Source organism: Spermophilus citellus (assembly GCF_964194105.1).
Source record: "Spermophilus citellus genome assembly, chromosome: 1".
NCBI lineage: Eukaryota > Metazoa > Chordata > Mammalia > Rodentia > Sciuridae > Spermophilus > Spermophilus citellus.
The window spans coordinates 182,191,133-182,335,311 of record NC_138182.1 but is presented as its reverse complement, the minus strand read 5'-3'; the positions used below and the strand labels follow the sequence as shown (position 1 = coordinate 182,335,311).

The 144,179-nt window shown below is 42.2% G+C and overlaps 1 protein-coding gene across 7 annotated transcripts; it reads right to left on the bottom strand.

Annotated features, from left to right (window-relative positions):
- Positions 1-47,901: 47,901 nt before the first annotated feature.
- On the bottom strand, positions 47,902-143,710 carry SH3TC2 (SH3 domain and tetratricopeptide repeats 2; the record flags this gene model as incomplete). Of its 7 annotated transcripts, XM_081286926.1 has the most annotated exons (18): positions 143,511-143,710; positions 133,687-133,785; positions 130,182-130,309; positions 126,491-126,596; positions 124,775-124,918; positions 123,493-123,694; positions 122,634-122,707; positions 120,376-120,571; positions 114,461-114,594; positions 111,750-111,791; positions 109,939-111,639; positions 109,652-109,832; positions 90,272-90,422; positions 89,491-89,613; positions 88,156-88,306; positions 86,240-86,436; positions 85,036-85,067; positions 81,146-84,691 (listed from the first exon to the last, which is right to left on the bottom strand). In XM_081286926.1, exons 1-18 carry the CDS (start codon positions 143,560-143,562, stop codon positions 84,523-84,525), a joined length of 3,882 nt encoding a protein of 1,293 aa, XP_081143052.1. In that variant the 5' UTR covers positions 143,563-143,710. The 7 variants fall into 7 exon arrangements, with proteins under 7 accessions (XP_081143049.1, XP_081143048.1, XP_081143051.1 ...); XM_081286920.1 differs by lacking the exon at positions 85,036-85,067 and having other exon boundaries at positions 143,511-143,577; XM_081286921.1 differs by lacking the exon at positions 85,036-85,067 and having other exon boundaries at positions 81,147-84,691; positions 86,240-86,451.
- Between the last annotated feature and the right edge of the window lie 469 nt (positions 143,711-144,179).

Genomic DNA, 144,179 nt, shown 5'->3' with positions numbered 1-144,179 from the left:
AGCATTTCTTTGAGCCCTGCCACCTTCCACCATGTGCTTCAAATACTATTTATAGCCAGGATGTATTGTCTGGTTTTTTCCCAGAATCAGACCACAGGGGCTTAAGAAGCATGTGTCCTATGTCCAGATTCATGCTTAACACCTGCCCTCAAAGAAATCCCCAGTGGGATTTCACCCCAATAGCCTAGGTGTGAATATACTAACAGGGGGTTGGCACTGAGCCATGGATGCCACTTTGGGCATGGTAAGGAGCCAATGTCTGTATCTGACCTTGGATCTCTAGAAATTCTCATCCACGCAGCCAGAGAGATCTTACTTAAAAAACAAAACAAATCTCATCACCTCCTGTTCTTGTGCTGGAAACTCTCAGGATTCTTCACTGTGTTTGGAATTCAGGTTGGACTCTGCTGCATCTCCACAACCTTGCTTCATGCCCTCTGCTTCTGCAATGGACAATTTTCAGAACCTCAAACTCTTGCTTCTGCTTGCTTACCTCGGTGCCTGAGACACACAATCTCCTCCTCTTCCAGGGACCAACTCTTCCTTCTCTTTGCAGTCTCCATCTGAACTTCCTGCCCTAGGGGAAGCCACTCCTCAACCCCAGGCCAGGGTATTCTGTTTTGTTATAAGCCCCAAAGCCCTTCTCTTCCTTTATGAATACTGTTAATTATTAGTTTAAAGACAGTCTTCCCTGACAGAGTCTGAGCTCCACGGAGGCGTTGACTGTATCTTATCTGTTCCCTCTACATTCCCCAGAGCTAAAAGCATCATGGAAGAAATATCCCACCAAATAATATCTGAGGGTTGTGTGGGCAGGCCGTTCAGTGGATTCAACCGCCTGCTACAAAGATGCCTGAGAGAGAAACTCAGAATCGTTCTAATTAGCCGGGTGTCTAGGTCTCAGCTCCACCAGCTGTAAAATGAGGCGGCTAAGCAGGATAACCTTCCAGGTCTCTTGTGATTCTCATGTTCTAACTTCAACAACTTGAGAACACTTAACTTGTAGCTTCAGCTCAAAGCATAATGATTATAGATCAATACCATCCACAAACGAAGACCCTGGGAATGGACCTCCCTCCTGTGCTGTGGGCCGTGTTTACAAAACAACCCAAGAAATCATCATGAATCATTCCAAGTGGAGCAGCCTGGGTTGAAGCAACAAGACAAAAATACCACTGGGCACAGTTCTTCTGGGCCCCTACCCAGCTTAGCAGAAACAGGGCCTGCCAACACTGTGCCCTCTGAAGACCCAGTTACCAGAGTCTTTTTGAACTGGGCTCTGCGTGGGACTTTTCCTACATGTCAAACTTCTAATCCCTTCTAGTGCCTTCCAGTTTTCTGGTGCCTTATGAAGAGGAAATGACCCAAGAGATGAGGAAATGAGTTCTAGGTCGCTACTGCTAAGGTGTATGTAACTGTCCATAAATTGTTCCTTTGTTCTGATTCATATTCTCATCGCCATTACATCGGGGTGTAATACATGCTCTAATAACTTTGAAAAAACATGGAAGGGAAGCTGTTCTAAAACCTTAAATGGCTATACAATTGCAGGGATTACTTTGGGCCATTGTTTCCTGTGAGCTCACTGACTAATCCTCACTCAGAAGGGTTTCTCAGATGGCCTAGAGTCTCAGGACTTTGTCTCTAACTGGGGACTGGAAGGCTAGGCCTCCCAGGTCGGGCATCTGAGTAGCAGGTGGTTGAATCAGCCTAGATGGTTTAGGTTGTCCTGAAGGTAGATAGATCTAATTCAGCCTGTAAGTCTGGGTCAAGGCACTGCTTCTAAGCCAGATCAAGTCCCAAGACTGCTGTCAGGTGCAAGAAAGTCTGAGTCCCTGTGAGCCTGTGGTTTTGAAGTTGCAGTGCGGCTGAGGGGTTCCAAGCACGTACTTGAAGACAGACTGACCTTGAGTTGCTCGTACCAGCTCCGTACGCTTCTGTTTCCTCTTCAAAGAAATGGTAAGAGTTGGCCAATCTCAATATTAAAGATGATAATGAATGAATATAAAGCATTTTGCTTTGTGTACATGTTAGGTACTTTAAAATAATGCAATTGTTACTATTATTGCTTTGCTGCTGTCATTTGTATTCCCGGCCAGAAGCCTGCCTTGGTAGGCTCCCCGACCCTAACTCCTCCCAACTGTGTTTCTTTTCACATTCCCTCATCTTCACCTTCACCTTGCCCTTCCTATTTTCCTCCAACAACTCTGAAAGACAAACACTTTCAATTTTACCTTAAAATTAACCTTATTTTACTCAGTATTTATCAGGACATATTTCTGGAAAGAGAACTTCTAAACAAAGAAGTGTCTTCTTGATTGACAAGTACAACAAAGTTAAAGACCCTGTGGAGACACCTGAGCATCCAGGCAGCATCGAATAAGAAACAGATGCCTCCAAACTAATTTGGAGTTGAGAGCTTTAAACCTGGTTTTGCTACTCGCAGCAATTGATAAGGTATCAAACGTCCTCAAAATCTTGGCTTGCTTAGCTGTGAAAAAAAAAAAAAACACACATCAATCTTTTATTTGTAAACCCTTGCTTCTGGGTGGACCGAATTCTTTTCTCTAATAAATGTTTTGCTGAGAGTAGATTCCAACATGGCGGCGGGCGCAGAGAGATCAAGTCTCTGACCTCTTCAGCTGTGCAGGCATAGGGAGTCGTAAACAACCTAAATCTGTTTGCTCAGGATCACTAGGCAATGCTGAGCTGACGTGGATCTGGGGCGAACAGTCTGGGCCTCTCAGAACACACACTGAGCCCGGATCGGCTGAATTCAAGCTCCCGTTTGCCTGCTTCCCGCAGACAAACAGCTGTGACTCAGCACTAATCCATCCGGCTGAAACAACTGGTCAGCCCTTCTCATCCTATGGAGGTAAATGCCTACCGAGCCTTCATAGGTAGTGGCCACAGGTTTGAAACCGGGCTTGGGAGAGACAGTAAGGACCCACCCGTTGCATTGGTCACCCGGCAAAGGGAAATGAACTCTCGCCATTTGCAAGAGATACCACCATGGCAGAGAACTGACGTCATCAGACTGCGGTGGAGGAGATAACTTCATTGAAACCTGCGGCTACAGGTGTGTAATTCCCTAGCCTTCCATCTCCACACATCGGGGAAACCTTAAGGGCCCCTCCCAGCTCTCCCATAAGGGCCCCTCCCAGCTCTCCCGTGAGCGCGATAGCCAGCCCGAGGGAATCAGAGGTGGCGCGGGACCCGCGGAGTGGAACTACCACTCCCACCAGTGCTGACAGCTGAGGTCTCTTGCACCAGCTACCGGGGGCGTGGCTACCGGAGGGCAAGTAAAATTCGCTGAGGATTCTCAGCCCCAAGCTCTACAAACTTAGGGTCTGAGGGAATGGCAAACTGGAAGAGTGTGCCCAGTCTTTCATGAAAACAGGGCTCCCGGGAGCAGCAGACCTGGCGTGTAGCCAGTATTGTGGTGAGCGGCACCCGTGAGAGGGGCCTGGCTAGAGGAAAAGTGGGAAGTGACTAGACACAAGAGGAGGCCCTAGGCACTCAGGATTGGAGACTTGCCCAGTCTGGGAGGAGCTGCTGCACAGTGATTGGTTCCCGCGTATTGGCAGAAGAAACTTGGCCTGGTGGGCACAGTGCCACCTACTGGAAGAGAAGTTAATCAAACTCTAAGACTGCATTTATTAGTTTTTTTTTTCTTTTTTCTTTTCTTTTTTTTTTGATTTGGGTTTTTCTTTCATTTTCATTTTTCTTTCTTGTTTTTTTAATTTTTTTTACAATTTTTTTAAATTTTTTTCTTCTAATTTTAATTTTAATTTTTTTATTATTTTTTTTTAAATTTTTTTTTCCTTTTTTTATTTCCTATTTTTTTTTCTTCTTTTGGCTTTTTATTTCTTTTCAATTATCTTATCCCCCCTTCCTTGAATTCTACCTGCTTACTCTCATTCTCTTTAGTGACTTCTTCCCTTCCCTTCTAATACCTTTCCTCCCAAGCATCAAATAAATTTATAGGAGTAAACAGTAACTCAGCAGTCAAACAGAACAAGAAGTAACATGAGCAGCTTCAAAAAGCAAGGAAGAAAAGGAGTACAAACAATGCAGGACAGCCTAAATATTCAGGATGACCTAGAGTCATCAGAAAAATGGTCATATAAAGAACTCAAGGAACACCTTAGACAGATGGAATGGAACCTTAAAGAGGATACAAGACAGCAAATTCAAGCAGCGAAAGAACACATTGAGAATGAATTACATAAACAGATAAAAGAAGAAGTTAAGCATCTTTATCAGGAGATAGAGATTATAAAAAATAATCAAACAATAATTCTAGAAATGAAGGAAACGATAAACCAAATTAAAAACTCAATTGAGAGTCTCACTAACAGAGTGGAGCAAGTAGAAGCCAGAACATCAGATAATGAAGACAAAATATATCATCTTGAAAAGAGTCTAGCCAACTCAGAAAGGCTGGTAAAAAATTACGAGAAAAACATCCAAGAGTTATGGGATAACATAAAAAAACCAAACTTACGAGTCATCGGGATAGAAGAAGGTACAGAGATTCAAACCAAGGGAATGAGTAACCTGCTGAATGAAATAATTACAGAAAACTTTCCAGAAATAAAAAAGGAAACAGATATACAAATTGAAGATGCATACAGGACACCGAGCACACAAAATCACAGTAGACCAATGCCAAGACACATTGTTATGAAGATATCCAATATACAGAACAAAGAGAAAATATTAAAAGCTACAAGAGAAAGGAGACAAATTACATTCAGGGGTAAACCAATAAGGTTAACAACGGATTTTTCATCACAGACACTGAAAGCAAGAAGGTCATGGAACAATGTATTTCAAACACTGAAAGACAATGGATGCCAACCAAGAATTCTGTATCCAGCAAAATTAAGCTTCAGGTATGACAACGAAATAAAAATCTTTCATGATAAACAAAAGTTAAAAGAATTTGCAGCCAGAAAACCAGCATTGCAAAGCATTTTGAGCAAAACACTACACGAGGAAGAAATGAAAAACAATAACCAAAACCATCAGTGGGAAGTGCCTCGGTAAAGACAGAGGGCGAGGGGAAAGATAATCATGGAGAAACAAAGTAAAATTTTTTTAAAAAAGGATAAATAATCAAACATGGATGGAAGTACAAACCATATATCAATAGTAACTCTGAATGTTAATGGCTTAAACTCTCCAATAAAGCGACATAGGCTGGTATCATGGATTAAAAAAACAAATCCAACAATATGCTGCCTCCAGGAGACACATCTGATTGGAAAAGACATACACAGGCTGAAGGTGAAAGGATGGGAAAAAATATACCACGCACACACTCCTCGTAAGCAAGCAGGGGTGGCCATCCTCATGTCGAATAAAATCGACTTCAAGACTAAGTTAATCAAAAGGGATAAAGAAGGACATTATATACTGTTAAAAGGAACCATTCACCAACAAGACATAACAATTATCAATATTTATGCACCAAATAATGGTGCTGCGACATTCATAAAACAAATTCTCCTCAAGTTCAAGAATCAAATAGACCACAACACAATAATTATGGGTGACTTCAACACACCTCTCTCACCATTGGACAGATCCTCCAAACAAAAGTTGAATAAAGAAACTATAGAACTCAATACCACAATCAATAACCTAGACTTAACTGACTTATATAGAATATATCAACCATCATCAAATGGATATACTTTTTTCTCAGCAGCACATGGATCCTTCTCAAAAATAGACCATATATTATGCCATAGGGCAGCCCTCAGTAAATATAAAGGGGTGGAGATAATACCATGCATTTTATCTGATCATAATGGAATGAAACTGGAAATCAATGATAAAAGAAGGAAGGAAAAATCCTACATCACATGGAAAATGAACAATATGTTACTGAATGATCAATGGGTTACAGAAGACATAAAGGAGGAAATCAAAAAATTCTTAGAGATAAATGAAAATACAGACGCAACATATCGGAATCTATGGGACACAATGAAAGCAGGTTTAAGAGGAAAATTCATCGCCTGGTGGTCATTCATCAAAAAAAGAAAAAACCAACAAAGAAATGAGCTCACACTTCATCTCAAAGCCCTAGAAAAGGAAGAGCAAAACAACAGCAAATGTAGCAGAAGGCAAGAAATAATTAAAATCAGAGCGGAAATCAATGAAATTGAAACAAAAGAAAGTATTGAAAAAATTAACAAAACTAAAAGTTGTTTCTTCGAAAAAATAAATAAGATCGACAGACCTTTAGCCATGCTAATGAAGAGAAGAAGAGAGAGAACTCAAATTACTAACATACGGGATGAAAAAGGCAATATCACAACAGATGCTACAGAAATACAGAAGACAATTAGAAATTATTTTGAAAACCTATATTCCAATAAAATAGAAGATAGTGAAGACATCGATAAATTTCTTAAGTCATATGATTTGCCCAGACTGAGTCAGGAGGATACACACAATTTGAACAGACCAATATCAATGGATGAAATTGAAGAAGCCATCAAAAGACTACCAACCAAGAAAAGCCCAGGACCGGATGGGTATACAGCGGAGTTTTACAAAACCTTTAAAGAAGAATTAATACCAATACTTTTCAAGTTATTTCAGGAAATAGAAAAAGAGGGAGCTCTTCCAAATTCATTCTATGAGGCCAACATCACCCTGATTCCGAAACCAGACAAAGACACCTCAAAGAAAGAAAACTACAGACCAATATCTCTAATGAACCTAGATGCAAATATCCTCAATAAAATTCTGGTGAACCGAATACAAAAACACATCAAAAAAAATGTGCACCATGATCAAGTAGGATTCATCCCTGGGATGCAAGTATGGTTCAATATACGGAAATCAATAAATGTTATTCACCACATCAATAGACTTAAAGATAAGAACCATATGATCATCTTGATAGACGCAGAGAAAGCATTCGACAAAGTACAGCATCCCTTTATGTTCAAAACATTAGAAAAACTAGGGATAACAGGAACTTACCTTGACATTGTAAAAGCTATCTATGCTAAGCCTCAGGCTAGCATCATTCTGAATGGACAAAAGTTAAAGGCATTCCCTCTAAAATCTGGAACAAGACAGGGATGCCCTCTCTCACCACTTCTGTTCAACATAGTTCTCGAAACACTGGCTGGAGCAATTAGACAGACGAAAGAAATTAAAGGCATAAAAATAGGAAAAGAAGAACTTAAATTATCACTATTTGCAGATGACATGATTCTATACCTAGAAGACCCAAAAGGGTCTACAAAGAAACTACTAGAACTAATAAATGAATTCAGCAAAGTGGCAGGATATAAAATCAACATACATAAATCAAAGGCATTTCTGTATATCAGCGACAAAACATCTGAAACGGAAATGAGGAAAAACACTCCATTCACAATATCCTCAAAAAAAATAAAATACTTGGGAATCAACCTAACAAAAGAGGTGAAAGATTTATACAATGAAAACTACAGAACCCTAAAGAGAGAAGTAGAAGAAGATCTTAGAAGATGGAAAAATATACCCTGTTCATGGATAGGCAGAACTAACATTATCAAAATGGCGATATTACCAAAAGTTCTCTATAGGTTTAATGCAATGCCAATCAAAATCCCAACGGCATTTCTTGTAGAAATAGAGAAAGCAACCATGAAATTCATATAGAAAAATAAAAGACCCAGAATAGCAAAAGCAATTCTAAGCAGGAAGTGTGAATCAGGCGGTATAGCGATACCAGATTTCAAACTATATTACAGAGCAATAGTGACAAAAACAGCATGGTACTGGTACCAAAACAGGCGGGTGGACCAATGGTATAGAATAGAGGACACAGAGACTAATCCACAAAGTTACAACTATCTTATATTTGATAAAGGGGCTAAAAGCATGCAATGGAGGAAGGATAGCATCTTCAACAAATGGTGTTGGGAAAACTGGAAATCCATATGCAACAAAATGAAACTGAATCCCTTTCTCTCGCCATGCACAAAAGTTAACTCAAAATGGATCAAGGAGCTTGATATCAAATCAGAGACTCTGCATCTGATAGAAGAAAAAGTTGGCTCCGATCTACATATTGTGGGGTCGGGCTCCAAATTCCTTAATAGGACACCCATAGCACAAGAGTTAATAACAAGAATCAACAAATGGGACTTACTTAAACTAAAAAGTTTTTTCTCAGCAAGAGAAACAATAAGAGAGGTAAATAGGGAGCCTACATCCTGGGAACAAATTTTTACTCCTCACACTTCAGATAGAGCCCTAATATCCAGAGTATACAAAGAACTCAAAAAATTAGACAATAAGATAACAAATAACCCAATCAACAAATGGGCCAAGGACCTGAACAGACACTTCTCAGAGGAGGATTTACAATCAATCAACAAGTACATGAAAAAATGCTCACCATCTCTAGCAATCAGAGAAATGCAAATCAAAACCACCCTAAGATACCATCTCACTCCAGTAAGATTGGCAGCCACTATGAAGTCAAACAACAACAAGTGCTGGCGAGGATGTGGAGAAAAGGGTACACTTGTACATTGCTGGTGGGACTGCAAATTGGTGTGGCCAATTTGGAAAGCAGTTTGGAGATTCCTGGGAAAGCTGGGAATGGAACCACCATTTGACCCTGCTATTGCCCTTCTCGGACTATTCCCTGAAGACCTTAAAAGAGCATGCTACAGGGATACTGCCACATCAATGTTCATAGCAGCACAATTCACAATAGCTAGACTGTGGAACCAACCCAGATGCCCTTCAATAGATGAATGGATAAAAAAAAATGTGGCATCTATACACAATGGAGTACTATGCAGCAATAAAAATGACAAAATCATAGAATTTGCAGGGAAATGGATGGCACTAGAGCAGTTTATGCTTAGTGAAGCTAGCCAATCCCTAAAAAACAAATACCAAATGTCTTCTTTGATATAATGAGAGCAACTTTGAACAGAGCAGGGAGGAAGAGCAGGAAGAAAAGATTAACATTAAACAGAGATATGAGATGGGAGGGAAAGGGAGAGAAAAGGGAAATTGCATGGAAATGAAGGGAGACCCTCATTGCTATACAAAATTACATATAAGAGGTTGTGAGGGGAATGGGAAAATAAACAAGGAGAGAAATGAATTACAGTAGATGGGGTAGAGAGAGAAGATGGGAGAGGAGGGGAGGGGGGATAGTAGGGGATAGGAAAGGTAGCAGAATACAACAATTACTAATAGGGCGTTATGTAAAATTGTGGATGTGTAACCGACGTGATTCTGCAATCTGCATTTGGGGTAAAATTGGGGGTTCATAACCCACTTCAATCTAATGTATGAAATATGATATGTCAAGAGCTTTGTAATTTTGTGATCAACCAATAAAAGAAAAGAAAAGAAAAGAAAAAAATCTAAACAAACTGAAAAAAAATAAATAAATGTTTTGCTGAGACCCAATATATATAAGCTATTTAACAGAATACTGCTCTGGGTACAGGAGAGGTGAAGCAAGCTCTTGCCTGATAGCCTTCCTCACCTTCAAATGGCCTTGCCCTTTCCCTCATCCTCAGGGCAGCTTGGAAACTCCTGTACACATCCACAGTGTTTTGTGGAGATCTGTTCATGTGACCTCTTTATACCTCAGTTTCCTCACCTATTGAAAGGGAATAATAACTAGTCCTCCCTCACTGGGTTATTTGTAAGAAATAAGTGAGCAAATACAGCTAAAGCCCTTAGTCCCGTGGTCAGTAACTCTCAAGCATCACTAGTATTCCTACTGCCACTTGGCTGTTAGGTTATCTACCAGCCAGAAGCATCATGAATCTGTGGTCATGCAGAGGCATCATGGAAAGTGAACATGTGGAGATTTAAATAATTGCCATCACCCACCATCCCATCTCCACAGTTATCACAGACCTAGTAAGAGGTATGATATTATTTCACAACATGGGCAATTTCTCTTTCTACTGAAAGCATTTATTTATAATGCAATATTTCTGGCACTCCTTGATTCCATCCTGACAAACATTTACAGAATTTCCATTCCATGTGTCAGGGCTGGGGCTAAATAAGAACACTAATGAAAGAGACAGATGTATGAAGAGAGAACTCACATTAATGACAGCCGGGGTCTGTGTTTGTGGGCTTGTGACTCATGCATCAGTTACACCAACTAATATGTACGCTGTACCTACTGTAGCCAGGGAATTTACTGAAAATATTACAAAAGACAGGCCTCATCCCTGTAGAGCTTTGCCTCTCAGGAGTATAGAAAGGCAGGATGCAGGAATTATAAGGAAAAAAGATCCACAGGAGCTGAAAGTATCAGAGATGGAGTGAAGGAGATGGAAGGGCAACCAGGACACAGAGAATAAGATTAGACTTCAGCAGAGCTGGATTCAAGAGGGGAAAAAGGAAGGGTACAAACCCAGGACCCCTGAGTGCCTCACCTTGAGGTGAGGTGGAGCTAAAGTAAACGGCTTGTACAAAATTATTTATCCAAGGAATTTCCAAGAACAACACTGTTTGCTTCTATAAATTTGCTCCTAGGAAAACACATACTACTTTTTTGGGAAGCACTATTTTTTAAAATAAGCTCTTTTATAAACAATTATTGAAAGGACATTTGACATAAGCAAATCTTAAGCGGATCCTAGCATTAATGTTCTCTTCATGATTAATAGGCCAGAGTCTTGTTTCACAGGACTTTTTATTCTGGGAAGTTAGTTTGAAAAAAAAAGAATAATAGTAACTTCATTTAAGCGAAATATGGTACACAGCAAAGAGCTGAAGACCACGAGCAGGAAGACCTGAGTGAACACTAGAATCTCATAGCTGAAGTCCTCTTGGTGAACCCCCACTTTTTAGGAGCTTGGAGGAGTCTGATGCTTACCGTGAAATAACAGACAGTTGAAGTGACCTGCAGCATACAAAAGACATTTATATTTATCTTAATAACTTCCTTCCTTTGTTTCTTTATTTTCCTTGCCCCCAAGCACACTGAAGCAAGAGTAACATGTCACTTTTGTGGTTCATGTTTATGTCCTTTGAAGAAGGAAGGACAAATGGCATCACAGTTCTCTGGAAACCCACCAGTGTCACTAAGGAATCTCTAATACCATCTGTCAGCAGAGCCTACTCAAATTTCCTCCTCTGCTACCCTAGGATACCAAATGAGCAGGCCAGGCTCCCACCCCTGCTGACAGACACACTCTGAGCTAGAGTCCAGCCTCAGGACCCTTCATCTGTCCCCAGACACCCAGGAACTAGAAGCATATCCAGTGTGGGTGGGGGGGGGGGGGCAACCCTGCCCTTCCCCATAGTCCTCTCTCTTTCCAGCCCACTCCCACCAAAAAGGGTTCTTCTCCATTCCCCCCTTTGCTCACATCTGAATCACTACTTATTGCCTGTGTCTTTAGATTGGTTAAGATATTTGTGCCTGGGAAATTTTGTATCCATAAAAATGACATAAAAATAGAATAACCCATAGAATTCCTTTCAGGATTAGACATGATTATTCATTTTATGAACTTTGCACAATTTTAGATCATTATAAATGCTCAGAAAGTACTTCCTGTTTTTACTATTGCCCATATTTTCTTCCTTCCCTTCCTCCATACCTCTTGTTCCCTCTCCCTCTCTCCTCCTCCCTCCCTCCTACTGTCACTAACCCTCATCCCTCTCTTCCCTTGCATCCTCCATTCCTGCTGTCTTCCCCTCTCTCCCTGCCCTTTCCTCCTGTGCCTGGCTCTACCTCCCTCCCCCTGACGGCTTTCCCAGCTGGGCCATGGGAGTTGCTCCCACACCATCTCCCCCACTGCTGCCAGGGCCAGGATCTGCAGATGGAGCCAACCTGGTACTTGACTTTGGGGTCCATCTAGGACTTGAATTTGCATTTATAAAGCCAGAAACCATCATTTTTGGAAACTATAAGGGGCCCAAAATCTCTGAGGACTGGGAGAAGATAAATGACCTACTGGACATCTTTGTCAAAGCAGGGGTGGAGTGAGGGGCAGAGGGGAGATTGATTTTAGTCATTTTAAGCTGTTCTTTTAATATCTGGGCAACTCTCCACTACATTCTCTCATGAATTTCAGCACCAGGACTCAGCTAAGCTCAAGGTTCTGCCTGACCTTCTTCTGTCCCTTATTTCTATCCCACTCTGAATTTGGCATCACCTCCTGACACCCACTGGTTTTTTTTTTCCCTCTCACCTCTTCTGGACTCTGAGCTCTTGGAGAACACAGACTGGGTCTTTTTTTTCCCAACCTTCTGCCTGATTGCCCTGAATTATCTTCATTCCACGGAGGGGACTAGAAGCAGAGAATTGGGGCTCAGATAGAACCCAGATTCAATACTACCTTTGCCACTTTGCTTTCATGAACTAGTCAGATGGTTTAATTTCTCTCTGTTTATCTGCCATTTACTCATCCAATAAATATTCCTTGAGTACCTGCTGTAGGAGTTAGAGATGGACAGGTGGAAAATGAAGGTTGCCCACAGGCAACCTACAGTGCAGGAGATAGCTGACAACTGAAATCACAAGCAAACAAACAAACAAACAAAAATAAGTTGTGATAGGTATTTTGAATAAAACTTGCAGACCTGAGCTAAGCAATAATGGGGTGGGGAAAACAGGAAAGTTGTATTTCAATCTGGTGGCCAGAGATGGCTGAGAGCAGCATTTCTCAGCCTCAGCACCATTCCCATTGGGAGCCCAGTACTTATTTGCTGGCAGGGAACTCTGTCTTGTGCATTGCCTGATGTTTAACAGAATTCCTGGTCTCCATTCCCATCCCACGTTGTTATTGATATTGAAGACATGTCCCTGGGGAGGTGGGAGCAAAATCACCTCCAGTTGAAAACCACTGGCTTAGTGTTGCACAGATATGGGCTTGGGTCTCCCTTCTACCATTTCCTCTCTTGCTATGATGACTTTGTATAAGGAACTAAGTTCTCTAAGCTTCTGTTTCCTCTTTGGTGCAATAGGGATTTTGTTTTGTTTGTCCAGGCGATTGAACCCAGGAGCACTTTACCACTGAGCTATATCCTCACACCTTTTTATTTTATTTTATTTTTATTTCATAAGAAATAAACAAATAAATAAAATAAAATAAAACCCTTCATAAGAATCTAATTTATGAAGGGTTCACTAATTTGCTGAGTCTAGCCTTGAGCTTGTGATCCTCCTGCCTCAGACTCTGGAGTGGCTGGGGTTATAGACATGCATCACCATACCCTGGGCAATAAGGATACTATCAATATTAACTTGTAGTATTATTAGGAGAAATAAAGGAGACAATAATCTGCCATGGTAAGTTCTCAACAGTGTATTGATTATTGCTGAAACTATTCTCATTCATATCTGTCTTGCCAATAGACTGCCAGTCCACTGAGCATAAGAACTGGCTCAAAATTATATCCTTACCCCTAGCTCACACAAGAAGCCAAGACTTCTTGGAAACCCGATGAACCTCTGCAGCAAAAATCCAAGAAGTCCCTACACACAGGATGGACAGAGAGGATGAACAATGCGACACAAATGACTGTGGCTTTGATCTGATCCCAGGTAGTCCCAGTCCAGTCAGGGCAGACATCCAATGAGAAGTAGGCTATTATTATTATTATTATTATTATGCTTATTCTTATTATTTCTCCTACTTTTTCTCTTCCTCTCACTCTTTCTCTTCGTCTCTTCTCCTTCTCCTTTCTCTTCTTCCTCCTGTTCCTGTTCTTCATCTTCTCCTTCTCCTTCTTCTTACTACTAGAGATAAACCCCAGGGGCACTTAACCACTGAACCTCATCCCTACCCCTTTGTATTTTTATCTTGAGACAGGTTCTCACTATGTTGCTGAGGTCCTCACTAAATTGCTGAAGCTGGCTTTGAACTCACGATCCTCCTGCCTTAGCCTCCCAGTCCACTAGGATTACAGGCATGAGTTACCACACCTGACTAGAATGCACTTTTTCTAAGAGAGAAACTGCAGAACAAATTATACTATATACATAAATAAACATAATACAGTGAATTCCACCTTTATATATATCCATAAAGCACCAATTTAAAAATCAATGAATAAATAGAAGGGATGCCTATAGAGCAGACGAGAATGGAGTTGGAGGGAGGAAACACAGAAGCACTGGGGATTGAAATGGAGCAATACATTCATACATGCATATTTCATGCATGTAAGAATATGTCAAAAATGAGCCCCACTATTATGTACAACTATAACTCATAATAACATTTTTTAAAAAATCAGCTTTTTAGTGGAGAAAGAGGCGGCCTCTTGCTGCTTGCCAACTAGGAGAAGGCCATATGAAAGCTCATTCGCCACAAGGAGTAGCCGATGAAAGGTGATCTTGCCTTTGGCCTTCCTCCTTGCCCTTGAACAATTGAAAGTGCCTTTCCTTTTCGCTTGACTGGTTTGAAACCCTTTTTGCAAGTTAGATCTCACCTCTCTTTTGCCTTTGAGGCCCAGCCAGCAGATTGAAGGCCATTTGTTTTTCAACTTCCCTGTCATTCTGGGCCAGGCAGGCTGGCCCCTTGCTGCCTTTCTGGTTCTTCTTGAGCATTTATGAGACTGGTGTCCACTCCCAGGGAACTGGGCTCAACAGGATTGACAATGCCCCGCTTCCTCCTGCTCCCCTGTTCTCCTGTCTCCCTTCCCAAGCTTGTCTCATCCCTCAAATAGTCCTTGAAGATCTAATAGTCTGGGACTCAGTGATCTCTATAGAGCTCTGGGTAATTCCTCTGTTAGAGAGATAAAAGCAAATCCAGAAGGGCGTCTACCTTGGTGGTTTCCTTTCAAGGACCTTCCAAGACCTCGTTTACCTCTGTGGCTGGCTATACATGCTCAAGTCCCCTGCCCCCTGCTTCCATACCCAGCACTGAAACAATTTTGGCAAGAGAAAGTGGGCTCTGGGTTTGGTTTTTTTTTTGTTGTTGTTGTTTTTGTTTTTGTTTTAGACAGAGAGAGAGAATTTTTTAATATTTATTTTTTAGTTTTCGGTGGACATAACATCTTTATTTTATTTTTATGTGGTGCTGAGAATCAAACCCAGCACCCTGCACATGCCAGGGGAGCGTGCTACCGCTTGAGCCACATCCCCAGGCCCGGCTCTGGGTTTTTAAAAAAGCATTATTTATTGAAAATGTATGTATAACATACAAGATTCTCTCTGGGCACCTTGGTGGCCATAATACCAATCAAGGCTCCCTCGTCCAGGAATCCCTACACCATCTGCACGAAAGTGCTCATTTCATGTTTGTTGGAACACAATGTGCTGTAACGGGCAGGTGAGAGAACAGATGCCTGCTGAACACCTGCTGTGTGCCAGGACTTGATTAGGCACTCCAGGTACAAAGGTGAATACGGCACAATCCTGTAGACAAATGAGACCTGGTGGAGACAGATCCATCCACAGAAAATTCCATAAAATTTAGCAGTGCCAAGAGAATGCTCTGTGAACAGAGAGGGGAGGCAGCAGACTATCCTGGGACTCAGGGTAACCGTCTTGGAGATGATTCACAAGCTGAGTCATGAAACATGAGAATGAGTTAGCAGAAAGGATATTCCAGACAGCAACCAAGGATATAAGAAGGCATGAAATCCACTGAGAACTCTGGCAACTGGGGATGACTAAAATGTCAAAAAGAAGGTAGGAAGTGGCAGAGGATGAAACAGAGGAGTCGGGGCAGGGTAACGGAGAGCCTGTGTGGCAGACAGGGAAAAGAGCTATCTGCATCCCACTTCCCAGCCATCAACTCCTCCCCAGGGTCTGTCCAGCCTCAGACAGCAGCCTACCCGGCCTGAGTTCCCTCCAGCAACCAAGAAAGATGTTGTCACAAAGATCCAGTCACTTTGACCCTCTGTGGGGTGATGCCAAAAGATGACCCTCAAGACTGGACTCCCCACTAGGTTGTCTGAGAGTCTGTCAGACCTGCTTTGACTTGTTGCTCTTCCCAATCTTGTTGATGCCTAGACACACCTCACACTCCAAGCCCCACCTCTGTGTCTGCTCCCAGTGAATCCTGCCTATACCAGCCTTGATGCCAAACTGGAGGTCAGGCTCTGTTCTGTGGCCAGAAAAGTCCAGTCATTCCAGATGAGGTATGTCCAGACTCTCGCCCTCTCCAGTATATACAGGCTAACTTGGCCGCAGACTGTGAATAACTCCCAGAGAATCAGCTGTACCCGGTTATATTTTCTTTCCCTTCTCTCTCCCTCCTGGGGGAGAATTCTTCTTCCTCACTGCCCATAATTCTACACTGAAGAGCTTCCCCAAGAAAACACTCCTGACCTCTGTCTTCCAGCAGAGGCTCCACTTAAGAGGAAAGGGGACTTACCTGACTGGTCAGTTTAGAAGAAGTTTCTAGACTCACCACACACTCTCCTCTGGGGATGGGCTACCAGAACAAAGGGACCACCACCTGTTCTGTGCTTCTGGCCATGCAGGAAGCAGGCTGAGGCCAATTCTGAGCCTCCTGGAAATTCTTTGGTGGGTCTGCCATCCAGGGGACAGGTGGGAAGCCTTTGTAAGCCCATACAGTGCGACAGCTAAGCCACATCCCCCATAGAGCTTTAATTACTAAGGATGAGGATTTTTCAACCTGGATCTGATTCCACCCTAACCCTGTTCTGTACTTGGGTGGGTAAAAGGATGCCATTTTTCAAGCTATCTGAAATATCAACACTCCTAATCCAACAGCTTAAAATGGCTTAATGTATGAACTTCTCAGTAGCCAAAGAATATCAGTAACTACTTTTGAATAAATAAATGATCATATAAATGCATATTACTCTACCTAAAAGATAATCCCACCAACAAGAACGTTGTCTAAATAATTCTACAGAGGATTTCACTCAAGCTCACCAACAAGGACGTACAGAAGCCACGGACAAGAATCCATGGACACAACGATTTAATGAGTGCTTTGAATTGCATGAAAAAATATTGCCTCAGTGGTAAGCCACAATGTGTTTATACAAGGGAGAAGCCAGTGGACTTAACCTTGAAATATTTTGCATTAGGAATTCAGCTGCATATTTTGAGTATGAGAATTATAAGATTTCTAAAAACGTGAAAGGGTCTCTTTTTTTCTCTAATGTAGAGTAATAAAAATCAGATGAACATTTTTCTTGTGTCATATCCTGAAAGTTCAATAAAGTGGTGGGTTGTCATAGCTTAGAGAGTTCTAGCCCCCTTTCCTGGACCTATTTGCCAATAGACTGGCCAAAGACCTCACTCCAGTCATTTTAACATTCCTGGCTTCACTTTCCACACCTGGAAAAATGGCTGTAATAACACCTGACATGCTCCTCTCACAAGGGGTCTCGTGGGGATTAAGCTTGGTGTTTTATTTGAAATCATACTAAATGACGTCATTTGTTATTGTTGTGTCCTGAAAACAATGTTAAGCACTTTTCATGGCTTTTCACACTTTGTCTTTCATCCTAAGGTCAATACTATTATCCCTGTTTAACAGACAAGGAAACTGAGGTACAGAGAGTCTATGTAATTTTCCCAGGTTCTCACAGCTAATAAGGGTGAGTTAGACCTAGAACCAGATCTCCAACCTCTCTGGCCCAAAAGCTTAAAATTAACCCAATTAATTTTAATTGGATTAATTAAACCACCCTGCTACAGGCCTTACATACTGAAAAGAGTGAATAGCCTGGAAAGGATGCAGAGCACTGGACGTATTCCTAGCTCTGCCTCAGGTGAGCCACCACCAATGCTCTCTGGAATCCCATGTGCAGAAGATGGGATGGCCAAAGATACCCATGTCTGAATCTCTGAAATCTGTGACCATGGTATGATACCTCCCCAGGAATTAAGGTGCTCATACCTGACCTTAAGATAGGGGGAATAACCTGGACTAGTCCAGGTGTCCAGTATAATCACAAGATTCTCAAAAGTAGGGAAGGGGGCAGAAGCCGTCAGAGGGCTGTGGTGTGAGGACTCACTCTGCATTCCTGACTTTAAAGATGGAAAAGGGCCACAAGCCAAGGGATGCAGGCAGCTTCCAGAAAGGAATATAGCGTGGCCAGCATCTTGATTTCAGTCCAACAAGACCCTTTTTGGGCTTCCAACCTGCAGAGCTGCAAGATAAAACATTTGTGTTCTTTCAAGCGATTAGTTTGTGGCAATGTGTTATAGCAGCAATAGCAAATTAATATACTGTGTGCCTATTTATAAAACAGAGGGGTTGGCTTTGAAGCTCACTTCTGTGGCTTTTCTACCTCTGACACCCTTCCAGTCTGTTCTCTGTAGTAATCAATAGTTCCCCCTACCACCCGCCACACCAAAGCTTGGGAGGAACACAGAAATAAATAACAAAAGTTACTTGTCCCTGGAATATAACAGGGAGCAAAGCCAGAATTCCAGTGCATGCCTACTCCACCCCCAACAAAACTGCTTCCATTACCCTCAGCTTTTCCACCAGCAGCCACCACCTCCAGCTCCTCTCCTTAGCTAACAGCACTTCAGTGGTCCAGAGCCAACAGCATCAGAGGCTTTGAGCCTAACAGCATCAGTCCCTGAAAAGCTGCCTTATTCATGCTGCTTGACAGATACTGACCCAAAGTGCCATTTATTTTAAAATATGAAAAATTGGAAGAAATATGAAGTGCAGAGAGCAAAAGGCAGAGTCTTCTCTCTCTCTCTCTCTCTCTCTCTCTCTCTCTCTCTCTCTCTCTCTCTCTCTCTCCCCCCCCCTCCTTATTTCTACTCTTTTCTACTCTTTCCCCCCACATCTGCAGCTGCCCCCACATGTTGGCTATATTCTAAAACTTCTTGAAACAGAATCATGCCAAAATAGCATACAAATTCCTCCACCCAAAGCACGGGCCCATATCATGTCTCGGGGAGACACAGGAGACTTAGGGGAAAATAGTCACCAGGTATGGAGGAGGCTGGTGACCAGCAAGAGGCCATCACCTGGACCAAGACTTTGGGGTATTTTCTAAAGGAGAAAAAGGTATTAGCCATCTTTTGTTTTTTCTTCGAAGGGTTAAGACAGACAACTGGAAGAGGGCTCCAGGGAATGGATCAGTGACTGAGGTTTCTGAGAAGAGGGGGAGGCAAGCATCCCTCCAGGCTGGACCCCCTGGAAAATGTGAGCAAGAGGGCAGTGGGCTTGAAGGTCTCTGCAGAGCGATTCCTATAGCCTTGGGCATTGAATGTGACAGTTCCACAGGAACACAAGGTGATTAAGTTTTCAAGCTATTTTCTTGTCACCTCCATTTTTTGCCTTTAAATATAACTCAGCCATTCTTTGCACTAAACTTTATTGTGACTGCTGTGGTGGAGGGGTGTTTTATTTTGGGTTCTGGGGATGGAATCTGGGAGCACTCTACCACTGAGTCACATCCTTCGCCATTTCTATTTTTATTTTGAGATAGGGTTTCTCATTAAGTTTGAAGCTGGCCTCAAACTTGCCATCCTCCTTCCTCAGCCCCCTGAGTCACTGGGATCACAGGCATGTGCCATCCCTCCTGGCTAATATTTCTTTATGCAACTTTTTGCTTCAAGAAAGATTTTAAAGGAAATTTTTAACCACTACCAGAAAGTAAAATGTCTAGTTGTGGATGAGACTTCTAGATTCAATTACTGGTGCTCCTCTCTCTAGTCCTTCTGTCCTTCCAGGCACACGGGAGAATTACAGTTCCTGCACCTCACCACCCTGCAGTGTGCGGTTCTAGCTTTGAATTATGGGGAGAATTGAAGTGCACCACTTTCCAGCCAGAGCATTAAATCACTACCAGAAAGCTTCTCGGTGCTTCTTTCTCCAGTAAAGAGGCCATGTGTTCCAAGCAGAGATGATCAAGGGTTAACCTTGAACCTGGATTGCTGAGTCACCAGATGAGAAGAGACTCCCTAAAGCTGTGGTTTCTCAGACTAGGATTCCAAGACCAGTAGCATCAGCATTACCTGGAAGCTTGTAAAAGGAGTGTTGGCAGCAGAGGATTCTAGAGGGCTCTTCCAATATCAGCAGTGGGAGTTCACTGAACCGTGGGAGATATCCTCTATGTGTCTAAGGGATATATACAACTCAGAGCAAAACATTGCCAAGGACCTGTAAGACAGAAGCTAGAGCTGACAATGTTTGAATACGCTGGCTTTCCTCTCCCACTCCTTAAATCCACCCCTACCCCCAGGTGGCCAATAAGAAACAGCCATGGCTAGGTTGTGCAGGGGCAAAATGGCACAGGACTTTGGAGAACATAGCTCAAGTCAGGAAGAGCACCAAAGAGACCTAGTACTAACCTCCTCCTAGGGCCTCAAGCTACAGTGAATAAACAGACACCTTGATTCATGACTCTTCTAGGGACACAGCATGAGAAAGAAGGCTCTGGAGGGAACCCAACCCCCAGAATTGGGTTTTTAAGAAGAGGCTTCTAAATCCCTGTCTTGGCTTTTTTACTAGAACTGGAATAGAGCAAGGTGAGCACCCCCAAGGCCTCATCTGTCTGCGTTATTGGCTTCTGGAAGGTGAGATAATTGTTGGCACTCATTTTATTGGCAAAGATGAAAGCATTTGTTCATATTGAGTGCTGGCAAGGATGTTAGAAAATGGGACACTCAGAGAATGCTCATGGTAATGCACATTGTACAATAATTTGAAAAGCAATTTGGTAGGAGTGTGTTAAAAAGGCATGTGACTTGGTACTGGCATAAAAATAGACACTGAGACCAATGGAGCAGAATAGAAGACACAGAAACAAACCCACCCAGCTACAGTTATCTGATTATTTTATAGGATAATGGAATGCATTACAATTCTTATTACACATATAGAGCACAATTTTTCATATCTCTGGTTGTATACAAAGTATATTCACACCAATTCGTGTCTTCATACATGTACTTTGGATAATAATGATCATCACATTCCACCATCATTTCTAACCCCATTCCCCTCCCTTCCCCTCCAAACCGTCTGTCCTATTTAGAGTTCATCTATTCCTCCCATGCTCTCTCTCCCTATCCCACTATGAATCAGCCTCCTTATATCAAAGAAAACATTTGGCATTTGGTTATTTGGGATTGGCTAACTTCACTTAACATTATCTTTTCTAACTTGATCCATTCACAAGCAAATGCCATGATTTTATTCTCTTTTATTGTTGAGCTAAACATATGTATGTATGTATGTATGTATGTGTGTGTGTGAATATATATTATATATGCCACATTTTTTTATCCATTCACCTATTGAAGGACATCTAGGTTGGGTCCACAGTTTAGCTATTGTGAATTATGCTGCTATAAACATTGATGTGGTTGTGTCCCTGTAGTATGCTGTTTTTAAGCCTTTGGGTATGGACCAAGAAGAGGGATGGCTGGGTCAAATGGTGGTTCCATTTCCAATTTTCCAAGAAATCTCCATATTGCTTTCCATATTGGCTGCACTAGTTTGCAGACCCACCGGCAGTGTATGAGTATAACTTTTTCCCCATGTCCTCACCAATACTTATTACAACAGTACGAAAAACATATACTGGAGAAAAATTTTTAGTGAATGATTCTGGGAAAACTGGATCTCTTTCTGTAGGAAGATAAAGGTAGATCCTTATCTTTTACTCTGTGCAAAAGCAACTCAAAATGGATCCAAGACTTAAGAATTAGACCAAAAACTTTGCAATTTTCAGAAGAAAATGTAGGATCAACACTCCAACATATAGGCTCAGGCAATGACTTCATCAATAGCATTCCTATAACTCAGGAAATAATACCAAGAATTGATAAATTGGATGGCATCTAATTAAAAACTTCTACATAGCAAAGTAACCAACAGTGCAAAGAGAGAACCTAGAGAATGGGAAAACATCTTTGCCAGGTACTCCTCTAACAGAGATTAGTATCTTAGAATATACAAAGAAAAAAATCAACAACTGAAAAAACAGCCCCACAAATAATTGACTGAAGAATTAGGCAAATGAGCTAAATAGAAGAAATACAAAGGGCCAACAATTAAATGAAGAAAAAAATGTTCAACATCTCTAGCAATCAGGAAAATGTGAATCAAAACTACACTGATATTTCATTTCACTCCAGTCAGAACAGTCATCAAGAATACAAATAACAAAAAATGCTGGCAAGAATGTGGGGAAAAAAAAGGAACTCTTATGTACTGTTGGTGGGAATGAAAATTAGTAAAGCCCTTATGGAAATCAGTGGGAAGGTTCCTCAAAAGACTAGGAATGAAATCCCCATAAGACTGCACTATACCACTTCTCAGTATATATTCAAAAGAATTAAAGCCAGCATACTATAGAGATTTATGCTTACCCATGTTTATAACAGCAATTCACATTATATAATACAATTCACATTAGCCAAGTCATGGAACCAGCTTCAGAGTCCATTAATGGATGAATACATAAAGAAAATGTGTCATATGTACACAGTGGAGTTATATCCAGTCATAAAGAAGAATGAAATTATGTTTTTTGCAGGAAAATGAATGGGCCTAGAGAACATCAGGTTTAGTAAAAGAAGTTCAGACTCAGACACAAGGATCATATGTTTCCTCTCATATGTGAAAGATAGAGAGAAAATGGCAAGGGGATCTCATGAAAATAGGAGGGAGACCAATAAAAGAAGGGGATCTCCAAGGGGCAGAGGGGAGGGCAAAGCAAGGTCTTAGAGATTAAAATTGACAAAATTATGTGTGTATACAAATACATCACAATGAGACCCATTATTCTGAATATTTATTATGCACAATTTTTTTAAAAAAATTCATGTGATCTCTATGATTCAGAAATCCTACCTCCTGATATGTGTGCTAGAAAAACATGAGCAATGGTACAAATGTCAGTTTGCTCTCAAATGCAGTCCCTGCTCTGTTCTATTGCAGGGAACAATGTGGTTCCTTGCTTATTGTCTTTAGGCAGATTTAGTTAATGAGAGGTACTGGTCTAAAACCAGGCAGCAGAAAAAGAAAAACCAAGGTGTTTCTTCCCTTCCATCCCAGAGTGCCCCCAGCCCATGATCCAGCTCCCAACCCAGGCAGGGCCTTGGCTTCTGTGCTCTGCTCGCACGGTTTCCTCCCAGGCTCTCCAGCTGGGGGTAGTACATGTCCCCATTTCTTGTCCCTGGATTGCCTCACCTTCCTGCTTGTCTTCTCTCAAGTCTTTTGTGACCAAATCCCTGTATTTAATCTCCTCTGTTTGAAGTACCTAATAAGGTTTTCTGTTTTTCTAACTGGAACCTGATGATAATAGTGTTTGTTGCAGCATTGTCACATCAAAAAGTTAGAAATATCTTATGAATTGGTCAGCCTTTTGTCACTGTGACAAAATACTTGAATATTCAACTTAAAAGAAGGAAAGATTTATTTTGTTTTATGGTTTCAGAGTTTTCAGTCCAAGGCCACAGAGCCCTGATGCTTTGGGCCTGCGGCAGCGTAGCACAGCATGGTGGGGAGTGTGACAGAGGAAAAGGTCTGTTCACCTCACAGCAGCCAGAAACAGATAGAGTGAGAGAAGAGCCAGTGTCTCAATATCCCCTTCAACAGCACACTCCCAATAACCTAAGTGCCTCCCACTAGGCCCCACCTCCCAAAGGCTACACCTCCTCCTAGTAGCATTGAAATGTGGGGACCAAGCCTTCAACACAGGCCTTTGGGGGACATTCAAGATCCAAACTACAACATTTTAAATGCTCATCATTTGAAATATGGGATAGCATACTATGCAACAGTTTTTATTTTATTTTTTTATTTGTTTTAATTAGTTACACATGACAGTATCATGACCTTGACATATCATACATTTGAATCAGATGGGATGTAATATCTCATTTTTCTGAGTATACAGGTTGCAGAAGCACATTGGTCATGCATTCACATATACACACATAGTAATAATAATGTCTGTTTCATTCAACTATCCTTCCTATCTCCCTAACCCCTCCCCTCCTCTCCCATCACTTCTCTCTACATAATCTAGGGTAATGCTATTATTTTTTTTCCTCACATCTTCATACGTGTATTTTGTATAACAATGAGGGTCTCCTTTCACCATCCATGCAGTTCCCTTTCTGCCTCCCTTTCCCTCCCACCCCTCTTCCCTATATAGAGGTAATCTTCTTCCCATGCTCTTCCTCTCTTCCCCATTTTGAGTCACCCCCCTTATATCAGAGAAGACATTCTGCATTTGGTTTTTTTGGGATTGGCTAACTTCACTTAGCATAATCTGCTCTAATGCCATTCATTTCCCTGCAAATGCCATGATCTTATTATTTTTAAGTGCTGAGTAATATTCCATTGTGTATAAATGCCACATTTTTTTTATCCATTCATCCATTGAAGGGCATCTACGTTGGCTCCACAGTCTAGCTATTGTGAATTGTGCTGCTATAAACATTGATGTGGCTGTGTCCCTGTAGTATGTGCAGCAGTTTTTAAACTTGATGCAAATCTATATGTAACAATATGTAAACATGTTATTGATGAAAAATGAAGTTTTTAACAATTCATAGAGTTTGGCTTATATTTATTTAAAAAGCAATTCATATATTTTCTAATCTTTCTATAGATTTATAGAAATATCTGAATGAATTCACAGCAAACTGACAGCATGATTACCTCCGGGAGGTACCTGAGATGGATGTGTACTCACCTGGTATAGCCCACGTTACCTGGGTCTCCCTAACTTTTTGATGTGACAATGCTGGAGCCTCCTGCCAAGCCCCATCACAGCCAGAGCTCCAGCACGGAGCTGTGTAAACTGTGGAGAGCTCTGTGCCAGCAAGATGACAAGCAAGAAAGAAATACATGCCCTGACTCAAATTTGCCTTATTATTTTTGAGTTTTTATAAGGAAATGATATGTAGGTATCATTTTTAAAAATGAAAAATTAATTTTAAGGTACAGAACTAAAAAGGAAATAGGTCAGGAAAGTTACATTGGAACTCTATTTTGAAGCATCTGAATTGCCGAGTTGAGTTTGTGCCTAGTTCTATGGCAGTAGAAGGTAGGATGCGTGGATCATCATGACGTGACCCCACCCAGGCTGTGCTGGGGTGCCCCCAAGGCCATCATGAAGGTTGTCAGTGGTCATCTGGAGTGCCCCGCACAGTGCCTACACACAGTGAGCACTATGTGAGTGTTCCCTACTGCTGGCACTACCTCACTCCTCCCCAGGCCAATCGGCTTTTCCCACCCTCATGAATGCACCATGTTCTCCAGGGCCTCACAGTTTTCGTGCAAGCAATTCCTTGTTCCTATTATTTCTTTCTTCCCTCTCTCTCCCTCTCACCCTTCAGTGTTCAACCTAACTCTTATCAGCTCCACGAAGCCTTCCCTGACTGCACTGGCCTGTGTGCTTCTCTGTCAAAACATTCTATCTTTTTCCCCCAGAATACTTATCACAATCTGTAAACCAAGTCTGTGGGTTTTTCAATTTTTGGCCTATTTATTATTTTTCTTCCATGGTCACAAATCAATAAATGTCACAAAGGCAAGAACAGTATAGGTAGGGTTCACTGCTATTTCCTCAACACTTAGTAGAGTTCCCAGCATAAAGCAGGGGTAGAAGTAGCAGCAATAATAGTAGTAACAGCAGCAATGGCTACTATTTATTGAGCACTTACTATGTGCAAAAATATTTTATAGACCTTACATATATTAATTGATTGGAATATCTCAAAACTCTTTTAAGGGAATCTTACTATTATCCCTATTTTATGGATGAAGAAATAGAATCCTAGGAGATTGAGAAACTTAACCAAGGTCACAGAGCCACCAGAAAGTGTCAGAGCTGAATTCCGCCCACGAGTACAGCATAAATGCTTAGTGCATAATGAGTTAACACAGGGCTGATTTGTGGTGTTCCTCCTATACTCATGCTCCAATTAATCCCATAAAGAGCCTGGCTTGTTTTAGAACAAGGAGGAATAATCAGTCCCAATGAATATCCGTAGGGAGGTCACAGCCCTTGGGAGGAGAAAGCAGCTATTTTCCATGGAGGGGCAGTGAGTCCAGTTCTGTGTCAGAGCTGCTGGCAGCATTGCCAATGAGGCGCAGAGCGTCCTGGCACAGACCTGGGGACTCACCCAGTACAGCCCACATTACCTGGTCTTCAGGGACTGCTCCCTGCCAAGCCCCAGGAGCCAGAGCTCCAGCACAGAGCTGTGTGAGCCACGGAGAGCTGGGTGCCAGGAAGATGCCAAGAAAGAAACACATTCCCTGACTCCAGGCAGGGAGATTGCTGCTCAGCCCCGGCCCCGCAGACACAGACCTTCCTGGAAGCCACGCCTTTCTCTGGGTCCCTGTAAGGTGAATCCCGACAGCAGGGAGTGTGACCCTGGTGTGCAGAGGTCAGGAGAGAAGTGATCATGATATCCAGGCAGCTAAGCCCAGCAGGTTCCCGTCTCATCCCGCACCCCCACCCCACCATGGGAGGGGCTTTAGATAACTGCCTCCTTGAATTCTGGTAACAAGCCTAGCGAGTCCTTCTACATTGATTTGGTCAATAAATATTTGTCAAGCACCCATTGTGTTGATGAGGTAAGTACTATTTTTAATTCTATTTTACAGATGAGGAAAAAGAGTCTTAGAGATTAAGTGACTCACCTGATAGACACCAGCAGTGGATTTTGGATCTTTCCTGCTTGTGTTGCTTGAACTCAAGTCTTCCCAATGCCAACACTCCGACCCTACCTCTTCTTAGAATAATCTTCTACACTGGAGACCACCACTTAATTGTTTATAGGGTCGTTAGTGGCCACACTCAGTCAAGAATTATTCAATGAGATAAAGTTGCCCAACCCCAAATAAATGCTCAATAAATGTTAGTATACATTATTCCCATAGGTTATATTCATACATTGTAACAGTTAATTTTTTGTCTACTAGTCTAGGCCATTCTACCCAGATATTTAGTCAAATCCAAAATATAGATATTGCTTTGGAGGTATTCTTTAAATGAGATTAAGGTTTAAATCAGTAGATTCTCGGTAAAGCAGAGTGCTATTTGTAATATGGATGGGCCACATCTAATCAGTTAAGATTTAAAGACAAAAAGGCTGAGGTATCCCAAGGAAGAGAGAATTCTGCCAGCAGACTGCCTTTACACTCAAGCTGCCAGACTGACCCCTCCCTAGGTCTCCCAATCCACCTTCATATTTTGGATCATGTGAGTCAATTCCCTAAAATCTGTGTGTATGTGAGAGAGCGGGGAATCTCTAGATGAATGTCCTATTGGTTCTACAGTCAGGAGCCTGACTCCTGAAGATAAATATTCATAGTAATGATAACAATCATTCGATGAATAGATAAAAGCTAGGGGAGGTCTTTAGGAAAGACAAAGAGTGGACGCTGCCTGAATTCTCCTAGCAGTCTAGCTGCTAATGAAGACTATTGCCTATAACTGTTCACAAACACCTCCGCCTCCTCCACAAAGGAGCTGATTTTCCTAATTTGTTGAGAAGACTCTGCTTCTAGTTCTTCCCTTTCTCTTATCCTGCCATGTCTGCTTCCCTAGGTGTTAAATGAGAACCTTGTGACATTTGCCTAACAAATGCATGAGGAAGTCCAGGGACAGTCCCCCTCCCTGGAAGACTGTTGGCTCAGGCTATGGCTTTGGAGGTGCAGAGGAAGAGCATCTGTGGGGGGCCAGTTCCCGGTCACTACTCACCACCTGGGTGACCATGGCAGGCCTCTGTCATAGGCTTAGACTTCATTTCCTCCTTACTAGAAGAAGAAAGATAATAATTATTTTGAGGATTATTGTAAAAATCAAAATGAACCCCTGTGCATGCTATTATGTTTTTTATTCCAAGAAAGAGCAGTCTGGGCTGTTGAGGAAGCAGTGTCCGGCTGGGGAGCCAGGGTGGTTTCCAGTCACCCCTCCTGAGACTCCTCGCTGCTGACAGGGCAGTGGTTCACCTGATGACAACCCCTTCCCTGTCCAAATCTTTAGTACCTCTAGAGCTCAGTCCCATTTTTCTCTTGGTAATAGCCCTATGAGGTAGAAAGCCCAGGGAGCAAGGGGTCATCCCTGTCCACGTGGGCTGGGGACAGAGCAGAGCCCCCTCCTGACTTGAATCCAGTGTCTCCTCCCTACAGGGACAGGTCAGCTGGCATTCAGAACTGAACCTTCTGATCCAAGGGCCAGAATAGCAAAAGGACATCCGTCACAGACCCTCCCTCCAAAGCCAAGTCCCTCTCACCATAGCAGGACAGCGGAGAGACAAGGAAGAAAGAGCAATTAATCTGAAAAACAGGAAAGCATCAGCAAGGTTCCAATCAGAAAGTCATTTATCACCTGTCCCTGGAGCTCAGACCCGATGCATCACTCTCCATTATCTTCAGATCTGGGGACAATGAAATACATTTTTGTATGACTAAGCCAGCCACTGAATCACTCTGTGACATCCAGCAAGTCACTGATTCTCTTGAGGCTCTGTTTTCTCTTCTATGTAATATCAAAGTGGTTGGAAATCAGAGTCTCCCACCTTCACCATGAGACATCTGGGAGCATATATCTGGTCATATGTAAGTCCCCCAGCTGCTGTTGTTGACCTATGTTGTCCTTTACACGTACTTATTTCCATAAAAAGAAAATTTCCTGTGACCTCTTAAATATGAAAATATAGCCTTTAATGTTAATAATTAATAACAAACTTATAATTTGAGTGAAAACCCTCTCTCACGCCAGCTGTTACAGCATAGCTCAGACTCTCTTTGGGAAACACTGACCTATATGATTCCTGAAGCCCCTCTAGACCTGGGTTCCAATGAGGAAAACCCTCCATCCCGGCAGCAGGAATAACTGCGAGGTAAGACGTCCCATCCCCTGAGATAAACTAGTCCCCTCTGTGTACCCCTGCCCTGCTTTTATGTAATCCTAGTAAAGTCTGTCTTTCCTGCTAAAGGCAGTGACGGAAGGTAGTGGTCACTGCTGGATTCAAGAAACGGTGGTAGTGTTGCTGGTGTGCACTTTTGGTCATCTTGCTCAACAGTGTTACTTCCCAGTTTCAAGACTCTGTTCCTTTATCCACAAAATGAGATTCATTTTCCTTCAGTAAATGGAATCTGAGAAGAAAAAAAAAAAGCAAATGTAATTTGGGTGAAAAGGGCAGAAAATACCTAACCCAGTGGCCCAGAAGGGTTGAAGGGCAAAGAAGAATTTGTCCAGAGGAGGAGCAGCTGTGACAGCAGAGGCAGCAAGCCCTGCCTACGATGGTATTCAGTATGACGACAAGGACCACGGCGGATATTTATTCAGTGATTGCAGTTGTGTTATGCATTTTTATGCTGGATTCATTTAATCTTCATGACCAATATTGTTCCCAGTGTACACAGGAAGAAATCAAGATTCAGTGACATAGTATTTTGTCCAAAGACACAAGTAGAAGTGGCAGAGCAGGGAACTTGAGCTCAAGTCTGTCTCCAGGGCCCCCTTTCTCATTCCCACTGGCAGGGGCTGCTGAACTAGGTACACTTCTGCAGGCTGGGAGCCCACTCTACTTCACAAGCTCTGTTGCTTGTGACCAAAAAGTTGTCCTGTGACCAACTGAGTAGGATTTCTGATAAGACACAAACAGCACTGGCTTTATCTCGATTGCAGCTGTCAACTTCTTTTTTAATTCAACTTCCTTTCCTCTCTCTATCTGCTCTGCTCCGATCCTTCTTGCACACATCACCAGATTAATGAACCGTGAGCACACCCTTGATCTTGTTGCAGGGGACCAGCACCATTTCTCCTGCCAAAGAATGGCAGTGGTTCTGGGTGACCTGTGCCACGAAACACCAGCAAACTCGGTGGCTTCTGATTAGACTCTCTTTCTCCAAAGAGCATGCTCAAGGAGAGAACATACCGAGAGATGGGGTTTGCTTCGTCTTTGTTACATTAATGCTCCCTGTGTAAAGAAAACATCATTCGAACAAGGCTAAGCTTAGAACAGGTAGGCACCATGCCTAAGGCTGTAGCACTATATCTTTGCAACAGCATTGGGCATGGGACCCAGTTTTCTCCTGGTTATGCCACCAAATAGCCATCTCTGGGCCTCAAGCTCTTTGTGGCTAATGTAGAAGTGAAGATCATCCTCATGGCTCTGGTGGGATAAAAGGAGAGAGAGTGGATAATGCTCATGTACACACATGAGGTTTGCTTGTCAACAAGAACCACCTGCACCTGTGTTAAAGCAGGGCTTCTCCAGAATTACTAACCACCATCCTCTTTTCCCTACTTCTCTGGTTCGGTACCTCACCTCCTGCTGGCCTCATCTTGTCTCTCTAGCCCTTCTGAAAGCCGGCTTCCCCCTCATCAAAACACAGGGAGTCATTAGGCCCTAAATCCAGTTGATTGTTCTCTCTATCAGCCTGAGTCACTGATTGGCATGAGCTGGAGTAGCTACTAGCCAGGAGACATCTGTCACATTTGTGCTTGTGTACCTTTCCCGGTCAAGACCTGATCCTCCTGAACTCTTTATCTGTCTCCAGAGAGTTCTAACTGTCCTAGGACAAGTGAAAGCTGAATGAGACATAGCCATCCTTAGTCCTTTCTGCCCCCCAAGCTGTCCCACCAGGCTGCCACTTAAGGGTGGCTGCAGCCCTGCGGATTTCTACCCACGGATCTTCTTGGGGCCAGACTAGGCACCTTCAGCAATTGCCTCACCAATGAGGAAATGATGGACAGGCCAGGAGACTGGAGAAATGGGGCGAGGGAGATGCAAGCCATCACCATCTGAGTTCTTTTCCAGCCAGAATGAGGGAGACCAGAGCATTCCCAACCCCGCAGATGGGCGTCCTGAGCAGAAGCCATGCGAGTGTAGCCTCTTCAGCAATGGAAAACTCAAGGACATCCGGCTTTTACTACACTCAGAATACACTGGGCCAGAGCTCACCTGTTCCAGGTGGGCAGTGATTATAAATCAGACAACAAATAAACACTTGAGCCTGCAGGAGCTTAATTCTGGGCTTTGAAATTTAATTCTTTAATGCCTGCTGTCACCAATCTCTCCTATCTCCTCATCTCTAGAAATGAAGACTGGGGATCTTCCACAAAGCTTAATTCTGGGTGTTTTCATTTCATAATTTAATTATTAGGCTGTGAAGCATAGTTACAGGAGCCCCTCATTTCAGGAAATTGATACCCGAGAAAGAACTCCATTGGGGTAGACATTCACTTCCCAAATGGGACTTCTTTAAAATGAGATCCCTAAGTGTACTTAGGATGTGAACTGAACAACAAAATATTTAGTTTGGCCACAACTTCTCTGGCATGCAAACAGAATATAAGTCAAGGCCAATTTAAATGCTTCATGCAGAAAGACTCAAGATAATGTTTGCAGACCTCAATGTGCACCAGAGTCACCTGGAGAGTTTGTATCAGTAATCTGTATGCTTAAGCATTTGGGCAGGTGATTGGCCATACTTTGAGAGGCCCTGTACTAGGTCTTAAAGCTGCAGTATTCTTACCACTGAAACAAAGCTACTCCCATAGTTTTGTGAAGCTTGAATGTTTAGCCCTGGCCTGATGCTCAGTGAGAAACTATTGATGTGGAAGCCCCTTTTCACCCAAGAGTTGCACCCAAACTCTTGTGATACCAATTGCAAACCCTGCATACCAGCAACCCCAGACATCTAAGAAGCAAACCCTGCCTTATCAAAGGCCCAGGATCAAGATACTTGTATAATATACAGATGGAGAATCAGGAGGCCAAAGAGAGTAAACAGTCTGCCCAGCATTGGGCAAGTCAGCCTTCTGTTTCTCTGCTAGCCCAGCAATCTCCAGACTGATGCTAAAAGGCTCTACCTCCAAGATTCTGATTGAAAGTGAATCCAGTGTCCCTGTTTGGTCTTGTTCCCAGTCTCCTTTCTCCTTCATGCTAATCATAGCTGGTAAGTATGTTACTTTTTGATGTTTGTCTTCCCAACCAGCTGGTGGAGTCCATGAGACAGGCACCTCTCTTGAGCATCAGAATACTGAGCACCTAACAATGCCCAGCACACAGTGAAACACTGGTAAACACGTATTGAACAGATGGACAAACAGATGTTACAGTGGTCTCACCTACATAATAGGAAATAGGAACATTGAAAAAGGGAAGAGTTCGCCCATGGCTAGGAGCAAGTCTGGACCACAAGGTCAATGGAGGAGAGGGAACTCACTCTCACTGGGGGCCTCAGTGTTCGGATTGGACTAACCAGGCCCTGGCAAGCCTTCTGCTCATGGCAGCCTAGATATTTCTTAATTCTATTCAAGGAGTCCAAGGTCTGAATGGGATAAAATAGAAAACAACCCTACATTAGACTGCCACCTCTCAAAAAGGGGCTGGGGTCTCAGGCCACCCAGCTTTATGGTTGCACATTGCCCTCTGGTGGCCAGGATGTTCACCATAATTTTGTGATGTTCCTTAAAAAAAAATGACCTTCAATAAGTTTATTAGTCTTGCTTGAGTGTAAATAAGACCTTATATATGTGTAAAATGCACTAAATCCATGGAGACATTCCTTTATTAATTCAATAATAATCACCGAGTGCCTAATACCTGTCAGCCATACTCACAGCAGATATGTCCCCTGCCCACGGAGCTAATGTCCTGAGAGGGAATGGGAATGTAATCACACAAAGGTGGGCTAATGCCACTGTCCTCCCAAGAGTTAGGAGGGGGATTTACAGAGCCTTAGCACAGAATATAAGCTATGAACCCTCTTCAGGATGGTTCCTTCGAAGAAATCATGTTTAGCCTTCGGTTTGAAAGATAAGGAATTAGTGAGGCAAAAGTAGGTAAGGGTAGAAAGGGAGGAAAAAGAAAATATAACCTAGGCATGAAAGCTCTGTGAGTTGGAGGGGGTGAGGGCATCCAGGGTTGCCAGGGTGGAGAGGGTGCAAGGTGAGGCTGAGGAGCGGGTGGATCATTGACCTCATCAGTTTCCCAGTCATGTGGACACCGAGGCCGGGACTGGTGACATGAGTGGGTTGCCGTGACACTCCTGTGGGTAGTTATAGAGAGGATGAGGCCCAGGTGACCAGGGTGGTAGAGCCAGGGGTGGGGGAGGAGGAGGCACAGAGTAGCATTTGGGGAAAGGGAGGTGCAGCTCATCCATCCTGATCACAGTGGGGACCGCAGCATCTGGGAGGTCCTTGAAAGGTCACCTAGGCCTCCCTGCCCATTTGACCAGAGAGACAACATGCCCAAAGAGTGGCCTGACTTGTAGCCAGTGAATGGCCAAGCTCCTTCTCCTATAACCCTATATCCAGGTTTGGGTGAGCCTGACCCCCAGCCTTCTGCAAGGCTCCAGCTCCTGAGAGCAACTCCAGCTCTCCTCCCCAGATCTGTGCTCTCTCGATCTGTGGGTTCTTTAGGCCTAGGATCCAGCACCATCATCCTGGGGGGCTTCAGTGCACACAAAAAGGAACTATGAAACTTTTGTACCCCACCTTCCCTTCCCCAACCCCATGGCTGCCCTGCCAAGCTCCTGCCATGCCTTCTAACACACCATGCCCTCAATCCCAGGGTTGTGGGGGTCTGCCCACTAACTGATCTCTCCCCTCAGATCACTCTCTGTGCCCCACCCCAGCCTGGCTCGCTGCTGCTGATCTTCCAGGTCTTAGACTGGACATCCTCTCTTCCAGGAGCCATCCCCAACTCCCCAGGCCTTCCTCTTAAAGGTCCCCAGAGCACTGATCACACTGCCTGTTGGTTGCCTGGTTCCTTGTCTATGTCTGCAGTTAGACTTGAGCTCCCAGGTTCAAGCACTGTCTATCTCACTTTCTCCTGCATCCCCAGCAGCTGACAGTGCCTACACTTGGAAGGTACCCAGATCTATTTCTTAAATAAATGAATGAAAATAAATGACTTTAATCTGAGCTGCCTGCTTTTACCACCATATTTCGTTTCTCATCTCCATCTGCACATCATCCTCCACCCTCTTTATGTCTGACAGGGGCCTGCTTACTGCTGTCATCTGGCCTGAGAAAAACAAAACAGTCCATCCCAGCTCAGACAGTGACTTCTCAACCTTATTACTTGTGGCAGCTGCTGGTCTTACTGCGTCCCCTAAACTCCCCAGGGAAAGTGGAGTGAAAAGCAGTGAAGAGCTGTCTGCTCTTCAGACTTGTTAGACCTTCCCTCCACTCAAATCTGTTTTCCTGGTCTGGTAACTAGGAATGTATTTGAAAGCTGGACATTTTTTTCTTACCTATTTCCACAGCAGTTTGAGGTTTGGCTCTCTCCAAGGGAACCTACAAAACCATTATAGATGCCAAGGCCAAAATTCCTGTGTAAGATATCTTGTGCGGGGTCCCTCCAATATGAATCAGCTTATTTTCCAGTTTGCACGCAAAAGGGATCGTGGTGGTTCTGTCCAAAGGACAGCACTTATCTGTTGAAGACTTCCTATGTGTTAGTCTGTGTTGGATGATTCTGATCATATAAAAATGATCAAACTGGCCCCTGCTTTGCACAGAACTGATATGCTGGCAGGAAATGTGTAATTGTGCAACTCATTTCAATTATTCAATGACAATTGAGACAAACTGAAGAGGGAAAGGGAAAGGTGCCAAAAGAGCACAACCGGAGTAAATTGGTCCTCCCAGGGAAGTCAGGGAGGCTGTGACCTTTGGGCTGCGCTGAAGGGCGGGTAGTATTAACTAAACAAAATAGGGAAAGAGTGCATGCATGTGTAACACGTGTGTGCATGTATGTACGCATACAAATATGAGCACGTGTGTGCCACAAGTGTATTTTGTGCAGGTGTACAAGCATGAGTGTGCATATGTGCCATGAGTTTGTTGTTTATAAATCTGTGTGCACATGTTTGTGGCACATGCATGTTGTGTATATGTGTGTGCACATACATGTGTGCAAGCATGAGCATTTTTGTTCCATAACATTCTGTGCATGCATGCATGTGCCAGACATTATTAGGCATGTTCCTCGTGTACTTCTCTGGAAACCTCAGGAGGCAGACATACTTATTGTCCCATTTTGCAAAAGAAACAGATTCAGGGAGAGGAAGTTTCTTTCCCAAGGTCACCACCAAGTTAATGTTGTAGCTGTGATTTGAACACAGGTCTGTACAACACCAAAACATTTGCTCTAATCCACTAAGCTGTTCTGCCTGTCAGTAGAGCAAGAGAAAGAGCAGTTAACCACACCCGCACACCCCCTTACCCCCACACCCCCACACACTCTTACTGCAATACTTTCCCAGCCCAGCAGTTGTTGACAGTCTTCTCTGAAGCCCTGCCCCAGTTCAGCTTCTGATTCATTGTGTGGCCTTGGGAAAGTCCCTCCCCCTTTGCTGCCCTGGAGAGTTTCCTGATCTCTGCCATTCTACATGAATAACTTAGCCTCACCACCCACAAACTGCAGGCAGGTTACATAATCTTGTAAATGCTCTGTTTCCTTGTCTCTAAAATGCCCCTAATAACAATTGTGCACTCCTGGTCGTGCTTATAGGGATTAACTGAGCTCATGCATGAAGAGCGCTTAGCTTGGTGACTGCCTCATAATGCACGCTCAATGAATTGTAGTTGTCATCGATGCTGAGGATAAAGGAGAACCAAATTACTGAAAGTGCCAGCTAGGGACAGATGGACCTGGGTTTCAGTGCCCACTTACCTTCTAAGAGCCAGTGACCTTGACAAAATTGACTTAACTGTCAAACTTTCCTTACATGTAAAATGGGAATTAAAGTAGCACCTACTTCATAGGTTTGTTTAAGGAATAAATAAGGAATAAAACTGCACTTAGCACTTTATATATATATATATATATATATATATATATACATATATATATATATATATATATATGTATATATATATATATATATATAAATAAAAACAAGGATTCTTTGGGGTCTAATTTTATTCCAATTCAAAGTTTAAGAAAGGAAGCATCTGGTTTAATCAGACATACAAGATATTGAATTTAAAAAAAAATCAAATTGTATGCTTTACTTATTTTTATATAGTGCTGAGAATTGAACCCAGTGCCTCACAGGTACCAGGCAAGCACTCTTCCTCTGAGCCACAATCCCAGCCCGATATATTGAATTTTTTGCAAAAGTTTTTAAAGGAAAAAAGGAAAGAGGACTGGATGGAGCTCAGTAGAGTACTTGCCTAGCATGAGCAAGGCCCTCATTTTGATCAACTCACAAAAATTAAAGTTAATTAATCAATTTAAGTAAGTGGAAAAAAAAAAAGATCTGGCTCATGGGTCAGTGGAAAAGTGGTTTCCCTTTGGCTCTGAGACCAGTCAGCGGTTCAGGGCAGTTTATTCTGGTACTGGCTCACAGCTTGGTTAGGTTCAAGGCCATGACCATGAGTAAGTGTTTCACTCTTGCTAAAAGCTATAATCGTGGTCATATTCTAAATATTTATACTACAAAAAAACCAAACCTGCCTGACCTCCAGGGGTCACAGGCATGGCTCCCTCACTCAATGGAGCTCATTCATTCATCTGGCTCGGGATTATGGACCATGGCCCTCATGCCAGGCCCTGGCACTGGCCACACTGATGGCAGATGGGACGGAAACCTGGCGCAGCTTCAGCAGATTTTGGGATCACAACCGAAGCAAAGCCTTAAGCAATGGTAAGTGCCCTTGGCTTATATAGGGAGAACACAGGTCCATGTGGTTGGTGCATATTACAGTGTGGCCTGTCAAGTTGGGAGAGGCCCTTTGAGTTCATCTCAGTATCTCAGGCAACACACACACTTTATTTTTCAGTACTGATGCTTGAACCCAGGGCCTCATACATACTAGGCTAGCATTATATCACTGAGCTACACCCTAGGCCTTTCCTTTTTTTTCTATCTTGAGACAGGATCTTACTAAATTTCCTAGGCTGGCCTTGAACTTGTGATATTCCTCCTCAGCCTCCTGAATAGCTGGAATTACACATGTGCCACTGTACATGGCCAGCAAGCATGTTTTACAGGTGGGGAAGCAGAAGCCCAAAGAGAGAAAAGACGTCACTGAGATCACAAAACTAGGCTCCAGTATTGCTTTCCTGACTCATAAGTCAGCTCTTCTCCCAGTGAGCTCCATCTCTTACTCCTTCATACCCCAAGATTTCATCTACTTCATTTCATCCAACAGTGAGTCCTTGAGATATCTGGGCCCATAGAACATATTGATGGTAGGAATAAAAAAGCAGTATCACTTATAATACCATTTACTAGGTAGATGATTACTTGGTAACAGATACTTTGTTAAACATTCGATATGTATATCTCATTTAATATCCCAAAGCAACACAAGGTAACACAGCTATAAGTTGCAACGCTGCAAGTGAACTTAACTTTTCCTGACTTCAAACCCAGTGCAAGTGCCCACCATGCAATATCATTTCCACAGGACACAGAGCATATTCTCCTCCTGAGTTATCAAGGCTGGCAAAGTTCGATGCCTCAAGCCAGGAAGGAAGAAGAAAGAGTAGCAACTGGGCAGCAAAGAGGCCCCAAATCTAGTTCTAGATTTGAGCAGCCACTAAGACTCAGAACTGGGACAAACTCAAGAGTCATGATGAAGACCAGGCTATGTTGAAAGGACAGATGGGTATCCAGACAGTTGCAGTGTTTGTCACAAACTAAGGGTGGCAAAGGTGCTGTGAGCGGACTTGTATCATGTGATATGATGGGACCCATTTCCTGTCTGTCAGACATGAACACTTAGGAGTGATTGAGCCCAAGGTCTCTGAATCCAGATTGCCCAGAAGTAAACCCTAACTCTGCCTTTGGCCAAGCATGTGACTTCATACAGTACCTAACATTTATGGAGTCTCAGTTTCTTCTTCTGTAAAGTGGGCCTAGTAGTACGAATATCACACTATCATTTTTTGTTGGTGGTGGTTTTTGTTTGTTTGTTTTGCTTTGGGTGCCAGGTATTGAATCCAGGAACGCTGAACCATGGGGTCACATCTCCAGCCTTTTATTTATTTATTTATTATTTATTTATTTATTTTTTATTTTTTTAGACAGCGTCTCGCTAAGTTGCTTAAGGCCTTGCTAAATTGCTGAGGCTGACTTTGAACTTGCAATTTTCCTGCTTCAACCTCCTGAGCCTCTGGTCATTCTATCATACTGAGAACAAAATTAGTGTGCAGAAGGCACTCAAAACAGTATCTAATATGTAGTAAAGAACTATACACATTTTTGCTAAATGTTTAAAAATTTGCACATACAGGAATTAGAGCCTGAATGTTAGAATATTGTATTTTTAGCTACAAAGTGACAGAATATCTCACCCAAGGTGGCTTTTAATAAAATTATTTTATTCATTTCCTCCATGTGAATGGAGATAGTTCCAGGCTCAGTGATGTCCCCAGAACTGAGGATCGTCTCTTCCTTTCTCCCAACATGTGGCACTCATCATCACTGTCTCCCTCATGCCTACAGCAGCCCCAAACACATCCTCACAAAGCCACACCTAGAAACAGAAAGGAAGAGACAGGGCAATCTCTCTTCCACTCATGCCGCTGTCTTATGAGGGAGGAAAATACTTCCTAGAAGCCTCTCAGAAGACTCCCTTTTCTATCATTAGCCAGAACTGCGTTATGTGACCACCTCCAACTCCTGTAGAGGGCTGGGAAACCAAGATTCTGGCATGTTCCTTCACTATTTAGTGCTGTGCTCCTCAGCAAGGAAGATGGGAGGAAGAAGAGCAGGTGGGAGGGCAATCCCTCTCCTTGAAGGATAGTCTTGAGAAGGAAATGAAAGAAAAGATGCAGGAACACTGAGAAGAGTTAACCCCTTCCACTGCACATATGGAGCATGCTGTTCCCATAAATAAAATAGCAATAATAAGCTAACGCCTCTGGGTCAGAGGCAGAGTGTACAGAAACACAGGATGACAATGACCCTAGGTAGCCTGCTCTTTCCCCCTGATGTGGCATGTGAGGGGAAATAAGGGACATCAACTTCTGGTGGTGTGACCAGTAAAACTGACACCGAATAACTTCCTTTAATCCAGGTCTGGAGAACAGGGGTCACCAATTTCCCCTCTTATTTTTGCAGCATACAAATAAAGCCTGGAGGAAAAGAAAACCAAGTTAGTTAAAGAATAGTGTTAGAATTTCTCTGAAGGTAGAAAACTTTTGTTAAGAAAATACCTTGAGGGGCCATTTGTGGTGAAAAGTCTGCTCTCCAGCCATAATCTTGATCAAGAATCAACAAACTTTTTCTGTAAAGCTCCAGATAGTAAGTACTGGAGGACACAGAGGCAAACTGGTCTCATCACAACTCTGATGAGTATGCAAGCAGCCACAGCCAATTTGTCAATAGATAAGAATGGCCATGTCCCCGTACCACTACATGACCCCAGGTGGAGGGATTGGGCTCACACGTGGTAGTTTGCCAGCCCCTGTCTGCAAGGCAAGGTATGGAAGACAATCACCTAGACAGGGACTCTGAGTCCACCACCCCTCGGGTTTGACAGGTGGTGTGAAGAAGCGAAGCAGGCTGGGTGGGAACTGAGGCATGTGGAGAACATCTGACTCATGGAAAGGGAACAGTTGCAAAAAACCAATGTTATCAGATCCTACAATTTTTTCAAGGAAACCAGAAATATGAGCGTTTATGGCATCTTCTAATTTTCAAATGTTAGCAATGAATTCAAAATTTTAAATCTGGCAAAGACCAAATAAAGGACTTCTGGGTGCCAGCACAGCTTGGGGGCAGCCAGGGTGTGACCTGTGGCTTAGAAGATCATTCTTCCTGAGCAACATGCTATGACAACCAAGTACACATGACACATTTGAATGGCAGGATCCAGGAAACTTAGCACACAGCCAGTCTGACCTAGTGCTAATGGAATGCATTACTGTTCCCGCCCCACCTCATGGCCAGGCACATGCAGGAGGTGGTTCAAATAGACGACTGCATTCGATGCACGTGTGCAGCCATGCCAAGACTGTGCCTAGCATTTTCTTCCCGCCTAGCTAGTGCCCTGCTTTCTCTAAACAGTGATGGCATTATCAGGGCTCATGACATCAGGCACTGAGGGTACCCATCAAATAGGCCTTCCTGACAGGCCTCAAAGCAGAGATCATGTAATTTACAAACCATAAAACCACAGAGACATCAACTTGACCAGTGTCTGGCTTCCTCAGTCCCCAAACACTAATTCAAAGGCTCCAAAGAGTAGTATAGTCATCTCGTGGTATCTGTGGCAGATGAGTTCCAGGCCCCAATGTAGATAACAACATCCCCAGATGTTCAAGTCCCTCTATAGAATGGTGCAGTGTGTATATAACCTATACACATGCTCTTGAATACTTTAAATCATCACAGATTACTAATAATACCAAATAAAATGTACATGCTGTGTAACTAGGTATTAGAGTGTATTTTTTTTCAAAAACCATGATGAGATTAAAAAGTTTATACACAGTACAGACATGATACTTTTTATGTTATTTTTTTAATTTTGTAGCTGTGATTGGTTGAATAATCCACAAATGCAGAACTCAGGACCCAGAGGGCTGACTTTATTCTTTGGAAAGACGTCAAAAATCCCTAGCAGCCCTGGCAAACAGGGCAGACACAAAGCAAAATTAGTCTCTGCCAGATGTTCTCCTAGTACAAAGGCCCTGCAGCTGGGTCCAACCTGCTCTGAGGAAGCTGGGGCACCACCAAGTTGCCCCAGGGCTGCAGTGAGCTTGGCCTGTGACACCATGTTCCTGGCTGCCTTTTGCTGGTGTCCTCACCTGTTGGCTGGCTTCTTTGCCCCTCCCACCAGTTCCAGTAACTCCACAGGGCCCTGAGTATTTGCCTGGAGCTCCTCTCTCACCTGGTGTAGCTCTTCACCATCCCACTTTCTGCCTTGCTCTTTTCCTGGATCCTGAGCTTTAAAGGTGTACTGACCTGCCTTTTCGATCCCTGGACCTACACATCTTCAGGACCATCACCATCTGGCACCAGCCTACCCCACACACAGACCCTCCCTTCCTTAGTCCGTTTGCTATCTGCCCTTCTTGCCAAGGATTCTCAACACACACTTAGGACTCACTGGCAAAAATACCTATCTGGGTGCCACCTACTTTGAGCCCCTCTCACCCAGTCCCTTAAGATCACTGAAAACCACCCTTTTTTTAATATTTATTTTTTAGTTGTAGTTGGATACAATACCTTTTGTTGTTGTTGTTGTATTTATTTTTATGTGGTGTTGAGGATCGAACCCAGGGAAAGCCACCCTTTTGATTCTTTTTTTTTTTTTTTAGTTGTTGACGGACCTTCATTTTTATTTATTTATATGCAGTGCTGAGAATTGAACCCTGTGGCTCACACATGCCAGGCAAGTGCTCTACCACTGAGCTCCACCCCAGTCCTCCTTTTGATTCTTTTAGCCATATTTTGGAGGAAAGAAAAAGAATGATAGAGAAATATTCAAACTTCCTGCCACAAGTGTTGTTTCTCCCCATGTCCACTGAATCCACCTCTGTTAAAATTAGGTACTGGGCTAGCAGTTTCCCAATAGCTCCCAGGTCTCCTTAATTCTTTAGAGCTGCCTCTGGGTCCCAGGTAGGAAGATTAAGAGAGATGCTGCAGATCAGCAGTGACCCCAACAGAGCAGTTCCATCTTATCTGTTTTGAACGTTATCATCCTGCATAAAACTGTGTATGAAGAAAATTGAGTGTGTTGATTTAAAAGAAAAGTGCAGAAATTCCTGTACCAGCCACTGTGACTAGGTACAGAGGGAGGATGGCAGGTCCATTGAAAATCCCAGAGAACTTCTTGAGGGAAGCAATGTTTTTGAACAAAGACCATTTCAGAAAAGGCTGAGTCAAATTTTCAGCATAATAAAAATATAGCTTTATTGAGTGTCATCTTACAAGTGTCCACATGATTTCAGTTATCTACTTTGTTGAATTGAAGCATAATATTGAGGAAGTAAGTACTACTTTTTTAGATGCTTAAATATGAGTATCTGTTTCTATTTGCCTTGTGATGATATGGGGGAACATTTCTCATTTTTTAATCTGAATTAGACAATGACGTGTTTCCCAAAGCTGTCATGGGAATCTGCACATCCATTGCTAGCTTCGTAGACCCTTAGGCCCTTGGTGCATCCTCCGTGAGATTCTCAACAGGGCAAAAAGCTTTAAAAAGAGATGCTTGCTTGTGTGTGGCCTCAACATTCAAGTATGGATTTTTCCCATGTGGTCTATAGATTTTTCCCAGGGGATAATCTTATGGACAAGTGAGCAGACCAGTCTGGCAAGGGCCGAATGATGTAAAACCTGCAGGGAGGCAAGAGTAAAGACGTGCTCTGTCAGCTGAGCTCAAAGTCTCTGAGTTCTCATACACCCTGCTCAGCCAGCAGCCCAGGCAGACAGCTCATCTGGGAGGGAGACCTGTAGATGTGAATACTGACTAGTTCTAAAGGAATAGAAAAGGCATTAATCATATTATCTAGCACATTCTCAGACTGTCAAGATCAGAGCCTCCTAGAACCTCAGACCTGGAAGAGAAAACAGAAAGGCTCTGATATTGCACAATGAGTAATGAATGTCATTAGGCCTTGGGATCACAGAGACCTGAACTGGGGAGTACTCAAAGATTCTGGCTAAAGGGCATTTTATGGAGTACATGGGAGCCCTCACAAGAAGGAAGAGAAGGTTGAGAAAAATCTAGAAGCAGGCAGCAGAAGTTGCCTAAGCTATCTGGCCCAGGAGCCATAGCTTCAATCAACAAGTACTGAGAATTTGCTCTTGCATGATAAGAACAGGATTCCAAGTCCTGAGAGAAAGATTCCAATTAGACTTTCCTTTTCTTCCCAGGTGGTTTTGAAGAAAGTTTCAGGCACCATGGTGGGATGGGAAGAATTCTTGTTTGGCCATGGCAACCAAGTCACACCAAGAATGAGACTCCCAATGAAAAACCAGGGGTAGCTGGGACCATAAACTATAGACTATTGGGCACTTGGCCACAGTGCACCCAGAGGACGGAGACCATCCATATCAAGGTCTCAGCATATTGCTTGGCACAGAGGAACGAAGCCCTCTATCAACATTAGTGCCTTTAATTACAACTCATGCCCTGTGTGGAGCTAGATTCCCTTTCAGCAAGCCTGTTGAATCAATTCCCTCTGAGAGTCCTCCCTCTTTGGAGTCATGGCTTCTAGGTACCCTGAATGTAGACACCATGCACGGGGAGAATTTCAGAGAATTTGACAGGCCCTACATAGCTTGTGCCATTGAGAGTCCAATGACATATCTGAGACCAAGCCTGTTTTATCACTCCTCTATGGCAGTGTCCTTAGTAGTGTCCCCTCTAGTCTCAACAGACTAAGTTTTGGGTTCTGGCAGTTTTTCTTGGCTACACTCTTAGATGAGGAGAAAAAAAATGGAGAAGACAGACTCAGAAAACTTATCTCTTCTTCATATTTCACTAGGACAGGATCAGGGTCCTTAGATCTTCATGCAGAACCTCAAAAACCCTAAAAATGAATGCAAATATCAGAGGACACTCACCTACTCCAACACTCCAAACTACAGTCCTATTAAAGAGCTGTTACAAAAACCTGGGCCTCAAGGCACGCTTGCTTCCTTTGAGGCCTACTCTAACTTCAAAAGCAATTGTACAGAAAGGGAAGAGCCAAGGGAATGTCAGTCTGCAGCTGTGCAGCCTGTCACAGGACCCCAGCTTGAAGAACATCTGCTGGGCTGATGGAGGGCAGATCTATTTTGATCCCACAAATCAATACCACTCATCTTCATCTTGGACAGCTCTACCCTCCTCCCTCTAGGGCAGCCCACTTCCAGCAGTTGCTCATTAGACAAACGTACACCAGGTCCACTGGAGCCAGTTACTGTTAACTAGTAACAGTGTGGTTATTATTGGAGCGCCTCCTGTGGGTGGGACCAGCTTTCAAAGCGTTACCAGGTTATCTCAGTTCATCACAACAGTCCTGTCACTTTCCTCTTTTTGTAATAACTATTCATGCTGCTGAGTCACTAGAAAGTTTTTCACTACATTGCACAGAATTCTACTTCCATTTACATTTCCCTCAATTGTCCTTTGTCCTCAAAAAGGCTAAAAAGTGAATCCAAATGGCTGGAGCTGGGGGAGGGAGCAGGAATGGCATTAAACAGATGATGGTCTTAAACCCCTTTCCTTCTCCCATCCAGGAGGAATGTCATAGGCCTTGGGAGAACTGAACTGGGGAATACTCAAAGATTCTGGTTAAAGGGCATTTTATGGAGGAGCCTTCACCTGAAATATAAGGGGCGCTTGGTAAAAAAAAAAAAAAAAAAGCCCAGTCTCTGCCTCTTTGTTCCACCAACTCATACCAGAGGCAGCAGCTCCTGTGTACTCCTGCAAGTCAAGAGCCAAGTATGACCCGAGGGGAAGAAGGAAGAGAAAACAGATGCATCTGGCTGAGGGTCAGCCAAGCACCCTGAGTCCAGGAATCTCCCTTGGACCTGAGGAGACCACCAGGCCCCTCAAATCCCCTGGGGCCAGCCCATTGTTTCTGTGAAATCTTCCACCAGTGAGCCTCCCAGCAGGACCAGCTGTTTGGCTGTGTTTAAACTGTCACCCAGCCAATGCAGCTTGGTGACACACCCAAAGTCCAACCTAGCAAGCACACCAGGTCTGAAGCCCGCGCCAAAACTTGTTTAAAACATTATTTGAACCAAACAGCCAGTCAGTTTAAAAATGCTCCAAGCAAAAAGCCAATAAGATTTGAAAACAAAGAAACTGAAAGTAAAAAGGTAAATATATTTGCTTATTTGTTTATTCATTCATCCATTTATTATTTAAGCCTTGTCTTTTTCCAGAGACAATGTAAGTTGGTAAAAGTCAAGTTATTTTTTTAAAATAAGGAGTTACATAGGTTCGGCACCTTTCATTATCACATAGATTCAACTTGGGTCAACATTTGAAACAGTGTATGTGTAAGCATGATTTAGTGAGAAAACTGGAGCTCAGGGAAGTTAAGGTCCTTGCCAGGGTCACACAGCAGTTACTGATGGCACAAAGACTGCCCTGAGGTCCCTGCTACATGTTCAAGTTTGTGTCTTTGTACACATGCCCACCTGTGCCTAATCGGCTCCCATTTCACAGGGGTTTCCTTTTGCTTTTGCTCTTAAAAAAAAAGGTTGTCACATTCTATTATTCTCCACCCAAGTCATGCATTTGTTTCTTCAGAATCATTTATTTCCTTTATAATCCAAACTTGTGCTACCCACTGAGCCAGACATTTCAGATAGTGGCCAAAAAGTCACCCATTATTGCTATACACATGGAGATTACTTTTTTTTTTTTCAGTTGTCAATGGACCTTTATCTTTCTTATTTATTTATTTATTTATTTATTTATTTATTTATTTATTTATTTATATGTGATGCTGAGAATTGAACCCAGTGCCTCACATGCTAGGCAAGCTGTCTATCACTGAGCCACAACCCCAGCCACGAAGCTTACATTTGAGACAGCTTAGAGACCAGCAATGTGTACTCTATGCTCAAACTGGGATACCCATACTTACAGGCTCTCAGAGTTGGACAGGAAGAGATTCAGACACATGGACCAGGTTTTCCAAAAGTTCAACAGTCTATGGACCAAACTCAGAGCTTCTGTTATATGTCAACACATATATATAGTGTTGAAACTACTCCTCATATGTAAAAGGCAACCATGAAAATACTGAATAGCAAAACTTAACAATGCAGTTCAGCTCTCATCTAGGTAGATACTTGTAGCCCAAGGAATACTTTGAGGCTGAGCCTATTCTCATTGTGGGAAAGGTATCAAAGGTACATTGGCCCTACACAGACGTTCTCTTAATCAGGAGTATTAAAGGAGAATTCAACCAGGCACAACTGTCTATCCTGTGATTGAATTGTCTTCACTATTGTTAAATAGTCATGAGAGTTAGGACATCATTGTCTAATCCACCCTCTTGTTATTCAAAGGATGCTGGAATTCAGAGATAGGCTTCCATTCAACCAAGGTCAAACAACAAAGTCAATGGAGAAAAATTCCCAGTACCCATATTTCCACCAGATCAGTATGTTCTACTACAGTGGCTACAAATCACCAAACTGACATCTGAATAAATTCTCATATTTGCTCTTTACTGTGATTGAGAACTGGTCTTGGTCTGCTTTACATTTGAATAGGAAAAACCATAATCCATCTCAAAGTGATTGACATGGAGATTTTCCTCATTAGCCAACAAAAAGAAAATTTTCCACTTTTTCTATTTCTTGATCCACTCATTCTCCATGTTTTATCAATAAGTCTTGTAAGAGAAATATCCACTGAGACCTCAAATAAAACCTAGAAAGTTTGTGGAAGCTTCTAAGCACCCCACAGTTTGAACAGGATGTTTATCTCACCTGTCATGGCATTCAAGGAAAGAAATACCCAGCCTCACTTCCTAAGGACTCTTGATCCTATAAAATCCCCAGTGTGAGCCCACACTTAACAGCCCTCACCATGTGTCCACTCTGTCCTTCAATCATGCTTAAGAGGATGAGGAAGGAAACCTCTCACCACTGAGGTTACCTGCAATTTGCTTGCCCCTGATCAGCCTCAAGTAGCATTCAGCAATGGTCCCCAGGGAGTGTGACTAGATTTCAATGCACAGAGAAGCCAGCAGCCCAGAAGGAGGCCACAGCCTGGCAGCCTTGATAGTTATCTCTGCTCTCAGAAGGTGAAGCCCAGCTTCAAAACCCCTCTCCCAGGTCAGCAAGGAAGGGTAGAGAGGATAAGACCATGAGCAAAACCTAGCCACTTTGTCCTGGGGGTGGGGGTGGGGGGCTGACACAGGAGCATTGTAGGGCTTCTGGGAGGGGCTGAAATCCATGTTTCTTAGGGTAACACAGTTCAGCTTTACCCAGCCCGAGGGCAGGAAGTTGGCTCAGCCTCAAGTCTCAGACTGTACCCATCTACCTTATTTGAACAGCAGAATAACCCTGTGCCCTCAAGGGCTGATGCCATGTGAGCATCAGGGACTCCTGTTCCTAATGTGGAAAGAGCAGGACTTCCTACCACACAGCCAGCGTTTCCTGAAATAGAACAGGATTTGAGCAAACAGCTTTCACTGGGCGAGCAGGAAAAGCTGAGTGGGGGGGGCTCAAGGTTTCGTTAGTGGTGGGTGACTCAGACCCTCCCTCTGGGCGTAGCTCATCCTGCCAGGCAGGGTCTGACGGTTTTCCAGTTGTCGTGCTCAGCAGTGGATTCCCTCTTCCGAGGCCAACTTTGCCAGGACTCCTTGTCCTACCAGCCTATCCTGGCTCTGGGGAGGCCCCACCTCCGTCTTTCTTTCCTCTTCTGTCATTTACACTCTGCTCCAGTTTCTATTTTGAAATTGATTCTGTCCTGATGGAGAACTCAGATTCCTATCCAGAACACCTGCCTGGCTCTACCTCCATCTGGGAAAGATGATTTATATTTATCTCAACCACAGGCAGGACTACTTCTGCAATTATTTTCAACTTTGGGGGCTGATGCCCAGTTACTACCAGAATTGGTTGGATTAAAGTGTATTAAGGGTGCTCATTCAAGAAAGACAGCCTGAGACATGCTGCACCACCATGCTCCACCCACACTCCCTGGTTCTGTCTCCTGCTGGAGCTACAGAGGTGAACTAGCCCAGGGTCTGATGCCCCGTTACCATCCAGTATGGAAAGGACTGTAACAGCGTGATTCCCAAAGGACAGAAGAGCCTGAGAGAGGCAGGCATGATCTAGCCCCCTGCCTCCCCCTCTGGCTCGGCTCACAACACTCTCATCACCTCTTTGCTCTGCTTTGGCTTTGCTGCTCTTCATTTGTCCCTGGTTGTTCTTCTCTTCCCAATCATCTCCAACAGCTTCCCCACATGCTCCCCAGAAGTACCTTTCTGTCACAGTACCTTTTCCCCCTGAAAGTGCAGCCCCGCTACTTGGCATAACCTTGATTATTTATTTGTACATTGCACATTACCTATTTCTCCAAAACAAGCTGTAGTCTCCACAGGGGCAGGGACTTGGGACCTGAGTGCATCCCTAGATCCTCAAAGCCTAAAACAGGAAAATGAATGATTATTCTTCATGGGGAAATCAGGAAAGATTATCAGGATGCAGCTTTAGGAAGTGGCCAGGTGAGCAGCTAGACAGGAGAGCATCTTCCATACAAAGGTATGAAGCATTAGGGAAAGGTAACAGAGTGCAGGATGGAGAGATCAAAGTGGACACTGAACAAGCAGTGGGGCCCCATGGTGACAATCTTTAGATGCCAACCTCATAAGTTTACTTTTCCCTCTACTAGGAAAGTGCCATAATTAGAATGTCCTCTCTGAAACTCATGTTGACACTCAATCCCCAAATTCATATGTTGATGGTATTTGGAGGTGGGATCTTCTGAAGGTAATTGGGATTAGATAAGGTCATTGGGGTAGGGCCTTCATGTAGGGACTCCTGACTCTCTAAGAAAAGGAAGAGTGACCTGTACTAAATGCATGCTTGCTCCGTCTCGCCATGTGATATCCTCTGCCACGTTGTGGTGCAGCAAGAGGCCCTCACCAGATACTTAGCAGCTGTAGCACCATGCTCTGAGTCTCTCCAGCTTCCAGAACCATGAGTTAATTGAACCTTGATTTTTTCATAAATAATTGAGTCTCAGGTATTTTGTTATAGAAACAGAAATCAAACTAAGATAGTGATCAACTAAGCCTAAAGGAGGTGTACTCATATCTTCTAAGGGGTTTTTCTGCCTACACATTTATGGAGACCAGGGTCCTGCTGGGAAATCTCCCAGGCTCTCAGCCAACACCTTTATTAATGCTATCACTACCATTTACTAAACGCTTACCCTGCGATGAGCACTTCAAAGGTACCATCTTGTTTCATCTCCACAACATTTTTAAGAGAGATGGTATCTTCCCCACTTGGCAGATGAAGAATGGAAATGCAGGACAGAAGTGATTTGCTTGGAATCTGCTAAGTGGCAGAGCTGGGATTTGAACCTACACATTCCAATCCCAGAGCCCTAATCCATGGCCTTCCATTCCCTGGGACTGGAGAACGCTTCCTAATTTCACATGAAGGAGGGACCAAGACCCAGTGCTCATTCTCTGCTGTTCTGGTTTCAGATGCAGGCAGCAGAAGTCCTCCACATCCTGCCTGGCTACAACTGTGTTTCGCCTTCGCTTCCTGCTGCCTCCATCTACAGACCTTTACTGAGGACAGTATGTGTGGCCAGCTCCAATTAATTTCTTTGAGTCTTAATGTCTTTCAGTCTCACTCTACTAAAGACCTGATTTCTATATTCAAGGATGTCCCAAGAAAGTAAAAGAATAAGGCAAAGACAAAAAAAAAAAAAAAACCCGAAGTGGAGATTCCTTAGAAAGCTTGTAATGGAGCCACCATTTGACCCAGCTATCCCACTCCTTGGTCTAAACCCAAAGGTCTTAAAATCAGCATCCTACACATTGCACAGCCACTGCAATGTTTATAGCAGCTCAATTCACAATAGATAAACAGTGGGACCAAACTAGATGCCCTTCAATAGATGAATGGATAAAGAAATTGTGGTATATATACACAACAGAATATTACTCAGCATTAGAAAAGAATACAATTATGGCATTTTCAGGTAAATGGATGGAATTGAATATCTTGCTGAGCGAAGTAAAACAATCCCCAAAAAACCAAAGGCCAAATGCTCTCTGATAAATGGATGATGATTCATAATGGGGGTGAAGTGTGAATGGAGGAACTTTGATTGGGTAAAGGGGAGGGAGAGGAAAGGGAGGGGGGTATGGGAGTAGGAAAGATGGTAGAATGAGACGAACATCATTACCCTAAGTACATGCATGACTGCATAAGTGGTGTGAGTCTACATCATTTACAACCAGAGAAATGAGAAGTTGTGCTCTGTTTGTGCACAATGAATTGAAAAGCTTTCTGCAATCATAACCGATTAGAACTAATAAAAATAAATTTTAAAAAAATCTACAGAATCAAAAAAATAAAACCAGAAATTGTGCTAACAGAGTTTCTATGCACAACACACAGTTTAAGCCCTTCATTTGGCTGGACGGCACTCAGGATAAACACAAGGTCTTCGCCAGTGGTCTGCCTGCTCATCCTCCAAATCCCAGCTCAGTATCTTCAGAGAAGCCTTCTCTTTGATGTCAAATTTCCCTCTATTGGGATCTTAAAGCAACTCACATGTCCTTCTTGGCTCTCATTACAGCAGCACGGTTGTGTTTATCTGGGTGATTATCTGCTTAATATCCATTTTCCTCTGATGAATGTGGGCTTCATGAAGGGAAGGATACATCCATTTTCCCTTAGTATTGCATTCCCAGGGCCCAACACAGGCCTGTTCATTCCAGCTACTCAATAAACACAGGTTGAATGAATGAACGCAGAGTTGGGAGACAGTTACAACAGAAGCAACACAGGGCAAGTGACTCATCTCTTTAATTTCCCCATGAACAATTTGGACAATATCTGTCCTGTGTCCTTTTGAAGGCCATGAAATAAAAGTAAATGATTCATAAATCATTAAGTGCAATATGTATTTTTTTTCAGTACTGGAGATTAAATCCAGGGTGCTTTGCCACTGGGCCTTATCCCTGTCCCTTTAAAAAATTTTCCATTTTTAAGACATGGTCTCACTAAGTTGCCAAGGGTTTCATTAAATCTCTGAGGCTGACCTTGAATTTGCCATCCTTCTGACTCAGCCTCCCTAGTTGCTGGAATTACAGGCATTTATTAAGGAATGTTTCTATTTAGGAACTACAGACTGAGTCCATCTCCAGGATTTGGAGCACTTTTGAAAAGGTTAAGATCTAGAACAAAAGCATAGATTAGCGAACAGAGACATGACGTGTCATTTCCTTGTATAAATAGACATGGCCACGGAGACCTGCAAATTCAGTCATCACCATGTCAGTTGAGGACAACCACTGATGAAGACATCTCTTTGAGAAACTGTGCCTGGATTGGGACAGAACACAGTTGTCTTTGAATTTGACCCCAAGGGGTTAGAGGTCATAATTGTTGTCAGAACAGACAGGCTGTGAGAGCATGTGGTCCAGAAGAGGAAAGAAGAAGCCAAAGACATATCCATCTCAGCATAGGCTAAAGAGAAAGTTTTTTTTTTTCCTTTTTGTTTCTTTCTTTTTTTTCATTTTGTTTTATTTTTGTTTTGGGGGGTTGTTTTTTGTTTGTTTGTTTGTTTGTTTGTTTGTTTGTTTTGTACAGGGGATTGTATCCAGGGACACATAACCACTGAGCCATATCCCCAGTCCTTTTATTTTCCAAATTTGTTCTAATAAGTTATACACGACAGTAGAATCCACCATGACATATCATACATAAATGGAGTATAATTTCTCATTCTTTTGGTTGTACATGATGTTGTATTGGTCATTTTTTTTATTTTTTTATTTTGAGACAGGGCCTCATTAAGTTGCTAAGGCTGGCTTTGAACTTGCAATCCTTCTTCCTCAGCCTTCCAAGTTGCTTACTGAGATTATAGGCATGAGCCGCTGCACCCGGCAAGAGGAAGCATTCATGAGTAACCAGCTCCAAGTTTACAAAAATCCTTGCAGTCGGAGAAGTAACTTACCACACTCCCAAGGGAGCTCCACTAGTCAACTCCACTCATCTTCAGTTATTGCTAAAATTTTAATTCCTAATCTCATCTTCCAGTTGAGCCAACCCCTGATTTCTACTAACCTGGTAGAGAGAACCCCAACTTTGGACACTGAAAATGCAGATGCAAATTCCAGAAAGTAAATAATAATAATAATAATGAGTCCTTGCTCTGTGCCAGCACAGAACATGTGTCCTCTCATTCCTTCAGATGACACAGGCCCTTTTTGTGACAGTCAGAGAGCGAGGTGCTGAGAACACAAGAGGAGTAGACAGGCCACGCCTTGGGGTATGCCCTTGTAGAAGTGCCTTCCCATGAACAGTCACCCAATAGCAAGGTCTGCCTTCCTGCTTTGCAGATTCAGGCATTTGATCTGCCATATTCCTATAGTCCTTCATCATAACATGCTTTGTGCCATGAACTCCTCTGAGCAGTTCTCTAACTAACGCACAGGCAGATGACAAGTGAGCCTGGAAACCTACCCAAGGTCACACAGCTCATATTTAAACTAAGCCTTGTTTGCCTATCCACAGAATGTGAACAAGCATCTCCCGACAGGGTAACCATGACGACCAAGTGGATTGCCTTGGGTGAGCGTCATGTAAGGCTCCGCTCCTGGCACCGGCTATGTCAACATCCCCTTACAGCCTGTTAGCAATGCAGAATCTGGGGCCCTGTTCCAAACTGATTGAGTCAGAACCTACATTTGAATAAGATTCCTAGGTGATGTGTGTGCACATTAAAATTTTCAGAGGCTCCAACATAAGAGGTTATTAGCATGGGGGTTATAAATTATGGATCTGGCATCTCACTCAATATGGTTAGTGCAGGTCTCCTACTCTATACCTGGATTTCTTCTAGGCCAGTCCTTCTCAAACTTTAATGTGAATGTCCATCAACAGGAAATTTTGATGCCATGCAGATTCTGATTCAGTGGGGTTGGGTGGTTCCTGGGTCAGCATTTCTGATATGCTCCCAGATGGGGCAGCAGGGGACATGACCACACTCTCGATGAAGAACAGACCAAATGCCTGAATCTGCAAAACAGGAAGGCAGAGCTTGCTATTGGGTGCCTGTTCGTGGGAAGGCACTTCTACTAGGGCATACCCCAGGGCGTGGCCTATCTATTCCTCATGTTCTCAGCTCCTCACTCTCTGACTGTCCCAAAAGTGGCATGTGTCATCTGAAGGAATGAGAGGCCCTCAGTCAGTCCTCACCTCTCTCTCGCTTCACGCTCCACATGGTTCCCATGACCTACATAGGCCCTGCTGACCGGGGCCCCCAGCCTGCTTCCCCAACCCCTTCATCCATCTTCACCTCCACCCCATTTCCATGACCTGGCCTTCAATTTCCTGTTTCTCAAACACACCAAGATTTTTCCTACCTCAGGGTCTTGGCACCTGCTCTCCTCTCGACCTAGAATGCCCTTCCTCCAACACTTTGCATAGCTGGCTTCATCTTGTTATTCCAACTCAGCTCAAATTTCACTCCTCAGGAGGCCATCTGTCCCTAACTGACCTGTCTAACGTGGTGTACTCTTGCCCCACCCCCAAACTCCCTATCACACAATTTTTTTCCTTAGCCCTTATCAACTTCAAAAATGTTTCACTTATTTATTTACTTACTGGTCCTTTCTCCTACACAGCCCCTGATTCTTTATGAAAGTAGGGACCTTTCCACAACCCCTGGTGGGTACAAAGTAGGTGTTCAACAAATAGCTGTAGAGTGGCTGGACAGATGCATGATCTGACACATCTCCAAAACCCATAATTTGTTTCTATTACTGACACAAGTTGGGGAGACTAAAGTACTATGGGAAGGCAGAAGAGGAAGCTATCATTCTTCCCAGATGCAGAAAAAGGAGTGGCCATCAGAGCAGGCTCTTCCAGGGAGGTGGTGTTTAAACTTCACCTTGAAAGGGGGAAAGGAGGAGCTGGGGATGTGGCTCAAGCGGTAGCATGCTCGCCTGGCATGCATGCCGGGTTCCCAGGTTCGATCCTCAGCACCACATACAAACAAAGATGTTGAGTTCGGCGAAATTCTCTCTCTTTAAAAAGGAAAAAATAAAAGGGGAAATCCTGGCAATGATAGGTAGAAACAGCCACCCCAATCAACCATGCCACTCAGAGAAGCTTGGGCAGAGATACATGACGGCCCAGTCCTGTCTCCAAGTGGAGCAGCCCTCACCCTCCGAAAGTCTGACAGCTGAGCAGCTGAGATCACTGCCTTCCCTCAAGTGGTCTTGGCCACGCCCTCGGCTCAGGGAGAGGAGCCCCGCCTACTGAGAAAAAGACAAGGCTTTAGGAAAAGTCCTGGGGTGGAGGATTCACCTCCATCTCCCTCTCTTCCCTGCAGGGGCTGCTTCTAAGGCCTCCTGCCCTGTCCTTATGTCTCCATGGTTCTTTGGTTTGAGGGTTGACAAATTTCCCTGTCAAAGACCAGATGGTGAGTACTTCAGAGCAATGATCCCTTTGCAGCTCCTCATCTCACCACTGAGGCAAGAAAGCAGCTAAAGGGGATCTCAGTAAACTCACTCCCTAGAACAAGCAGCAGGCTCGTGTTTGGGTTTATGGAATTCCTGCCATTTTTGAGTACTCGGAGGCCCTGCATGCCCTGGCCAGTCCCCCCTCTACAGCACCTTTCAACTGCTGCCACTGGATTCACTGGATTCTTCCTCCCAGGTGCTCTGAACTAACTTTCTTTCTTTCTTTCTTTCTTTCTTTCTTTCTTTCTTTCTTTCTTTCTTTCTTTCTTTCTTTCTTTCTATCAGGGATTGAACGCAAGGGCACTTAACCACATCCCCAGCCCAGTTCTTTTTGTTGTTATTTTTAATTTATTTCTTTTTTGAGACAGGGTTTCCCTAAGTTGCTCACAGCCTAGCTAATTTGCGGAGGCTGGTTTTGAACTTGTGATCCTCCTGCCTCAGCCTCCCTCGTCGCTAGAATTACAGGTGTGTTCAGCACTGGGGCTTCTTCATACAGGTGGTTCTCTCTCTTGGCCTTTCTCTCACCTGGGCTGTCACCCCTGGCTTCCTGTTCCCTGCAGAGCCCCTCTCTTCTCTCCAGTCAGTGTCTTAGAAACCTGACAGCTCATATAACAGTCACCCTGCCCAGAAAACCTGACAATATTCTCCAGATGAGGTCCCGGCCCCTCTTACGAGCCCCCCCATCTTTCCCTACACAGGGCTTTGCACATTCCAAATATCTCATTAGCTTTTTATGATAATTTGCTTCAGGACCCTGCTGATCTCTCCACTCTAAACAGGAAGGAACTGTGCTGGTCAGCCTTACACACTGGGAGTCTGGCAGGTCAAAGGTTCTTAGTCAACAGGTGTGGACTGTGACCAGGTCAAGGCCCAGATAACTCGCCCATGCATTCACTGATATTGATCAAGAATCCGCTGGGTGGTTGGCATCGTACTGTATAGTGAGGTACAAGATATGGAGCTCGTGTTATTTGGGGGGGCAATACATTCCCAGGACTGGATTCTATCATTCTCACTGTGACCTTAGCAAGGTAACAACCAATTTTGTGAGCTGCCTAGAAAATAAAAGGGGATAAATTAACTCGCTTAGTCTTAAGTCTTGAACTAAGTTCTGAGGAATCCTGGGTTTCTGTTCTGCTTCCTAGGTTCAACAATGATGTGTTTTAAGTCCATGAAGATTTAGAAAGCCTGAATAAGCTATTGTTGTCACTGCTGTTTTCTGTTCCACTGAAAGGTTCCTGTGTAAAAGAAGTGCTGCTTCTAGAGAAAACGTGGGAAGCCACTTGCCTAATCCAGCCTCAGTGGAACTGTGACATGGGCTACAGTAAGGGTGAAACTAGACATGCCTCAACTTGAGGACAGGAGAGGCAGCAGCTATAGGTGGCAGAGGGACACTCTGGGAAGCAGAAAGTAGCATCTGAGGAAATGTAGTGACGGGATGTCTGCCAGAGAGAGAGAAGCCTGATAGAACCCAGTAAGGTGAGATGGGGACAGAGACTCCCTGGACCTACGGATGAGAAACTCAAGCCTGTTCCTGGCAGTGGTCAGAAGCCCAGGCAGGCACAGTGAAGTTTCTGGAAGGTCTGAGTTCTGGTAACAGGAACAAAACCTCAGGGAGAGATAGATGAGAGGTAAGCAAGTCCCAGTTTTGGAGAACACAAAGAGACAGAACTTGTACCAGAACTGAAGTCCAAGGTGGGAAGTTCTTGATTAATTTCTGACAGGATTGTCATGATCCACCAATAAGGCCAGAATCAGAACTGCAGAGAGATGACTTCATGATTCTAATCAAGCCATCCAGAAGTCTTTAAGCCTCTAGGAAGGATTGTCCAAAGTCACACCGACAGCAAGAGGTAAGTTTATGCCCAAAGGATTTAAAATCAGCATACTATAGTGACACAGCCACATCAATGTTTATAGCAGGTCAATTCACAATAGCTAAACTATGGAACCAACCTAGGTATCCCTCAGTAGATGAATGGATAAAGAAAATGTGGTACATATACTCAATGGAATATTACTCAGCTTTAAAGAAGAGTAAAATTATGGCATTTGCCAGTAAATGATAGGAGTTGGAAAATACCATGCTAAGCAAAATAAGCCAATCCCACAAAACCAAAGGCTGAATGTTCTCTCTAGTATGTGGATGCTAATTCACAATAAGGCGGGGAGGGCACTATCTTAGATTAGGTAGAGGGAAGTAGTGGGAGGGAGGGGAGGGGTTGTGGAGATAGGAAAGATAGTAGAATAAAGCAGATATTATTACTGTATGTATGTATGTGACTTCATGACCAATATGATTCTGCAACATGTACACTCAGAAAAATGAAATTATAACCCATTTATGTATATCAAAGTGCATAAATGTATTCTACTGTCATGTATAACTAATTAAAACAAATTTAATTTTTTTTTAAAAGAAGAGGTAAGTATTGGAAACACAAGTTCCTTCACCAGGACTTCTGAGCAGTGTTCTCTCTACCTAACCCATGCCATGCAAAGTGGGCTAGATTCCAAACCCAAACAGAATTTTTTTTAATTTCTTTTTTTTATTGGTTGTTCAAAACATTACAAATGCCCTTCAATAGATGAATGGATTTAAAAAAATGTGGCATTTATACACAATGGAGTATTACTCAGCACTAAAAAATGACAAAATCATGGAATTTGCAGGGAAATGGATGGCATTAGAGCAGATTATGCTAAGTGAAGCTAGCCAATCCCTAAAAAACAAATGCCAAATGTCATCTTTGATATAAGGAGAGCAACTAAAAACAGAGCAGGGAGGAAGAGCATGAGAAAAAGATTAACATTAAACCAAACAGAATTTTCTAAACCCAAAGTAGACAATGAGATTTTTTTTATTGAGTGCTTAGAGGAAGAGATGATAGTTTACTCGTTTTTTTTTTGTTTTGTTTTGTTTTGTTTTGTTTTGTTTACCAGGAATTGAACCCAGAGGTGCTTAACCACTGAGCAACATCCCCAGCCCTTTTTTATATTTTATTTAGAAACAGGATCTCACTGACTTGCTTAGGACCTCTTTAAGTTACTGAGGCTGGCTTTGAACTCATGAACCTTCTGCCTCAGCCTCCTGAGCCACTAAGATTACAGGCGTGCACTACTTTGCCCAGCGATAATTTACTCTTGACCAAATTCTGGTTCCTGTCCTCAGCAATTAGACTAACATTTGCATTTTTACCACCAGCCCATTTAGGGAAACTGGAATAGCTTTTTCTGTTTCTAGCTGAGCATCTCTGAAATAACCCTAACGGTGATCTTGAAGTTCTGTCTATATAATGCCAAAGCAACAGGCAGCTCAGGTCAAAACTAATAAATAAATATTATATTAAAATAAGTTTGGAGAACATGTTGGCCATTTTACACATCACTTTGGTCCCTGTTGGGAAGGAGCGAGGCGAGACGGGTTCTTCAGGCTCCTCTACTATCTCACCTGGGTTATTCTTCAAAGCACTTACTCTTTTAAATGGTAGCATATTTATTTATCTATTTTTAAATGTTTCCCCACCTAGAATATAAGCCCTCTTGATAGGGAATGTGTCTGTATTTTTTAGGGAAATACCTCTAGGACCTAAAACCTGATAAATGCTCAGGAATACCTATCATATGAAGGAGAGAAGCAGCATTGTATGTTCTAAATAATGTTGATGTTATCATTTGGATCTGGAGTGTTCCCTAGAAGCTCATGCATTACGTGATTAGCCCTCAGTGCAGCAATGTTCAGAGGTGGGGCTTTCAGAAAGTGACAGGATCATGAGGGCTCTGATCTCATCAGTAGATTTACCCACTGATAGGTTCATAATTGAGTGGATTTGGGGGAGGTGCTGGAAATTCTAGGAGGTGAGGCCTCACTGGAGGAAGTAGGTAGGTCACTGGGGGTGTGTCCTGGAGGGATATATCTTGTCCCCTCCTCCTTCCTCTCAGACTTGCTCTCTCTCTGCTTCCTGGCTGCCTGAGGTGAGTTCTGCTCCACCATGCCCTCTCTGCTAATGATCTGCTCACCCCAACCCCCCAGTGATGAGGTCAAGCAACTCTGAACTGAAATCTCTGAAACTGTGAACCAAAATAAATCTTTCCTACTTTACATTGTTTTTCTCTGGTATCTTGTCACAGAGATAAAAAGCTGACTAATACAGCTGATGATATATTTTGACTGAAAAAAAGTGCAAATATATCTGATGGTTATATCACCCTTATCAGACTGATAAGAGAAATTTTGGATACAGGGCTCAGAAAAAAAAAATGAAGAAGAGATTCAGTTGTTAATTTTTCATATTTCTATAGTTCACTAGTACTAAATTTGCAAAGACCCAAAATTTTGTAAGAGGTTGTGTTGGGGAGAACCTGAAGAAAGAAGCACTCTCAAACATTGCAAGTGTATATGTTGCCATGACTACCACAGATGAAAATTCATCAACATACATAAGTCAACAAACATACATACCCTTGGGATTCTGCTTCTATGGAATTTATCCTACACACACAATAACAAACATGTGAAATGACAGATGTATAAAAGTATTTGTGGCTGCATTGCTTATAATGGCAAAGTATTGGAAACACTCAAAACGGCCTCCACTAGAGGACCAGCTAAATAAACGATAATTCCCATGATGCAATGGAAAACTTCGCAGCTGTGAAAATGAATAAGGAGACTCTTTGTATATTCATAAGAAAATGTTTCCAAGATAAATACTTGAGTGAAAAAAAATCAGTATGAACTGTACAGTAGGTTATAATTTTTAAAATGGTGAGAGAGCATGTCTTTGAATTGTTTGTATATGCATGAAATATTCCTGGAAGCTCACAAGGAATTAATTTAAATGTTGCCGGTGGATAGAGTGTAGATAGAGAAAAGATGGATAAGGGAGAGAGGGAGACTTTTCATGTCATTCCCTGTTTAGTTTTTCATTTAGAAATTATGAGGATGAATAATCTATTTGTATAAATTACTTAAAAATACTTTAAAAACAAATTGAGCTGTTTTAACAGGTGTGGAGCCTATGAAAGATTATTTTGAGAGGTTGTGTTAGTTATGTTTTTCTTATTGTTAAAAAAAATTGTTGAGATAGTCAACTTATAAGATAAAAGGTTGATGTCAGCTCACAGTTTTGGAGGTTCCCTGACCTATGCTTTGGGGCCTATGGTGAGGCAGCACATTATGGTTTGTAGCTCATGGCTTCTGCCAGAAAACAGAGAAGAGACCAGTGTCCTGCAATGTCTTCTGAGGGTGCTCCCCAAATAACCCAAGACCTCCCATTAGGACTCCCTCTTGAAGGTTCCACCACTTCCCACTGGCACCAAGCTGAGGGCTAAGACTTCAACTTCTGGACCTTAAGGGTCACTCGACCTCCAAACTACAGCAGAGATTGAAACAGAAGATGATGCTGGTACTAGATGCAGCTCTGACCTTGACATCAATGCTGGTGTTAATGTTGGGTTAAGTTGTTCCCTTCCCTAGGCCTCAGTGTTCCCATCTGTAGGACAATAGGGTGAACTAGGGGACTTTTTAAATGACCCTTGCTGTGCTGACCTTCTGAGATCTACCTGATGGCCAGGATTGACTTAATTTGAATTAAATCATGTGTTCTATGGAATATGTCACTTTATTGTTATTTTTTTATATTTTTTAATTATAATTATTTTTTAATATTTTTTAATTATAATTATTTATTCTTTGTTTCATGTGGTGTGTGTGTGTGTGTGTGTGTGTGTGTGTGTGTGCGTGTGACACTTACCCTATTTCTTTACGATTTTCTTGTCTCTGCTGAAGAAAGAGCCTGGGTCATGAAGATGGCTGTGGCCTTGGAGTATGGTGGAGGACCCTGAGTAGGTGGAGATGACTCAAAAGGAGTGTGGGAGCAAGAGGGGCCAAGGAACAAATTCACAGTGGATGAGCATCCTCTCAGGTGCATGCTGAACTCCTGAACTCAGCCACCCACATGGATGTTCCAGGAAACCCAATGCAGCTCCGTTCTTCACTCAGGAACATACCTGGATGCTGCATTGCTCTGAGTCATCCAGTTTTCAATGGGGTGACAGCGTTGGTGTCATCTGTGGAAGTGAACATTCCCTTCCAGTAGCGACATCCTCGTTTCCTACTCAGAGGTGTCCCGCCCTCAGCACGGGGCCTGTCAGTGAGCTCCGCTCCCATCTTTCTCCAGAATTGGGATGTTTTTATTCATTGTTTCTTTAAACAAACTTTCTGACCTTCTTTCCTCTCCTTTTTTCTGAAATGTGTACTGTGCAAGTGCCAGTTATCGTGGTGATGGCCCAGGGATCCCCCATAAGCTTTCTTCATTCTTTTTCTTTTATTTCTCTTCCTCCTCAGAAATTTTCCTTGATATTATTTCAAATGTTCTCCTCAAGCTCACTGATTTTTCTGCTTGATTGAGTCACTACTGAAACTTTCTATTGAATTTCTTGTTTTATTTATTAGGCCCCTTAAATCATAAATGTATATTATTAATGTTTTATCCACTAAAAGTAGTTTTATTAAAAAAAAAAAAGAGCCTGAATGCAAATGCCAACTCCAGTTGACTAATAGCAACTGCCTGAATTACTATATTGAGCAGAAACCCAAGGCCTTCCTGGGCTCCCAACTCATGAGCCACTTAGGTCATCAGACAGAAGAGCTTTGAAAACAGCGCATCCCCTGACTAAGATGAAACCCTGGCTCGGGCCTCTACCTCACTCAGAACTGGGCTGGACTTCCCATTTTCCAAGGCTTGCTCTTTCAGGTTGGGATACGGGAAGGAATTTGTCAGCATATATCCCAGAAGGGCAAACGTTCATATTAGCTTAGAAGTTTAGTGGGTGTTACAACCCTCAAAAAGCTGTGCTTGCTACTGCAATTTTTTTCCCAATACTACCTCAAAGAACTTACAGTCTAAAGGAAAAATCTGCTTCCTGTGTGACCTCAAAGGCTCTGTGCTCCTTTCACCTCTCTGACCTCAGATTGCAATCTGTAAATATTAAAAGTGAGTGCTGGAGGTGAAAGCACAATGGATTGCAAAGGTACTATTTTAAAAGTTTGCAAAACAAAATGTAGGGACTACTAGGCATTCAAGCAGTAGAAGTTTACTGTTGGTTATCTCCAACCTGGTTTTCATGGTTCCCCCAACCTGGACTAGTTGATCTGGTTAAGTAAGATTCTTCTTAATAAAACTGTTATTGGTTCTGACCCTTCTTGACATTCTAAAGAGGAAATCCACTCATTTAAAACCAAAATGCACACAAATAGTTGTTCTTTTTGGAGGGAATTGGGTTATGAAGTTATAATTCATGTACATTAGAAATTGTCCTTTTCGTTCTCCCAGTTCTGAGTTTTGACCAATGTATTCAGTTTCATCAGCCAAAGCCACAATCAAGATGTACCCATCACTTCAAACAGTTCCCTCAAGTCCCTTTTTCATCGATTTGCCCCCTGACTCCCAGAACCCATCAGTCATAGATTTGTTTTCTGAACCTATAATTTTCCAAAAAGTTATTTTAGTGAAATCATCCTATGTGTAGTTTTTCAAAGAGTCAGACTCCTTTCAGGAGCATAATACAGTGGAGATTCACCCACACTTAAGGATGCACTTATTGAAAGTTTATTTCTTTTTATTGCTGAATAGTGTTCCATTGTACAGATACACCAGTTTGTTTATTCACAAGCTGAAGGACATTGGGGTTTCCAGTTTGGGGCAACTATGAAGAAAATACCTGTAAACATCTGTATTCGGGTTTTGTGTACAGATTTGCATTTCTCTTGTATATATAAATACCTAGGAATTCAATTTAAGGGATATTTTGTAAGCATATGTTCATATGAAACTGCCAAAACATTTTCCAAAGTGGCTCTTCCATTTTGCAATGAGGAAACGTGGCTACCTTCATTTCTAAGTGGCTGAAGCGTCATTTTACATATATTTAGTTACATTGTCGTGTCTTCATCAAGGCTCAAGAAGCTTCATATTTTTAGTTGGGACAAAATAACCTACAAATACACTCACTTTTTTGACAACTTCAGGATGGTCTTTGAAGACGACACAAATGTAGAACGTTGGTGTTTGGAAGGAAATTAGAGGTCATTAGCTCAACATCTTTGAATGGGACTGTTTTAATCCAATCATAACTAACTGTCACTTGCTAAGAGCCTGATGAATAGACCCTGTGTTCACTGCCTCTGTGAAATTGGGCATGTTACTTGAATCCTATAAACTTCAGTTTCTTCAACTCTTCAGGGTTTTGGTGAAGATTAAAAGAAAAATGTATGAAAAAGAGCCATAGGAATCAGAACACAATTAAATCTTAAGTGTTAATAAGAGATACTATACTGATTTTAGCTTTCTATGGGCAACCTCACCAAGCATTGGTCTTCTTGAAACCTGAAAACACAAGCAAGTCATATAATCAGTGTAAATGTTAGAACAACCCAAAGGATTTGGAGACTTTCCATCAAGTCTTAGGGATAAACTTAGTGATGAAACCAAGGACTTAAAGGGTCAAAATCATATAGTTATTCATTGCAAAGCTGGTTAGAGAGAGAATTCTGAGCATCTGCCCACTTATCTTTTATGCTGTACAACCTTCTTCTAAAGGCTGCTTTGAACACCAATCAAATACAACCAGTTTATTATTTTATCTATCATTTTATTTTATTTGGGGACAGGGTCTCTGCTAAGTTGCTGAGACTGGCCTTGAATTTGGAATCCTACTGCTTCAGCCTCCAAATTAGCTTCGATCACAGGTATCACCACCAACTTTTAAATAATTGCAGTAGGCCAGCCTCCACCACAGTGGAGCGACCACCCAACTAGAGCAATCCCAGTAGCTCCTTGTCACATCTTCCTGGCTGGCTTTCGACCTTGCGCAACTTCTCACCCTCACTCTGATCTGCTGGAAGCAGTCTCTTTGCTGGAAGCAAAACTCTGCGGGGGTAGCAGCCTCTATTATCTACAATGCCTGCCACATAGTAAGCCCTTAATGCATGTTTGTCAAATGATGATTAGAAAAAAAGGACTTTAATCAAATTATTCACACTCAACTGTTTTGATTAAATGACAGATACCTTCTTTGATAAATTTTTAAGCCACTTGTTTGGGTAACTTGTAGGCATTGCAGACCAAATCAGAGCATGAGAATTGTTCTGGAAACTAAATGTGAGAACCTAAATCCCATCACCATGCTGTAATCTCCAGTCCTGTTCTGTCTTGCTCCTCTTAGGGACACATTGTATAAAAGGCATCAAGTGTCAACTTGTTAAATCGGTTACACCCAAAAATGTTAAGATTATTTAACAATGCCATAATATGAGGTCATATCAGGAATTTCAAGGAGAGGCAAAGTTTTCAAAGATTCTAGTTCAATGCCAGGGAGCTATTGTTTCTGAAATGATGTTTGGAAAATTAAAAATTAACTCAGTACCTAATCGCTTTCATGGTTTTCATTGGGCTTAATTCTCTAACTTGAAATTCTTCATTTTAGATCCATTCCATAGTTATCCTATTAGAAGAAATATATTAAAACAACACTTCTAAATTTAATTTAAAGTTTATCCAGTATAACCCATCTGGGTGTGGGGAGCCCATGTTAAACAACCTTCTTTGTTCTAGACAGAGATTGTCTCCATTTGCCACCATGGGCAATGTTACAGAATATTCTCATGGGATTCTAATATCTAGAAGGACAAGGACTTCAGGAATTTTGTCCAGTTTATTTCTAGAGACTGAGCCAATGTCAGGCATAGAGAAGGAATCTAATAAGTATTTTCTGAATGCATAAATAAATTTGGAGAGGGGAGGAGTGGAAGTCTTCCATGACACTCATGGAAAGATCAGACTGGGTTTCCAGCTAATGGCCCTATCCCAGGACAGAGCTGTTTGGTCTTATATCCATAGTCTCAGGTATAGTCATGGAACCCCTCTAAATGTGGCTGGATTGGCTTGAGTGGTATCTTTCGAGAACCTCTCTATTTCCAAATACTGGAATAAATAAGTTCCAGGAACTACTACAAAAACAAGGAGGAACCTTATAATGAGGGAGGCAGAGCGGTTCCATGAGGATCATCAGATTAAGACAGAACAAAGTTCTGGTCACTCCCACACAATGCAGCTAGTATAGGATGCTCACCAAGTCACGTACTCACCTGAGGCCATATCCAAAAATGCAAGCTCTTTAGATCATGGATTTTCTCCTCTAAAAAAACTCTGTGGCTCAGGGTAAGCTTATTACAATGAATGCACCCAAAAGGGAGCCCGCTCAAAGGTGAACCTTTCTCCACTTTGGCCACTCCTACGGATGCCCACATGGGGGTACTGAGATTACTGCTGCACCTACTTCTGGACAGAACAGAGTTGTGCCTGCTCACTTGGACACACAGAAGGTGACTTGCCTAATGGCTTTCCTGAATTTCTTAGATACAAGGTTGGTTTCCTGCCCCACCCTACTCTCTCTCTCTGGGGTGATGGGGACCAAACCCATAGTCCTACACATGCTAGGTAAGTGTTCTACCACTGGGCTACACCCCCAGACCCTAAGGCTGACTCCTTTTGCCTCACAAATCCTGTATATACATGTTACGAGTTGCATGGTAGAAAGTCCAAGGGAACCAGCTGCATTTTATGAAGAACAGGAGATGAAGCATCCTTACTCCTTTTTCCATGGAAATGAAAATGATTTTCAAAAATCTTACTCCAAATGAGAGCATTTTCTCATCTAACTATATCAAAGATACACCCCAGTACTCCCAGTATCTATCACATTGAACAGTCTCCTCCTGCAGAAAATCTGGACTTCTTGTGTGACAAATGGAACATAGCAGCAGTGACACTGTGGGACTTCTCAGGCTAGGTCTAAGGAAGTATTCCAATTCCTATTTTTATCTCCTGAAGTGCTAGTTCTTAGCATGTTCTATCTTAGAACTTGGTAACCATGCTTCTTCTCTCTTAGAAACCCAAACCAAAAGAGGAGCACCATGCCTTAGTGCTCCAATAGCTAAACCCCAGCTCCAGCTAAGCTCTTAGTCAACAGCTGGCATAAACTATCAGCCCTGTGAGGAGCCATCTTGGATGTCCAACCCAATGGGACCTTCAGATTGCTCCAGCTCCAACCACCATTGGACTGAAACCACATGAAATCCTAAGCAAGTACTGTGCAGAGGAGCCCAGCAAGCCCCACAGGTCAAGAGACCACAGGTATTGTTTTAGGTCAAAAGTTCTGGGGTGGTTGATTATGCAACCATGAACAAGTGGAACTCTGCCTCAACTTCCTTTACAAGCGTTCATGATCCTGAGCTGCTCTCTAAGTCATCTATAATCACATATTTGCAAGATTTTGCCCTTTCTTAGCAGATGTTCACAAATAGCATATTTTATTTAAAATATCTCAAAATTAAAATTTGAAGTTATGATTTTTTTCCTATTGAATTTGGAAATGTTTCGAATGAACTTGAGTTTTTAAAACTAATTGGCTCCAATTATATGTCTATGACTTGGAGTCTATAGCTCTTGTGAACATGTGTTTTAAAATTATCCCACTTTCAAATATGCTTTCCCATAAGCCACAAGAATTTTTTTGGAAGTTGCAATTCTGCATCCAAACTATGTATTGCAACCTTTCTCTCATAACAAAGAACAGCACAGAAGTTCTGGGGCAGGTCACTTGTTCATCTTATGGCTCAAAAAACATGATGACTCTCCATAACTCAAATGTTCAGAGGATATTACTTGGCTTTCTTCTTTGGGTCTGAGATGCTCATTATCTGGTCTAGTTGTGCCTTACTGAGGCCAAACATGGGAAAAATAATACTAACCACCAACCACAGACACTTAAGTACATACAACACATACATAACATTGCCTTAAGTTGTAGAAAAATTTGCTATCGTCATCATTCTCTGAACTGTTTTCTTTATATGCCTCAATTCTTTTTGGAGTCATTGAATTTGCTTCTTGGGTCTTTTTTCTCTATCATGGGTTTAAGTCACAGGCTAAAAGAAAGACCTAATGTATTGATTATATCTACTATATTCCAGCCACAATGATCAGTGCTTTAGACACAGGGCTTTATTCATTTTACAATAACCTTATGACACAGATATTTATATTCCCCAGTTTACACTTGAAAGAGCCATGGCTCAGAAAGGTGAATTGGTTTGTTAGTGACTCACAGATACTGAGTACTTTGAGATGAAATTAGAAACCTGTCTATCTCTCAAGCAGCCTAAACATAGCTGAAGAACATCTCTATATTCACACACAGAAATTGCATCACAGTCGTTGAACCACTGGACAGAAGCCATAGCTCAAGCAACAGAACTCTGACCTTGGAAGTCACCCTAAAAGAAGAATTGATATCTGAAGTTTGGGGATGGCAAAGTGTTCACATTTTCAGATTGCTTATTTATGTTGGTAGAGTCATAGACATAATTCTGCATTGTCCAGATGGTGCTGGTAGCTTTTCTGTCTGATGGCAATTTGGTGTCAACCTTCTAGTGTGTGAGTGCTGAGATAACCCATTCAGGGGAATCTGGGAAACAGGCCCAGGGAAGAGTCATAGAGACCCAAGACCTTCAATGATCTGGAACTCAGAGGTGGCTGGAAAGGATTGCTATGGAAGAACCAAGTAGCAACCAGGGCACTTGGAAACTGTCTCTATAGATCAATCCTTCAGCACTTGAGAGAGAATGGAATGCACAGTAGAAAAGAATGGTTTCTTGGGGTTAGTATGCACACTGAGTATGGATGGGATGAGGACTGTTTCTCCTTCATGAGATAGTCCTAAGCAGTCTTCAAAAATGTATTTCCCTCACCCCAGTTCTTTCTGCATTTTTCTCTTAGGAAAATCATCCTGGGGAAACTCAGTAGCCCTTAAAGAACATTTCATGGTGCTGTGCTCTGGGATAGGATGGGTTGCTCTGATTTTTTCTTTCCTTCACATATTCTCTGGTCACACCTGCAGGTCCTTTCTCCCTTGGGACATTGCCTGTGTAAAATATATTCATAGTAAGACAAAAAGTAGTTTCTTTTTGGAGACACCAATATGTGGTTCTTTGAGCATCAGTTTGACCTGGAAATATTCATAACTATCACTGCAACCTGGCCTTTGTCAACAAACATACACACACACGCATGCACACACATACACTCACTCATTCACACACTGTCATATTGCTGACTGATATGAGAAAATCTGACTGATGGCCATGTTACCCTGGAGTCAGTGATACTGAAAAAGCCAAGTCAGGGCAGAAGACAATCAAAACTGCTTGGTGGTAGAGAGCATAGATCCTGCAGCCAGACTAATTGAATCCAAATCCTGCCCCTGATACTGAAGCTGCGATACCTTAAGCAAATTGCGGAACTTCTCAAGCCCTGGTTTCCTCACCTATAGAATGGGGATGTTAATAATATCAACCCTAAGTCATAAGATCATACATGCAAAATTCTTACCCCCTGTCAGCCTTGCAGGAAGTGCCGAGTTAACATTAGCTGCTGTTGTTTATTATTGAGCACACATGGTCAAAATTACAATAGTTATTATTTGTTGAATATTTGTTACATACAAAGCTCTGAGCTAGGGACTGGGGATGTGGCTCAAGCGGTAGCACGCTCGCCTGGCATGCGCCGGGCGGTGGGTTCGATCCTCTGCACCACATAAAAAAAAATAAAGATGTTGTGTCCACCGAAAACTAAAAAATAAATATTAAAAAATTCTCTTTCTGCGGTGCTGGGTTCAATCCTCAGCACCACATTAAAAAAAAATTAAAAAATAAAGATGTTGTGTCCACCAAAAACTAAAAAATAAATATTAAAAAATTCTTTCTCTCTCTAAAAAAAAAACACAAGAAAACTCTGAGCTAAGTAATATTTGTTAGTCAGTTCTTCATTGCTGAACCAAAATACCTGAAATAACAACCTAGAGAAGGAAAAGTTTATTTTGGCTAATTGTTTCAGAGATTTGGTCCGTGATTTGTGGCTCCATTGCTCTGGACCTGAAGTAAGGCAGAGCACTGTGGCCAAAGGATGTGGCAGTTGGGAAATATTAAAAGAGAGGGGAAGGGTCTTTAAAGCAGATGCACCTTTCTAGGTAATGCCCCCAGTAACCCACATTCTGCAGCCACACTCCACCTGCCTACAGTTACCACTCAGTTAGCCCTTGCACACTAGTATGGACTGATTAGTTCTCATAGACTAACCATTTTACCTCTGAATATTTCTGCATGAACACAGGAGTATTTGGATGATACCATATCCAAACCATAACCTACTTTAAATACATTGTCTTCTTTAATTTTCAGAGTGACACTCTAAGTTACATTCTAGAATATTCCATCTGACAGGTGAAGAACCTGAGACCCAGAGAGGTTATGTCTCTAAGGACCCAAAGCTACTAAGTGTCAGAGTCTAGTCTGTCTGACTCTAAGTTCTAACCAAGGCCTCACATAAATTTTATTTTACAAAAACCAGAATTAGGGCTACTTGTTGAATATCTATCAACCCCTTTCATTTCAGGAACCCATCTTTCTGAATCACCAAAAACTTTAGTATGACCCTTTAAAACATTAGGGATAATCATTGTGAAAGCCTGATAACTCCACATGGGTTAAAGTTAACATGGGGAGAGAACATTTTTTCTCCCCTACAATGGTGTGAGGAAAGGTATATCTTAAGTGCTTGTAAGACACCTGCCTGATACAGAGAGCAAGTAAGGCATCAGGAGAACATGATGATCGTGAGCTCAGGGTTTGCAACTAGACAACCCTGCGTTTCAGCGTTTGTATCCCCAAAATACCCTTTTTATACTTTCTTTTTTCAGTTGTGGGGATTAAACCCAAGGCTTCATGCTTGGTAGGCCAGTAAGCCAGTGATCTTCCACAGAGTCACACCCGAAAGCCCCTAGCTTATTAAATGATTAAATCCCTCTAAGCTGCCATTTCTGCAATTGGTTTGAATGGATCCCCAAAAGTTCATGTGTTGGAATCTAAATCCCAACTCAGTTTTGAGAGGTGGTAGGGCCTTTAAGAAGTGATTAGATCATAAAGAGAGATTAAAGCCTTGGGCATGGGTTTGTTCTTGCCACAGAAGATTGTTACAAAGTAAGTCTGCCCTTATGTTCTGCCCCTTCTGCATGTACCAACTTGCCCTTCCTCTGTCTGCCCTGAGTTGAAGCAGTGTGAGGCCCTCTCTAGCACCATGCTCTTGAACTTCTAGTCTGAAGAACCCTGAGCCAAATAACCTCTATTATTTTTTTAATTATTTAGTCTCAGGTATTTTGTTTTAGCTAAGTTTTCTCACACACACTAGGGACAGGGCACATTCTTCCTCAATGGTGGTTCTGGGGATTAACTGTTGTTTTTCCTGGGAAGCACAGAACGCAATGCAGAATGCAGAGGAAAACTTTAATAAATTATTTCATTTGTATAGCAATTATTAAGTGTTCAAATAATATTGTCTAATATTTTGTTTATATTCAATTCTGAAAATAATTATACTATAGAGAACAGGAACCAAGTATGAAGGAGCTGTTTGTCTTACTCAGGGACCCAGAGGACGGGCAGTGGGCCCAGTGCTCTTTGCACATTCTAACAATCACTGAAACCAGCAGACCAGGGGAGGCACTAAAAGTCTCTTGCTGTGCTCTGAGGAAGGGAGCCCAGGTCTTTTTAGAAAGCAGAAGCACAAATCATTCTACCAGTCATAAATATACTGATCCCTCCATGAAGCTAAGCCCAGCCTTATGGGATCATCCTGTGTCTCCCAATAGATGAGCTTTGGAAGTTTCTTGAGCAGGCTTCCACCTTTGTTTGTGCTTAGGGTCAGTTACTAAGGTGGTCATTTCTGAAAGGCTTCCCCACAGGTTCCAGTTCTCTCAATGGTGGTGACATTGAGCAGTCCCCATATATTGCAGTTGGATGGTTGAAATGTCTGCTCTGGGAGTGGCTGGAAATCAGCTGGAATTGCAAAAGCCTTGTAATTAGAATTAGAGTGACTAATTTCCAGGTACCATCACAGGTTCTTGCAAATTGCATTTGTAGAAATTACACCCACTGATGTCCACCTTCCCTGAATCACTCTATACTCACAGCAGAAACAGCTGGTGTGTCAGAGAACTCTACAAATAAGGTAGATAATCACATGGGACCTCATCCATGGAGACAGGCCTCCTCTTGTCCTGGAAAGCACTGTGCTGATGACGTCATGTTAGCTGTCACATTTTCCTGGTATCTAAGGGAAATGTCAGAGAGCAACCCTAACACAGGTGAACAGGGCAACTTTGGGTGACCTCAGGCAATGCCTTCTCTTTTCTGATTCTCTCTTTGTAAAATGACAGAGTTAAAGTAAATAGTATCTAAAACTCACCAGCTGTGACAGTTACCACTTCATCTGTGATTAAATTATCTAAAAATCTGCTCATTAGAGGTAATAAAAGCTACCATAGTTGAATATGTAGATCTTTCATACAACAGCCCTACAAAGTTGGTACTGTTAATATTTCCATATTATGCACGCAAAAATGGGGGCCCAGAATGGTTAAGCATCTTATCCAAAGAAGCATAATCCCAAGGTCTATGCTTTTGACCACTAATAATAACAATGAAAACACTGATTGATTAATCATGCATGCTAAGGGTTCCAGATCTTCCTTTTCTAGATGTCTCCATTTTTATCCATAGTGGTGTGTGTGTCAGCTCTGAGGTATCAAGTAGCAGATATATATATCACCTAAGTCCTAGGTAGCATGTCAACCCTGGATAGGTCCTGACAGATCACCTAAACTGAGGGCTTTTTTTTTTCCATACTGGGCTGAGTGTTCTTAACTCATCATCCTTGGGCCTACATGAAGGGGTCCATGAAACTTCTCAAATTATATGCAAAATATGGGTGGATCTATCTACTTAATTCAAAGGGGAGATTTTCATAGATTTTTTTTCAGAATTTCAAAGAGGTCTACAAACTTTCAAAGACCAACCCATCCCATCTTTGACAGTAAATCTGAAACTTTGGGGGACAAAGATTTGCCCACATACTCAAAACAAGTGGCGGATCTCAGATAACCTGGTCCCAAAGTCAGAGATCTTAGGCTTCACCACACCCATGAAACTCAGATCCCTCCAACATGAACCAAGGCCCTGCTGGGGTAGAGACAAGCACACCATGCCACAAGACTGTGGGCATAGTTTAGAAAGTCATCATTCTTCATGATAGCCTTGAATTTAACTTTGACCCTCTGCATCTCATTATAAATTTATTTGAAGTTCTTGTCATTGGTATAGTTACCATTGATCTGCCTGTCTGCTCTTCTGCTGTGAATGAAAGGCATATCCCTCAGATTCTGTGTGATCTGCTTCTACCTGGCCCCATTTGTGGTTTCCATAGATGCTTAAATCAGTTGGGTTTTTGTCCCTACCTGTTTTTGTTAAAATAATAGCCCAAACTAAAACTGACAACAGCTACATGCACAAAGCAAAATATGTTAATGACTAAATGTTGACAGAGAAATTACACTGTCCTAACAAAACTCATATCAAGCAAATTCAATCAAAGAAAATTGGACTTAGTAGAAATAAGCCATAATACACACACACACACACACACACACACACACATACACACAGGAATATTATACAGCCATAATGAAAAATGAAATTATGTCATTTTCAGGAAAATGGATGGAACTTGAGATCATTATGATAAGTAAAATAAGCCAAATTCAGAATTTCAAGGGTCATATGTTATCTCTCTATATGGATGCTAGAGAGGAAAAACAAAAAGAAAGGTGGAGGGTGAATGCATAAAAAGCAAAAGGACCTCAGTAGAATAGAGAAAGGGGACCAGTGTGAGGGAAGAAGGGAAGGATGAGGGAAGTACTGAGAAGGATATTGGCCAAATTATATTGTTATATTGGGTACATGTATTAATATGTAACAACAAATTCCACCTCTATGTACAACCATAATGCACCAATTTAAAAATGTGGAGAAAAAAATAAAAGAAAGAAAGCCAAAATAGAAAATTCCCAGTGGCAGAAGATAAAACTGTAAACAGATAAATCACAACTGATAAATTATTCCATCTTTGTAAAAATTCATATGCAAAAGAATCAATCTCTATAGAATGATTTTGATAAAAATTTTTTAAAAGATGGGAAAAGTAGAAATGGTTTAAATGCATTATGTTGGAGTAGAAATTGATTAATAAGCATTAAAAAAACAATTAAGGAAAAAAATTGGCTATTGTCTGTATTTTCAAAGTCACAGCTGTGAGAATGAACCTTCAGTGCAAAACCACAGGGATCAAAATATCTGCTAGGTTGCACAATAGGTTCAAAATGGCAGAAGCAATATAAGGAAGTCAGCACTTTCTACACCAGTGTTTGGTAATTGATGGACGCCATCATTTGCAGACGATGCTCCAACAAGGGAGGTAGACTGAGACAATAACTGCCTTGTAGGTTCACTTGAATTTCCTAGCAACTAGCTAAGACTATACTCCTCTAGGCATGCCTTATGAAAATTGAAACACCAAGAAATAAATGTTACAGATGTCAAGTGACAATTATCCTTCAGCTGCAGGAAAGTTGCTGGAGAATTTTATTTGCATCCTGAGTAAAAATAGAGTATCTTTGCTCTTTGCCTTCTATTTCCAGTGCAACCTAGGAATTACTTGCCCCATGTTCTGGTCATGCCAGGCACTGACTCGAACTCCAGACTGGGCCCACTCACTGTCTAGGCCTCATCTTCTTTGTCTGAGGGACCTTCAGGGTGTTACAGCCCACGGTACCCACTGCTGAGAGCCAGTTGTTAAATTTTTAGGAATTTTGAGAGCAGGTGGTTAAGCAGAGCCTTATTGAAAGTTAAATTATATAAAGAAAATAAATTTATAATCAAATATGTTACATTATTAAGAAATAATAAATATTGAAAATTCTTGAGTTTGCTACTCTCCGTGCTCTTGATTAGGTACCATGACATCTGTGATGGTAGGAATACTCTCTAATGCTGAGCTCCAGCACATCTTTCCCATCTTCATATACAGTGATGTCACCTTAGCAGCTTGACGTCAGGCAAGGGGGGAATGTTTACACTGCAGAAATTTTCAAATGCTAAAAATCAGGGCTTTAAAATGTACAGTTCTATTGATTATCTAGACTTAGGAATGTGATGCTAAAAAGGCAGAGTATATTTAAAACTCTCCACTCTGAAGCTGTTACATTGGGATGAGCACAAAAACTGAGAGAATTCTTTCTGATTCAGACAAAAAAAAATAACATTGATGAATTAGGAATTTCTAACATCTCTGTTGTTTCTCTTTCATATTTTCTTGTTCACAAAAATATCAACCAGCATTCACATCAAAACTACATTGGTTATTCAATTGTAACCACAGTGACACTAGATACAAGAGTTCCACATAAATAAATAGATTCATTGTCTGAAAATCAATTGCCTACATGGAATTTATAATGAAGACTATTGATATTTTGTTGTTATTTGTGAATGGCATATTATACATTCTTTATAAAAATAAAATTCAAAATGGCTTGAGAACACACACACACACACACACACACACAAACACAAACACACATTTTGTTTTTCAGAGAACCAGCTGTTAGAGACCTAGCCTGGACTTTCTTCAGGGCCTCTCCATCACTTCCCACGAGCCCACCAGAATCGGCCACAGCCAGCAGGTCTGTAGGCTAAGAGAGGTCATGATGGGCCCAGAGAAGTGCCTGGAAGCTTTGGCCAGAGAGGAAAGCTGGTGTTTACATTGAGGGCTGGCTCCAGAATCTCTTTTGTCTGTTCAGGGCTTTTATTTATTTTCAAACTGGCCCAAGGCCTTTGACCCCAGTTTGAAGCTAGAGGGCCGGAAGAAAGGTCTTTTTCTTTCATGAGGATTGGCCACTTGGTTGGCTGGGACAGAACTTCAGGATGTTCTCCAGGCCTGGTCCAGGACATCACAGAACCCTTGAATGGTGGTTCATGTTCAAACTGGAAAGAGAATGACCCCTGCCCCCACCAACTTCTTCCTGGAAATTGCATGTCCTTCAATGCTGCAGGAAGCCAACACTTGGTAAAGTACCTCTCTATTTCAAGTCAAGTGTCCTATAGGGGACATATTTACTTATTTCATTATTTAATCCATGTATAAACACATTGCAAATAATGCCTATAGTCCATTCGTTTACTTATTTCTTTTATTTGATAAATAAATTTTGAGCATCTTCTTTGGATCAGACATTATTCTAGTGCTATGGGTCCAGAGGTAACCCAGATAGAGAATCTCTGACCTCATAGCCCATAATCAAGTGGAAAATATGGATGCTGCACTTGTTGCACATTCAGTTGAATGCAAAATAGAGGTGCTTTCCCACATGTTGCAAGTTGAATTCATTACCTTCTTCACCCAAAAAAGGGCTCTTCTGAAATGTCTGTTACTGTAACAACAGCCAACATTATGTACATGTATCACGTATTTTATATCTATTAACTCATTCGATTCTCACAACGGTCCTATAAGTTCTATTTCACTCCTGTTTACCATGATGAATGTAAGACACCAAGAGCTTAAACATTTGCTGAGGCCACACTTGATAAACAACAGAGCTTTTCAGTGGTACCACTGTCCATTTAGACTTCTTGTTCAGATGAACAAGAACTAGCTAGCTGAAGTTGCATGAAATTTAGCAAAAGCCCAGCTGAAGTTTTATGCAATCCTTACAATATGGATGAGGATTGGGCTGGAACCTCCACTCTAATTTTCTACCTGCAGGACTTTGGGTGAGAATTCTTCTCTTGTAACATCTCTGAACTTGTTTTTTCATGAAGAAGTTCATCAGAGGGCCCTGTCCTACCAAGGAGCCCATATGCAGCATGAGGTCAGACACTGTCATTACTTGTTCACTAGATGGATAGATGAATGGCTGAATGGATGGATGGATGGATGGATGGATGGATATATGGACAGATGGACAAATGAGTAGATATATGGCTATCTGCCTCCTCTGTCCCAATAGAGGTAATATCAGATATTTCCTCCTAGAATAACTATACCTCACATGTGTCCAGTCTTCTCTGAGCAGACTGACAGGTACTAGGGGACAGGGACTGCATCCGGCCACACCCTCAACTTATGATTCCTGAGGAAGGACATTTGGGACCTGAAACAATACTCTGACCATATAGGCCAAAAAATATTCTAAAGATGTCACCTGCTCCCTGATCCCCAGTATTCCATAGGCTATCCATCAATAAAAGAATGTATTGGAATGTCAGTGCAATAAATCAAGGTCATACCCTTTAGACTTTCTGGCCATCACCCTTCCTTAGAGCAAAGGGACTCTGATGTTCATAGAGAAGTATTTGTCTTCAAGGTCTTGAGTTCTGAACGTGAAAATGTGTATCCAGAATTACATAGTTATTGAAAGAATTGATTTTCAGGTCAGGCCACATCTCTGCACATGTCCTAATTACTTTTGAGTCCTGATTTCCTCATTTGGGAAGTGGTGATAATGACACATTCTTTGTAGGTCATTTAGAAGATATACAGTAGGTGGATTCTTTAGCACAACACCTTGTATGGGCTCAGTGAAATACCATGGTTATCCCTACTCATAACTATTATCAGAAAATTCGGAAGACACTCGCTGTATTTATAACTACTCATTATACATTCTAAGTAAATGAAGATTTGTTTATTATTGTCAATAAACTTCTGTGGAGCTCCTGTTCTGCTTCGTTAACTCTCCTATCACCCAATATCCCCATTATTTATAAGCAATTAGCAATCAGATTATGGTTTAAATACTTTCTCCCTCTCATAAACAATAAGAAGCCAATAAGATTCAAAACCTGAATCCAACGTTTCACTCATTCATTTTTGTATTCTTTCACTCAACAAATCTCCATGCATGTCTGCCATGTGTCAGACACAGGGATGGACTTGGAATACAGAGATGAGTGGCCCTGACAAGGTTCTGGGTCTTGTGGAGCTTCCAGTATAGGTAGTTCATGGGCATTATTTCAAAGACAGAAAGACAAAACTCAGTCACAAAAAGCATAACATAAACTAAGATAAGTGCTTGGAAAGAAAAGCACAAGGCTCTAAGAGCACGGGCAAAAGGGAAAACATAATCTAAAGACATGAGGAAAAAGAAAGATAAGCGGACCTTATGTAACTGGAAAAAGAGGAAAGAATCCACAGGACTTGGAAGAGGGTCAGAATATCAGTCTACATAATCCCTTGGCATTTTAAATAACTCAAAATGCAAATCCTCCAAGCCATCTCTCGGTTTGGCTATGCTTTCCTCCACCCACCAGCATCCCAAAGCTGCCTGCTCTAGGACAGACAAGTCAGTTTTGTTCTGTTTATGAACTAGCTGTTTGGTCACCAGGATCACCATGCAGCTGTTAGCTCAGGCTGGTCTGAGGCAGCTCCCTGGGGAGGAAAGCAGATGCAGCTCGCACCACTGCTTGTCTAGGACAATGGTCAAAAAACTCAGGGACATTCCTAGGAGTATCTCCATAGGCCAATGTCCAGTATATCCCCAGAGGGACGAACACCAGAAGTTCTCAACTTCTAAGAGAGTTTAAGAGCAAAACACGTCTCCTTCACACGTAATATCCAGGCCATACAAGAAGAGTAAAGTAGTTGAGAGTCAAGTTCATCACATTTAAATATATATAAATATACACCCTACATCTACCTATATTTAAATATATACTCTACATATGAAAGGCCAAAATGAAAGACAGGAGAGGTCACCTATTTCAAAATCCTTTTCATAGATGATGGTAAATTTTTCAATCCCAAATACAAATCAAATAGGAGGCTAAAGGAACAGATAGCCACGCATTGATAAATATTCTGAGTGAAAAACTGTTTCTACCACTATCTATGCATGAGAATTAAAGCATTCCCCTCATGAATGTGGGCCTCTCCCAGTCTATTTGCTGCATATGACATATTTGGAGGAGGAGGATGTTCCTAACAGTTTTTTCCATCAAAAGCGGTTATTCTTTGTGTCTTTGATCTCCTTTTTTTGCTTCTACCATTCAAGCTATAAGACCCTAGAGGCTGCACTGGCTGCCCGCCCCTTGCTCAGGGGTCTATACACCTCTCCTGTTGACTCCAAGGTTTCTTGCAAGTTCCCTTCACTCATTCACTCCCCACTAGGAATCTTCAAAATCTAGTTTATAAAGTTTCTGCCCTATCTCCACTTGGTCATTATAGCCTTTCTTTTCCTCTTTCCATTTTCCATTTGAATATTATCAATTTTTGACCCACTAGAATCAATTGAATTGATTTCATTCCAATATTGCAAGTTGCAGATACAAGTTTTAATCTAGCTTCTATTCATGATCACTGGGGAGAGCATCTCTCCCACGAACATCTTCCTGTCATAGACATACAATAAAACATAATGGTTTCAGCAGCAGAGATTTAGGTTCGAATCTCATCCTAAACACTTACTAATGCAGATTTAGTCAAAATACTTCCATTGTATAAATCCCAATGGAAATAAAAGTATCTACGCCAAAGTGTTGCTGGATTACAGGAGAGAATTCTCACAAAGGTATTGCATAAGACCTAATGCATTCAATGTCAACCAGTATTTTTATTCTGAAACATACTAGCCTCCTGTGTCAAAACGTTGTCCATCAAAAGAGATTAAGAAAAAACAGAAGCCAGAACCCTCCTGTACTTTTTTAGAGACCAACCTCCAGGTCAGCACTTTTCAAATTGCGTGTTAGTGAAAGAAATCTGTTTAACAAGACATACTGCATATTTTTTAACTGTAATAGTATTTTTTAATGGAAAGCAATTGTCCAACAAATATATATGTTTATGCATGTATGTACTGGAATACAATGTAAAGCATCTTTCTTACTGTAGGTCACAGTTTGAAAACTGTCTTTGTAGGCTGACCCAGAGTTATTAAATACATTCTTTGGTAATGATATGTATGTACTATTTAAGAAAGACATTACTGCCCCCTGCTGGAGCTCTTGATTTCTCATAGAGAGGGATACTCCATTTGCCTGCCTTCTCAATCGTTACCCATGTGACTTCAGTCATCCTCCCCACACCTATCCTGTCTGAAACTCACCTGAGAAGGACTCATTCCTTGATCAACCTTGCTGCCCTGGACAATGAATCAGAAGCAGCTCCAAAAGAGGGAGCTGGAGATCTTACCTTTAAATAATTTCAAAAGCAAAGCCTCCCTCCCTCCCATTTGCATACTAGCCTCTCCTGAGAAACTAAGCTGAGCCACACCATGTGGAGTCTCAGCCACACATGTTATTCTTGGTCCCACCTCTGACCCGGCAGATGGGCAGAGTCTACACCCTTGAAGCTGCCACCACCTGCCTCTGGTTCCCTGGAGAGAAGACACCCATCGGAAGAATGTGAACCAACTGCCAGTTCTCAGAACTCAGATTTCCAACAGAGTGGACTCTGTCCACTAAGCCTTCTGAGTTCTAAAATATTGATTAATGTGAGGAGAACAGGTAGGTACATACTGGGAAAGACATGCCCTCCCACCCAAGAGGTAATATGGCCAAGGTAAAGGTCCAAGAGCAAAGACCACCCCCAACATCCATGCCTGCACAGGAAGGAGCAAAGGCAGATATGCTAAGACTACTTAATTCTGCTTCCTTATGACACTATCACAAATTCAGTGCTCACGCCAAGCCATCCACACACATTGTCTCAATTAAAACTCTAAGCAGAGGAATAATTGAGGCTTAAAGAGATAAAGTAACTTGCTCAGGTCCCTCAGGGAGGTCTGCTTCAGACCCACGTGTTTCTGAATGCAGGACCAGACTCCCAGCCAAGGCTGGGGGCTGGAGGCTGGCTACAAGTTCTCCACATCAAGGTTTTCTCCAGAAAGAAACAGAATGTGAAACTGAATGGCAAAGTAGAAGATAAAGCCTAAAATTAAAAAGTTAAGTTTAAAGCTTAACTTCAAAACAAACAGACCGATGGGTGGAGTCGTAATGTGCATTTTTTAGAACACAAAAATTAACTTTGAAAAACAGCCTCATTATGTTGAGTCCTGGATTAAGTTTCAATCTTCCATGAAAAAAAGGATTGTCCCCAAAGATAGATTTGCTTCGGCCATTTCCTTCTGTATAAAATAAAAAATTAAAAATAAAAAAATAATCTTTTTCAGACCATCTAGTGTTTACCTTCTACATCAGGCACTGTATGTACTTGGAACTTTTACGTGTTCTATCTGACATACGCTTGACAATGCTTGGTTCAATGAGAAATAGAATCTTACCCAGGGATGCCTGACTCCAAAATATGTTCCCTTGCTGCCACCTGGTGAGTACAGGACCCATTTCCTTGACTTTCTTCCTCTTTGGCGCTTGCCCACACAACTTAATAAGAGCAACTATCAAAATGAAGAAGGCCCAACCTTCAAGGTCATGAAATGACTGAGAAAAGAATGAGAAAATGTTACCCATCTGAGCTGGCTAGGGAAACATGGTGACTAATGCAATGCGATACCATAGGCTGGATCCTGGGTGAGAAAAGGGCATTAGTAGGGACAAGGGTAAGATTCAAATAAGGGCTGAAGTGCCTATTGCAACATCCAGGTCCTAATGGGCCTCCCATCTCCCCTTCTGCTGTCCTGAATCCCTTCTCAGGCTGCTTCCAGAATCATCTTTCTAAAGCACAGTTCCCATGTGTGTCTCTCTCAGGGCTTTATAACTCTTCTGTGGTTCTCCCTCACCTTCATGGTGAAGTCCACACTCCTGTGCCTATCTCCATCCCCCTCTCCAATCTCTTCTTCACCTCCCATCCCTGCTCCCCTGCTCCCATCCCTTGCAGACCTCACTGCTGCTCTCAAGAAACATGCTTCTCTCTCACTCTGGACCTTTGCTTGACACATGCCCTGTCTGTCAACACCAACTTGCTAACCACAGTTAGAATTAAGTAGGTCTTTCTGTTCTGGACTCAGCTTAGACATCATTTTCTCCAGGATACCCTTGTTCCCATGCCTGGTAAAGTCCCCTCCTCTTAATACCCCGTAACTGACTCCCACTGCAATGCTTCTTATCCTGAATCACACTAAATAGTGCAACATTTTCCCCTTTTCTCTCACCCAAATGGACCCAAACTTCCCTGATTTGGGAAGTATGTGCCCATATATGGCTTGGAAGTCACTGAACTTCATTATGAGAAGGTCAGTCCTCTTAGCCACTTTCTTCATTTTTCTGGTGCTCAAAAAGAAAGTGACTGCTGTTCGTCTGTCTTCTTCATTCCCTGCCACTTGTTCATCTAGTTTCCAACAATGCCAGATCAGGCCCAGGCTGGGCACTTGCTGTAACCATAGGACTTAGTTCAAATTTAGTGCATTGTTTTGTTTCCATTACATTTGTTATTATCTATGGTATTCTACTTATGAAAAGCAATACAAGTATGTCTCATGTATGTACCAGTCTCCTTTATAAAATGAATCTATATTAGTAAAACATGCAAATTAATATTTTTAAAACTTTGGCAAAAAACTCTTAGGGTGATGAATACAGCAATAAATGCATGCCCACATACACACATGCAAACATGTAGGCATGTACCTGTGAAGGTGGCCCTGAATAACAGAAATCCTGTCATTCATGCAACTACATCCTTGAGTCATGAGACCTAGAATACTGCTGTGTTTGCCACTAACTATCTATGCTACTAGGAGAAAAATCACTTTTCTAATTCTCAGTTTACTTGCTTTTAAAAAGAAGAGAAAAAAATTAAAGTATATTTTCATTCAGTATGAAAATAACATCACAGAAAAGGGATTTGCAGGGGGACTTATTTGAGATCTCAGAAATCTAAGATGCATAGAGGTTAAGTGACTTACCCAAAGTCACCCTGCAATTTAATGAATTGCATCCCCAATTCTGACACTCTTCTCCCTGCATATTCCCTTCTCCAAATAAACTTCTGTCAAATTAGTTACATTGTTTTAAAAGAGAACACCTACATATACTATATATATATATATATATATATATATATATATATATATATATATATATATAACTCTCTTAAAGGAAAAGCAAATAAGAAAAGGATAAAAGAAGTATTCGTTTTCAGATTGTTAACACTATTGGATAGGGAAGTAGTGTACCTGAAAGCCCAGAAAGCACACTACAGGTTTTCCACGATGTTGCAATTCTGTCCTTGTTCTTTATTTAGATTGAATACAAGAAGCCAGGAGGGAAGTGACCCACAGAAATTCAGGGAGGAGGAATAAGATAAAAAAGGTAACAAATTCACCTTTGGCTATGATATAATAAATAGAGACCAAATCCAATGACCACTTCAATTTCTGTGGATCTTGAGAAAAAGAACATCAACACAATTCCAAGGGAAACTGCCCCCATTTTCAAAATGAAAATTTCAAAAACTTTTAAAGCCTAAGCAAGCAATTTACATATAGGATATAGTAATTGCAATTATATAGTATAATGTTTTGCTCATTAAAAAAAAAAGTCTTACCCTTGTCTTTGGAAGCACACTGAATATTTATATCTGGTTAGAGGCAAATTTACCATATTCACAGATGAATCAAAACACACAGAATTAGAAAAATGTAATCAACACTTTCAATGAAATGTAAGGTAGACAGACATAACACCCTTCACATTCGTGTGTGTACCTGTGTATGTGTTTATATACGCATATGTCTATTTACATGTGTATTTGCAGCAAATGAGAAAGATCTGGCCGAACAGAAGTTCATGTGAGAAGATGGAGAGGCTTTAAGTGATGGTAAAGCTCAATGTGAGCCAAGATTAAGATATGCATGCTGGAGAGGAGAAAACCCTCAACACAAACGTAACATGCAGCATTATAGTGCATTAATTAAAGTAATATCTCTTTGTATTCTTCACCTGCCGGCCAATGACAAAATTCTGGTGAAGCTCTGGGAACCTCACTTTAGGAGGAATAACATCAAATCTGGTCAAAGGAGAATGATCAGTTGGTGGGAAAGGGAAAGAATCTGTAACCCGAGTCACATTGGGAATGGTTCATAGCAAGGGTTCCAGGACCAAGCAAGCCTTCTTCAAATACAAGATGTGTAACTGTTCTGGAATGCATGTGCCCCTGACCATCTCCCAAGAATGTTGTTGAAAGGACTTTGCATGGGAGATTAGACTGGCTAGCCTCAACCACAGCATTCCTTCCTCCCAGCTCGGAGATTTTATAGCTTGTGGTGGGAGAAAAACGGCATCTATTTTACATGGTAATGGATTAAATAATTTCATTTCCTTCCTAGGAAAAAAATACTTTCTAGAGTACAGCATTTGACAACCAAGTCCCCAAGAGAAAAATGTGCCTATGTGTAGACAACCTTGGTGACCAGAAGACATAACAACAACTCCATGCACCCCTTCCTTCCCAGCCCACCAAATGAGCAACAGGCAATCAGCCCAAAGAGCTAGAAATAAAGGGCAGATGGTCTCATAGTCAAATCTAAACTGATGGGCCTCAGGTGGAGATCCTGATGGCCTGATCTCCTTATTTGTGCACACTGCTCAGAGCAAGGGTAGACCACTCACATCAGGATCACTGGAGTTGCTCACCTGACATGCCTGTTCCTGAGACATATCCCTGGCCTACTGAACCAAAATTGTAAGAACTAGTAAATTCATGTTCAACAAGTTCCTCAGATTATTCTTATACACACCTGAGGACCCCCATCTTAGATGGCTCCTCACATTTTAGTGTGCATTCAAATCACCTGGAGAGCTCACAAGAGCTAGAGCTCTATGTCTTAGTGGGGCCCAAGAATTGGCATTTCAAACAATCTCACAAGTGAGGGTGATGCTCATGGTTTTTGGAAAAACTTTGAGTTCACTGCCTTAGAGAATTCCAGATTCCACTAAAGAACTCAGTTAGTAGCCAGGGACGGTGGCATATGCCTGTAATCCCAGCAACTCTGGAGACTGAGGCAATCAAGTTTGAGGCCAACCTCAGCAACTTAGCAGGGTCCTGTCTCAAAATAAAAGATAAAATGTATTGAGATATAGCTCAGGGGTAAAACACCCCTATGTTCAATCACCAGTACCCTCCCTGCCAAAAAACCTCAGACAGGATGTTAGGTAGCTCCTAAAATGATGCCCAATGATGTCCCACATCCTGGTGTCCATGCCATTGGTAACCATTCCCCTTTGTGTGGGCTGGTTGTAGTTACTCACTTGTAACTAATAGAAAGGCAAAAACTAAAGGGATGTCGCTTCTGCAATTTGGTCATAAAAAGACAGTGACTTGGTTCTCTCGCTCACTCTCACTCCAGTTTTTCTCCCTTGCTTACTCTGAGGAAGCAAACTGCCGTGTTGTAAACCTCTGAACAGAGAGACCCTCTGGGCAGGTGACTGTGGGCAGCATCTGGCCAACCTCTGGCCATCCACCAGTGAGGAACAGGCTCCAGCCAACAACTACACAGTGTACTTGGGAGCAGACACCTTGACTGCAACCTGTGAACCACCCTAAGCCACCCTCAACCACTTTTAAGTCACACTTGGATTCTGCCCCATAGAAACTGGGAGATGATAAATGTTGTTTCAATCCATTCGGTGTTTTAAAGATAACTGACAAGAGCTGTTTTGAAATCAGTATGGCACCTTGGTCTTTAGCCCATCCTTCAACCTATTTCATTTGTGCCCACCATAAAGGTGAAAAAATGTGTGTGTAAATATAAATAGTCAATATGTAATGATGTACACTATTTACATATAGTTTACGGCATGATTTTCTTAATGCTCAGTTTTCAAGAATTGGCTTTTGAAAAGTTTGTGGGGGTCTCTGGGACATTATGTGGGAGCATGGCCTCCGGGCTGGATGGAGTTGGTGAATTCCAGTCAGATCTCACCTGCTGTGTGCTTGACCTGGCCATTCTGAGGTAAGATTCTGTGATCTTAGTGGGTTCACTCCCACAAGACTGAAGAGTGGCACCTCCTTTGGTTTTGAAGAAAGAAAGGAAACTGTGGGTTCCTCCACTGGCAAGTGGCGGGATCTGTCCCTGAGAAAACTGGTGAAGAGCACATCCTCCAGTGTATCTGCCTTTTCACCAGCGTGATGCCTGATTTCCTCACGAGGGATGGAAGGAAGTTCCCCAGGGGGCGAGGTGTCTCATTTTCTCCAGAATCACATGTCAAGAGTGTCCATTTCAGAGGTTGTGTGGTAGTGCCACAGTCACCTGGAGAAGGCTCCAGAGCAAAGCCCTGAGCCAGGACTTCCCACAGCAGCTCCATCATCAGCGCCTTGTGTGGCCCGGAATGATTCCCTCTCCCTCTGGGCTCCACTCTTCTCATTGTAAAATGAGGAGGCTGGGCCAGGGGGTGACTCAGACCCTCCTGATTAGGACCTAAGAGCCTACGGCAAGGAAGCAGCAGTTGTCCACACCAACTGCTCAGAGACGAGACAGCTTTCCTCAGAGGGCCAGGCCCCTGCCACTCAGCCACCATGCCCTCTCTGAGCAGCACCCCAGAGGACTGTCCTGCCACAGTGGGCTCTGGCAGATGTTGTCCAGCCTGCTCCTAATGGTTTCCTGCAGCTCTTCGTCACCCAGCAGGACAGCTGCTGCCAAGGCCAACAGGAAGTACTCAATGGCATCATGGGTATCCTAAGCCCATAGTATGGGGGGCAAAAAAGAAACAGCATTAGCAAACACTTCCAGGACAGACTGGGAGGCAGTGCTGGAACACTAGCTACTCTTCTGCTCACATCCCTTTCCATGTCCTGGTTCCTCAGGACAGCTCCTCCCCAACGCCACTGTGGTCCCATGGACACTGCTCATCACAGTCCCCCTCCTCTGCAGGCAGAGGTGGCATCTGACCCAGGCTCGGCCAGTCATGACACATCATTGCCCTGGATGCAGTGCTTCAAGGGCCTGTCCATGGCCCAACCTGACCTACACCATTCCCCAGGAGTCTTCTGTTTGAACCAACAGGGAAAATGGTCATTCATCCTTTTGGACTCGGGCTTGAGCCTCCTAGTAGCTAGAGGAAAAGGAAGCCAAGAAACACAGAGAAAGGAAACATACAGAGCCAAGGCCTACAGAGGGAGATAAGGCAATCCATGACGATGCTGGAGTACCAGGACCCAGAACTGCTGAAACTAAATCTATGCCTCAGTTCTCCAGATATTTACTAATGAATCACACATGCTGCTTAAGGTTGTTTGAGTTGAGCTCTTCCCTTTGCAATCCCTTGCTTGGTTCAATCAGATCATACACACTCTATCCCTGAACCTTCCTACATGACAGAGATGAGAAACTGATGCTTCTTTGGGTGAGACTCACAAAGAGATGCCGGGTTCTCAATAACCCTCATCAGTCAATGATAAATTCAGGCCAGAAATGAAGTCTGGTGCATAGAAAGGAACAGCAGGGTGGCCCTGAAGCTCCCATGAGTCACACATAGGTGAGAATCAGAATTGAGAGATAAAGGATTGCACTGGGGAGGACAGGGACCTCTAGTAAGGGAAAGCTGAACTTGGGGACATAGTTCTAGGGTCAGAGTTGTAACACAGAATTGCAGACTTTCAACACAATTCAAGAAGTAGCTGGAAAAATAAATTCATTCAACTCCAGCCCAGCAAGCAGGATAATAGGGTTAAAGCCTTCTTAGGGCCTAAATACTCTTATAATTCATGGGTCCCATCCTTCATTTTCTCAAATATACTAATATGCATCCACATTTCTCATAAAATAATTTTGTAAACCTCCATAAAAATGAGTGGCAGTTGAGCTATGAGATTTTGTGGACATACAGTTAAGTAGTAATTTTGATTTTTATTTTGGAGCTTTTAGTTTGGGGAGGGGGTTGTTTGTTTTTGTTTTCCTTGCAGGTGGCAGGGCTCACCAATCTTGTAGGCCCTCCAGGGATTCACAGGCACTAGGCTATGTGCCTAGAGTTTCTGATAGATGAAGAAGTCCTAGGAGTTACAGCAGAGCAAGGAGAAAGAGGTGCAATCCTTCTCCTCAGCAAGGTAGAAGCTCTTTTGAGGTCTCCGTGGGGTTTAGTGGAAAGAGCCACTGTGTCCCCTGTGGAACCATTCCCTATAGTGAGCCAGGACTCCTCATCTTGGTCCCTGTGGTCCTCTCAACTCCACCCCCAAATGTTCCTCGCTATCTTTGGGTCAGGGAAGGGCTTGGAAGTCTGGCTCTTACCTTCAGCTGGTAGAAGGTGAGTTGGCCCAGGCGACAATACACCTTAGCATAGTACAGCGCCTCCTTGGGACTCTGCAGCCATGGTGGGCAAAGGGACAGAGTCTTTAGGTAGCAGTCCTCAGCCATCTCATACATGTGTAGTGCGTAGTACACGGTAGCTAGGCGGTGAAAGGCCACCAGCTCCTGCTTCTGATCTCCTAGGAATTGGAAGACTGAGACAGATACCCTGTGGCCAGCACTTCACATCAATTGATCGCGCATTCATTCCATAAGCCTTTCTGAAGCTCTACTAGAGGCCTGGGGCAGAGGAAATAACACAGAGGAGGCTCCTGCCTGCATGAGGCTTATGATCTAGTAAGACACAGGTATTCCTTAAAGAATTCCGCAAACAAATATAAAAATCGCACCTGCAGAGTGCTGTAAAAGAAAACGTGGGGGTCTCTGAGGGTAACCAAGTAGAGCGAGTGTGCTGGTCAGGGTTTGGTGGGATGATTCCCTAAAGAAAACATTGTCCTTGTTGCAAATTACACTGTCGCTCAGGATTGTGTGGCAGAATTATTTCTAAACCTCTGTAATGGATTTCACTGAGCAGCTAGGAATTCCTTATGATGAATAGCTTTATAACAAATGTCTTCTTCCCATGAAGCCTCTTCAGAGGGCTCACTTGGGCTGCCACCAATAGCAGCCACTCCCTGGCTCCTTGACCAACTCTCAGTCTCACATACACTACAGAGACCCATTCACTTAACAACCCTGGTTTATAATGGGCCTGTGATTTCTTGTTTGGGGTTTTGGTGAGTTGATTGTCTTAATAACTAACCTCTGTAATACAAAATAGCCCTTTATAGGGAACAAAGGCTTATCATTGTATCTTTGGAATATGTGCCAAGTGGCTGTTGAATGTCCCCTAAAAACATCACTTTGAAGCTTCAAAGGACCAGAAGTCAAAACTAAAAGACAAAGTGCAAAGGAGAGAAAATTCTCTAACATGGAAAAATCCAGTCACACAGAAGCACATGTATAAGGCGTGTATACCATCTCTCTTCAGCCCCTGTCTGTGAGGGGTAAAGTGTTCAGACAGAGCTGCCAGGGGGCCCCTAAGTCCTTCCCTAAGATTAGCAGATAGTTATTTGGATGAGGTTTCTGCCATATAAAAATATTAGCAAGAAAACAAGAGCAAGAGCTTCTAAGTGCAATTAGACACAATAAAGTCCACTATCATTCACATCAGATGCCCTTGAAAGTTCTCACAAGTGCCTTCAAAAGCCACCACCAAAGACTCCACTTACCCCTACATCTACTCAGGTCCTCTAAATCAGACCTGCTTTTCCTCTAGCACTAACATTCAAGACAAGGTTTCTTTTTTACTCTGCCTTTTCTGTTTCAATGACTTGTTTCAATGATTCTTTCTACTAGCTTTTGCTGCAAATGAAAGCTATTCCAACTATGTTGTGAGTTAGGCTTACATTTCTGTTCCATGGGAAAATATGCTTTTGACATCAACCAATTAAGAATTCAGAGCAAAGTCCTTCGGTAATGAGGGCTTTGTCTATGCATGGGATAAAATACCATTTAATTTACAGCCGGAAATGGTACTGACTGTAATATATGATGTGTGTGGCAGAGGTAACCCTAACCATGAACTCTCATGTCTAGCACTGTGCTACAGCCTTCATGTGGATTACCTCTGGTTATCATAACAACTGCTCAGGTTGGCACTGTTTTTAATCTTGCCTTGCTGATAACAAACTTAAGGCTCATGGAAGCAGATGCTTAATTAAGTTTCCCTGACAGTCAGACCTGGGATTTGAACCCATGAAGTCTGAATCCAGAGCCAATGCATATGCTCTATTATCCATGCCTGACCAGTGTTTACCCCTCCCAATTTCATGAACCTGGTCATTGGGACCACCTACCTGTGACTATGCTTAGCCTGGCAGCCAGTGTGGCAAATTCCAAAGCCTTCTCGTAGCCCTGAAGGCTGATCTGCAATTCCGTCAGCTTGTTGAAAATGCGGAGCTCAGTTCTCAGTGCCTTCATCCTCCTTGCTAAAGGAACAGCCCCAACCTGAGGACAGAGGCACAGGGAGCTTAGTCTATGGCACATGCATTCTCAAGAGTCCTGTGCTCTCCTGGCAGGGATTGAAGATGGCCAGCTGTGTTTCCATACCAGGCTCCTCTCAGCTCACTCTCCTGGTCCTTGCTCTTGGTGCTTTACCTGGATCTGAGAGGTTGAAGAACTAGAGGTCATTAGGCCTACTACAATTGGAGCAACTGTGATTAGGAAAGGGAAGTGACTTTTCCCAAGGTCACCTGGGAAGTAATTCACCTCTCAGCTGGGTGTTGTGTTGGTACACAGTGCTCATCTGTGAAGGACACATAAAAGTGTGTGCATAGTGTCAGACAGTGCTCAGTAAATGCTCATTTAGGTTATTTTATGATGATGCAATTGTAGATGGGCCTCTTCATCTCTCTGAGCCTCAGTTTTCTCATCTACAAAATGCCTATGAAATAAGTGAGCAGATCGATAGTCAGAGGTATGTTTCCTGTTCTGCCCACATCTAGTCCAGTGTTGGCACATCCTAGGTACCTAATAATGTCTGATGAGCAAATAACTGAACAAATGAATGAATATCTGAATAAATAAAATTTTAGGATCAAATAAGATAAGGAGGCTACCAAACATCAGCCAGTGATGAACAACAAGAATGCATCTGCTTAACGTCTGGGCATTTATCTAGTTAGTATTATTTTTCTTTACATCAACTCTGATTTTCCTGCCTCAGTCTTTGCCATAATATCTGTGAAATCGTGAACTTGATTAACAGGTGTTATACATTTTAGATTTTAAAAGAACATTTTAAGACATGACTAAGAATAACATAGTAAAATGTTTAGGGCCAACCCATGCACCTCTTTACATAATCTCCCACTATGCCACCAAGAGCTAGTTGCAAACACTAGTAAACACAGAGGTATTTTTACAAACTATAAACTTCCATTCACCCATGAGATCTGATGGTGACGGGGTATTATTCCAGGAAGGATAATTTATTAAGGCTGAGAAGGACACTGAGATTATCAGATCCCTCTGCTGATTTAAGGAAAGGCGAGTATGTGAGCACTGGGCGAGGAAGGGAAGGAAAAGAAATACCAGTAAGAAAGGGTCTTAGGGACGCGGCCGAAGTCCAGTGGTGCCCCTGCGCACATTCGTGGGGGGCCTGGCCGTGCCCGACACAGCCCCCAACTCACCCGATAATACTCCACTGCGCGGTGCCGGTGACGCGTCCCATTGAAGAACACATCGCCAGCTTCCTCGTAGAGTTTGAGGGCCAGGGAGGGCTCCTCTGACTTCAAAGCTGTCTGGATGGCTGCCTGGGTGGGACAGAGAGAAGGCTTCCAGATCCCCTCGGGACTGGCAGGAAGCAGATCCAGACCCCACCTGCTTTGAACCTCGGCTGAAGTTCCCCCCAAGTCGGAAACTGGACTGCACGCACAGAGGCAGAGAAGAAGGCTCTGGGGGGGTCTTGCTCTGACATTTCCCCAACATACATGACAGATTACCTTTAGTGGTACAAGAAGTGATTTTTAATAATTATTTATTTAAGTGTATTTTAGAGGGAAAAAAAGATTAATAACAGATCAAACTAGTAGTTTCAGATAGCATTCCTTAGGAGAAAGTTAAATATAAAAAATAAGTTGAGTCAAAGAAAAGTGAGTAAAACACAGTACAGAAGACACATGGACAGAGAAAAGCCATGAGTTGAATGAATAAATGACTGAAACCGGAAATGAGGGATCTAATCCAAAAGCTGTACTTTCCGGTCAGATAGTGAAACGTGGAAAGAATACAGATGCTCTCCAGTTCACCCCAATAGTTAGTGGCAAACAAATGCCCTATCTTCCAGCCCAGTACCCCTCTTCCAGTCCCCAGGATCTCTTGGCATGAATACCACCCTCTCTGGTTCTAACCAGTCAATTTGGAGAGAACAGCTGCCTCCTAAAGGGCCCACGTCAGCAGATCCCTACCAACCTGCAGGTACAGCTCCACCAGCTCGTCCTCCTGCATGAGGTAGTGGAGTCGGCCAGCCCCCAGCCAGGCCTCAGCAGCCTTGTCTGTCTCCCCGAGGTCAATGAATATACGCAGGCTCTCCTTGATGCAGGTGAGGGATCTCCTGAGGGACCTAGGAGGCAGAGAGAGACCCGTGAGGTATGAGGTACCAAAGCAGCTCATGATTACTCAGCACACAGGAAAAATGCTGTTCTATGAGGGAACAACCGTAACCCAGACCATCTAGAGAATCAGAGACTGATTTAAATCTCAGTTCCCCTGGCTGTGTGACCTTGAGAAAGTATAAAACCTCTCTATGTCATGTTTTTCCTATCCATAGGATGGGAATGTAATGCCACCTGCCTGAAAAGGTTATTGTGAGCATTGAATGAGATAATAGAACTAGAATGCCTAGAATAGCACCTATCATATAGTAAGCACTTGATGAGTGTTCAAATATCAGTTTAATCATCATCATTATTACTAACCCATGCCCCCTCTATCTTTAGGCTGTACTATAACAATTTTTTTTTACCTGACACTCAGTAGACACAAAATGCATATTTATGAAATGAATCCACAAGTGAGAGACCATAGCAGTAACTTCAAATCATCAAAAAGGTTTCAACATTTTGGTTAAGAAGGGAGATCAAGTAGGGTGAAATTTTCAAAAAGTTGGTGCCTTAATGATGACTCTTTAATTATCTGGAAATGCTTTAATTATTTAGTACTCTTTAATTACTTGGGAAATTGTATTACATAGAAAACCCTTCCCCTGTGACAGGGATTAACGAGGGAATGAAGCATGGATAATGTGGCATTGGACAGGTTCAAAATTCCATAACGGGAAGGACAACTGGGGATCAACAAGACAGTAGTCCTCAATCCCACAGCAATTAGAGTCACTCATAGAAATGCCATGCCAGCCTGAACCCCTGGGTCACTGGGAGTGTGGCCCAGGCACCAGCATTTTGTCAAAGCTACAAGACTCTATTGTGCAGCCAGCGGTGAGATCCAGTCCAACTCCTTTATTTTATAGAAGAAACAGATCCAGAGATGAAAGGTGACTTGCACAAGGTTGCACAGCACACTAGAGGAAGCTCCAAAACCAGAGCTTCCTTCTTCTGATGAGAAGACTCATCCCACAGTGCCCACGATTCTCAAAGAATGATTCATGGCCCAGCTGCACTGGCCTTACCTAGGAAGCTTCATGAAACCACAGACGGACAGAGTTGCCTCAGACTGACTGAATCAGAATCATTACAGTTTCAATCCAGAAATCTAAATTCCTAAGACACACCCAGTTTCTGCTCAGGCACACCAAAGTTTGAGAACCACTGCATTAAACCACACATATCCTTCTAGAAACGATGATCGGCATCAACCACATCTGTGGACACAGAGGAAGTTCTCATTGAGATGGGAAGTTAACCACCTGCTATAGGTTTGATGTGGCTTGTCCCACGAAAATGCAAGTGTTGGAGGCTTGGTCTTTAGTGTGGCCTTTAGGAGATGGGCTTAGTCCAAGGTCATTAGGTCACTGGGGGGCATTGCCCTCGAAAGGGATGACCTAGCTCACCTGTAGGACCCATGAGAGTAAGGGCTTATCAAAGAGCAAGACCAGCCCCTCCTGGCACTCTGACTTCCTGGCTTACCATGCTCTCCTGCCATCCTGGCGCCATCAGCCGTAAGGCTTTCACCAGAGCTGGGCTGATAATGAGCATTCCCTTGAACCTCTAAAAATGTGAGCTAAATAAACCTCTCTTTTATTTATCACCCAACCTCAGGTATTTTGTTGTAGCCATGGAAAATGGATTCATACACTCCCTCATCATAGACAGCTCAGTTGCCAGGTCCCTTCTCCACAATGTCAGAGGCAAGCATGGCCTTGGACAGATGAGACCTCCATTGTTTTTAGCAATGAGGCAGCTGTTGGCCTTCTGAAGAGAGTGCCAAGGATTTGGCCCATATAAGAACTAGAAAGAACCCAAGATTTCCTTGAAATAAGATGTACTGCCATCCAGGAGGGGCACTGACCTCTCTCAAGTGTTAGAGTGTCAGATTTGTTGCTGAGACTGTTCTGAGGACTGAAAAGCTCCATGCAACATTGAGGTGGCACCGACCCCCCTGGTTGAGCTGTGACAACCACAGGTCTCTTTCACTGAAGGGAGTCCTGTCTTTTCTCCCCTGCTTGGTACCCCAGGACCTCAAGCAGGATTAAGAGGTTTGGGCAGATCTAGCCTCCAATGCTCTCCCCACTCTCCCTGGAACAGTTGATGAAGGCAGGACCCATAACTCTAATTTTGATCTGTTTCCTGCTGTATTTTTGTTTGTTACCACTTGCTGTCCTGGGATGTCCTTGGGCTGAAGTTGTTTTCTCCAGACCCTTAGGGAGCAAGATTCGGATTCTTACGGAGCAGCCAATTCACAGAGCAGGCATTTGTTTCCTTGACTGTGGAAGAAAAGAGATTTTTCTTTCCAAGAAACGTCCCACTGGGGGATGACAAGAACAATGGGGATACTCACACATCCAGACCACAGGCAGATGGAGGGTTTTCTAAAGACACTGCTTCTCATCAAGATGTACCTCTGATCCCTGATCTCTGACAAAAAGAAAAAGTGCCTGTGTGGCCTGAGCTGGGGAGCTGGTCTCCAGCTTGCTTCACTCTTCCCCCTCCTCTCTCCCCACTCCACTATTTTATATCTGCCAGTGGCTGTACTGTGTCACTCACCAGCTGAGCCTCTGGCTTGACCTGAAATGGCTCAGTATCCCAGTTCCTCCAGACACCATCTGCAGACTCTAGATCTAGTGAACCTTTCCAATCAAAAGAAGCAAAGAACCCAACTCATCATGTGCCCTCTTGGAAATTCTATGTGCATGCCTAGCCACAGTATTTATCCCCCCTCCTTTCCAGTTCTGATTCTTCTCTTTTTCTCATTTTTCCTTTCCCCAAGTCTCTGGGAATTCAATCCTTTTTCTTTTGCCCTTCCTGAGCATCATCCATGAGCCTGTGGCCAAGTGACCTCAACACACCTGCACGTAATTCCAGGGACCTTCTACCAATCCCTCAGGGTTTCCCAAATCCCTGCTCAGCCTGATGAGTTTGTCTTACCTCTGACCAAAAGCCAGCCTCCACTAATTGCTTCTGTCCTGTGCTGATAATAGGGACTAACAATTTCTGAGGGCTGAATCTTTGCCAGGTGTTGGGACATGCGCTTTTTTTTTTTAAGACATCCTGAGGATGCATTTTTTTTAAGAGAGAGAAAGGAGAGAGAGAGAGAGAGAGAGAGAGAGAGAGAGAGAGAATTTTGATATTTATATTTTAGTTTTCGGCAGACACAACATCTTTGTTGGTATGTGGTTCTGAGGATCGAACCTGGGCTGCACGCATGCCAGGCGAGCGCGCTACTGCTTGAGCCACATCCCCAGGCCCCGGGACATGCGCTTTTAATAGACATTTTCTCATTCACTCCCCCTAGAAATTTGAAGCCAACAAGATTTTTTTGGCTCATTTTTGCAAATAGAGAAATCTCAATGGGATTTTTTTTTTAGCTTACACAAATTTTCATGCTCATTTTTCTGAAGCTTTATTTTGAGCTCTCTGCTCCTTTCTTATCATCATAATAATGGCAGTATTATTAACTGGAATTTATTGAGCATGTAGCATTCATAGGTGCTTTGCATGTAAAATCTCATTTAATCATACAACAATCCTAAGAGGTCAGTACTATTGGTACATTCACTTTACCAAGGGAAAAGTAAGGCTCAGAAAGACTTAGGACTTAGTAATAAACCCTATTTAAACAAACATCTAACCCGAATAGTCTGACTCCATACTCAAGCAGTTCTTAGTTTCCAGATATCAGCTGTAGGGAGACATTTTTTTTTCTTTTGTCACTTCAAAAACCCTGAAGTTGCTAAGAACATAGTGTTTTGAAACCCTAAACAAAGTTTCCTTATCTGCAAAAGTGGGACAGTAGCATGCATAACAGCCCTGAGATCAAACGAGGACACAGCAAAAACAATCATTTCCTTCCTTAGGATAACAGAAATGCTAGGGATTAGTCATATCAGTTATATTGAAAAAACAAATGTTGAAGCAGATTTTTTTTCAGTTTCAAAGAAATAAGAAGCATGAGGATAAAAATAAAAGCCAGGAGCAATAGATTCTAGGCTGCTATTGTATTCATGTGAAAAAGGTCAATCATTATTCCTTTAAGTCTCAGTACATGCAAGGCATTCCCTCTTTCTCAAAATAATATTATATACCTCCTTTCTGGAACTTACCACAGTTTATATAATGACTTTGGTGACTTTTTATGCAAGCAGTGACTTTAGGGAATACAACTCCTTGGTCCAGCTTCTAGCCATAGTAAATGCTCAATAAATATTCACTGAATTAAATCAGTAGAGTCATAAAGGTTTCATGGACCCCACCTGGCTCAGATCTAGAGCAAAGTACCAGTCTGATTTGTTATCCAAAGATGGGACCCAGAAAGACCCATTCCAGTGAGAGACTGAAAATTTCATTAATTATATTCTGTAATTGTCACCCAGGCAGCAGAATGGACATAATAATGTACTGGAACAAAAGACAGCAAAGTATACCAAGGCAAAAACCTGAAGACTGAGCCAACATCTGAAGCATCCACTTGCCCTCCCTATCACCTTCCATCTCTAAACACTAGGGAAAAATCTTTGAAAGAGAAGGAATTAAAATCATCACAAAGGCAGCATGGACGAGTAAATACCACCTTAAATTGAAAATTCAGAGGTCTGAGCTAATGCCAGTGAAACCAAGAGGTGAAATCTGTGTGGACCCTCTGCAGCAGGCAAGGGCAGACCTGATGGGAAGTGGCCAGGTTCATGCATGCATTTCCACCAGCCTTCACTATACAACCTGCTGAGCATATCATCTAACTAAGATGAGGATTATTGGCCAAGCAAGCAGAATACACAAAAAGTACTAGCACTCTTGGCGGGTGTGGTGGTACACGCTTGTCGATCCCAGCAGCACAGGAGGCTGAGGCAGGAAGATCGAGAGTTCAAAGCCAGCCTCAGCCATTTAGCAAGGCACTGAGCAACTCAGCAAGACCCCGTCTCTAAATAAAATATTTTAAAAGGGCTGGGAATGTGACTTAGTGGTTAAGCATCACTGGGTTCAATCCCTGGTACCAAAAAAAAAAAAAAGAAGAAGAAGAAGAAGAAGAAGAAGAAGTGTTGTAGACCAGGAGGTGGTCAACTATGGCCCATGAACCAAATATAGCCTTATACTAGCTTTTATAAGTAAAATTTTATTGGAGCACAGCCTCACTCATTCATTTATTAATTATCTATGGATGTTTTTGCACACAACTGCAGAGTGGGGAAGTTGTGGAAGAGACCATATGGCCCACAAAGCCTAAACCATTAACAATCTGACCTTTTTTTTTTTTTTTTTTTTTTAAAGTTTGCTGATCCTGCTCTGGCCTCAGATTGTTTGGACATCAATTGCTGCCAGTGAGCCCATGCCACCATCAGCTCTCAGTTACCACAAGTCTTTCTACCTCGTGTGGTCACCCTGATATATATACATTGCTTAGCAGACAGGGAGTGCTCTGAATGCTTTCTGTTACCATTTTCATCCTGGACACTCACTGTGGACCTAAAGGGCCACCATCTTGCCTACCCCAACTCAACCTCCTCATTCCTAAGCCACAGGCTCCCAGGCTCCTCTCTACCCATATCCAGTTAATCACCAAAACCATCTGGTAATTCTATGAAATGTTTTTCCAATGGGTCCCTGCGTTTCCATGATCACTGCTCTTCTTTCCACCTGAAATGTTATTCTCCCTGTTCTGCAAACTTTGCAAAATCTTACCCGTCCTTCAGGGACCTCTTCAAATGCTCTACCTGGATGAATTCTTCCCTGACAAGTTCCCTCACTCCATGCTGGAAGTGCCCCTTGACCCTCGCCTCTGAGCCTGACACTTCTTCCCTGAACACTCCCTGCCTTTGCTTGCTGTGACTCTAAGCTTTGTGAGAATGGAAATCCCTTGATGGGGGTTGAGTTGAAGAAATCTGCCCATCAAGACCCACTTAACAAATTCCTCCTAGAGACCAGTGCCAGGAAAAAATTTTCTCTTAGGACACTTTTGTTTACGTTCTTTGACCAAACAGAGACAACCTCATGTGGCAGTCCCCTCTTCTGCCCCAGTTACCAGGAAATTCAGTGAGAAATTACAGTAACTATATCCAGGTGTGTGGAAACACCTGGTTTTTTGTCTGTTAGCTGGTCTTTGTTCTTTCTTTTTTTAGCACACTATAGGAGTAGGATAGGATTTACACATGCTAAGTAAACATAGCAATACAGCATGTTCTCTTTGATGAAGTGGCCATCTTACAAAAGGACAATGACCTTCTGTCTACAGGAGTTTCCTCTGATACCTAAAGTACTTCCTGAGCTTCCTCTTAATGTCACTCATATTGATGGTAAAGCTGGAGAAGTGTGTTTTTATTTCCTCCCAAATAAAATCTCAGATCTTATAATCTTGGAATATTAGAATTAAAAGATGCTAGTCAGAAGAATGGAGTAAGGACCTCTCCAAAACTCCAGGACTCCAGAAAAGCAATGAAAACACTGGGGGGAAAAAATGTCAAAATAAGCTTTTCCCCCAAACTCTGGAAATTAACAAAAGATATAAAACAATCCAAAAAGTTTTCATCTTAAAAAAAATGTCAATACTCTTGAGTTCTGTTCAGTGAGCTTTGTTCCTTCCTGACTTACCCTAGAGCCCTCCTGCTCACCTGCAAAAACCAAAGCCTCATAATCACTGTAACTGGGAAAGTCAACATCTGTGCAGCCTCTGGAGGGGCCTTCATGAGTTTAGAAACCCCCAGAGTTCCATCTCCAGAGAATTTGTCACTGTTGAACCTTTCTGAATGCTCCCTGAATGTGTCCACTCACAGGGCTTGCTCTCATCTGACCTAACTCACAGTTCACCCAGGAAACAGAAAATACCTTTTTTCCTGGTACGTCTGTCCAAAAAACCAGCAACAATAATTGAAATTTGTCACTGCCTGAGGTAAGGAAAATACTTGGAGCAAACAAGATGCTGATTTTAAAAAAAAAAAAAAAAGGAAAAGTGGAAGAACGAGACGTCCACAAGAGACTTTGTAAATCTCCAACATCCTCCTTGGAATCAGGAAGACCACATGCCACATGCATGTGCGGACCTGTGTGCCTGCCCAGGCAACAACTGAGATTGCTATAAATTAAGATACTCATTATAATCCCCAGGGAATACACTAAGAAAATAACTGAAAGAAATATAGTAAAAGAATTGACAAGAAAATTGATATGGTGGAAATACTTAATACTAAAGAAGGAAGGAATGGGGGAATCAAAAAACTAAAAATGCATGAGACATATAAGAAACAACTAGCAAGGGCTGGGGGTATCTCAGTGGTAGAGAGCACTTGCCTACCATGTGCCTGGCCCTGGGATCCATCCCCAGCACCACAAAGAAAAAAGAGAGAAAGAAATAATAAAATGGTTATGTAAATACTGTCTTAACCAGTAGGTAATTAAATATAAGTAGATTAAATTCTCCCATAAAAAGAATCAATTTTTTAAATGATCCAATTATATAATGTCTATAAGAAACATACTTTAGATTCAAAGACAAATAAATAGATTAGAAAGTAAAAATATATAAATTATATATAAAAAGTACAAAAGGACCTGAAGTGCCTGTTCAAAATTGGACAAAAGGAACAGAATTGCCACTAAAGACAATGAGAGACATTTGACAGTGATAAGATAGTTGATCCATAAGGATATGCAATTATAGATATGTAAGCACCTAATGATGGAGCCCTAAATTACATGCAGAAAAAATGACAGAATTCTACCAAAAATGTAAAAAAGAATTAACACCAACCCTTCACAAACTCTTACCAAAAAAAATATAGAAAGAGGAAGGACCATTTCCCAACTCATTCTATGAGCAATCAAAAAAGTGAAAACACAACCCATGAGTTGGAATAAAATGCTTTCTCATAAGAGACTTGTATCCAAAATAAGTTTTTTTAAGAAAAAAACTCTTACAAGGGCTGGGATTGTGGCTCAGTGGTAAAGCGCTTGCCTAGCATGTGTGAGGCACTGGGTTCGATTCTCAGCAGCACATATAAATAAATTAATAAATAAAATAAAGGTCCATTGGAAAAAAAAAAACTCTTACAACTTCACAATAAAAGGGCAAAAGACCCAATTTTAAAATGGACAAATGACTGGAATAGACATTTCTCCAAAGATAATACATGAATAGAAAGTAAGCACATGAAATGATGTTCAGTGTTTTAGCTAGTAGGGAAGTGCAAACTAAAACCATAATGGGGAAAAAATATAACGAGCTTCATTTCATCCCCACTAGGACAGAAAGTGAAGAAGATAGGGGAAGAGCAAGGGTGGGTGGAGATGGGGTGGGCCCTCATCCATCACTTTGGGGATAGAATGGTGCAGCACTTTGAAAAAAGTAGAACAGTTCCCCCAAACACTCCAACAGAGTTACCCCATGACTGTAATTCCACTTCTAGGTATACATCTAGGAGAATTAGAAACATATCTTCACACAAAAATTCCTACATGAATATTCATGAATGTTCATGTAGGAATTTTTCATAATAGCCACAAAATGGAAACATTTTGTGTTCTTCATAATGGCCACAAAATGGAAACAAGCCAAATATCCATCAACTTTGGAATGAATAAATAAATGTGGTATATCACATAATAAACACATGTGGTATATATTGTTCAACAATAAAAAAATAATAATAAAATACTGATACATGTAACAAACGAAATGACCCTTGAAAGCATCATACTAAGTGAAAGAAGCCAGTCTCAAAAGGCCATATATTATATGACTTCATTTATATAAAATATCCAGCATAGGAAAAATCCATAGAGATGGATAGTAGATGAGTGGTTTCCAGGGATGGGGTGAGGATGGGTAATGGGGAGTGACCACTAATGGATTCAAGATTTGGAGGGAGGTCATGAAGATATTCTACAGTTAGTTGGTGGTGATGGTTACACAGCTTGGTGAATGTACTAAAAACTAAATTGTATGCTGCATTATAAAGGATAGATTTTTTTGTCATATGATTATAATACCTCAATAAAGGTCCAACTCAATTCAGGAAACTCTTCTATAAGTTCCTGAATAGTCATCCTCTGCTTGAACACTTGTGATGGTGAGATGTCACTCCCACTCAGAGTAGGCTGCTCCATTTGGGAACAGTAATTTTAGACTCTTTTTCCTAACTATTAAATTCCCCAGCACCAACCATGGTGCCTGACACATCGGAAAGATAAGATGCTGGAACATTTCAGTGATATTTTTAAATGAAAAAGCAAGTAATAAAACAGTATGTATACAACATAACTATTATCATGATCCCATTTGTGACTAGACTGGTGCAATTATATTTAAAACATCTAATATTTAATATAGAGAATATACATCATATATAATCTTTCATATGTATAAAACATTTCTTTATAGCTATTTAAAATCTTTACATAGTTGCTTCTGAGGAGTCTGGGGACTGCTGAAAGGGGATCTTTATTTTTAACTTACAATCTTCAGTGCCAGTTTAATGTTTGTTTGCTCACCATAAGCAACTGTTCAATTTTAGGAAAAATCTTCATCCCACATTTGGATGCAAATCTCTATGTCCTAATATATTATGCATTACTTGGATCTTTATCAGTGAATACTTCTGAAGAAAAGTGTTCTGTGGCTAATACTATATTGGTCAGTGAATGCCAAGGGCTGTTGGAATGGGCATCTGAGCTTCCACGGATAGCAAATCTGAACACCGTCCTTGTCACTAAAGACCATAGAGCCTACCTGTAAGCTACCTTTTTTCCTTATCTAGCTCTGAACTAAAGAGCCAGGGACTCTCTCAAGCACAACTCCCCATTTCCATCTTAATCACTGTGGCCAAGTCAGCATGCAGCTGCAGCTTAAGGGTCACAAGTTAGAGGACTAAGTAATTGATTTACCACTCGACTGCCCACACAGTACATCTAGCTCTTATGGTACATCTAGCTCCATGCTAGACACAATGTCTGCCTGCAAGAACTTGTGAACATGCTTTAAAGTCTTTCAGATCTCTAAAGTTTAGGTCTCTGATCTCAAAATCCCTTTGAAATGCCCACAACTTTAAGAATCTGCTCCCTCAGAGCCACCGCCCGCGCCCGGAACAGGCCTAGCTACCCGCCGGCGTGGTATCACTTCACCCCAACTGCAGTAGGGGCCGAGCAGAGACGCCGCCCAAGCCCGCAAAGTAGGCAGACCTGCAACCGACAGGCGGAACAGGCCCAGCGGCCTGCCGGCGTGGTAGACACGTCACACCAATTGGAGTAGGGGCAGAGCAGAGCCACCGCCCACATCAGGAACAGGCCTAGCGACCCACCGGCGTGGTATCACTTCACCCCAACTGCAGTAGGGGCCAAGCAGAGCCGCCGCCTGAGCCCGCAAGGTAGGCAGACCTGCGACCGACCGGCGGAACAGGCCCAGCGGCCTGCCGGCGTGGTAGACACGTCACACCAATTGGAGTAGGGGCAGAGCAGAGCCACCGCCCACATCGGGAACAGGCCCAACGACCCGCGGGCATGGTAGTCACGTCACCCCAATTGGAGTAGGGGCAGAGCAGAGCCGCCACCCGCGCCCGCAAGGTAGGCAGACCTGCAACCGACCAGCAGATCAGGCCCAGCAGCCTGCCGGCGTGGTAGACACGTCACCCCAATTGGAGTAGGGGCACAGCAGAGCCTTCGCCCGCGCCCGGAACAGGCCCAGCGGCCCGACGACGTGATAGTCACGTCACCCCAATTGGAGTAGGGGCAGAGCAGAGCCGCCACCCGCACCCGCAAGGTAGGCAGGCCTGTGACCGACCAGCGGAAGAGGCCCAGCTGCCTGCCGGCGCAGCAGACACGTCACCCCATTTGGACTAAGGGCAGAGCAGAGCCGCCACCCGTGCCCACAAGGTAGGCAGATCTGTGATAGACCAGAGGAACAGGCCCAACGGCCTGCCGGCATGGTAGACACGTCACCCCAACTGGAGTAGGGGCAGAGCAGAGCCACCGCCCGCGCCCAGAATAGGCCCAGCGGCCCGCCAGCGTAGTAGTCACGTCACCCAAATTGGAGTAGAGGCAGAGCAGAGCCGCTGCCCGCACCCTGAACAGGCCCAGTGACCCGCCGGCGTGGAAGTCACGTCACCCCAATTGGAGTAGGGGCAAAGCGGAGACGCCTCCCACACCCGGAACAGGCACAGCGACCTGCCGGCGTGGTAAACACGTCACCCCAATTGGAGTAAGGGAAGAGCAGAGCCACCGCCCGCGCCTGCAAGGTAAGCAGACCTGTGACCGACCAGCAGAACAGGCCCAGGGGTCCGCGGGCGTGGTAGACACGTCACACCAACTGGAGGAGGTGCAGAGCAGAGCCGCCGCCCGCGCCTACGAGGTAGGCAGACCTGCGACCGACCAGCAGAACAGACCCAGCGGCCCTCCAGTGTGGTAGACACATCACCCCAATTGGAGGAGGAGCACAGCTGCAGCCCACCCTGCAAGAGAGACTTTTCAACTATACAAGAGCAATATAAATATATAGGGGGAAAATTTCAAAAACACAACAGTTTCACTAAGCAGAAAGAAACACGAGCAGTATGAAACGACAAGGAAAGAAAGGACCACAAGCAATGCAGGTCAACTCAACTTTAGAAGAGGTAATAGCTGCAGCAGATGGAATGTCAGATAAAGAATTCAGGATATACATGCTTCAGATGATCTGGAGTCTCAAGGAAGACATTAGACAGCAAAATCAGACAATGAAAGATCACTTCGACAATGAATTACATAAACAAATCCAAGAAGCAAAAGATCAACTATACAGGGAGATAGAGGTAATAAAAAACAAAAAAAAAAGAAATCCTAGAAATGCAGGAAGCAATAAACCAACTTAAAAACTCAATTGAGAATAATACCAGCAGAGTAGAACACTTAGAAGATAGAACATCAGACAATGAAGACAATATTTCAACTTGAAAAGAACATAGACAGCTCAGCAAGACTGTTAAGGAACCATGAGCAGAACATTCAAGAAATATGGGATAACATTAAAAGACCAAACTTAAGAGTTATTGGGATACAGGAAGGTATAGAGCTCCAAACCAAAGGAATGAGCAATCTATTCAATGAAATAATACGAGAAAACTTCCCAGACTTGAAGAATGAGACAGAATCCCAAATCCTAGAAGCCTACAGGAAGCCGAATGTGCAAAATCATAAGAGATCCACACCTAGACACATTATAATGAAGATGCCCAGCATACAGAATAAGGAGAGAATTTTAAAAGCTACAATAGAAAGGAAGCAGACTACATTTAGGGGTAAACCAATCAGGATACAGCTGATCTTTCAACACAGACTCTGAAAGCTAGAAGATCCTGGAATAACATATTTCAAACACTGAAAGAAAATGGGTTCCAACCAAGAATCGTGTATCCAGCGAAATTATGCTTCAGGATGGAAGATGAAATTAAAACCTTCCACGATAAACAAAAGTTAAAAGAATTTGCAGCTAGAAAACCATCTCTTCAAAACATCCTTAGCAAAACATTACAGGAAGAGGAAATGGAAAATAACAATGAAAACCAACAGTGGGAGGTAGGACAGTAAAGGGGGGAAAATAATCAAAGAGGAAAACAAACCATGTTTAGTAACATAAATAAACAAATATGGCTGGAAGAACAAACCATATCTCAATAATAACCCTAAATGTTAATGGCTTAAACTCACCAATTAAGAGTCAAAGGCTAGTAGAATGGATCACAAAACAAGACCCAACAATATGCTGCCTACAGGAGATGCATTTGATAGGAAAAGATATACATAGACTGAAGGAGAAAGGTTGGGAAAAATCATATCACTCATATGGACTTCGGAAACAAGCAGGAGTGTCCATACTCATATCAAATAAAATAGATTTCAAGCCAAAGTTAATCAAAAGGGATAAAGAGGGACACTACATACTGCTCAAGGGATCCATACACAAACAAGACATAACAATCATAAATATATATGCCCCAAACAATGGTGCAGCTATGTTCATCAAGCAAACTCTTCTCAAGTTCAAGAGTCTAATAGACCACCATACAATAATCATGGGAGATTTCAACACACCTCTCTCACCACTGGACAGATCTTCCAAACAAAAGTTGAATAAGGAAACTATAGAACTCAATAACACAATCAACAACCTAGACTTAATTGACATATATAGAATATACCACCCAACATCAAGCAGTTACACTTTTTTCTCAGCAGCACATGGATCCTTCTCAAAAATAGATCATATATTATGTCACAGGGCAACTCTTAGACAATATAAAGGAGTAGAGATAATACCATGCATCTTATCTGATCATAATGGAATGAAACTGAAAATCAAAGATAAAAGAAGGAAGGAAAAATCATGCATCACTGGGAGAATGAACAATAGGTTACTGAATGATCAATGGGTTATAGAAGACATTAAGGAGGAAATTAAAAAATTCTTAGAGATAAATGAAAACACAGACACAACATATCGGAATCTATGGGACACATTGAAAGCAGTTCTAAGAGGAAAATTCATTGCTTGGAGTTCATTCCTTAAAAAAAGAAAAAAACCAACAAATAAATGATCTCATACTTCATCTCAAAATCCTAGAAAAAGAAGAGCAAAACAACAGCAAAAGTAGAAGGCAAGAAATAATTAAAATCAGAGCTGAAATTAATGAAATCAAAACAAAAGAAACAATTGAAAAAATTGACAAAACTAAAAGTTGGTTCTTTGAAAAAAATAAATAAAATCGACAGACCCTTAGCCATGCTAATGAAGAGAAGAAGAGAGAGAACTCAAATTACTAGCATACAGGATGAAAAAGGCAATATCACAACAGACACGTCAGAAATACAGAAGATATTCAGAAATTATTTTGAATCCTTATACTCCAATAAAAGAAGATAGTGAAGGCATCGATAAATTTCTTAAGTCGTATGATCTGCCCAGATTGAGTCAGGAGGATATAGACAACCTAAACAGACCAATATCAATTGAGGAAATAGAAGAAACCATCAAAAGACTACCAACTAAGAAAAGCCCAGGACCGGATGGGTATACAGCAGAGTTTTACAAAACCTTTAAAGAGGAACTAATACCAATACTTTTCAAGCTATTTCAGGAAATAGAAAAAGAGGGAGAACTTCCAAATTCATTCTACGAGGCCAACATTACCCTGATTCCTAAACCAGAAAAAGACACTTCAAAGAAAGAAAACTACAGACCAATATCTCTAATGAACCTAGATGCAAAAATCCTCAATAAAATTCTGGCAAATCGGATTCAAAAACATATCAAAAAAATTGTGCACCATGATCAAGTAGGATTCATCCCTGGGATGCAAGGCTGGTTCAATATACGGAAATCAATAAATGTTATTCACCACATCAATAGACTTAAAAATAAGAACCATATGATCATCTCGATAGATGCAGAAAAAGCATTTGACAAAGTACAGCATCCCTTTATGTTCAAAACTCTAGAAAAACTAGGGATAACAGGAACATACCTCAACATTGTAAAAGCAATCTATGCTAAGCCTCAGGCTAGCATCATTCTGAATGGAGGAAAATTGAAGGCATTCCCTCTAAAATCTGGAACAAGACAGGGATGCCCTCTCTCACCACTTCTGTTCAACATAGTTCTCGAAACACTGGCCAGAGCAATTAGACAGACGAAAGAAATTAAAGGCATAAAAATAGGAAAAGAAGAACTTAAATTATCACTATTTGAGATGACATGATTCTATACCTAGCAGACCCAAAAGGGTCTACAAAGAAACTATTAGAGCTAATAAATGAATTTAGCAAAGTGGCAGGATATAAAATCAACACGCATAAATCAAAGGCATTCCTGTATATCAGTGACAAATCCTCTGAAATGGAAATGAGGAAAAACACTCCATTCACAATATCCTCAAAAAAAATAAAATACTTGGGAATCAACCTAACAAAAGAGGTGAAAGATTTATACAATGAAAACTACAGAACCCTAAAGAGAGAAGTAGAAGAAGATCTTAGAAGATGGAAAAATATACCCTGTTCATGGATAGGCAGAACTAACATTATCAAAATGGCGATATTACCAAAAGTTCTCTATAGGTTTAATGCAATGCCAATCAAAATCCCAACAGCATTTCTTGTAGAAATAGATAAAGCAATCATGAAATTCATATGGAAAAATAAAAGACCCAGAATAGCAAAAGCAATTCTAAGCAGGAAGTGTGAATCAGGCGGTATAGTGATACCAGATTTCAAACTATATTACAGAGCAATAGTGACAAAAACAGCATGGTACTGGTACCAAAACAGGCGGGTGGACCAATGGTATAGAATAGAGGACACAGAAACCAATCCACAAAACTACAACTATCTTATATTTGATAAAGGGGCTAAAAGCATGCAATGGAGGAAGGATAGCATCTTCAACAAATGGTGCTGGGAAAACTGGAAATCCATATGCGTCAAAATGAAACTGAATCCCTTTCTCTCGCCATGCACAAAAGTTAACTCAAAATGGATCAAGGATCTTGATATCAAATCAGAGACACAGCATCTGATAGAAGAAAAAGTTGGCTATGATCTACATACTGTGGGGTCGGGCTCCAAATTCCTCAATAGGACACCCATAGCACAAGAGTTAATAACTAGAATCAACAAATGGGACTTACTCAAACTAAAAAGTTTTTTCTCAGCAAAAGAAACAATAAGAGAGGTAAATAGGGAGCCTACATCCTGGGAACAAATCTTTACTCCTCACACTTCAGATAGAGCCCTAATATCCAGAGTATACAAAGAACTCAAAAAATTAGACAATAAGATAACAAATAACCCAATCAACAAATGGGCCAAGGACCTGAACAGACACTTCTCAGAGGAGGACATACAATCAATCAACAAGTACATGAAAAAATGCTCACCATCGCTAGCAGTCAGAGAAATGCAAATCAAAACCACCCTAAGATACCATCTCACTCCAGTAAGATTGGCAGCCATTAGGAAGTCAAACAACAAGTGCTGGCAAGGATGTGGGGAAAAGGGTACACTTGTTCATTGTTGGTGGGACTGCAAATTGGTGCAGCCAATTTGGAAAGCAGTATGGAGATTTCTTGGAAAGCTGGGAATGGAACCACCATTTGAGCCAGCTATTCCCCTTCTTGGTCTATTCCCTAAAGACCTAAAAAGAGCATGCTACAGGGACACTGCTACATCGATGTTCATAGCAGCACAGTTCACAATAGCAAGACTGTGGAACCAACCTAGATGCCCTTCAATAGATGAATGGATAAAAAAATGTGGCATTTATACACAACGGAGTATTACTCTGCATTAAAAAATGACAAAATCATAGAATTTGGAGGGAAATGGATGGCATTAGAGCAGATTATGCTAAGTGAAGCCAGCCAGTCCCTAAAAAACAAATGCCAAATGTCTTCTTTGATATAAGGAGAGTAACTAAGAACAGAGTAGGGACAAAGAGCATGAGAAGAAGATTAACATTAAACAGGGATGAGAGGTGGGAGGGAAAGCGAGAGAGAAGGGAAATTGCATGGAAATGGAAGGAGACCCTCAGCGTTATACAAAATTACATACAAGAGGAATTGAGGGGAAAGGGAAAAATAATACAAGGGGGAGAAATGAATTACAGTAGAGGGGGTAGAGAGAGAAGAGGGGAGGGGAGGGGAGGGGAGGGGAGGGGAGGGGAGGGGAGGGGGGATAGTAGAGGATAGGAAAGGCAGCAGAATACAACAGACACTAGTATGGCAATATGTAAATCAATGGAAGTGTAACTGATGTGATTCTGCAATCTGTATACGGGGTAAAAATGGGAGTTCATAACCCACTTGAATCAAAGTGTGAAATATGATATGTCAAGAACTATGTAATGTTTTGAACAACCAACAATAAAAAAGAGAAAAAAGAAAAAAAAAGAATCTGCCCCGCCCCTGCGCAAAGTCAAAACTCTTAAGAGGCTGCAAGAATTCTGGTATCAAGAGTCAGTGACAAAATAGCATAGGTAGCTGGTCCCAGAGTCAACGTTTTAGAATTAGAAGGTTCATGATTCAACTTAACTTTGTAAATGCAACAACCAAGAAAAGTGACTGTTTAAGGACATGTTATCAGGTCACAGCAGAACCTAGTTTCCCAATTACCCATCCAGTGTGATTGCCCCTTTCCCAGCCCCGTAGCTTCTACTTTCTTCAGTCTCTTCCAGAACCAGCTGCAGCCCCTCTTTCCCTCGCATTCCTTTTTAACCACAACATCTAAGAAGGATGGTGATTCTGAACACCTAGATAAGGCTTCTGTAGTCAACGCTGACTGCATCCAGGGCTTTCACTCTGGCTTCCCTATTAGGACATCTATGGTTTTGACAACTGTGGTCGGGGTGGGGGACTGAAGAGCAAAGGATGGCTGGCAAGGCCAGGAGAAAGATTAATCTATGACTGATCTTGTACCACAGCAAGAGGTGGCAATAAGTCTGAAACATACGTGGCACCCTCGCTCTAGTCCCTCACATTCGACTTTCCAAAGCCTGGCTCTACAGTGCCTCACTGTGAGCATGTGATTGTTTCATCTCAAAGGTTCATTGAAACCTGCCTTTTTGGGCTGGGGATGTGGCTCAAGTGGTAGCGCGCTCGCCTCGCATGCGTGCGACCCAGGTTCGATCCTCAGCACCACATACAAACAAAGATGTTGTGTCTGCCAATAAATAAATAAATAAATAAATATTAAAATTCTCTCTCTCCTCCCTCTCTCACTCTCTTAAAAAAAAAAAAAAAAAGGAAACCTGCCTTTTGGATCTGCTCCAGAAGCATCCAAACTCCTAAGGTGTCCTACAATGGAAAAAGAGTAGGCTGCTGCCAGGCCTCTCTCCTGTCCCCCTCACCCCTGCCCCATGCTGCACAGATCCAAAACTCGCCCCTGGAATTGAAGGCAAAGACAGTAGAAAGTTTGGAGGACACCTGATTTCTTTAAGAGACAAAAAGGGTAACAGAGAGGGAAAGGGAGGGGGAGATACAGACATAGGCATAGCTCTAGATGAAGAGAGAGAGAGTTCATTATGTCATTATTCATTGTCTGATAGTCCAGGCACCTGAGGTTACCATGTTGCCTAAAAACAAAAGCTGTCATTTAATTAGCCTCTCCTCAACTGCTTCTCTGTGCTCAATACTACAAGTACCCCTCCCCCGGATTTTAGAAGTTTTTTGTAATCATGAACACAGAGTTACAATGCAAATAAGTTGCAAAGTGAAATGGAAAATCTTGCAAAGCCTACAGGACTTCATGGAATCTTAAAAAGGCTTGTCAGAAGACAGAACTGCAGGCTGCCTAATGGCTAAGGAGGACCAAGTAGCCTTAGACCAGTGAAGAGACAGAGAACCTCTGCCGCAGATAACAAGACACTTCAAGTGAGACTAGTTTGAATACCAACGAGTTAAAAGATGCTTTGGGGTTATACAGTTAAGTTGGGGCATGTTTTTGAAAAAAATGAAGCTTAAGATTGCATCAAAAGGAGAATCACAAAACAAAACATGTCTCCTACATTATACAATTTTATCCACACAAATAATCTGAGCAGTCAACTCTTATTGTATCATTAAGCTAAGACTTAGTGTATAGGTGAAAATAAACTTTGTTTCATAATTTCCACTTTCGTTTTAAAGGTAAGGTCCCAAGCAAAGTTTTCACCATAAAATTTTATACCTCTGTCATCAGTGGATTTATTTACTTTGTGTCCCTTAATGAAGACAATGGAGACCTCTTAAAGGTTCCATGGACCTCAGCATAATGCCGCCTCTCTGAGTTACACACCCTCATCCACAGTCATATGATGGGTTGTTATGGAAACATACAAGTAATAGTGATGTAGTTAACACTCCCAAGCCTTTCTATATATCAGCCCTGTTCCAAGTATGCCTTGAGCTTTAACTCATTCATTCCTCACAATAACACTTCAGGATAGAAGCCATTAAGATCCTCCTTTGACTGATGAGGAAACAAGACACAGAGAAAGTATATAACTTGTCCAGTGTCACACAGCTCAAATGATGGATGGCACTACATGGAGGCTGCAGAAGAATGCAGAATTATTTTTCCATAATGCAGTGCATCTGCCATGTGCATCGGAACTTTCTTCCTGAAGGAGAGATTACTGTTTCTCCTTAGGGAAAGAAAGCTACTTCGAAGACTGTCCCTAAGCATTACTCACCTGGAAGTGTTTAGGTTTCGATAGAGCTGCCCAAGGGACTCCAGCAGCCTCCCCTCCATCTCTCTGTCCCTGAATTGCTGAGCCAGGGCCAGCCAGCGCTCGTGGTACATGATGCATGCCTCAGGATTTGGGGACACAGAGCTGTAGAAATGGCAGAGGCATTTGGTGACCTGAAGCTGACCTGAACATAAAGCAGGACATGAATGAGATGTCTAGAGAGAGGACACAAGCAAAGTATGTTCCAACAATTTTCTCTAATGCTCCCCAGCAGCACGGGACATACTCACTCTTTAGATGTTGATGCCTTAAGCCAAACAGCAACGCCATTTCATAACATAGGCGACCGTGGGTCAGCTGGTGTTCAGACACCAGAACTTGAGCCAGCCAGAGAAGCACCTGTACTAATTCCATGTCGGTCTCCTTGCAGGTCTGGAGTTCCGAATAGAGTTGGACTGCCTGAAGGAGAAAGTCCCTGGCTGGCTGTGGAGCCCAGGACTTGAAGGTCAGGTAACCAAGATTGGCCATAATCACTGCCTGGTTACGTACATCCCCCATCTCCCAAGCTCTGTTCAAGGCCTGGAGATAGTTCACGGCAGCTCTGCTCACACAGCCTTCATCTAGGAGTGCAAGCCCCAGGAGGTTATGGACCACTCCACTTTGGGCAACACTTTCTGTCTCCTTCAGGGAGCATAACAGTGGCTCAAGAATTTCCAGAGCCTTCTTCGCCTGTCTGGCTAAGAGATACGCCCATGCCAGACAGAGGGAAGACTCAAAGACTTCTGGCTCACCCAGCAGCTGCCCCAGCATCAAGGACTGGCTTAGGTAGTGGATGGCACCATCAGGAGACCTGTGTTGGAGGTATGTTTTGGACAGGATGAGACACAGAGACCTCTGGGTGCTCCAGTCAGCTTGTTCCTCACAGGCAGCCAGCGACTGCCTGAGTATTGGGCAGGCCAGGGCAGAAACTTCACCCCAGCTTGAGGAACAAATGCCAAGGAGCTTGGGGGTATTCTGGAGGACCAAGTAGACCTGCCAAACCGGAAGAGATGCGCCCTGATCACTCTGAGTACCATGTTGCTGGACAGAGGCCACTGCAAGATGCGGAAGATATTTCTTGTCATAGAGAAAACTCAAGATGGTAGCCATAGCATCTGAAGGAGGAAGATGTCCAGACAAGAGCTGCAGGCGCTCAGCAAAGGGCAGGACTTCCTCATGCCGGCCTAGCTTCAGGAGCAATTGAATGGCCAGAAAGCAGGCCCTGGCCTCCAGGGGGCTGCTGCCCTCCACAATTCCCTGGCGCAGCACATAGGCCACCACATCAAGCTCGCTCTTGGCACTGGACTCACGGTCTGGCAGGCAGGCCAGCAGAGCCCCTGCCTTTTCCAGCAGGCCTGGGCCTTTATGCACCAGCCTCTGTCTCAGATAGATGGCAGCCAAATGGATGTACAGAGAGGCCACCAAGGATAGGTCCCCAAAGGCCCCATCGAGAATGTGGATGGCCTCCTCAAAGTACACCCTGGCCTGGGAGAGCTTGACTTTCCTGACACTCAGCCGGCCCAAGAGGAAGCAGAGCCGGGCATGCGCCCAGGTCATATGGCTCTTCTTGGCCCACTTCCTGGAGGCCTCCAGATAGGCCACAAGCTCATCCTCTTCAGAGAAGTTGTAAAACGAAGAAGTAAGAAAAGAGAAGGAGAAATCGTACAGGCTCTTAAAGTTGTCGGTGTAACCCTCATGATCCAAAAAAGCCAATAAGGAGCCAAAGTTATCAGCCTCCTCCTCATCCTGATCAGTGTTGAGGTCCATGAAAAGTTCGGGATCATCAAGGTCATCAGGTTCTGGGAGGAGATAGCTGTCGGAGGCGGCTGAGAGGAGCTCCTCCTCCTCCAGGTGGGAATCCCCGGAGCTGCTGGAGTATCTGGAGCCCACGAACTGTCGCTCCTCCCAGGCTCCACCAGACCTGGCCTCGTGGAAGCCTTCAGCCTGGGATGCTATAAGGATAGGCAGAGTTGAGCAACCTTGAGCATCTGCAACTTAGGCAAGAGGACAAGCGAGCTAACCTGAAGGAGGAGAGGCCAGGTTCAGCATAATTTCTACTCACCGCTCAAATCATTGGGAAGATTCTGGATGGATTCAAACCCACCTAGGTAGAGATGAAGGACAGACCTAATGTTAGGTCAGAATGAGTCACCATGCCGATGCCTCCAGGGACCCAGGCCAGGAACCCCTAGGGAAGCTTCGTAGTGAAGTTTCAGACCATCAGTTATCATTTAAAAATGATATCATTTAAAAACTTCCACATCAGTTTAAGAGATGTATGGACCCGACCTTCCTATTTAACCCATACACTTTACAGTTGGGAACTGAGACCCAGAGTCAGAGAAGGAAATCTGGAAACAAGCTCTATACCAAAAGGCTGGTATGGGGTGGGGGAATGATAAAATCTGAAGGCCAGAAAGATGCAAAACTCTCAGCAAGTTTCCACAGAGCCAGGCCTGAACTCCAAGTACAGAGCATCTGGCAGGGTGTGACACTGCTCCCTTTCCGCGTGTATCACATGCTCCATTCACTTGTCACCCATCCACTTGACAAGCATGGGTTAATGTGCACAAGGCACTGGACACTGCGCTTGGTAAAAGTGGCACAAGCAGGGGGACTAGGAAAGGAATAAAGAGCAAAATGCCTCTGAGGTGCCCAGTTTTGTTCCCTGAAGTACACAGGTGGGATGAGGAGGAAGAAAGGAGAATCCTAAGTACAGCTTTAGCCATCTTAATTTTGAGTTACTTGCAGGAGTTCTCAGCAGAGAATAGAGTAGGTCTGGAGCTAAGGAGCAAAGCGGAGACTGCCAATACAGATTTGTGGCCCACAGCAGGTCACCAGGAGCTGGCCAGCGTCCCAGGATGGAATGTGATCACACAGGCAAAGCATTTGGAAGGAGAGTAGAGCAGGAAGGGAGGGAGAACAGGAGAGGGAGATTAGTTAATAAGCCTGAAGAACACTAGAATGTCTGGCAGAAAGGGACCAAAAAGGCAAAGAGGAAAGTCGCAGAGGCCAAGGTGTCTTGGGATGCAGGCACCGAGCATCATAAAAGTACAACAAGATGAGGTAAGAACCAAGAAGATGGGTTGAGCTCGGCAGTGAATAAATTAACACTCTTGCCTGAAGAGCCACCGTGGAGCTGAGGAGGTAAAGGCCAGATTCACAAGACATAGATGGGGGTTGCTAAAGAGAAGATTCCACCTCTTCCTGACAGAAAAGCAACAGCTGTCTGTAGGCCCTTTCTGGGTTGCCAGAAAACGTGGAAGACCCGCAGACCCCTCATTGAGTCAACCTTCTTCCTTCTGCTATCCAGGGAATCCTGCTTCTGAGATGGTCACTGCAGACACTCAAAGTCTGCAACTTGTAGAGTGGAGCCCCCACAGCTAAAGATGGAGAGCTGAGGAGCTTGGCTCTGGAAAACTGCTCACATTCCCTGGCCTCTCTGACACTGAGAGGTGTGTGCCAGTCTTACTGCAGTCATTTATCTTGGGGCCAGGACATCAAGAGCCCAAATGAGTTACCAGATGGGAAGATGAATCAGAGGGTCACTCCTTCCCAAGTCACAGGTCAAGAAAGCTGGACTCTATCATTGAGACAGCCCTCTGCCAACTGCCTTGGTGCCAGGGCGGCTGCATGACTCTAGGGCACAACCTAAGCTCAGCAGAGCTGCACCCCTGACCTTTAACAAAAGACAACATGCTGCCTGGGCCTACCCTTGGGTCTCACAACCAATGGATCAAGAGTAGCAGATAACCTCTGACCCAAGTCTGCCACCTGCCTCTGCCCTCCCATGGCACACCCTGAGCTTTCCTTGGTTTTCAGTCTTCACCCACATCTACTAGGCAGTGTCAGCTTCAACTGGCTGCCTCAGAGTTATGGACCCGTGTGATCTGCTCAAAAGCAAAGCTGGGCTGGGAGCTGATATCTGGGGTAGGTGTTCCTCCTATACATGGATAAAGTCTCCAACCCCCTCCTATATCCTGGGAGTTGGCCTGACAGTGCCTCATGCAGTATCTCTGGATGTACCCATGAAATATGGCCCATCTACACAGGAGTGGACACAACATCACCATCACTGAAGAGGTGGAATAAAAAAGAATTCTTCTTCAAACCATCATCAGAGAATGAATGTGCTTCCTGACACAGGAAATCAGTATCATCCATTCATTTGCTCACCCAATCCTTCAGAAATTGAGGAAAATGTGCGAGACAATGAGGCCCCTCACCCCACAAGGCAAATGTATCCAAGAGCCCAATATCATTTTGTCTGGGGCAGTGTGGCGAAAGGGACTGTCCTGATGGGTAGTTAGAAGACAGCAGTTCTTATTTTGGCTCTGGAATTAATTCATTTGGACCTCAGTTTCCCAGTATGGAAAATGAGGGGAGAAATCATCTCTTAGGGCCCTTCCAGCTGTGACATCATATGACCCCCATCTTTCTTATTAGGTTTTTATTTCATCTCTCAAAAGAGGGACTTCAGCCAGAGTTCAGGAAGTTCTTTTCTGAGGTTGGGATAGAAGACCCAATGCAGCTGACACTCATGGTGTAGGCAAGTGGATTTCATCTTATCTCATAGTTTCTAGACAATATGTCCTGTGCAATGTCAGAAATATCTGAAATCTAAAGTGAAATGCAGCTAATCAAATATGATCCAGTCATCAACTGAATAGTGACTATGGCCCCAAATTCCTGGATGGGATTAGAATTTAGAGATAGTCTATTCCTGAGTAGGGATACCCTCCTAGTTGAGGAGGTTAAAGACCAAACACTCACTAAGCCTGTAGACAGATGTAATGTCAGTTTGAGCCAGTGTGTGGAGGAAGCTGGCACACTCCGCTTTCTTGTCGTTTCCCAGGGCCCACAGAGAGCACCTTTCCTCATCACTGAAAAACGCAGAGTTCTTGCTCCTGCATGGGGCACAAGACAGAGACAGGTCAGTGCCAGGTTCCAGGCTCCACCTCCTTCTCTTTGTTCTTAGGATGCAGTAAAGAACTTAGAGAAGCAATCAACCCATTGCTCATGGCTGAAATCAGACTCTTCATCTTACTGTTGCAAATTATATTTTTCCTGCCAAAGAAAAAGAACTATTAGCACCTCGTGCACAGAGAACTGAGCTGTGTGGTTATCAAAGTAGGTCAAAGTGGAAATGCAAACACCCTTCTTCCTAAAACTCCATTCCTCCCCCGCAAGAAAAAAGAGAAAAAAAAAAAAAACCTCTCAACCACAACCCACTCTTTGAGGCCACATGATGCCCGGTTTTTATGGGATAAATAGGATCTGGTTGTTGTATAAAGATTGGAAAGGAACCATTAAAAGAAGTTTCTTTGCCCTTAGGCTATTTGAGGAAAAAGTTAGGGACAAGTAATACAATCTAGAGGAACAATGAAGAGAGTTTCACTGTGGTGGGAAGGAATCCGTCACAGTTGCTGAGACTTGATTACATGGCAGAGAACAGCATTATGTAATATGAAGGGAGAAAAAGCATGGGTAAGGGAGTCAGGGGCCTGGAAGAAATGATCATAAACATAGGATCTCTATACTCATCCTGCTGTGTAACCTGATTGTTAAGACTAGTTTGCTTACTAGAGATGTGTTATGGAGTTGTTAAAAATTTACATGGAATTAGTTAAGAATTTGCAACTAGAAATGCCTCAGGAAGCATTCAATCCACTACCTAGCTGAAAATGTTTTAAGATCACTTTCAATTGTTTTTGAACCTCAGGGCCAATTTTTTTTAAGTTTTATTTGTTCTTTTTAGTTATACATGACAACAGAGTCTGTTTCTACATTTATACAAAAAATAGAGTATATCTTATGGATATAAGATATGGATCCCAGTCTTGTGGATGTACACAATGTTGACATTCACTGTGGCATATTCACATATATTCACAGGAAAGTTAGATCAGATTCATTCCATTGTCTTTCTTATGCCTAAACAATTACCTGAGAAATCCAAGAGTTAATAATGGCTAATACTTTTGGAGGGTTATGATGAATCATACACTATTATCTCATTTAATCCCCATAATTGCCCTATGAGGCATGTACAATTTTGTGTGTGTGCATTAGTATTTTTTTTTAAAGAGAGAGTGAGAGAGGAGAGAGAGAGAGAGAATTTTTAATATTTATTTTTTAGTTCTCGGCGGACACAACATCTTTGTTTGTACGTGGTGCTGAGGATCGAACCCGGGCCGCACGCATGCCAGGCGAGCGCGCTACCGCTTGAGCCACATCCCCAGCCCTGCATTAGTATTTTTAATGAAGAAATATTTTCATCTACAACAAGAAAATGTTATCAAAAGGAATCAATGTCTACTTATTTCAACTAGGATTAATTCAAGGCCAGTTTTCCCACTATGGAAGTAAGATACTTCTAAGTGCTCTATCGACTACCCTGGGGAATTATAAGGAGCTCCAGGGTGGCTGGTAGGAACAGGCCCTGCTCCTGGCACTGAGTCAACATCAAGCACTATCTTTAAGGTGGTTAATTCACCAAGCCCAAGGAGTTTTCCCTCATGCATACACTGAGCCTCCTCTACAGAAGAGGTAGGGGTTCCTCGAAAATCTCCAGAATTGTCCTTCTGTGCCTCTTTCTCCTGTCTGGTCCCTTGTCCTATGAGCTCAAGGCAGGTACAATTTACACCTTTTTTGCAGAGGAAGAAATGGAGGCACCGAAAACTGAAATGTGTGTTTTGGACGTGGTAGATCAGGGAATAATAAAATTCAGGGAGGGTGTGCTGTGGCCAGCCACTCACCCTTTGTCTCCATAGCTCTGGTAAGGCAGCTTAAAATCCAAAGAAGAAGCTTGCAATTACATGAAGAGCTCAGGGCTACCGCAGTAAATAATGGCAGAACTGGTACTAGAGCCATGTCCTGATTCTGGCCTAGGGTTTATCTCACCATGTCCACTGAGCCCCCATTTCTCTGGCCTGATGTCCAGATTCTCCCCAAAGAGCTGCCCATCTCATTTACTGTTCCTAATAACTCTATGATGTAGGTGTTTAAACCCATGTTCATAGATGAAGAAAATGGTTATGAAAGAGTCCATGTTCAGAATTACACAGCCACAAAGTGATGAAGCTGAGACTGAATCTTAGGTCTTGTACCTCTGAGGTCCACTGCCTCAGACTTGAACTGCTAGCGTTCTGACTTTCAGGTACTTGGAGAGAGTTCAAGGAAACTGACAAATGACGTTGTGGATTTCCAAAATGAAAGCTTGGTTAGAAGAATATGGCAAAGCTTCTGGCAATATGATAGCCTAAAGTATTCTAAAGGGCTCTTCTCTCTGGACACACAAATCCTGGATAATGTACAGCAGAGGTAACTACTGTGAGCCATGCTTTAACTCTAAAGAAAGGGAAATCCCTGGGATCCAGAAAATAAAGCAGAAACCAAACTCAGGTTGGTAAGTTAAAGCAGTTGGCCCAGAGACCCTAATGGTTTCAACTCAGATACTGGCCCTCAAAAGTGGGGCTCACCTTGCAATGATCCCCAGGATCAGGAGATGTGACTTTGAATCTGTGTCAAGCAGGGAACTGAATTAAGCTCTATTCATAAAGTCTGGACTTCGAAAGGGTCAAAGAACTTCCTCAAAGAGATGAGTGGAAAATTTTGCCCTGCCTGTCAAGAGCACACTTTTCATCTACCTGAGTCCCTAGGGAAAAAAAAATCAAACAACTAGGCCTACACCATTGAAGGTGTGGAATCTGAATTTACACTGTACAGTGAAGGTGCCACAAAGAACAACAGTAAAAAAATTAGTTCTGGATCATGAGTTCTTAGGATTCCAGGAGAAGCAAGTGTAAAACTTACTCCAAGGGAAATTTTCTTCAGTCCATGATTCATGCAACACTTCTAAATGTTGGAAATTATTTCACATAACAAAAAAATACAAATCCAAAAGTACAAATTAAGGAAATGAACTACCCACAAAGACATTGAGATCCAGAAGATGCATACTCAGGTAAATATATTCTGCACAACTAGAAATAGCACTAATCCAAAGAATAATTTATAAGCCTGGTTAAAACAATGAAATAAATAGAATGAATAGAAACTTCAAAGAAAAGATGAAACATTGCAAAAGGAGAAACAACCATCTGTGAACACTAGGAAAATTCAAATAGAAAACAAAGGCATGGAAATTAAAGACAATATGCCATTTAGGGGTAGGAGATTAAATAGCAAGTTTAGTTACAGCTGAGGAAAAAATTAGTGAAACTGAAGATCATTTTGAGGAAATTACCCTGAATGTGGTCTAAAGTAAAAAATGGTGAACTATTACAAAAGAACTGATTAAGTAAGATTGAGGATAGAATGGGTCCAACATACCTCTGAGAGGAATTCCACAAGAGAGATTAAAGAATGAGAGAGAGGCAGTATTCAAAGGGAGAATGATTGAGAATTTTCCAGAATTGAAGAAAGACATGAGTCTTCTGATTGAAGAAGCACACCAAATCCTGAGCAAAATAAATAAAAATAGTATCATTTTTAACAGGAGGTCCATTTCTTCATGTTTATAGGTCTTTTCAAATTTTCCGTTTCTCCTAATTTTTCCTTTTGGGTTCAATTATCTATTACTTCACTGTTCAATTTCATGGGATGAAAGAATTAAATCTAAACAATAAGAACATAGACTAATGAAATAGAAACAAAATGAATAAGAAAATAATCAATGTAAATGTTGGAGAGAGATACTTGGAGAGAGTTCAAGGAAACTGACAAATGACATTGTGGATGTTAATGTAATTTTAAAATGTTAATGTAATTTTAAAAACATGGTTGACCAAAGGGAAAAAAATGGCTCTCTAAAAAAACTAATAAAATAAAATGCTGAAAATGGACTTAGAAATTTATATTAATAGTTACTTTCCCTCACACTTTGAAGATGCTATTCTGTATCTAGTTAAATTATCATCCAAGAGTATATTTTTCAGTATATGTAAGACAAAGAAGAACAAATTACTAGGAGTATTTACAATTCACACATCTTCTCTGAAATAACTACTAATAGAGGTACTTTTTGAAGAATAAAGTAAATAATCTACTATAAATTTATTATGGAATATATCATATGGTATAATTGTATGGTTTCATCAGTGACAAAGAAAAAAATTAGAAACTTAGAAAAAATACTGTTTACTTACATAGAAACAGCTATGAAACTAACAACAAAATTCTCAACAGCAAAAATATCTGCCACAAGAAATGGAAAATATAAAAAAGACAAAGATAATATGAAGACTAAAATGAGGATATAATAAAAGATAGAATTTTTAAAAATTGTAATACTACTTTTCTTTATGTTTTTTTCTTATCTTGAGTGCACTAATGTACCAATCTTGTTTGTTTGTTTGTAGTTTAGACATGCAACTGTATACATTTTCTTTAAGTAACACTGTTCAAATGAATTATACTTATCCCAATGTGAATAAATCCTCAGTTTACAATGTTAACGGAAAAAATGCCAGTTGCAGAAAACAAATTATATGAGATTTTAAGTAGGTAATATCAAATTTTTTCTTATTAAACAATTAACAATTTTTTAAAGTATCAGAAAAAAAGACTGAAAAGATAACAAAGCAATTTCAAGCAGCATTTGCCTCTGGAGCAGGAATCAGAAGATAAAAAGTCAGATAGGGTAAAAAGATCCCCCAAGTCTTTTGCCTTGTAAAACATGCACAAACACATCTCAGATCTTTTCCAACATTAATAAAAGAAGGATATGACTTTCTATCACACTCGGAAGCTCCAAATTCCCCAATGCCACTCTGGCCAAACCCAAATACTGTATCTATTTGGGCAAAATGCTGGCTGCAAGTTTTAAGAACCGGCTTTCCATCGGCTACTGCTGAGAAACTAGAGAGCTGGGGTTAAACGCTGTGCTGTGAGAAAAAGGAAATCCAGTTTTACTTTCCAGGACAAGCAGGGGCCCTACCCTATGGGTCAGAGGCATAGGCTAAATCTGACCCAGGAGACAGCCTGTGGAGGAATTCCTCTCTCAATACAGGACCAATTTGGTATGTTTGTGTGTGTACACACACCTCATGGAAGAATAGGGAGGGAACCCATGTAGAAGAGATCTTCAGCTAACGCTGAGACCATCCTCAGAAATCCCCTACCAAAAGATCACAGGCTCAGAGTGACACCCAGTGGCAGCCATTGGCACAGCACACAGGGGCCATACCCAGGCGACCTCAGCACACTGTCCACTACTTGAGGCCACTTGCTGGGCTACCATTCATTTGAGCTCAAAATTCACCCTCCTCAGTGGTTCAAGAAGATCTGCAATCCAGAGAGGGTCTGGGGGTATACTATGACCCGGTTCCCCTTGATTTTCCCCATCTCCAGCCTCTCTTTCCCCTTCCCTACCAAATTGGGCAATCTGTGGTTCATGAAGTCCCACAGGTGACAGCGAGGACCAACAGATGGCACTGTGGATAAGAAGAAAGTGGTGCAGCCTCCTTGTGTGATACAGGGGCTGTGTGAGAGTGTGGCCCTTACAACCAAGCCATCTAAAATGTGGTGATTAAATTAATTTAATGGTACTAAAAGTTGTTGCCATGTAGGGCAAGATGCAAGATGCCTAAGTCCAAATATAATCCATTAACTCCAAGGCCTGCCTCTGTTATCCTATGAACACTGAGTCTCAACTCAAAGATGATGACACCTCATGGCATACTCACATTGGAGAGCAGGAATCGGGATCTATGCTCTTGGTGGGGACAAAGCCCACTTCTCCTGAGCTCATTGACTTCCCAATGAACCACTGAAGCCCCGGGATGACGAAGCCCACAATCTCAATGCTTTCTCCCTGGCAGAAGCTCAGTTCGTCCTTTTCTTTCCGCTCATAATCCTTCGAGGCCTTGCATCGTCCTCTGCCTGGGGAAATGGCACACAGCTCATAAATAAGGCACCAGCAGCCAAGCCTTCCCTGACCTGCCAATGCGCAGAGACTGAGTGAGGGGACCCAGGCTTTAAAACTTTAAAGATGAGTAAAACTCCCCCCCCAAAAAAAAATAAACTGGCAAGAATGACACAGGGTAACTGGCTTCTCATTTTGCTAAAGTAAGGCATTCAAAAAGAGGAACTATGATGCACTTCCACCACTGTTTTATTTTTTTAAAAAAGATGTTTAGAAAAGCATAAGAAAAATAGTCTCCAGATACTGGATATGCCTTAAAACTGGATAAATGTGGTTTATGAAAAATTGAAAAGTTCACAGCATTGTCCTGGTATGATTTTGCCACTGCCATGTAAACACCTGGCCATGAGTGGCACAAATCCACAAACCAGTGTGCGAGGATCACTAAACCAGAATATCTCTATACATCCTCCAGCTGCTTTGGCCACTGTGACCCTCAGTCACAGTGAGATGGGGATAATAAGCACACCTGATGCTCATAAATGTTAGCGTCAAAAAGACAATGTGCACAATGCCTGGAATCTAGTCAACCCTCAGTAGAGGTCAGCCTCGTTATCACTGATAGAATGGAAAGTGCTGATGATCAGAGGGATCTAAAAGTCTCTCTTTCTGATCACAGTAACTACCCAATTTTCTAACAAATTAGGATCTAATCATTCTTTATGATTGTTGTACAATTCAGTTTACAAAGAACATTTATGTCATTTTCTCAGAATTTTCCCGAGTCCTAAAAGATAGGTAGGGCAACCATCAAACCCCTTTGTCTAGACTACTAAGTAGAAGCAGCACTAAGAGTGAATTGTGCAAGAAGCTTATAGTAGCAAACTGAGTCTAGAACTTCCCACTAATCCTGCTCTCCTGGAGATGGTGGCCTCCGTTTCCATGTTTGCTTTTATTCCTTTTCTAACACCACTGGCTCAGTTCTTTTCAGATATTTCCCTCAAGTTTCTACCATGACGTCTTCAAGATCAGAAATTCTCCTGCTTTGTGGGACAACAGGACTTACCATGACATCTATAATAAGAAATGGTACTACGTGATTTACAGAGGCCATCATGTTTAGTTCTCTTGATGATATTTGAAGCTGGTTTTATTATATCATTTTACTAATAATGAGGACAGATGAATGGTCAAGGTCCCAACGGTATTAAGTTGAACCCAGAATAGATTTTGAAGCCCCTCATTCCTAACTATAAGGCAACATTGCCTCAGAAAGCTAAAAATCTTGTTTATGGTCAGTTATTGATTATCTCTAACATCTGAGTTCCATAATTCCTTCCAGTTCTTTATTTTTAAAAGTGTCATTCATTTGGTCTTAGAACTTGTACAATTGCACTTTTTGCTACAGGTATATGCCAGGGACCATAGTGAGGAAGGGAACTTGAGGGATGACAATGATAGGAAGGTATACTCTAAGTACTTCATTATCCAAAATGGACACATGTATGCTCACAGTTAGGGGTGTGTGTGTGTACACAAACAAGTAAAGATTACCTGTAATACAGGCATGTGTGAACATATATGTATGTGTATGTTCATTTATTTCATTTGTTCATTCCACAAATATTTTCTCTACTATGTGCCCAACATTCATATTCTTTCTGAATTCAAGTTTTATTTCAAATAATTTTAAGGAAAATTGGAAATATTTTCACCCAGAGATTGAAATAGGCCATCTATCAGTCAAATCGGCTCACAGAATACTTAATTTGACACACACCAGGGTTTTTTTTTTTTTTCACCTGTCCGTCTTTAAATCTCTATCATCCTTCCATTAAGCCCTCCACACATCCCTGAGTCATGGCTACCCCTGCAGGCATGTATAGCTGCAGCCCTGACTTGAGACCTCTTATTTCACAGGCAAGAAAACCCACCCATACAGATAGGACTGACTTCCCCAGATCCAGTCAGTAGCAGAAACAAGACAGGAATTTACAACTATTCCAAACCTGCAGATAAAATTAGTAGGCAGGACAACATCATCTCCTTAACAATACTGTGTTTTGAATTCAGTCATACCCATCTGATAGGAGCCTGTCCAATCCTTCTTCCTGGAAAGACCACAGTTTCCTGGATAATTCTTTAGGAACCATCTGCCAATGGAAACATGGGGTTTGCAAACAAACATAGATTTCAAAAAAAAAAAAAATAGAACAATGAGCAGAATTGTCTATAAGGAAAATGATAATGAAGATCATAAGTACTGCTATTTGTCTTATTTTAACGACAGCAAATACTTATTGAGAACTTACTTTATACCAGGCACTGTGGAAAGAAATGGGGTCCAGCAGACTTGGGGTATTTTCTGGCTCTGCAGTAGTTTGTCAGTTAAATATCTAACAAACGATCCTTTTACATTCTCACTGTCAGATTCTCTACCAGACAACCTGGAGTCCATGGTCTGGGAAAGTGTTTATTATCACTCTATATGTTTGCGTTTATAGTATCTTCAGCAGGGATTCCCAAACTTCAGTGAGAAAAACATTCACTGGGGAGTTTATTTCAAAATATTGACTCCTGGTCCCAATCCCAAGAGAGTCTGAGGGGAACCAGAGAGTCTGATTTGTACTGAAATCCCCAGGTCATGCCAATAAAAGTGGCCTTCAGTCCATAGATTGAAAAATATTGCATAAGGGGAGGCCATGGGGTATATTTCCTCTTAGATACAAGATCCTTCTGAAATTTAGAGCTGTCTCCAATTTCATCAAATTGTATAACTCTTGACTATTAAAAAAATAAAGCAATAAAAATCCACTCCAATTTTATTCTCTTCCAAGTATTGTGGAAGCCATTATCTGAAAGCAAGACTACTCTGTTCTATACAGATCTCAATCTGCTCAGGGAATCTCTCAGGAAGTGGAGGGGGGGGGCTACTCACTGATGGAAAGGGACAGGCAGAGGCTCCAGGACTGAGGCAGGCACCAGGCCCCGCTGACCAGTCACCAAGGACATGCCTTCCCATTCAGATTCTCCTTCAGAGATCTTCACAGAGATTAGCTCATTCTTGCAAAGTGTCAAACACTCGCCTTCCTTCTCAGCTGGCTGAGTCAAGGAGCACAGGGCTCTGCAGAAGAAGTGGCCTGTAATCATGAAAAAAAAAAAAAAAAAAAAAAAGCCCTTTCCAATGAGTTGCAAGATGTTACAAAAGATTATCATTCAAGGTAAAATTTCTGTCGAGAACCCAAATGTTTTGCTTTCTGAGAGTAAAATGGACTATGGGCAGGAAAAAGGGGAGATGGGAACATGATAAGAGGTCCTTTGTGATCCCAGGAAAAGTGGCAAGAAAAAAAAGCCACTGAGAGGAAATTCACTTAAAATAGACACCAACATTTCTGAGAAATCTGTAAGAATAAGGAAGGCTTAATTGGGACCTTACTTTAAAAAGAGATAAAACAAAAACTACAAAAATACATTTTCACGTAACAGAATTTGAATTATAATTGCAACTTCACACTAAAGCTTAGACCCAACAAAGAATAAGTTGATTTAGGTGAATGTAATTACCCTGAGTTTTATAATAATGCAAGATGCAATTATTTCTTTCATGCATGAATTGTGCAATGCAATCATAAGAGAATCATTTATATAAAAATATTGTATGCAAATCTGGCTCTTTCAATGTGTTTACTAAGTCATCTGACTTGGCCATCTGCCAATCTGATGGTGTCTTCATTTGTAAACAGATCATGGGTTGCTTCAGGAGTTCTTCAACATCACTTTGCTTAATTTCACTAAATACTTCAGGTTTTTCAAGATTTGCAATTTGATTTTGCAATCAAATTTTATCACGTTTTGATAAGTGTTTCTCAATCTTAGATACCATTAGAATTACATGAGAAATTAAAAAGAAAAAAATTGCCAATGACTGGGGCCCCATCTCCAGGAATTTTAAATTGGCCAAGGTGGAACCATGGTATGGGCATCTTTTTAAAACTCCCCAGGGCTGCCTAATATCAATCAGTGAGATTGACCAACAAGGTTGTTGATGGAATGTCAGTGTTGAACTGAAAGGAATGTTAGATGTACAGTTATAACAGTAGGTTCATTTGTGAGTATTCCCATGTTTGAATGATTTTTGTCTCCCTTGGTATCCTAATTATTTCAGTGACTCCCATTAAAAATATGAAAGGGGGCCCATCCCCCACCTATGCCGGCCTCACCTTCCTGTACCAGGAGACTCAAGTACATGGTTTCCAGGTGTTCATCAACTATAGACACTTGGATCTCTGTGTCCTCCACCAACCTGCAGTTGAGCCAGTACTTGTGGTCAAAGAGAAGGTGTTCCAAACAAGTGGACACATAGCCTGGAAGTCAAGCCAACAAGGTTCCTGAACTGGATGAGTTCTGTGCTTAGCTGCAAAAGAAAGTGAGTGAGCTCCATCCTGAGCATCACCCAAGGCCCCATCCCCAACCTGCCACATAAGTGGAAGTAGAATAGAACAGCAAAATAGGCCAGTTAGAAACTTTCTAGAATGAATTGATTCTTCTCAGCATCTGTTGGGAAATATGAGTCATGTTTAAAGTGATATTTACTATTTCAGCATACTGTGGGTCTCTGTAAATGCACTGAGATGACCAAACCTATTTACCTTTCTCTAATACAACCACAGAGGTCTCCAAGTTTACCAGGTTGACTCTGAGGGTTCCTGGTCTCCCCTTCACATTCTCCTGACCTAAGGTTCAAATTCCTGTGGCCCAGATGATGTAGAGATTGAGAAGTTTCTCCATGGTTCACAAAAGTCAGGATTGACTTCATTCTCCCTATTCTAACCCTGCCCCTTATCCAGTGCTCAGCAAGCTCTGCTTTGTGAAAAGCAGACTAAAAGCTATGTAAAATATGAAAAAAATGATATACAATTCTTTGACATGTCCCCAAACATGAATTATTTGTATTAACATTTTGCTTGGTTTTTTTCTTCCTTTCTTACAAAAACCTATTTCCATCCTGGCTGCCCGTCATACTGATGTAGGCCTGTGTACTCAATAATCATGCTTCTTGAACTTGAAAGTGCACACCTGGGGATCTTATTAAAGCACAGACCCTGATTTGGTAGGTCTAAGGTGGAGCCTGAGATTCTACTTTTCTAAGGGTCATATGCGAGACAGATGCAGCTGGCCCATAGAGCACAGTTTGGACACAGTTTGGAGAGAACAGAAAATCACCACAACTGTAAGAAAAGTTACACCTCTAGTCATGGGTCATTGTGACCCTCCAGCCCCATACCATTTTTCTCCCTGTGTATGTCCGTGGGAACCCAGCATTTTCTGGGATACATCCAATGTTCATCAAATCAGAGGACTTTTTGTAAGGTTTGGCTTGGCTCTGAAACCAACTGGGATTTTCTCCCTGGAGAAGACAGATGAGCCATTGCCCACTGCAGTGATTCTGCCACAGTGCCCTAATATCTTCCTTTACCTTTTAGAATGCTCTGCTGCTGAGGCCACTTTAGTAGGTAATTCCCTCATCTCTTTGATCTTTTCCAAATACATAGGGTAAGCATCTAGAATTTTAATATTTTGAGCACATATTTGGTCTTACTCAAGAGTAGTTTTCCATTAAAAAAAAAAACAAACTTCACATCTATCTCAGTACTTTCAGTTTGACAGATGTCCAAATTACTTATCAATTGATTGATATCTAATAAAGAAATCTCTCCCTGGATATAAGGAAGTGAATTTCTTCATTTGACATTTTAGAGTAATAGTATTTGCTTTAGATTTGGTTTCAGGCAGTTTGTGCTATTTGAAAAGTTAACCATTCTCTTTGGAGCTCTAACACTTTTAATTATCAGAGATAAACCCATTCCTTAATATCAAGCTCTAAAGACTGTCTGAACTATACAGTGGTCCTCCTCCACCTGCCTGTCATGTCATACCTAAATTCAGGTAGGTGGAGAATTTCCAGATTTCTTCCATGGTCTTGAAGGTGAGGATGAACTGGGCCTTCTGGGACTGGATACTCACCAACCTTGCTGAAAGTTCCTGAATAAAGAGAGTAATGAATTAGCCTGGTGTGACAGAGGTGCTCTGTTGACAAGCTAACTTGTGGAACCAAGACTGGATGAAGTTCCTGACTGTGGTGTGGAAGTTTACAACACACACCACACACACACACCTAACAGGAACAGCTAAATATTAATCAAAAGAAGTCTGGTTGAAATGGAATATGATTCATCCGAGTGGAATATCATGACATTGTGTAGTCTTAGAAAAGAATGAAGAAGTTCTTTGTGTACTGATATAGGCTCTAAATATAAATGGAACAACAGCTGCAACAAAGAGACCCAGGTATAGAACCATGTGCAGAGAATACCACCTTTTGTGTAAGGGGGAAAAAAGTTTATGTGGGAGAAGAGGGTGAATCATAGAAGGAAGCTTGGAAGCAAATTTGATTGCATACCTATGTCAAATGATTATTTTTATAAAGCTGACAAACAGAAAAACCAAAGCACCCAAAAGTAAAAATTATTCATAATCTCTTCTCCTAAATATCATAAATGTTAACACTTTCTTGTACTAATGAATCATTTTTCCTACACATGAGTTGCCATATAATTATTTTATATAAAGAGAATCATAGTACTTAAATTATTTTTGCAATATTTTTCTTTTGCTAAATGATATGTTGTAAAACATCCTTCATATTATTAAGTAGTCTGCATAATGTTTAATGGTTACCTATGTCATTGTTGTATTAATGCAATTAATTCTTATCATTTCCTTATAGGGTTTTTTGTTTGTCTGTTTTGGTATTTTTTTTTCTACTGGGAATTGAACTCAGGGGCACTTGATCACTGAGTCACATCCCCAGCTCCTATTTTGTATTTTATTTAGAGACAGGGTCTCACTGAGTTGCTTAGCACCTTGCTTTTGCTAAGGCTAGCTTTGAACTCCCGATCCTCCTGCATCACCCTCCTGAGTTCCTAGGATTACAGGCGTGTGCCACTGTACCTGGTTCCTTACGTTTTCACCTTTGGATCATAGTTCATTTTTTCACTATCAGAAATGATCCTGGGATGACTATCCTTATAGCTAAATATTTGTGCACATCCTTGATTTTTCTGAAACAAATAATTTCAGAATGCAATTGGAATGCAAGGATACGCACAGTTTCTATTCCAAAATGCAGGCGCTCAGCTGCCCTCTAGAAAGACTGTTTCAGTTTACATCATGCTCACAAGCAGAGCAAGAGGAGGCCTATGAAACTGGAGAATATTATGTGAAGCAAAATAAGCCAATCCCAAAGAACCAAAGGCAGAATGTTTTCTCTGATATGCGGATGTTAATTCACAAGGTGGGGGGATAGAGGTATTTTGGACTAGACAGAGGGGAGTGAAGGGAGGGGAGGGGGAATGGGGGTAGGAATTATAGTAGAATAAATCAGACATTATGACCCTGTGTGTATATATAATTACATGATCTGTATAACTCTACATCATGAACAACCAGAAGAACGAAAAGTTATACTCTATGTATGATGTGTCAAAATTCATTCTATTGCCTATAACTAATTAAAACAAATAAAAAGAATATTTTTTAAAAGGAGGTCCATGAGCCTCTTGTTTTTTAATATCAAAAAAAAGGCCTAAATCACTGTTCATACTTTTTTTTTGGTATGAAGAATTTTCCATAAATTGTTCTCTGTTGTTTTCCCAAACCTCTATAGTTGACTATAACTAGTAATGGTCTCAAAACATCTCTTTTCCAAGCCAAGTCCTGCCATCAAAACCAACTCCTTGACCCCCATCCTTAGGGAACCTGACTGGAAAAAGGAAGAAATAGAAGGATTCAAAAGAAGAGCCCCTAGCTCAGCAAAGTTAGGCTCTGTGTTTCATCCATGCCAATTCCCAGGAGGCCCCAGATCCTTGGAGGATATTGAGTCTATATTCGGGGAAGGGGTTAAAAGTAAAAAAAATGATTTGCAGAAAATTTACTAATACCAGCTACTTCAGCAATAGCTTTATGAGTAATACCTCATTTAATTCCCACAATAACCCTACAAAGAGGGTGCAGTTGCATTTAAACCATTCTAAGATATGCTTTTATAATATTTAACCATTTTATATTTTATTTTATTATTCTCTTAAAGGCACAGAAAAGAATAATGCATGTGATAATCCATGATATATTGGATCTAATTAAAAATGGCATTATCCTATATTTTAAGTACAAGGAGCCTGGGGTTCAGAGAGGTAAAATCATCTGCCCAAGGTCACCTGCAGTGGGTAGGCTGCAGAGCTCTGATTGGATCTCAGATCCAGTTGGCTCAAGGCTCAGCTTTGGCCCCCAACCTTTTCCAGCTCAAGTCTTGGCCCAGCAGGCCAGCTCTCTAAAGGAAACCCTGCTCCTGCCCAATCAATGGGACTCAAGTTAAAAGGAAATTGAACGGATCAATCAGCAGCCAGTGTCTCCAAGTTCCTGAATTCCAGGATTTAAAATAATAAAATAAAATTTGAACTACTTTTTGTGGTATATAAAGTATATACTTTAAAGTATATACTCTTTTTATGTATATACTTCCACATAATCACAGTATCCAGCTCTCTACGGGTACTATCTCATGTTCTCCTCCCGAAAGACCAGAAACTATCTTGCTGCAGGTCAGAGCACTTTTATCCTTTCATTTTTTACCAAATTAATGCAGACTCTAAAAATAAACAGGTGAGACCCTGTCTCAAAGTTAAAAATTATAAGGGTTTAGGGATATAGCTCAGTGGTAAAGCACCCCTGGCTTTGGTCCCAGTACCAAAAATAAATGAATGAATGAAATATATTAGTTTATTGTGTAAAGCAATGTTGTCCTTCCCTCACCACTAGTTGCAACAAATTTTATCCATTTCAAAGTTTAGTTCTCCTAATTAGTATCCATCAAACTGCAGCTAATTTAGTCATACCTTTCCCCCTTGGTTTAGCATCTGAAGATATTTTCTACCCATTATAAAAAATGAAGTTGTTTATTTACTTTGTGGCATTTTCCTCCTCCCTCTTAATACTTATAGTTATTGGGTTTTGATTGACAATTTTGTTACTTTAAATATATGTACTCAGTAGTTACCAGGGCCTGGGGAGAAGGTGACAGTGGAGAGTTAGGGTTTAATGGTATAAGAGTTTCAGTTTGGGATAACACATTTCTGGAGATGAACAGGTTGTGAGTGTATCAAATGTTATAAGTGAATTAAAATGAGAGCAATGGAATATTTCATATCACAGTAACAAAAATAAAATTCAAATTTACCACATTAGAAAAATGTATATATACTTATGAGGTAGGTGTTATGATTTCCATTCCACAGAATAACTTACTGAGGCTCATACAACAAATAGTAGCAAATTTTAAACCTAATTTTCTCGAACTCAGCAACTTCTAGTTGCCTCATTCAGAATTTCTACTCATTCCCATTAAGCAGAAAAATTGTACATATTCACTCAGAGAATGTGGACCTGATCGTTCATTCACTTTGCCAGATGTTTTCTTGAGGGCCTACTTTGTTCCAGGCTCTATTCTGGGTGCTAAGGATCCCGCAGGACAGAAGCCAGGCGCTCAGAATTTACCTGTTGCATGCTCACCTTGAACAAGGCACGCACATCCTGGTCCTCGTTCTCCAGTGCCCAGAGCCGCCTCCGGGCAGATTCCTGCAAAGGTCCATTTACACACTTCCTGGAGCGGCTCCTCACGCAGAAGGAGAGTGTCAGATCTGAAGAACAGAGGGAGACGGATCAGGCTGGACATGCAATAAAAGAAGAAATAATCAGAAAACCCAAATCCTAAATGGGTGTCCTCCTTAATTACAGATTAGAGTGGTCTTAAAGATCCTCCAAACACTGTTTTACACCAGCAGGGTTCTGGAGTGTCCAGCTGATGCACTCACGTTGGTCATTTCTCTTTTGGTGATGACATGAGCCAGCTAGGACATATATTGCTTCCTGTGGGTGATTTGTGAAAGTTTTGAATGAATTCTATTCTATCCATATTTAATGAAATGTATTTATATGTCAGTTATAGTAAATGACATGTACTTTACATATGATACATACATATATGTATTTCTTTGACCAGTTATTTGTTTTGGTGGTGTTGGGGCTAGAACCTCATGGGCTCTATCACTGAGCAACACACAGCCCTTACCTGTTTCTTTCTGATGCTGCATTTATTGATGTCAGGAAAACATACTAAGGTCTATCCTCAATTTCTTTCAGAATGCACATTCATTTAACAAATACCTATTGAGACCCTCCTAGGAGCCAGAAACTGTCTTAGGTGCTCAGGATATAGCAGAAAAGAAAGTAAACATGTTCCCTGTTCTCAGGGAATATGAATTCTACTTGGGAGGTAATTGATTCCACAAACACATTCATATCAGGTGGAGAAAAGTTACGTGAAAGAAATTTAATAGAGTCAAGAAACAGTGATACAACAGTTGGAGGAGAGGTATGCCTTTGGATAGTGTTGTCAGCAAAGGCCTCACTGAGGGGGATCATGTCACACACTAATTGTCCTTTCAAATGTGCCTCATTTAGACAATAAGTAGCAATCTTATTAACAATTATGCAACACAATAAACAGAATACATTGGACTGGATTATGGTGGAAGTCTCTCTTTTAGTCCCAACTTGCCAGAGCCTTTCCAAATTTCTGGTTCATTAGAGATGGCCCTTATCATGCTGGCCTGGGTCCACAGGACAGATTGAACTCCCCTCACCTTTGAAAGTCCTGATTTTAACCCCAAAACCCTGACGCTGCTGTGGCTACAGATCAGTTCTCATGAAACACACTCAACCTGGCTTTGATATGACCTGCACGTAGATGAGAGCACACTTGTCTATACTCCATCCAGTCTTTTCCATTCTTACCCAACCCTTCCATCTCTGGTTACCTGCCAAGGCTCCACTCAGAAGCCTCAGTTCATGCTGATCTCAAGCAAAAGGTAAAGCACAAAGATGAAACCCAGGGAGGAGTAACACAGACTTGGGCTCAAGATTTGACTCTGCCATCTTAAACTTTTCCCCTTAGAAAAATAGCTTTGATGGAACCTTTCCTACAGGGATTTTTTTTAAGGTTTATTAAATGAGATATGCATATAAACCTTCCTACTCAGTGCCTGGTATTTATTAAAGGTTCAATTAAACACATTAAGCATTAGCTGTTGCTCCCTGCTCCCCTCCCCAGTATTCCACCAATTACTGCTCATGGCTGCCTTCATTCAACAATAACTCATTCTGTGATTCCTTCCTACCAAACTCCATCTCTCCTGTTTTCCAAAACCTGATTCAAACTCCTTAGAATCTTTCCGGGACTAGTCCCCACTGACTGTTGGCCCCTTTAGTGTGAATCTCCTTGCCATGCCTGTGAAGCCACATATATAAAATGTAAAAGACCTGGATTCAAATAAGCAAATTGCTTTTGCCCTCTCAAGCACTGGGAACTGATACTCACAGCAGAATACTTGTGTGGGTGGGAACCCATAATACCCTGTGCATCACCAGAGGGGGGAGTAAACCAAGTTCACTCCAGTATTAGTGTAAGTGTATTGTGCCATATTGTCCTTCTGGAAGCCAGTGCTGTAATCATGATAATGTGGCTGATTGGCTCTGTCTGCGATTGCTTCGCATAAAGGAAAGGTTGACAGCTAGTGCCGGGTCTTCCCTCCATATACCATGACCTTCCTGGAAACAGCATCATGATGAAAAACACTGAAAGCCAGACAAGTTCAGCCTGCAGTTTGTTTGGTTTACCTAAAGATACCCTCCATTCACTGATTTAATGCACTAATAAGGCAAAATGCTGACTCTACTGCATTCACAAAACAACAGATGGTAATTCAGGTCCTCCCCTGCCCCCCCAGGATGGCCCAAGCTGACAGATGATAAGCAGATTGACACACTAGCAAAAAACAAAAGGCAAGATTTGTCTCATTATCAACCAAGCAGTTTGACAGATTTTGAAACAGAATAGAAAAAATATGGTATGATAATCATATAATATCTATTCCCATGGCTCATAATGTAACTTTCCCACAAATTTGTATTTTGTATCCCAGGGAAAAGAATATTTTCAGAGGGTAATTAGAAACTATATTAAAGCCTATCTTTAGTGGTACACGGGGGTCACAAACGAGGACAAGGGTTCAAATCCCCTTTCTCATCACATATTAACTCTATGGCAATGAAGTTATTTTCCTCTCTAAGAGTCTGTTTTCCACCTGTTAAGTAGAGATTTGGGGGCCTCCACTTACTGGTGAGCACGTGACGATGAGAGAAACATATAAAGGATTGCCTGACTTGAGATTTGCCTTCGAAAATGGTCCCTGCCACTATAAAACAGTAATCATGTCTTCTAAAGGATTGTCCTCAGCATTTCTGACACAGGGTTCAGCACGGGTGTAGCTTTCTCTCATGGCAACCTTGGCTTTGTGGACTTCACTGAAGTCTCTTAAAGAGGGCCTCTGCAAGGCACATGTGGAAAATAAAATCTTCCCCACGCTGATTTCCAAATATTTTTCTGCTTCTCAAAGATTCATACAGATGGCCTTTTGCTCAGCCAGTCTCATCCTACATATTCAATCCTTCACTCATTTATTCATTTATTTAACAAATATTTATCCAGAAACTTCTACATCTAAGGTCCTGTGTTAGGTTTAATAGAATATAAATGTGCCCTCCATATGTTCACCTAATGATTGGTGTATTTATCACACATTTTCTGAGCCCCAAGTATGTGCAAACAACTCTTTGAGATATCATGTTGACTGCATAATTATTTTTAAAAATTCACCTGGCTCCCCCAAGTAACTGAAAATCTGATTGATCATATTTTTCTCTAACCCAGAAAATATGTATGGAGTTCCTAACCTGTGCCAGATTGTGAAGAGCTTTGAGTACCAGCCTGGGAAAGGTTAAGTTCGAGCAATGGAGAATAATGAAGGTGTGAATATCAGAAGGTCTTGTTTACAAAGATGCATTTGGCGACAGCACCTGGAAAGGGTGGGGGGGGGGCAGTCTGCAGAAGGTAACTGAAATGTTCTATGTTGAAGGTATTTTTAAAAATAACACTTTATCTTTGGGATTTAGATACCTGGTGTCACGTTCTGTGGCAGGAAACAGTTTTCCTTATGTTCAGATGAGGATAAACCCTCACTTGATATGACTGGATCCTTGGAAGGACTTTCTTTACCTGGAGAACATAAAATGAAAAATTGTTGGTAGAAGGTAAGCAAGTTATAAGCAAGTTGTAAGCATGGACTGAAAGTTTTGGTCAAGTACCAATTTCCCACCCCCCAACACTGGTGGCATGGGAGAATTCTCATTGCTATCATCATTGCCACCAAGCCAGTAGTTATCAAAGAACTGTCATGCATGCTATCTCAATCCTGCAGCAGCTGGGTGTCCCCCATGTTGTTAGTGAAGCAGATTCACATCCATGGATCAAACAAAATTCTAGGGTTTAATACACCAAAGGTGCTCAATAGAGTTTACACCGATTATTATGGATCTGACTATAGCAAGGTCAATGGGTAGGTAATGGGAAGGTTTGAGGAGAGTGAGCAAGAATGGCACCATTAGACAGATCACCTGGGCATGGTCATAGTGTCCCTGAAATGTGTCATTGTCACCAGACAATACTTTCCTCTGATCACTAAATAGGGTCCTATCTTGGACTTCTCTCCTCCAGCTCTGAGAAAAGTTTCTATCTTTGAAGCCGTAGAGGCAGAATGAGAAGGAGAAGAAAGAAAACCAGGCTAGGGCGGGTGAAAGGTGCTATTCTGATAGCAGGAAGTCAAAAAGGGAAGAGTACAGTTGTAAAGTAGGAGGAAGAAGATATTAAAGAACAGAAGGGAGTTTCACTAGAGAATGCGAAATACCTCCTTCATGGTATCACAAAATTACAACAAGGGAACTCAAGTCTTTAAGGCATTAAATTTGGACACTGGACTCTTCAGTCCTTTTGACCAGGAACCTGCTAGAGGACTATACCGAAGGGTCAGAATACTGTGAGCATAACCTGGTCCTGGAAGTAAGGGTTAGAAATATTGACTCAACAACTGTGTGTGCATCAGTCATTTTATCCTCCAAGGTTCCTGTAAAATTTGGGGTCAGAGACAAGCAGGCCCAGAAGGTCTTGCACTCTGGACCTGTGCTGCTAATGACCCAACCCAAGAGTATAAGAGGGATGGAGCAGTCACACTCACTGCCAGTTAATGCTGCCAAGAGACTTCATCTCCGTTCTGTACCTGTGAAGGGGGATTTTGATAACCAAGCAGAGGTCCTTCCCTTCCTCAGAGTGGGAGGAGTTTGCAGTTTGGGGTGATGTACAGAGAGAATAAAATGTATTGCAGCTTGAATAGGCAGAAGGAGGAGCCCATCAGCTTGCAGCTCTTCATCCAGTAGATCTTATTAGCTGTCAATGCTGACAGCTAAGCAGCTTAGCTGGAAGCTGGCAGTAATGAGCTACAGTTGAACAGGATCACTTTGTAGTTCTGCCCCCCAGGAACCAGAAGCTACTGAAGCAAGAAAACGCTGGCTTGGGAATCAGGCAATACGAGAATGAGCACAAATCAGATCTTCTCCTACACTAGTTAAATGACCAAGGGAAAGACATTTCACCTGTCTACTTTTTGAGATTTTCAATTTCCCCATTTATAACTGAAGACCTGCTAAATTAGTGCTTCCAAACGGTGATTGCCTGTCTGAATCACCTAGGTTGCTTTCTAAAGATACCAAAGCCTAGGCCTCATATTCAGAGACTCTGATTATTGTGGTCTGTAGTTTGGCTATAGTTGCTTTTTGTTTGTTTGTTCTTTCCCCAAAATGGTTTTAATTTGAACCAGGGTGGGAAACCACAAGACAGAATTGGTGCTTCACCTGGGATACTGATGAATGCAGATTCCGCTTCAGGAATTGAAAGCAGAGGTTCTGCATTGCTAAGTGTTCCCAGATGAGGCTTCTGCCACTGATCCCAGGATGACACCTGAAGTGGCTCACTATGTGCCTACCCTAGGGCAAAGTCTGACCACAGTCTAGAGCAAACCCACAAATGTCTTTTTTGTTTGTTTTTTGTTTTTTGTTTTTTTTTTAATTAACATTTGGCCAAAAAATTCAGAGTCTTAAATTACTGACTTTGCTTTTGCTGCTTTCTATGTCAATTTTTAAGATTTAGTTATTGGTTCTTTTCAGTTATACATGACAATAGAATCCATTTTGACAGAATTATAAAAGCATGGAATATATCTTGTTCTAATTCAGCCTCCAGTACCTCTCCTTCCCCTTCCCTCCCACATCCCCTATTCCCTTCCCTCTACTGATCTTTCTGCCATTTATTCATGTTTTTTTTCTAAATTAATTTCTTGTGCATGTACATAATGGTGAGATTCACTGTAGTATGTCCATATATGTGCGCAGGAAAGTTATGTCAGATTCATTCCACTGTCTTTCCTTTTCCCATCCCCCCCCACTTCCCTTCATTCCCTTTTGTCTCCCCTGCCTTCCCCACATTAATTTTTTTAGTTTGGATTGCTTAACGTTTATAAATCAGAATATTGTACACAATCCAGATGCTTGGGTTTGCATCGAAACATCGATCTGTAGCCTAGGGCCCTCTTCCTCCTGTGGCAATCAGCAAGCACCAAATTATTGATGTTTCTCCACAGGACATTTGTTCTCCAGCCACCAGGACCTCACTATCCAATTACTCATTGACTCCCCAGCAGGCATGATATTGCTTTCTTGTAGAATTCCAGGGGAGGAGACAATGGCCTGATGCCAAGGGCCTGCAAAGTGAGTTCAACTACAAAAGGGGAAATCCATGGTAGTAACACTGGTGTAGGCAGAGGGAGCACAACTTCTAAAAGATGTGTGAGGTTTGGAGCATAAAATTGAAGTTTTGCAAAACTGCATTATATGCATCAGAATGATTTAGGTACTTGTTTTTCAAAAGATGCCTGTATAAAATAAACACAGAGAAAATACATTTGGCTAACTGTAGGACTTGAAGATGGCAGTCCTCCTAAGCAGTATGGTAAATGTGTTACCCTCAAAAGAAATAATAGATAAACTGTAATACACTAAACTTAAGAAATTCTATTAATCAAAACATGCTATTAAGAGAGTGATAAGCAAGTAGCAGAGTAAAAGAAAATATTAACAATATGTTTTGTCATTAAAGAATTCAAATCTAGAGTATAAAAAGAATGCTAAAAATCTTTAAGAAATGGTAGGCAACCTGCTAGAAAAAATGGACAAGAGACATAAATGGGCATTTCATCAAAGATGATAGCCAAGCAGTGGATAAATATATGCAAATGTGCTCAATTCCATTAGGAAAGTATAAATCAAAATTACAATGGAAAACCACTATGCAGACCAGCTAGAATAAAAAGGCTGGATAAAGGCAAGCATTGGTAAGAATACAGAGCCATCGGGACTCCTTTGTACTACAACTGTGAGGATGAACTCTGAAATTTTTCTCTTTAGCAAACTGAATTGGAGTTTGAAATTGGAGTTGAAAATTTGAATATAGTAAGACTCAGCAATTTTACTCCTACCTGTATACCCAAAAGAATACATACATATGTTCACCAAAAGCATCTACTAAAATATTCAGAACAGCACTATTCACAAGGGCCAAACCCTGGCAACAACTCAAATATCCATGTACACTAGAATGAATAAGTAAATGATACTACATATAATTAAATCTAGTACTTAAATGAGATTGAATTAATTGCAACCATACAAAACAATATAGATGAGTTTATATACCTCATTAAAATTCACGTGCTGTACACATGATTTCATACACAATTCTATATACATGACAAAGGTTAGTAAAAAGCTGAATTTAAAGATATCCTTGGCGCTCTCCTCCACCTACTCTACCTGGAAATATCTAGGAAAGGAGTCTGGACCTGTGGAATTTTATTAGCACCTTGACTATTTCAAAAATTCCCTAAAGTGTGAGAATCTTCAAGGCAACTGGGACCCATGGGTCTTGGGATCAGTGAAGCAGAAGGACAACTCCTTGACAAACAATAAGGTCACCGAACGACTAGAGTGAGTTCTAAAGCAGAATGAGTAATTTTTGCACAGGGATTTACAGTTTACAGAGCTCTTTACACGTGGAGTTGTATTTCAATGTGAAGGAATTTTAGAACTTGCGCTGGGCTTTGAAAAAGAACCAGAGACAATTCAAAACAATGAAAAAACTACCACACAGAATGAAGTACCTTAGAAAAAATATGTAAGTTTTTTAACAATTGAAAGAAAATAAACCAAAAGGCTTATGGAGGTTATTACTGAATCATTTGTATTATTTATTTATTTTTATTATCTTCATTCAACTTTTGTCTGCTTACCAAATACTCTGTAGTGGACATGCATTTGTTTTCTAACACTGAAGGCAAGAAGAGAAATGTCCAGGAACAAGGGGCAATCCGACAGCCCTGGACTCAAACCATGGATCACCTGGCTTCATCATTAGCCAGGTGATCCATGTGAACCCTTCATAAAGCTCCTGTGGCTCTGACTACATCCCTACCTCCAAAAGTATGCACGTGTATCAAGCCTAAGCCAATCAGGTTATACTGTCCTTGTGACCAAAGTTAAGCCATGAGAATTAGTCCTAGAACCTGCAACACTCTTAGACATGAAATTTCTTTTCATGGCACCTGACTATGACCACCTGAAATGGTGGGACCCCTGCTATGGGGATAAAGCCTGATGAGGTTGAGGCTATCCAGACTCAAACAGAGCTTAGGAAAGAGTTTCCTGATTAACATCACTTGAATATCTTGATCAAACCATACTTGAAGGAAAGCAATATCACTGTACTTATTCATTTATGAATCAACAAATTATTTTTCATGTAAGTTGGTTTCATTTATATTAACATTGATCAGAAAAAAGTTGTTAATACTCAATTATAAACAAAACCAGTGGGAAAGGCAGTGGAATGAGATGGACATCATTACTCTAAGTACATGTATGAAGACACGAATGGTGTGACTCTACATTGTGTACAACCAGAGATACGAAAAATTGTGCTATATATGTATAATATGAATTGAGATGCATTCTGCTGTCATATATAACAAATTAGATTTTTTTAAATTTGATCAAAAAAAAAAACCAGTGGGATCTGTTTTATAACTGCCTAACCTGGTTTCCTAAGTGACTATATTATTTTGTATTCCTATCAGCAATGTACAAGATTTCCAGTTGCTCCATACCTCATCAAAACTTGATATTGTCAGTCTTTCTAATTTTAATCATCCCAGTAAGTATGCAATTTTATTTTGTTTTTTCAATTTGTGTTTCCCTAATAACTAATTATAGTAAGTATTTTTAAGTGGACTTATTTGTCATCACTTTATTTTCCACATAAAAGTGTATGTAGAAACATTTTGCATTTTTATAGGTTGTCTTCTCACTTTTGAGATTTAAGAGGTTTTTTTAAACATATGTTCTGGACATAAGTATCAGATACATGTTTTGTAAATATTATTCCCCAATTTATTGCTTGGCTTTTATTTTCTTGGAAGATCTATATATGAGGAGAGAAAGAAAGATCACCAGTAAAGAGATCAGCAGGGCAGGCCTGAGCAGACTTCATAGGCACATGAGATGGTAGCGACTGAGCCTGTAAATATGGGGGAGGTAACTGGTAACCAAGGGTCTTGGGTAAGTATGGCAGGTCAGGATGGGGTCACTTTATGGCAGGAGACTTGTTTAGAACAGATACAGTATGCAACTGGGGGCTATGAAACATCCTTGAGCATAAGAGTGGCATAATAAAAGTAAGCACTCCACTTGGGGTGGGTTAGGAAGAACAGGAAGAGGCAAGCATCAGGAGCAGAGAGGCCCACTAAAACGCTGCTAGGGAAACCCAGGGGTGTGTGAGCTGCCACCTTGGCAGTGAAAAGTGAGGGGATAGAGTAAATGATACTGTTTTTGTTGTTTGTTTTGTTTGTTTGTTATTTGTTTTTCTTTCTTTCTTTCTTTCTTTCTTTCTTTCTTTTTTAACCTGGGATTGAACCCAAGGGGGCTTGACCACTTATCCACAGTTCCCCAGCCCTTTTTGTGTGTTATTTTGAGATAGGGTCTAGCCTGGAACTTAAAATCCTCCTGCCTTAGCCTCCAGCCACTGGGATTATGGGCATATAACACAACACCTGGCACTGTTTTAAATTTAAGAGAAAGAGAGAGAGAGAGAGAGAGAGAGAGAGAGAGAGAGAGAGAGAGAGAGAAGGCACCATGACCTCTGGAATGTGAGAGGTAAAGGTAAAGAGAAGGCGATACACACAGAAAATGAAAGTGGGAAGAAAATGAAATAAATCCTGTAGTTTCACTCTTAATTTGACTGTCCAGAAACTGAGGCCCCAGAGAGGAGTGGTGCTTTGACCAAGGTCATTCAGCAAGTTATCAAAAGAGTCAGAGGTCATCCAAATCACTTGGTACAGACGCTGCTATTTTCACACATTATACAACCTCAGAACTCTGAAGCCTAAGATCTCGGATCAGGCAGACCCCTCAAGGACAGGAACATGTTGAAAATGAGAATTCACTCCACTTTCTCCTCTTGTCTCTTCTCTGCTCCTACCCCCCACCACGCCACCCAACTTAAAAAGAAAATGAAACACAGCCGACATTTCCCGGCATGCTTTGTTCCTCCACCCACATGTTTTCTTCTTCTTTGACCCAACAGGCCTACCATCAGCACTTTTTATGATGTAAACCTACATTCTCTTTGCTAGAACAAATATCAAATTAGAACTACAGCTACATCTAGCCATATGGATACATCTCAGATGATTATGTTGGTGGGGGAAGAAAGCAAGTTGCATAATGATATCATTTTGTTTTAGTTTAAAAGTCTGCAAAGTAATTCTTTGCAATGCTCTCGGGGACATGAATATGAAGTAAGAGCACAAAAACCACAGGACTCATGAAAGTGATTAACTTTGGTGAGAGAGATTGGAAAGAGTTCTGCAGGGGACCCTAATGGTATCTGTAATGTTTTATTTCTTCAGAAAGTAAGGGAAAGAAATAAAGAAATTCTGAGGCCACCATGGCAAAAAGTAGAAATCTGTTGGGGGGGGGGCTTATTATTCTAACATTCTGAACTATTACAGTGTTCAAAATGCTTCACAATTCTTGTAGAATTCGAAGGCGACGTGCCGTTTACCAGTGTCAGCATTTGTGATTTCATTATTGTTATACTGATGATTTGTGTTTACCAGAAAGGTTGACAGGAAAGTTACAAACACTAGTGATCAATGCAGGCACATATATCTCTCCCACATCTTCTACTTAAGAATTTCAGCCAAATTTCTTCAAAAGGGTGTTGAAGATAAGGGAGAAGGGGTACTGAAGATAAGGGAGAAAGGCTGGATGCTTCCAGACCAACGAACTCTGACATGACTGTGATCTGACGTGAGCAATTTTAGTTTACTAAGCAACAGTAAGAAACTCAAAGGGTGGAGGAAGTGGAGGTGATGGCTGGTGATTGACCCATGACCCACCCTCTCACCATGTGCAACTGGGAGATTTCTGTGAGCAAACAAACACCACAGGAACAGATGCCTCGGGAAGAGCTCACACAAGAGAATGCAGCATGCCCAGGACCGTCATAGCCAACATCCAACAGCACCACACCACAGCCCTGCCAGCCAGAGGTCCAGTGCTCCCCTCCTGCCTCCCTCATCTCTGAGGACACAATTTGGTCCTCACTGCTCACTCCCACTTAAATGAACACAATGGCAAAAGCAGCCAAGGAACGATGAGTATGGACTCCTGCTCCAGTGGAGTCAGGAATTAGGAAGAAGGGATGTGGGAGTGGTCCATGTTGGCTAACAGTAAGACAGCCTGCCATTACTGGGATTACCCAAAACTGACCCCATGTCACGTCTGCAAGATGAATTGCCTAATTGAATCCCTCCAGCAGTTCCATGTGATAGATACTATCACTAGATCCAGTATACAGCCAGGAAAACATGAGGTAGGTTCAAAGGAGGTAAGAGACTTGCCCAAGGTCATACCACTACAAAGTCACTCCAAGATGTGTCTCAGACTTTGCTTCCTTTCTCTAGCATATATAAGGGAAGCTAGAATGGGGATTTTATATCAGCTGGCCTCAGACCTACAACACCCATTACCTTCTCCCCCTAGAGAAGAACCTGTCACATGTGGAGAAGAGTATAGAACCTCAGGGAATGAAAGACTTCGAGAGAAATAACTAGTAAGCTGACTTGGTGAAATAAGAGAATCCAGAGGCCAACCAGTTGTCAATGGCAAAAAACAGGTGACGGAACAAAACAAGTGGAGAGTGTCGTGGACTTTCAAGGCCACCCTCTCCCATGTTGCTTCTTTGTTTTGCACTGCAGAGCTCTGTTCTATGTGAGACTTTTGTCCTGCAGAAGCAGAGTGGCTGTGCCTGAAGCTGAGCTCAGGCAGCAGAAGCAGAACTCCTCAGGCAGTTCACAATCCCCCAGTTTTACAGATGACCAAATGAAGCCCTGAGAGAGAATGCAATATGCCAGGGTCATAGAAATGTAACTGACAGCCGAGCACCATGGTGCACACCTGTAATCCCAGCAGCTCTGGAGGCTGAGGCAGGAGGATCATGATTTCAAAGCCAGCCTCAGCAATAGCGAAGCGCTAAGCAAGCAGTTCAGTGAGACCCTGTCTCTAAATAAAATACAAAATAGGGCTAGGGAGGTGGCTCAGTGGCCGAGTGCCCCTGTGTTCAATCTGTGGTACCAATAAAGAAAAAAAAAAAGATGAAGAAAAATAAAAATTTTTAAAAAAAGAAATGTAAATAACAAGGTCTAATATTTATTATATTTAATTAACCATGGGCTGGGCTGTTCCCAATATTTCACATGTAAACTTTACACCACTAGGAAAGCATAATCATTTCACAAAATCTACAGATGTGCAAACTATAGCACAGAGAAGTTAATTTCTTAAGGCAAGTAAAAAAACAAAGATCAAACCCAGTGACTTTGCCCTCAAAGACGAGGTGATCAACCGCAATGACACCCACCTAACTAGTGGTAGAATAAGTCAGATCTAGAACACGAGCCCTGGCTTCTAGACCAGCAGTCCTTCTTGGACTGGTCAAGTCCATACTCATATTCTGGGAGGAGTGCTGGGGTGACCATGAGAAGGACGTGCTCTGCCTGCCCCCATGGGTGCAAGCACAATAGGATTTCAGGGAAGTTGGTAAATCCTAGAAATCTGGAGAAGCAAAATATGTCATAGCCTTTTGTGCCAAATGTGTTGTTTGGGTCTCCTGAACCTCCCGGGTTTTAGCACTGACTGCATCCAAGGAAACACTCAGTACCAGGCTAAACCAGGATGGCTGGTCACCCTGTGTCAAGTCTCAGTTGACTAGACAGCTTCTAAGAGCAACAACTCTTTGATCTCAGCTGGATGTGCCTAATACCACTGTAACAGGTAGGAGGCAGGAAAATGCCTGTTTTTCAGCAGCACAATCTTGAGGAAAACAAGGTTGAATGACAGAGGCCAAATTTATGACCACCCATAGTGTGCAGAGGAACTCACTGCCGGAACCTTCTTCCTGTCCTAGGGAATCTTGGGAGGAAAGGAAGGAAGGGCTTAGTCACACCCTAGGAGTGGCAGCCAAGAGCAGCCCCCGCTCCCCCTCGGCAGAGTGAGCTCAAAGCCTCGTTCTTCAGGAAAGTAGATGCTTCTCAGGCTTCACTCCGTTTTTTACAAAGGCAGAAAGACAAATACGACCGAGGGAGGTAAGAGAGGCACCAGAGAGCACAACCATCTCCCCACCTTTAGAAGAGCAACTTCCCCAACCCAGCAGCTCCCTGGGTTTTCACTGTACCAACCAGTTTGGCCAAGTCACAAGTCAGAGCCCCCCAGGAAACTCACCTGAGCTCCAGGGCAGACTCCGCTCCCTGGGGATGCAGAAACAGCCACCCATGTGTGCACCATCCTCCCGGGCCAGGGCCCCAGGGAACACCAGCCAGAGAGCTTTGGGAGCCTCCCAACGGTGTCCCTCCTACCGCCTCCTCCCTGGCACACTAGGGACCTAGGCTGCTCAATGCACAATGAAGCTTTTGATATCCCGTCTGTAGCAGGAGGCCAAGGAGGGTGGGAGGGGCCACCCAGCCAGCAGGCCTGATAGTCCTTGCACTGTCCGGCTCTGCCCAGAGAGCAGCCCTCCTCCTGCCTGTCCACAGATTGTTCCATGCCTATCAGGCCGTGGCACATTCCTCACATTCTGGGATTGAGATGCACAGTTTGGATCTTGTGGGGGCAGTCAGGGCGGAGGAGGAGGGCAGAGAGTATTCCAGGAATCAAGGCCACTGGTCCTGCTCCCTCCCTGACTGACTTGGCCCAAGCAGACTCTTCTGCCACCCCTTGGAAATTGATCCCCACCCAGCCCCTCTCTGCAAAGCCTCCCTTGGCTATCTGATAATGCTGGAGCTGTGGGGGCAGTACCTCACAGTGTCAGTGTGCCAGCTCCTCCTTGGTAAGCACCCGTGAATGTGCAAACACCCAGCTGTCTCCCAAATCACCTGATGCAGCACGTTACAG